General features: G+C 34.8%; 12 protein-coding genes, 1 long non-coding RNA gene and 1 other non-coding gene across 19 annotated transcripts; 8 read left to right on the forward strand and 6 right to left on the reverse strand.

Moving 5' to 3' along the window:
- Positions 1–9,025: 9,025 nt before the first annotated feature.
- LOC121254749 (arginine decarboxylase-like) lies at positions 9,026–11,984 on the reverse strand. Its single transcript, XM_041154895.1, has one exon. It carries the CDS (start codon positions 11,455–11,457, stop codon positions 9,295–9,297), a length of 2,163 nt encoding a protein of 720 aa, XP_041010829.1. The 5' UTR covers positions 11,458–11,984; the 3' UTR covers positions 9,026–9,294.
- Positions 11,985–27,167: 15,183 nt separating this feature from the next.
- On the reverse strand, positions 27,168–32,695 carry LOC121256180 (V-type proton ATPase subunit c1). The gene is made up of 3 exons (XM_041156850.1): positions 32,390–32,695; positions 31,407–31,692; positions 27,168–27,608 (listed from the first exon to the last, which is right to left on the reverse strand). The coding sequence occupies exons 1-3, from the start codon at positions 32,463–32,465 to the stop codon at positions 27,476–27,478; spliced, it is 495 nt and encodes a 164-aa protein (XP_041012784.1). The 5' UTR covers positions 32,466–32,695; the 3' UTR covers positions 27,168–27,475.
- A 648-nt stretch (positions 32,696–33,343) lies between these two features.
- On the forward strand, positions 33,344–37,666 carry LOC121256179 (NADP-dependent D-sorbitol-6-phosphate dehydrogenase-like). The gene is made up of 6 exons (XM_041156849.1): positions 33,344–33,649; positions 34,285–34,379; positions 34,489–34,606; positions 35,271–35,403; positions 36,927–37,146; positions 37,265–37,666. The coding sequence occupies exons 1-6, from the start codon at positions 33,517–33,519 to the stop codon at positions 37,493–37,495; spliced, it is 930 nt and encodes a 309-aa protein (XP_041012783.1). The 5' UTR covers positions 33,344–33,516; the 3' UTR covers positions 37,496–37,666.
- Positions 37,667–38,646: 980 nt separating this feature from the next.
- LOC121256178 (polyprenol reductase 2-like) lies at positions 38,647–42,263 on the reverse strand. Its single transcript, XM_041156848.1, has 6 exons — positions 41,791–42,263; positions 40,819–41,168; positions 39,877–40,111; positions 39,241–39,339; positions 39,021–39,092; positions 38,647–38,910 (listed from the first exon to the last, which is right to left on the reverse strand). The coding sequence occupies exons 1-6, from the start codon at positions 41,944–41,946 to the stop codon at positions 38,806–38,808; spliced, it is 1,017 nt and encodes a 338-aa protein (XP_041012782.1). The 5' UTR covers positions 41,947–42,263; the 3' UTR covers positions 38,647–38,805.
- A 264-nt stretch (positions 42,264–42,527) lies between these two features.
- On the forward strand, positions 42,528–56,636 carry LOC121256181. Its single transcript, XM_041156851.1, has 3 exons — positions 42,528–42,703; positions 56,093–56,205; positions 56,275–56,636. Exons 1-3 carry the CDS (start codon positions 42,529–42,531, stop codon positions 56,290–56,292), a joined length of 306 nt encoding a protein of 101 aa, XP_041012785.1. The 5' UTR covers position 42,528; the 3' UTR covers positions 56,293–56,636.
- Positions 56,637–60,480: 3,844 nt separating this feature from the next.
- Positions 60,481–65,170, forward strand: LOC121254918 (protein BASIC PENTACYSTEINE4-like). Of its 4 annotated transcripts, none has more exons than XM_041155147.1 (3): positions 60,483–60,837; positions 63,720–63,904; positions 64,006–65,170. In XM_041155147.1, exons 2-3 carry the CDS (start codon positions 63,836–63,838, stop codon positions 64,882–64,884), a joined length of 948 nt encoding a protein of 315 aa, XP_041011081.1. In that variant the 5' UTR covers positions 60,483–60,837; positions 63,720–63,835; the 3' UTR covers positions 64,885–65,170. The 4 variants fall into 4 exon arrangements, with proteins under 4 accessions (XP_041011084.1, XP_041011081.1, XP_041011083.1 ...); XM_041155149.1 differs by having other exon boundaries at positions 60,483–60,723; positions 63,751–63,904; XM_041155148.1 differs by having other exon boundaries at positions 60,484–60,723.
- Positions 65,171–73,940: 8,770 nt separating this feature from the next.
- Positions 73,941–78,607, forward strand: LOC121254845 (bZIP transcription factor 29-like). Its single transcript, XM_041155026.1, has 5 exons — positions 73,941–74,218; positions 74,325–75,767; positions 75,864–75,996; positions 76,089–76,173; positions 78,044–78,607. The coding sequence occupies exons 2-5, from the start codon at positions 74,485–74,487 to the stop codon at positions 78,286–78,288; spliced, it is 1,746 nt and encodes a 581-aa protein (XP_041010960.1). The 5' UTR covers positions 73,941–74,218; positions 74,325–74,484; the 3' UTR covers positions 78,289–78,607.
- A 988-nt stretch (positions 78,608–79,595) lies between these two features.
- On the forward strand, positions 79,596–79,679 carry TRNAL-CAA. The gene has a single exon. It is a non-coding gene; the product is annotated as a tRNA-Leu (tRNA).
- Positions 79,680–80,012: 333 nt separating this feature from the next.
- Positions 80,013–85,532, forward strand: LOC121254827 (tRNA-dihydrouridine(47) synthase [NAD(P)(+)]-like). 2 transcript variants are annotated; one of them, XM_041155011.1, is made up of 10 exons: positions 80,013–80,379; positions 80,671–80,787; positions 80,895–81,131; positions 82,057–82,306; positions 82,447–82,688; positions 83,203–83,475; positions 83,787–84,068; positions 84,178–84,298; positions 84,671–84,840; positions 84,933–85,532. In XM_041155011.1, exons 1-10 carry the CDS (start codon positions 80,116–80,118, stop codon positions 85,029–85,031), a joined length of 2,055 nt encoding a protein of 684 aa, XP_041010945.1. In that variant the 5' UTR covers positions 80,013–80,115; the 3' UTR covers positions 85,032–85,532. The 2 variants fall into 2 exon arrangements, with proteins under 2 accessions (XP_041010945.1, XP_041010944.1); XM_041155010.1 differs by having other exon boundaries at positions 80,014–80,379; positions 82,432–82,688.
- Positions 85,533–85,940: 408 nt separating this feature from the next.
- On the reverse strand, positions 85,941–88,209 carry LOC121254828 (amidophosphoribosyltransferase, chloroplastic-like). Its single transcript, XM_041155012.1, has one exon. It carries the CDS (start codon positions 88,008–88,010, stop codon positions 86,268–86,270), a length of 1,743 nt encoding a protein of 580 aa, XP_041010946.1. The 5' UTR covers positions 88,011–88,209; the 3' UTR covers positions 85,941–86,267.
- A 3,244-nt stretch (positions 88,210–91,453) lies between these two features.
- On the forward strand, positions 91,454–92,424 carry LOC121254843. Its single transcript, XR_005938723.1, has 3 exons — positions 91,454–91,636; positions 91,753–91,818; positions 92,112–92,424. It is a non-coding gene; the product is annotated as an uncharacterized LOC121254843 (long non-coding RNA).
- A 1,484-nt stretch (positions 92,425–93,908) lies between these two features.
- Positions 93,909–96,830, reverse strand: LOC121254829 (probable ribosome-binding factor A, chloroplastic). 2 transcript variants are annotated; one of them, XR_005938721.1, is made up of 4 exons: positions 96,424–96,830; positions 95,316–95,489; positions 94,662–94,862; positions 93,909–94,249 (listed from the first exon to the last, which is right to left on the reverse strand). XR_005938721.1 is itself a non-coding variant. In XM_041155013.1 (4 exons), the coding sequence occupies exons 1-3, from the start codon at positions 96,769–96,771 to the stop codon at positions 94,716–94,718; spliced, it is 669 nt and encodes a 222-aa protein (XP_041010947.1). In that variant the 5' UTR covers positions 96,772–96,830; the 3' UTR covers positions 93,909–94,249; positions 94,684–94,715. The 2 variants fall into 2 exon arrangements, 1 of the variants encoding a protein (XP_041010947.1); XM_041155013.1 differs by having other exon boundaries at positions 94,684–94,862.
- A 3,637-nt stretch (positions 96,831–100,467) lies between these two features.
- LOC121254831 (indole-3-acetic acid-induced protein ARG7-like) lies at positions 100,468–101,406 on the forward strand. Its single transcript, XM_041155015.1, has one exon. The coding sequence runs from the start codon at positions 100,598–100,600 to the stop codon at positions 101,039–101,041; it is 444 nt and encodes a 147-aa protein (XP_041010949.1). The 5' UTR covers positions 100,468–100,597; the 3' UTR covers positions 101,042–101,406.
- A 10,295-nt stretch (positions 101,407–111,701) lies between these two features.
- Positions 111,702–112,488, reverse strand: LOC121254830 (auxin-responsive protein SAUR50-like). The gene has a single exon (XM_041155014.1). The coding sequence runs from the start codon at positions 112,329–112,331 to the stop codon at positions 112,017–112,019; it is 315 nt and encodes a 104-aa protein (XP_041010948.1). The 5' UTR covers positions 112,332–112,488; the 3' UTR covers positions 111,702–112,016.
- Between the last annotated feature and the right edge of the window lie 1,684 nt (positions 112,489–114,172).

The following is a 114,172-nucleotide window of genomic DNA, read 5'->3' on the forward strand; positions in this document are numbered from 1 at the left end:
AAAACTCAAGTTGAAATTAGGATAAGCCCAACTATAACAAAAGTCCATACTCTCATCCTATTTTGATCTTATTAAGTAGTATGTGATATATTCATCACCATTATATGATAAAGAAGCATGCAATAAATGATCATTTAATGGTGATAAATATGTTATATCTTACTTAGTGGGATGGTAGTATGGTGTATAGAATTTTCCTTTCACTTTTCTTTCATTTCAATGGCAATTTTTTCAATTATACTAACCTACGTATCTACTTTCAAAAATTTGAAGACCTAAAACTAATTTAAAGTGAGCAATGCTAATCATCATTTCAATTTTCATCATTTCATGATGTGGCATTAGATGATTGGAAACTATTTATTATATTTTACTTATAAACCTTTAGTCTAATACCATATCATGAAATGATGAGAATTGAGATGATGAGTAGATTTTTTCTTTAAAGTAAATCATATTCTAGAACCAGAGGGTGTTGTGCGGCATAGCTTATCCAATGAAAGCAGAGCATTGTACGGAAGAAACAAGGGCGCAATGGAGCTCAATGGTTGTGACGTTATTCAAGGTGGTGCGGCTGGAGGTCGACAATAGTAGAACTGGATGGAGGAGATGCGATCGAGGACAACAATGGCTGGAGCAAAAATCATCGGCGACAGAGACATCGAGATGGAGAATACACGACGAATATGGGCTTACACAGTGGCTGTTGGCTAAGATGTCTGTATGGAATGGAGATAACGGCAGTGCAAAGAGAACTCATCTCCATTCCCATTCTTTTTTGTATGTCTTGAAGAAAATTACTTTGGGGTTTTGTTTTTGTTGTTATTTTATTTTATTGTCTGATGGGTTTCTGAGCTTGTTGGCTTCCCTTCTTCTTGATAGAGCTTTATGTTGATCATGTGGGATACAGTCAACAGACAATGCATCTCATGAAAGTTTTTGCCTTATTTAATTTGCTTGCTATTTGTCTAGTTTGTTACCAAAGATTTCTTCGCTAATGCACTTCCAAGTGTCTTTTTGAGTTTGAAAGCAAGCATATGTCATGATTTTGAGAGAGAGAGAGACAAAGAGAAGTTGCAGACAATTACTGTTCATCCCAAACAATTTCACGAGGGACAAACACAAACGGTTAGGCCCCATGTGGCGGCAAACGTGGAAGTAATGGGTTGTAGACGCGAAATTTTAAAACCATGCATGGTGATGATCAAAAGGTTTATTAGTCCACGGAAGTGAGTCAATTCACTTGAATGCTTGAGATATTGTATCAAGAGAAAGGTTGCTTTATAATGGACAAGTACTCAATATTTTGAATACTGTACTGGTGACTATTTCAGTCGAGGTATTGAACCGATATATTTCAGTACCGATACAGTTTCGGACCATTTCAGAATAGTTTATATATGAATAAATTATATATATATAAATTATATTCTAAAATAATAGTCTATATATGAATAAATTATATAAAAATATATATTATAAATAGTTTAGTCTGAATTGAGAGTAAAAAAATGAGCTTAAAATCTTTGATCAACAAAAAATGAGCTTACAATTTGAAGAAATGAAAAAAAAAAAATAAAGACCGAAATATAAGTCGATACGGGCTGAAACGGCCGATATTTTGACCGATACGAAACTATACCATTTTCTGTACCAGTTACGCTATAGAAATGAAATATTTCAATTGTACCAACTGATATGATACGAAATTCAAAAATTTGCAAGTACTACTTCACCTGACCATCTAAACTAAATTAAGCACAACAACGCTACAGCAATGGAAAATAACAAGGACATGATCATGTTATTGCGTTGTGAAAAGAACATATATCGTTCGTGATTCGCAGATATAATAGCGTACGGAAAAGCAACTTGAGGCATCGCAAATAAAGTTCAATCGAGTATCAATAATATCTGCTACCGCCCGAATCTTCTTCCTAGCTGCTAGAATATGCCCATTTTATGTATGAAAACATGGACATAGAAAGCAATTGGTCTAATCTTAGATATGACGATCTTTTAGAAAAAAAGGTAAATTATTGGAACTATTTTTTTTATTCCTAACTTTTTCATATTCAAAAAAAAGAAAAAGAAAGTGCCGCTAGCATATTCCAAAAATATCAGAGGAAACAGAAAAATTCCAATTCACTTTGATGGCCATATGAGTTATTCATCCGAATATATAAATTATAATAAATCCATTATCCGGTGTTGAGTCAACCCTCCACATATCATTTCAGAATAATGTTACTCATCATCTTAATTTTTATCATCCTTTCATCATCCTATGATGTGGTATTAAGTGATTAGAAATTATTTATTACATTTCACTTATAAACTTATCATCTAATACCACATCATGAGATGATGAGAGTTAAGATGATAAATAAATATTTTCATCATTTCAATATTTAGTCGGATATTAAGTACGAAGATCTCACTAATGGTAAAGAAAATAAAACCATTACTATTATTATTATTATTGTTTTCCAAATATTTGAAGATTTTTTTTTACGGAAAATAATATTTACAATTATAGAATGTATAAATATTGTACACTCGTTAAAAAAAATGAATATTATATTTATATAAAAAATTTATTTTTTTAATAATAAATTTGACTCTTCTTAAAAATAATTCACGACTCCTTTTCATTTTCACAATGTATTGTGATGCTAAGCATTGTTCCCTTCCACAAAAGTTGGGAGCCCAAATATTCTACGATCTAAGCCAAAATCCTAAACATATCGGTGACAGGACATGAATAGCAGCTTGATGCCTTGGTATAGATGAACATGGAGGGCAGCATGAAAGTCAGAACTGCATTTGAAATCTGCATATTTTCAGGGTATTTGCGTGATAATTCAGAAAGTACCCAGGGAATCTTGACTTTATCCCACTTACTGATTAGCACATTCCGAGATGAGTAACGATGCACAAAATACATTTTATAATACATATTTTAAAATGGAGATATTTTTAAAAAGTGATATTATTTTTAAAAATTTTTTTATAAAAATATCATTTATTTTAAAGCATGTGTAATATTTTATAAAAAGTGATATATATTCATCATTTTTCTGTTAAGATTAGTTCAAACAAAGCAACCACCGACATATCCAACTAACTTGCAACTGCGAGACAAGACACGTGATCCATAATATCAATGGCATCAACATCATTGAATTGTTTCATTGGCATGCATTGACCACTTTCCTCCAAAACTACTAAAATAAAACGATTTTCAATTTTTCTTTTTTCTAAGTTTCGTGTCATAAGGTCGAGAGCAGCAGGACTCTCAAATTGATAGTACTTGTCCTCGTGCATGCTTCATTAATTTGATTTCCATGCATCTTCCCTTTGAATTTGAATTTGAATTTGCAGTAGCAAATTTTGAAACTTCTATCACCACATTAATTTGTGTGTTTCACAAGTCACAGCCACAGGTCACTACATCTTTTATCCCATCTGGTTTTAACATTGCATCCAATATTGACCACAAAGATTTCTGGGGCCATCTACCAGCAAACCAACAATTTTTTTTTTTTTTTTTTTTTTTTCTATGATCTGCAAACGCTCGAACAGTTGAAAAACAAAACAAGTCCAGCCATGCGTTGCGACTTGCGACTCCCGCCCTAGTACGATGCATGAAACCATTGAAAAGACAATCACGGTTTTTTTTTTTACTCCTAAATGAGACCATTAATATTTTCATAATTTCGTTCTTAAATATTACTCGAACACAAATATTTTTTAATTTCATATTTTTAATTTTTTTATTTAATTATTATAATTTTAAATTTTTAAACAAAATATAAAAAATTATTCTAACAATATTTTAATTTTATAATTTTTTATTTGATTTTTCTCTATTATTCTCTAAAATTTAATAAAACATCTTAACTTAAATTATTTTACTATTATTTATATATTATTTTATTATTATTCATAAAATTTTCATCCTATCTCATTACACAATCATCTCCTAATTATTTTTAGAAAAAAGGAATAATAGTAAAAGGGAATCTCATTAGTAGAGTAACACATCCCACTGTCATTGAAAGAATATGATATTCTTTCGGCCAAAAGTAAAGACTATGGAATCTCCAACAATTGTTTAATGAAAAATATTGTTTGCACTTATAATTTTCCTTACGTAGGTATATGTGTTTATAGGCGTGCAACCCAGCCTGGCTAAGGCTATTTTGGGCCCGACCTGGTGAACGGACAAGTTGAAATCGATCTGACCCGATCCGAATTTCGGATCGGGTCAAACATTGTCGGTTTAAAGAAAGAAATATCCTCTTCAATTTCTTTTTGTTTGTTTTGCAAACAAAAGATCACAGATTCAACAAACACCAATATTGCAGCCACCAAACTCTCATTACATTCAAAAACTTCATCAACATCACAATCAGCATCAGCATAATATTAATTTGATGAAATTAATCTACAATTTACCCTATAATTTCCAAACCCAAATGAATATGAGCAAGAATCACTAAAATTACCAAAAAGGAACCAAAAAATGGCATTTTACCAATTCTTTTATGGGCAAACAAACGGTACCTAACAGAACCAAAAAAATGACATCAAGCATGGAATCGACAAGTTCTATGCCTTCTATCTAGTGACCCTTGGCCCAATTATTTTTTGTGCCAGATTGATCGAAAATGAAATTTTCCGGCCTGAAGATCTGGCCATAGGGACTGATCCTGATGTTGTCCATGGTACCAAGCTCCAAATTCATGAGAATAGCGCAAAGGACATACCTGCCACATCTAGCCTTGAACCGCCTCCAGATCCACAACTAGTGTGAGATCGAGATGTAGAGGTAACCGGAGCTTCGAGGGTTGGAATTCGAAGAGAGTTGGGGGGTTTCATGGCCATTGTATAAGGAATCAAAGAAGGTGAATATGGCTTCAACATAGGATGGCGGGTCAAGGAAGGCGTTTAAAGAAAAAGAAGAGTTAGGGTTATGATGATCGATGAACGAAGACGATGAGAAAGAGAGCAGTGGGTCATGGTGATCGGGTACTGTGCTACTAGCTCATTGAGAAATAGAGACTCCATTTCTTCTCGGGATTCATGCAGGTCATCAGCTTCTTCGTTGCCCATCATTTCTTAACACAAATTTGTTGAAAATTTTAAATTTTTACTGAGAAATAAACAGGAGAAGAAGAAGAAAACGATGGATATGAGACATATGAGAGAGAGGCTAAGGTTTGATGAGAATAGATGGGCGCTGGTTATTTCCTCGAGATGATCGGTTTTGACTAATATTAAATAAAATGAATCTGGTATTAGGTTTAACCCATTGAACCCAACTTTAGTCGGATGGGCCCATGTCGTGCCTTTCAGGTTGATCAAGCCAAACCTATTTTTGCAGAGGCTTATGTGTTGATGTGTCAACTATTAAAAATGATGAAAATTTTAAAATTTGAAATATAAAATTTAAATTAAAAAATACTGATATAATTGTAATACAAATGTATTGTATATAAAATTATACGTATATTAGCATTACTCTTGTTTAATTAGAACCTCAACAATGTTAAGAGCACTGGTAGTGGCTTCTCCATCTTCATCTTCATCTTTAAATTTAACGAATATGTCTCTAAAATCATCTACATTAGTTTATTTATCTTTATTTTTATCCATAGCTATAAACAATGCTTATTCAAATTGTTTACTCTTCAAACATTATTTTTAATATTTTTTCTCTCTCTATTCGAATGACTTATCTCTCTCGCGCGTATTTCCTCATAAGTTTTCCTCCTCCCTTTCTCTTGCTCTCTTATCTTCGACACACATTTTCCTCAATAATATTTTAGCATTCTCTCTGCTCTGCTACACCATTGCCCAAAGTAAAGCTCAACTGCACCACGAGGTTGTTCCTTCATCAATGACGGCCTCTTCTCTCGCTCGATACTTGATTTCGTGCAGCTGTTTGGAAACCCTAGAGAATGTGATTTCGTGCAAGCCACTTGTTTGATTTCACAAATTGTTTTGTGTGATTTTTCCTCATATATAATGTGTGATTTTCCTTGATTAGAGTTTTTTTAAGATTTTTTGTGTGATTTTTCTTGATATTGAACCGAGAATAGGGATACATAGAGCAATGGAGTTTCATTCTTGGACTTTTTAGATTGTTAATTTTCTTCTTGATCTTGTATATGCATCTTTACTTCTCCATATTAGAAAGTAAAATATAAGGATAAAAGACTTTAAAAAGAGAAGATACACATAAATGGCCTCTGTACATGCCTCTGTAATTTTCTTCTAATTTTTTTTTCTCAATTTTGATCTTCAACGGCATTTGTAATAATCTTATTTCTTGTGAAAAAAACTCATGGGTTGTATATGCTGTCTCTAAATTTGCTTCTTATGGTTTGCAAATGAGAATGTATAGTAATTACCTACACTGATTAGTAAGATTTGCTTATGTTCTCTACCTTTTTATTTCCAAAATAAAGAAAGCTACTATGTATTTAACTGAGCAATACGTTTTGAAAAATGCTTGGTTGCATGTCCTTATAATGTGTCTATCACATGCCCTTTTATTTTTGCTAGTTGTTACTCAGTGTCACCCTTAAGTCAACAGGTATGAAACCATGTTTTTGTATGCCTTTAGACTAGATGTACAACATGTTTAAATATGTCTTTAGATAGATTCACACAAATAAAAAGAAGGCATATTTATGTTTTTCCCATGTGCACTGCATACATACTCTATTTTTTTCCATGTTGTATACATATTTTTTCTATTGAGGTAGTTACAGTAACATTTTATCCTTTAATATTTTGTTGAAGGATGAACTGTTTAATTGACGAGGACCCCTTCATCACACTGTTGGAAAGTAGTGAAAGTGATATTAACAACCCTCCTATGGGCAGTGCAAGTGTTGATGTCCAAGCGACACAACCCCAATGGGAAAAACAAAAATCCCAGCGGGGTGTGTTATTTACTGTAGAGGAAGATACTCTCCTTATTTCAGCTTGGCTTAACATTAATATGGACTCCATACAAGAGACTGACCAATCATCTAAACAAATGTGGAGTAAAATTTATGACTATTACTCTACATTTAAAAAACATAATTGTTAAGAACGATCTATAGCCTCTTTGACCAATCGGTGGTCAATCATTCAAAAATGCGTCAATAAATTCTATAGTAGCTTAGCTCAAGTTGAAGGAATGCATCCAAGTGGTGCGACCGAGCAAGACAAGGTATAATTTTTTTTTTCTATGTTTTGTGGTTCTAATTATTACGTATTAGCAATGACATTAGTTGTATCTTATTCCACTATTTTGTAGATTGATAAGGCAAAAATCTTGTACCAAGAGAACCAAAAACATAACTTTAACATGGATCATTGTTGAAATCTATTAAGGCACTGACCGAAATGGCAAACACACATGACCTCATAAAAAGAAAAAAAAATGGGACAAGTTCATGTATTACTCCAAACTCAATACCTTTAGGGGAAGACATGGAAAATGTGTCTGTCGATTGTGAGAGACTTTCGGATAAGAAGGTTGAAAAAATAAGAGAGAAATAAAGAAAATGTAATGAAAGACAAAATATAGTAATTAATGATGCCTTAAACCAAATGAAAGATGATAAGAGGACTTATACGATAGAGAGAAGAGAATCACAATTGAAGTATGATAATAAAAGATCTGAGTTACTACTTCTTAAGAAGAGAAAACTTGAGTTGGAAATTAAGACTAAAAGAGAGATATTTGACTTGGTAGCTCTTAAAAAAAGAAAAACTGATATGAAAATTATGAACTTGGATATTGATTCCATGAATGGTTTGCAGCAAGAATATTTTCATAATCTTCAAATGGAGATCATTGAGGAACAAAGAAATAAGGTCATATCTCGTACATAGTTGTATATTTGTACGATGATGATTTTGTAATTGTTTTGACTGTGGTGACCTATTTTGGATAATTTTTGTACTTCTGGTTGCACCAAATTCCATCATTTTTTTGTGAAGTTTGGCTGCTATGGAGCTGGGTTGCTAGGGAGCTAGGCTGCTATGGAGCTGGTGCTGTGGAGCTGGTGGTTGCTGCTATGGAGCTGCCAAGTCCAATTTTATGTAGCTCAAGTTGTATTAAAATCAACTTTGTGGATTTTTTATTAAGTTGATTTTGGTACATGAGATTTATTTAAATCTATATGGAATTTCTTTTTGTTGGAAGATGAATGTGTATGGAATTTATTTTGGGGTAGTTGAATTTGTATGAAATATTTTTGCCTTCGGGTAGTGGAATTTGACTTGAATTTATTGGATCATCCAGATTAACAATAAACCATCTAGATGCATAAAATAGACCATCCAGATTTATAGGAAAAAAAATGGGTTATAAAATAATAAATATTTTATTATTATTTGATTCAAAGATACATAATCCAATATGAGACAAGTTCTTCCTATATAAAATCAATCTTTAAAAAATATAATTTTACATATGAAGATGCATAAACTACTAACAATGCTCTAACATGTCATCCAGAAAGAAAAATAAAATCATAATAGAATATAAACAAAATGTTGCGGTGTTTTAAGACTCGGACGTTGGGTCAAAGTCGACGCGCAAGGTCACCGTTCAATGTTTTGGTTGTTCACCAGAGAGACAAACTATAAAAGACCCACAAAACATGATTGCAGAATCCCATACTGTCCGACACTAACCACAAGAGACTGATCCCATTTCCCATTTCGTTCTGGAAAAAACACGTAAGTCCAAACACGACCGTAACACCCAAGAAAGGCCTAGGCCCTACATAGGATCACAAGTGAATGAAGAAGATCACAAGTGAATGAAGAATACAAAGTAAATTAAGAAAGCCAGCCAACTATGACAATCTCAGTGCCCAGTGGGGCCTTGCACTGCTTGAAACTTTCAAAACATGGAGTGAGTGCAGTTGAACAGGTGCAATTTTCTTGTCAAGCATAAGAACCGCCTAATTATCAAATCCCATGTCAATCAAGATTTTCAACTCATGAGAAATGAAGAACCACCGAAAATACCTGTTAAACTACTAAAGCAGTGAATTTTTTTTTACAAAAGAGGGTGGATTCGGCTCTCATCCCCCTCCTCCCTCTCTTCACCACTACAGCCAAAGGAGCTTTCTACTACTTTCTTCTAATCCTTTGCTCTTTCATGGAATTAAAAAGAAACATTAAAGAAATTTAAAATAGACAACGACGACCTAGTGCACATCCAAACAACGACTCGAAGGTGATAGATAGCACTAGCAAAAGACTTGAAACAGAATCTCAAGCAACACAATAAGACCACTGCTCGTCCTCAGCGGCAGCAGAATCAGCAGCAACAGCATTGTATTCATCCTCACTGCAATAGTAAAAGCCGCCGTTATTGATCGCAGTCAAGCTGCAAGAAGAAGAGGCTCCAACCACCAGATAAGGCATGTTGTGGAATGAACGGTCCAGACTGCTAGCCAGAGCAGCATTGGCGGCAATGCTGCTGCCATCAATGCACTCCTCTGCGCGGTGTTTGAGCGCCTCGAACATGAGTTCCGGCTCGTGCTGCATTATCCTGAGGACGTCGCCACACGATGGACCCGGCACTGCGCGTGTTACTACGAAGCTGTGCGGGCCGTCGCTCTGAGATACCCGGACAACGCTCGGCCCACCAAATAGGTTATGGAGCCCACCGATGGCCTCCTCATAAGCCCCTCCCAAGAACATTCCCAAGTAGTACCGCCCATCGCCTTCCAGCTCATGGAGCGGCAAACTCCACTCGCCCCCTATGAACTTGTCAATCTTACCATCGCTGTCACAAGTTAAATCCGACAGAATCCCCCTCACAGACGGCCTTTGATCGAGACGATGAATGGGGACTATTGGAAAAAGCTGGCCAATGCCCCAAAAATCAGGGATTGAGGTGAAAACAGATAGATTCACATGGTAGGTACGGACTGGATCGGCTGCCCCTATTGCCTTTGATACCACATCACAAACCCCATCAACGGCTGCGAGTTGCTCCATCCCCAAAGATCCTTCCTTGAACTGATTGACGCAGCGTTGCTTCAACTGATCAGCATAGAGCAAACATGTCTCATACTCGCCCTTGATTGCTGCATCTGACAAATTCCTATAATCAGCACGAGCTTCATCTGGAAGTCCCTCAATGAAATTCTCCAACCCAAAAGAAGTTATCGATGGAGACTCATATGCACTCGCTGAAACCGCTTCAAAGATCAGCACGGAGTGATGGGATACAATAGCTCGGCCGCTTTCGCTGCATATAATCGGGTGCTTGATACACCTACGGTCGCAAACAAGCCGAACTGCTTGAACTACAGCTGCAGCATAATCTTCGAGACTATAACCAACTGATATATCGGACTCGCTGGATTTGGAACCATCGTAATCGATACCTAGTCCGCCTCCAATGTCGATGACTTGCATGTGGGCGCCAAGGCGGACTAATTCGCAGTAGATCTGTGCGGCTTCGCTCACACCATCGGTCAGTAAAGAGGTCGAAGGTATCTGAGAGCCAATATGGAAATGCAGCAATTGCAGGGAATCGAGCATGTCGACCTCTTTAAGCTTCCTCACCACGCGCAAAATCTGAGTCGTTGTTAGCCCGAATTTGCCTTTCTCGCCCGAGGTCGATCCGAAATGGCCCGAATGCTTCGTCCTCAGCTTTGCCCTCACGCCAATCACAGGTCGAACACAAAACTTCTTGCTAAGATTAATCACCAAATCGAGCTCCTCTTCTTGCTCAAGTACAATCACAGTATTCAAAGAGAGCTTTCTAGCGAACAAAGCTAGCGAAATGTACTCCGCGTCCTTGAAACCATTGCAAATCAGAAAAGCCTCCGGGCTACCTTTGCACAAACAGCTCATCGCCAAAAGGAGCTCAGGTTTCGACCCAGCCTCCAAACCAAACCGAAAAGGGGACCCGAACCTCACTATGTCTTCCACAACAAACCGGTCCTGATTGCATTTCACCGGGTAGACGCCCTGGTAATGAGCCTTGTACCCTTGGGACTGTACCGCGAGATCAAAAGCTGACTGGAGGGACTCAAGCCGGCTCTTGAGCACGTCGGGCAAGCGAACAATCAGGGGCATCTGCAACCCAAGCCCACCGGACGACTTCGGATCAGAGACCTTCCTCACAATTTTCAGTAAATCGATCTCCTGGTGCGCCAGAGTGGTCGCTCCGAATGGACGCACCGAGACGTTCCCGGCTGCGTTCACCGAGAAGTAAGGCGCGCCCCAGCCATCGATCTTATATATTGCGGCAGAGAGGGAAGGTGACCAATGGGATACCTCCACGTTGTTGGTTGCTGGAGGTACGCCGGAAAGTGGTACCGGCGCAGGAAGAGGATTACCTGCCACCGGAATGGCAACAGCGTAGCCGGGAGAAAATCTAGCTGCAGCAGCGTCCACGCAATACGCCATGGCCGGCATCTCTTATCTCGAAGATCTCAGCAGTTAAGAATTGAGAACCAAAAAATGGAGAAAAACAAATATTGTTAGGGTTTCGGTTGAAATAATTGTTGTTCTAGTTGGTTTGTGAAGGTGGGGGCTTTAAAACCCGCCGAGGCCGAGGCCCCGGCTACCCCCTCAAAAGAAGGCAGTGAGAACCTATTGAAAAGTAGAAACGCCCTCTTCTATTACCCTACAATCCCAAATCCCCACGCCTAAACCTCAGAAGAAGAGGGATTCAATGTTTTAAATGGATTGGCTCCTAGTGACTGGGAAACACAAATCAACGGTTTAAGCTCCGAAAAAGGACAAGCATGCAGATCATTGGAAGAGTGAGGGAGAAAGAAAATGGGAAATTTTCTGGGAAAGTGAGGGGAAAACGCACGGGAGAGGGCAGGGAATTATAGGTTATGGAGTTTGTTTCAAAGACGTATAACGAGGAATGAAGGGGCGATAATTTTTTTTTGATAACATGAATGGGCGAGAATTGCATGGAAGATGAAGCGGCAATTTATAGGGGAGGATCGGGTTAGTTGGTCCAATTTCTCCGGTTTTTTTAAGTGAATTAATTAATTTTAATAGTTATAATATTTTAAAAAATAATAATTATAATCGTAATTATAGTATAATTATTTAAAAGATAAAAAATTTATATAAAATTTATATAAAAAAATTAATTTTTTAATAATAAATTAATTTTTTTAAAAATAATTATACAATATTTATACATTCTAAATAGTTTGTTTTATGCTCCGAGATTCGCACCCAAACGACTAATCGGCGTCGAGTTGCCGCGTGGATAGTGTGTTGCGGGGTGGGAGCCTTTCTTCACACAGTTCACGATGTTTTCTCTCCCGAGGCTTCTCTCTCTCTCTCTCTACTCTCTGGTCTCAAGTGCCAACTGGCGTGGCGATCACTCGCGGAGAAGTTCAAACTTGAAACGTAACGTATGATTCGGAACGAACGATTTTTCCTTTCTTTCAAGTAGGAAACCAGCACGAAGTTTCTTTCTCTGTATCCGGGATTCTATAAAATAATTTCAATTTATTTTATTTAATTATTATAATTTTTATTTTAAAATAAAATATAATAAATAATTTGAGTATTTTAAATTTAAAATAAATATAATATTAAAAAATATTTTAATAATATTTTATTTAATTTTTATTTTAACTCATCTTATCCCAACTCATTATTTAAACCTCTCTTCGCAACCCTGATTTGGCCACGCTTCCATTGTCTTGCCGCCGATACCACGGTGGTTTTTTGTTGGATTTTTTTCCTTTTCAGGACAGGTGTGTATTTTTCTCTTAAAATACAATGGAAAAAATTATATAAAAATAAAAAGAATCATGTTATTATATCATCTCATTTTATTCTTTTATTTAGACTACTCATATATTTAATTTATTTTATATTTTCTTATTTATTGATTAAAGAAATAAATATTAATATATTGATATATTTTTATATTTTTTAAATATTTTTAAAAATATAAATAAAGTAAATCAAAAGATAAAATTTTATCTAATCGCACGCCTAGCTGTCACTTCTAGCCGCACCCTAGCACCTAAAAAAAACAAAAAAAACAAAAGTTTGTACAAAGGTCACAGGTCGCCTTGGCTGCGGGGCCCCTGGGGGGGTGGGAACCGGAAACACTCTTATCTAGTGGATCGGCTGGACTTCCCCAAGACAGTATTTATAAAAATAAAAATAATAATAATAGTAAATACAAGGAAGTTAAAATAATAATAATAAATCTCCATTTTTTTTCTTTTTTATTCAATAAAAGTAAATAGTAAAAACCTTTTTCACCTTTATCATTTTTGAGTTGGCACTTGTCATTAAGGGTCGGTTTGGGGGTGAGATGAAAATTTTATATTTTGTTTGAGAGTTTAAAATATTATATTTTAATATTATTATTGTATTGAAATTTGAAAAAAGTGAATTGAGATTTGAAAAAATTGAATTATTTATTATATTTTATATGGGGATTTGAAAAAGGTATAATGATGAGATGAGACGAGATGAGAATTTTATGTCTCATCTCATCCTCCAAACCTGCCCTAAGTCTGCATTTAGATATTCAGAGCTCGTTTATTTTAAAAGATGAAATGAGTTAAAATTAAAATTAAAAAATATATTGTTAAAATATATTTTTTTAATATTATTTTTATTTTGAGATTTGAAAAAGTTAAATATTTATTTTATTTTATATGAAGATTTGAGAAAGTTATAATAATGATGTGAGATGAGATGAGATAAGATGAGATGTTTTCTGAAAACAAATGAGGCCTAAATTGAGTTGAGTTGAGATGATAAAATATTGTTAGAATATTATTTTTTAATATTATTATTATTTTGAGATTTGAAAAAGTTGAATTAATTATTATATTTTATATTGAAATTTGAAAAAATTATAATGATAAATTGAGATGAGTTGAGATGATGTTGTGATTGAAACGTACCAAAGGGTGTTACCGTGTTGTTGAATGAAAAAAATGATAAATTTATAACTATTTTATATGTGATTATATAAAAAAAAAAAAGTTTAGCTATATCATTAACTTATTGAATAATTTATTACTTGGAGGACCCAATTCCCTGCATCAACTTTGTTAATGGGTGCCCTTAAAACATTCAATGATTTTAATTAATGTTGGGTTTTTTTTTTCTTTATGTTATTTATTGTTTTCATTATATGTCAAGCTCGAATGAGAGCTTAAATTGATTTTTTTTTCTCGTCTATTTTGATACCTTTTTTTATTTACCTTTCATTTAATTTCTTATTTCACATTCAAGTAATAAGTGCAAGAAAAAGTTAACATTTGAATTTTCTTTAAACATTTTCTATTTCCAAGAAAAAATCAATTAATCGCATAATAAATTTGTAAAGGTAATGATACACCAACTACTCTTTTACTATTTATTTTATAATTAACTAACGTAATTTATCAAATCATTAAAAGAAATTCAATTTTAAATGACTGCCCTTTAATTTGAGATAAAGTTGTAAAATAATTACAAATCAGTTATAAATTTATCATTTTTCATTGTAAATACTTTACTAGGGATCTTTCATTTACTTACTTTTTTAAAAGAAAAAAATCTGAATCACTAGTTTTTTATTAAATTGTTGAGATGTTGCCATCTCTATATTTATCAAGTTTTCTTTCTTTTTTTAAAATAATATATTAGAATATAAAAAATAATTTATACAGTTTTAAAATGTGTAAATCTCACACACTTTCTTATGAAAAGATTAATAAATTCAAAACTTTTATGAACAAAAATAGAGAAATTCTACTCATCTAATCCCAATCTTTTATGTTTAGATTATGATGTATTCTCAATAAGTAGTCATATTCTATATGTTAGGTGAAAATCGAAAATCAACGAGTAACACGAAGAACTTTTCTAGAACACCGACCTAATACTTTCCTACATCGACTAAATTAGCATGTTTGAATCTGTCTCGCATTATAATGGCGTTTTCTAACGCCATTATAATGTTTTTTTGGTGCTGTTCCAATTGGTGGATTACGTTTGAACGCGGTTACTATAGTGTTATTTATTTCTCGCTTTTGTTGTCGGATAAAGCAAATCTTGGTTTGTGATGAACCGACCGCATAATAATGCCCATCTTTATAACCTGGATGAAAAGGGCACTGACTCTATCTGATTAATTAAGGACAGAGGTTGAGCTGGGAATATGACTTGGGTTTAAATTGATTAATACATTGGAAAACATAACTCGTATGAACTTTAAAGTTAGTGTGAAACAATTTATATTAGGATTGGCTTAAATTTTTAAGATAAATAGTGATTTTATATAGTATCGAAGTAAAAGTCCTGAGTTTGAACCGATTCTATACTCTATCTCATTTAATTAAATATTTCAATTGTTAAACCATCTATTGAATGAGAGTTTAACCTACACAAGTAAGAATGTTAAGATATAAAATAAATAATAAAATCTATTTATTTCTATTTATTTAAATTTTTTGGATAAGTATGATCTCATACCTAGATGTATCAAAGAAACTACTCGATGTGGAGGAATACAAATTGAATTTAGAACCCTATAATCCCTTGTCCGGATTGCAGTCAATCTGGCCAACAACTCTTGGCTGTGAACAGGATAGGCTGATAGCTATTCATCTACCGGACGGTTGTGGACCTCTCTTGCACCTTGCAAATTGGGCAGAGGGTTGCAATGAACCTGGTCTTTACAAATTCACTGGTATTACTATTATTGATTTAATTCCAATAACTAGCATTTCCTATTTGTTTAAAAAAATTATTGTGGAATGTGAAGCTTTGGGCTTAAAATTATGGAATCAATTGGACGTACGTATAACTTTTTAAATTTTAAATCCAATTGAATAAAGAGAAATAATTTAGCTACAAATAGATTATATAAAAATAAATCTATAAAATAAATTTTTTTTTATGTGATACTTTAGATTGTAAATTTAATTTTATAATAAAGTAGATATAACGATCAAATAAAGTCAAATCAATTTATGAATTTATTTTTATGTATTCTTTTTGTGTCTGTAATATTTCTCTTAAATCAATAAACACGATAAAGAAAATAGGTTGAATTGTCATGTATAATTATCGCGAGATTAGGACTACATAATTATTTGATGGAAGACTATGAAGTCAAAACCACGTAATTGACTTTTGTTTTGGTGACCGATGTATAATATGGTGGGTTTTAGAATGAAGTTATACAAAGGGAATATTCAATATTCACAAAATGAATACATTGATCAATTGCCTAAGATTATTGACACTAGTGTGAATGGTTGAAGGGAGCGTTCAAAAGCAGCATTGAATCCGTCTTCTCACTCCTCGGCCAACCTTATCCCCCAGGGAATCTGCAAACCGACGTTTAAATTCTGACGCGACGGGTTCTCCTACTTTTCTTGACGCGCGTCAGGCACGTAAAATTATTCTCATTGAATTGGTCAAATACAAATTTAAATTTTAGTTACTATCACGTGATTTTGTATTTATATATTTTATTTAAATTTAATTTTAATATTAAATTATCTATTTATTATCTATATTATAATTTTTTATTTAATTTATTGAATATTAAATAAATATTCTAATTAATATTAATTTATTTATTTTTATCATATTTAATATTTAATAATAATAAATTAAACCAAATTTCTTAATTATAAAAAATATCTACATATTTAGTGAGAGGAGTGATAAATGAATATTATAGTATTTGACTAAGTTACTGTACACCTACATATTTGGTGAGTTACTGTAATTCATGTCTAAATTTATATAGACATGTATAATTTAATGTGGGGTGTTTTAAGTATCTTGTTAGCTAAATTTAGTTAAAGTTGAATTTTAAACAAGCAAATGAGAATGCTCTAACCAACTTAAGAGCATTAGTAGTGAATTAGGTATAGTTTTAATTTACCCAAAATTTGGCTAACTTCCTTAAAATACTTCTACATCAAATTCAATATATCTACAGTAAATTTAACCATCTCCTTTTTAACAGGCCATATATAGCCAGTCAAAATTGTTAACCAAATCATTTTGCACAATATTCTATTCTCTTCCCGCTTGAGACTTGCGCAATATATTTACAATAAATTTAAGAATAATTCTTCTCATCAGTCACTATCTACTACTTTACATCTTACATTCTATAAAAAAAAAACTATTAGATATAAGATGTAGGAGTGAATAGTAATTGATATATAGTAAAATCCTAAATTTAATACTGTTCGCTCGCTCCAATTTATCTCCACAAAACAGCTCCTCTCACAACATAGAAACTTGATATAGATCTAACAAAAACGAATCACATCAACATCTCATGCAATCGTCTGCCACTGGCATGGTTGGATTGGAAACATGATATCATTTTCTCATAAATCCATGTTTAGTTTCTGGAAGGAATATGGGAAATACCATCTGTTTTCTTATATCGTTTTCAATCACTGGTGGTTGGATTGGAAACAGTATCCACCATTGGTTAATTTTAGAGTTTCTTGTGTAAAGTTCATAAGAAAGACATGTGAAAATGTCGATTATTATCAGTTTATCTTAATAAAACAATGATAGATTTAGAAAGTTTGTTATTTTGTGTTGTTGAAGAATGGCCATCTAAATTAGAAAGAGTGAATTTTTTTAGTTAAATTTTAGCTAAAGAATGGTTAGCCCACTATTAATGCTATGGGATCGTATCAAAATCTTCTATCACCTGTTATTCAATAATTTTGTAGAGAAATGTTATTTGCAGTTTTAATATATATAAATTTTGGATAAATTTGAGATTGATATTTTTTTAATAATAAACTTTACTTTTTTTTCAAAATGAATATGAGTCTTACACATTCTAAAATTGTATCTAACGTACTCTATTTTTTATAATTTCAATAGAAATATATAGGGAAGAATCTGCGATATTAAATAGAGTAAATACTACTGCCCGTGTTTATAATTCATAAAATATTAAAAAGTATTCTAATAAAACATACGTAAATTGAGAATGTGGAAAAATAATAAATTTGGCTACATATAAATCGACGAGTACTATAGTTTTAAGGCATCTATATCACATATTATTTACATGATATAATTTAATTTAAAATATATACTTTAAAATTTATATTTTATAAATCAAATTTTATCATTTAAATAATATAAATGATGTGCTTTATACATCAATTTAAAAATATAATAACTCGTATATGATGTATAAACGAACTTTATTAAAGGTGGTGCTACTCTCACACAGGAAAGCTATCGAAGGAGTCACCGAATAGGCAAACAAAATTTTTGCCTTTTTTTTTTTTCTTTTTCAATTATTTTTAAAAAATTATTAATTTTTTTTTTAAAAAGTAAAATTCATAAATTCATTAAAAAATATTTACTTATCTATTAAATAAAAAAATAAAAAACTGGATCGGTGGCGTGACCACCATCTGTGGGATAAACATTTCTCCTTTATTAATTGAATCGTTACAATTTAAAAAAAATAAAAATATCAATAATTTTAGGATGATTGATATAAAAGACTTTCACATTAACGATGTGAAATGTAGGTTGATTGTGTCGAACTACTTTGTAGACGTGGATTTTGATGGGATCAGTCTGAAACAAAGTCGGTACGGAAGAATCTTTGTAAGAATCCTATGTCTAACTACTTGTAGACGTGGATTCATTGCCTTTTTTCATTACTCAAGAGTCTGAACGTTATAATTGTTTAGAATCTCTATCACACTCTTGAAGGTTGAAATGATTGAGACTCACGGTTGTGGCGTATGTGGGCTAGGTTTATCTGTCATCGCAGCCGCACGGTTCGTAAAAAGCGCACACCACATCCACGCCATGGCTTGCGTATTTGTAAGGTAGACTTTTTTTTTTTTTTTTTTAAGCCAGCTTGATTCATAATAAACCAGAAAAATATACGATAGTAATTATATAAAGTTAGTGGAGGGATCTTTAGCCCTATGGAAATCTAACAAACATTAGGAAATACATGTAAGAGGAATGTTTTCATAGGCTTGTGTTGAAGCTACCTATTGCGTTATGTTATGTGCACATCGATTTTAATATTGATAAATTTTTGTTACCTTCCATTCATCAAAATTATAAAGTTAATGCTTGATATCTCTGACTATGAATTGCATTGTCCAATTTGTTGTTGGTTTGGAATGTGAGATTGCTTATACTACCAGCTTTGAATCACCTTTAATGATGATTGTTTCCATTTTTTTTTTCTACTGCCTCTTGAACAGCCATTAGGATTAATGCTGTGAATGAAACTTGTTTTCACAAAAAGTGGGCTTCTTCTATCGGATCGACAGACTGCTGTTATGGTGCTTCCATGGGTTCTCACTGTCACATCAAATGATAACAAATAGAAGCCTTCTAGTGGTAACTGAGATTTGTAAGGTGATCTGTTTAAATAAAAATAGTGTTTATCATCTTTTTAACCATCCTCATTTTTTAAAGAGAAAGTCTACTTTACCTCTCTAATTTGACACTTCTATTTGACACCTAATCAAAATTTATTTTTTTATTTTATTTTTTTTACTTAATGATTAAGGAAGTGATTTTAAGTGTATTGGTGTATTTTTTTATTTTTTAAATATATTTAAATATGTTAAAAAAATGTGAAAAGAAAAAAAAAAAAAAAAATTTACACTGGGTGGTATGCCTAGCGGTCAAAATGGGGCGGCATAGTAGCCGCCCCCTTTTTTAAAAGGGCGTCAAGTTATTAATAAATGAGAAATGCTAGGTACCGGTACCGAGCATTTGCACCGATAAGTGCATTTGTTTTTTTCTTAAATGTTTAGAAATGTATTGAATTGTTTTTTTTTCTTAAATATTAAGAAAAATATTTCTTAATATTTAAGAGAAAAAAGAAAAAAAAAATACAACAATCAGTCATTCTATTGATAGACCATTGGTCTATGTAGAATGATCCTGGATAATTCAATCGATGAGTACATTTCAATAAAAATGGTCATCTAATTGGTTCAAATGGCATTACTCATAAATTATTTATCATCCCGAATCAAAAAATAAATAAATTATTTATCATCCTTTTTTTTTTGTGAGCATTTATCATCTTTTTTTTTATTTTTTAATCATCTAATATTATATGAAGAGAGAATGTCAGGATAAAGAGTACGATATGATAATTAACATCTTTCTTTTTTTGACACACTCGAAATTCTCAAGGGTCATGGACCTGTTAAATATTTCGGACGGCTACATGTATGAATTATTCGCCAAACCACGTTAGACATTAAACTTGTGAATTATGGCAAGCCAAGTTTTCCTAACACAACAACCCAATTGCTCAAGAGAATTTCTCTCCAAGGAGGAAATTTTATTTGCAGTTCTCATTTGGAGATTGTATGTGCAAGTCCTTTATTAAATAAAAAAAAGTACAATTTTGATAAGAATATTATTGTAATTTTTTAAAAAATTAAATATAAAATTAACTAAACTTGTAATATAGTTACCAAATGGGAACTCATGTACGTAACATTGCTCTTTTTAATGATGTTGTGAATTTTTTAAAATATTTAAAGATATAAAAAAAAATCTATAAAAAAAAGAGGATTTGACATTATCGAGACTCATACTCGACTACACACTCGGTGGGTGCAACACAATACTCATCAAATAATTAAGAATATTTATAATTTTTTATTTATTTTCAATGATTAAGTGAGAATAATAAGTATATAAGTGCTACAGACACAAAGTGATTTTACAAAAGAGTGATGCTAGTGTGCTGCCCAACTTTGATTGCTAGGCGTGCCCACTAGTACAAATTCGACATTTTTTTTCATATTTTTAAACATTTTTAAAACATAAAAAATATATCAATACACTAAAAATTACTTCATTGACCATTAAGCAAACGCAAATTAATTTTTTTTTAATACATGAACTATCAAAATGAGGGAGCAAACTCATAGGACATACTACCATTTTCCTTTACAAAAGTAAGTTCACAAACTGACATGACATCACGTGACACGTTATATCTACTTTATAATCAAATCACTTTAATCTGTAAATTTATTTTTGTGAAGTCTTTTTGTGATTAAAATATTTTTTTAATAAGTATGATACGATAAATAGTATTTTTCTTTATTCAATACACTCGAGATTCACATGGATCATGGACCTGCTAAATATTCTGGGTGGCTATATCATATGTATGAATTATTCACAGGACGACATTGAAGTTGTGAATCATGGCAAGCCAAGTTTTCCAAACACAACAGCTCAAGGGAATTTTCTCCGATTTGATCAAAAAGGTGTTTCCCTCGGAGGGTCTGCCGGTTGTTTTATGGCTATTTGTTTTCAATTTCAAACTCTCAAACTCCCTTCTCCGGCTCCATGCCGTCACCAAGTGACCAAGATAATGAAGCGGGACGAAGTCAAAATTAGCTCCGAATCAAAGTCCGAACTGTCTGTCTGACTTTAGTCAATCTAGTGGCCAAATAGCTCATAGCTGATGTAATTGATCAGGCTTAAACACAAAGCACCTTTTTATTAAGGAAAACGGTGACGCGCAAAGGCAAGCTGGCTGCTGGACGAAGTAGACCCTTTTGCACCATGCATGTTCAAAGACTCATCTTTGACACGCAACTCCTTGTTATTTTGACGTTGAACTTGAAGCCCTACCCATTGCCCACGCCACCATTTGGCATTTCTTTCGCCTTTTCTTTCATTTTCTTTCTTTAATTTTATTTTTTTTCCTTGGTTGACGTTGATTTATTGCGACCCAAATCCAAGGTTTTCAACACGCGTTATGATTGTCCACTAATATACTAAACTCGCAATTTTAACAAAAGCTAGATATAACGATTAGAGAATTATTATTCAAAACAAAAATTGTTTAGTGTAACTCTAAAATATCTATTTATTCGATGTGTATAACACATTATTCACATCACTTAAATTGTATGATTTGATCTGTAATATTTAAATTTTATCTTTCAAATCAAATTATATCATATAAATATTGAAAGATATCAATATCATTTCAACAAACAACTTTCATAATAAATTTTGCAGTAACTACGTATATTTACTTTTTGTGATGAGAAATATTAAATGGCTCTATTATTTTGTTCTTTCATTTTGATCGTTCATTTATTTTATTGTTATTTTTCTTTTAATGGTTAAGGAAGTGATTACTAATAAATTTATATATATATTTTAAATATTTTAAAAATTATTTTTACAAAAAAGAAAAAAAAAGTATAACTATATCGGTTTTTTAACAAGAGCTCTGCGTACACGGCGAAGAAGTTTGATGAGGCGCCGAATGATATGCTACAGAGCAAGAACGGATTGGCTATTTTGGTCCCTTTCGCACGAACCGTGTGAGTCTCTACTAAGTGAACTGATGCCGCGCCGGCGCGTAGGGGAGGGGGTTGAATTTCATAGGACTGGGAGGCAGGAATCTAACGATCCCCGTTAGTTTCTGATATCTAAGCGGTCCACAGCCAGTAGAGCCCACAAGAACCCGACAAAGAATATTTGCAACTGCATCAAATTTGTATAGGTAAATCATAAATGATACTGTCAATATACTCACTCATATATATATTATTCATTAAAAAAATACTATCAATAAATTTATATATATTTTTTTATTTTTTTAATAATTAAAAATGTTTAAAAAATACTCAAAGAAAAAAAAAATTCATTTACAGTAGTGTGCTATTGAGAGTGCACATTTTTAGTGTGCACCCTAGCATTATCTATTGTATATTGAATAATTCTATTTGAAATTTGAAAGCTTTTACATCACTTTTCATCTACGTACGTAGTATAGTTTTATTTAAAAGATAAATTTTAAATTTTAAAATTTAAATCTTATAAATCAAATTATACTAAATGGATGATGTGTAATGTAAAAATCTTCAAATTATGAACGATTTACCAAACATCATATAAACTCGGATCAATTTTCGTTTAATTGATTATGTGGGTTTATGTTGCTTGAAATTTTATCCCACTAATGTTGAATAACGAAATTTATATATTGTATCAAATTTTCAACAAATTTTTATAAAATTGAATTTATTTTTAATTAAATTACATATTAGTTGATAGAATTTATTTTCTTTTAAATTATACAAAAAGATCATTTTGTGAGATTTTTAATTTAGATTAAAAAAAAAATTGAACAGTAAAACAATAGTAAGCTGTAGTAAAAGAAATGTTAAGGATATATTATCTATTTTATAATGCGGTCTCAACCACTCCCATCCACTTTTTATTCCAACTAATTTTCCCTTCACAGTGTGCGTTTATTATTCCTTAATTTGTCAGTAAGTAGTTTAGTTTGTAAGAAAATAAAATAATAAACATCGTGAAATTAATTGAGATTAGTCCATGATGATTTTAACATGGATTAGGACTACGTATGTACCTTTTTGACTCTCTAGAAAAGATGGATGAACCATGATAATGTTATGCATTAACGGTAACCTACCCTTTAAAAGTTGCCGGAAGAAAATAAATACAATGGCATAAATATAATTAAGTTCTACAAACAATTGTAATTACTATATATATATATATATATCATCTATTAGCACTGTTGCAATGGTATTATTAGGTTAAATGCTACATCTTTTTTCTAATATTTAGGTTTGTTGATCTATTCCAAAAGGTAATTTTTTTTTCGAGAAATTTAAATTGGATTGATCTATTTTTTTAGTTTCTTAGATGTGTAAGTACTATTGTAGAAGCTCTTAGCTCGATCTTATTTTTAAACAATAGGATCGAGCTATATTTTTTTAAAATATTATCTCCTTTAAAATCACGAGAAAAATAATTTAATGGTCACGTACTATTTGGACTCTAAGGAGTTTTTCGTAAGTTCATCTAACTTAGGGATCGTCTAGTATCGAGTTGTCAATAGAATTACCTAATGTTCCAAATATTTTGTTTAGCCAAATGAGGCTATAGAAATTGTTTTATTTGGTGAGAAATTTTATTTGTAACATCCTAACTATCATTTTTTTTACATATATAAATGATGTGATAGGCATGTCACGCTAATAATACACTCGGAATGTTACGAGTAACATTAACACTCTTCTCATATAACGCAAACGTCCAATCTCTGAATCACACACAAAAAGAAGTTCACTATAAACGCATTGGCCAACCAAAGGTCGACGTGGTGGACGTCATGTGTGATGTATCTAATAAACTTCATTGAATTAGAGCCTTAAAGGCATTCACTTTTCACACAAAACAAAAGAAATCATGTTTAAGATAGAAAGCAAGAAAGGGAACCATGCATCATCGCCTTCGATCCAAAGTAAGGCATGATAGACAAACGACAAACGTATATATAATATTGCATCGTCACTGAGTAATAATGCACTATTGCATAGGATTATCTCTACAAATCCTTGTTAACGCAATGAAATCTCTCACCATATCCTTTTGCTTTCGATCAACGTAGTTTCCATCTCAAATGTAACTAAATATACTAAAATATTCTTTTGGATTGAGGCAGCTAGCTGCTTGTGTGCATGAATTCGCTTTGACCACTTGTATCCATAAGATTCACGATTGGAGTGACCCACAATAGAAAAAAAGTGATCAACTATAAATTCTTTTCTATTTTTTTTTTAAAGTTGTTGGAAATGATGCACATGAAAAGCGAATAACATATAGATCCAAACAAGCCGTTTAAAGATATATGAAATAATTGGTAGCCAACAGATGTTATCATCGGTGGCCATCAAAGATAGGAAAAGTAAGGCAGAGCATGTGAACGAGAAAGATGCTGAGCCATCAGCCAAGTAATGAAAATGTACGTTCCATGTGCCAAAGGGAGGGAAATGGAAGCAAGATAAGGAAGGAAGGAAGGATTGTGGGTTCCAATATCCAACAATATCGTTTAAGTTATTGAGCCATGACCTAATTTTTCAGGTTTTGAATCACCACCAACTTTCAACACATCATCGCATAGATATAGATAATGTCACCCACTTGTGATGATAAAAGGTACTACTACTACTACTGGTGCATTTCCATGTCTTTTACTTGCATCTTTAATTTTTTATGTATTTATGCATGGAAAAAGAAAAGTGAATCCCCAATTGTTTGTTACTTTTTTTCTAAAATATATTTGTTAAAAAAGTAATAATAAAGTTGCGAAGTTAGCATGTCGTAGTGAGTAATTAACTTAGCCTTAAGTCCTTAATCCTAATTATTTGGGACTTTTCAAAGGCGGGTGAAGATGCGGAATGTAAGCATGGCCCTCGTTTAGTTATGCATTTCAGATGAAATGAGATGTTTTATTAAAAATTAAATAAAATATTGTTATAATATTATTTTTATTTTGAGATTTGAAAATTTTGAATTATTTATTATATTTTGTGTGAAATTTTGCGAAAGTTATAATGATTATATGAGATAAGATAGTTTAATTTTTTGTAATCAAACCGGTCCTTAACTAATAGTCATTGAAAACTTGAAGAACTAGAAGCATGTTATGTTAATTGGACACTAACTCTCTATACCACTTGCACCCATTCATACAAAGAAAGGCAAGAAAGTAAGTAGCTTCTACAGCCCAACCGCGGAAATGCAAAGCAACAACTAGGGCTGTAATCGACCAACTTTAACTTGTTGAGCTCGACTCAACTCAAAATACTCAAGCTTGAGTTTGAATTTTTTTTTTTTTAATTCTTTGTTCGAACTCGACTCGATAAACTAAACTCTCAACTCGAACTCGAGTTTATCCCACAAACGAGTTCGAGTCAAGCCGAGTTCGAATTGTTTATTTATTTATTTATGTTTTGAACAAGATTTAATAATTAATAAAATAAATAAATAAAAGATCTACTATTGAGTTTATACAACTAACAAGTAGAACTTCTATTGAATTATAAAATTTTAAAAAATTTATAAATAATTAATAGCTAACTAATTGATATTTATCCAAAATAACAATATATTATATACCTACATATATTATTAATACATACATTTAATATGATAACATATATCTATTTCATATATGATTCTCACATATTATTATATGAAATTATTAAATTTTATTGACTAATTATTATACAAATTATAAAATATACCTATAAAGTATATTTACTTTATAGATATAAGTAATTAGATTACATAATATTATATATTTAATTAAAAAAGTGGTATGTTTATATTATTAGCTAATACATATATAAATATATATGTATATATACGTAGATGTTTGTATATATTTATCAATATATAAATGAGTTTTAATCGAGTCGAGCTAACGAGTCTACTCGAGCATAAACAAGCGGGCCTTAACGAGCCTTAACCGAATAAGTTTTGTCGCGTACGTGTCGTTTTTACAAATCGAGTGGGTATCTACTTTCATCAACGAGCCTTTTTTTTTTCACAAATCAAGTTCGATTTGAGTTTAACTGGACGAATACCGAGTAAGCTATCGAACAAACTAGTTCATTTACAGCTCTAGCAACAATGCAACACACATAACAGGGTAGAAAGCCAATCGACAGTCTACCCTCTTCTTGATACGAAGGGAAGATCTCCTTGGTCATAAAACGACAGACATCCACTTACTGGTACCTAGAGAAGTGTCAATTCAATTGCGCACAATATAGTTAAATAAACTGCTTCCAACATTATGTGTGGAAGCATTCCCATTCAAGCCATCCCAAGACACCTCATTGTTCCGAATTTTATTTTCAACCCCATAATCAGTTTTCTAATCCCCTGTTGATTGTAAAACTATTCATAGAAGGAAAAAATAAAAATAAAAGACATTCTATCCCTACCATACCAACCAAGGCCATACAAAACTTGGAGCAGCCCTTCAATACAAGTTTCGTGACCAAACAGAACTTCGTATAACTTGAATTTCGGAATTGCACGGCTGGGTTTCACTCAGAAGTATCGCTTGAATTTGGGAAATGCACCCACAAAACCTCTCTTTACGTCTCTCTATTTTGTTTGTTTTAATCAGAAGAAACCAATCTTACTGCCCTTATCATGGGGAAGCTTATTAAGATGTTACCTTTGACAACCAAATTCATTGAACTAGCTGATAAGGCCATTCCATGATAAAAGTGGGATATTGACTCGGATGTACCAACATTTGATAGGGATAACAAAACCATACATGCACACACCAGTCCATGACCATAAATTCTATAACAGTTCTAAGTTCTTATGGAAAAATACAACAATAGATGAAACCAAACGAGAGTACAGCTTCGCAAGCTTTTATTAGCCACAGAAACTCAATCCTACTTCTACAAGCACAGTACCACCAAACTTTAAGCAGAAGCAGAGCACCTACTTCCAATAATTCATTCTTCCAGAGCTGCTCAGGTGCTACCTGGCAATTACTAACCTCTCTGACAATTCACATCCCCCCTCATAATAAAACTAAGTAGTAACAAGAATCTTGGGCAACATGGCAGCATTCTTATTCTGCTCTGGATTGTCCAGCTCGTGAAGACAAGATAATGCCAACGATAAGACCGTATAGGGCAAGTGCTTCAGCGAAGATGAGAATGAGAATCATTCCAACAAAAAGTTTTGGCTGCTGTGCATTAGCTCTGCAAAACACACTCATCTACTCAAGAAGTAGCACAAATTAATAAAAACTATTCCGAAACTGGCAAAGAGTGTTGATGTCGACTTCACTAAGAGCCCAAATCAGAGAAAAAGAAACGGAAAAAGCATCCTCATTGTGAAGTATGGAATTCTAGAAATAAGCTCAGATATTACTTCAGCATAAAAGTTGAAATGCATTACTAATCCAAAAAGTTAAAAAATACTGCTGAGGTTTGCAATACATGAGCTATTTTGTAAAATTTTTTTTTCCATACAAGTAAATTAGAATACCTGCTCGTTTCAAGCATCAAGTTTCCAACCTAACTTGAGTTTTGTTTCTCTTCATGTTTTGACTGACATTAAACCTCAAATTTGCAAAATCATAATCAACATACACTATAATCAACGTATTGTTTTGGGATTGTATATTTTTACTTATAGAAAAAAAAATAATCAACAGACGTATGGGTAAAGATAAAGCTCCAAGCCCAGATGGCTTCTCGATGGGCTTTTTCCAATCTTATTGGGAGGTCGTGAAAGTGGACATTATGAATATGTTTCATGAAGTATCCTTGGTTGGCAAGTTTGAGAAATGCCTAAATGCTATTTTTATTATGTTGATCCCGAAGAAGATTGGAGCGTTGGAGGTTAAGGATTTTCAACCCATTAGCCTTGTGAATTGGGTGTAAAAATTATTTCCAAGGTTCTTGCTAACAGATTGGGAGTGGTTTTGGGCAAGATCATTTCAAAGTCACAAAATGCATTTATTAGGGGCGACAAATTTTGGATTCAGTCCTTATACCGAATAAGGGACTGGATAGCAAATTAAAGGCTGCCTCCATAGGGATTATTTGCAAGTTAGATATGGAGAAGGCATATGACCACGTAAATTTCCTCTTGTATTTGTTGGGGAGATGCGGCTTTGAGGCTAGGTGGCATTCTTGGATTAGTTGATGCATCTCTACAGCCAGATTCTCAATATTGATTAATGGCTGTCCTACCGGCTTTTTCAGCAGCTCTCGAGGCCTAAGGCAAGGAGATCATTTGTTCTCACTTCTCTTTGTTTTCATTATGGAGGCCTTGACTAGGATGATATCGGTGGTGGTTACACATGGGTTTGTGGTTGGATTTTCGATTGGTGATCCCAACAGGGGCATTATTACTTTGTCTCATTTACTTTTTGTAGATGACACGCTCCTATTCTGTGAGGCAGATCAAAACCAGTTGCGGGCATTGAAGGCAACGTTAGGCCTGAAAGTTAATTTTAACAAGTCAGATTTAGTGCCAGTGTGGAATGTGAGTAACACTAGGCAACTAGCTAGTATTCTTGGGTACAAGGTAGCTTCTCTTCCCATTACCTACTTGGGATTGCCGTTGGGGGCTGCCGCAAGGGCCTCATCCATATGGGATTCAGTCATAGAGAAGATAGAAAGGAAATTGTCAAGGTGAAAGAGATTGTAATTGTTTAAAGGTGACCGGTTGGCTCTTATCAAGAGTACCCTTTCTAACTTACCTACGTACTTCTTATCTTTGTTCCAATTGCCTGCCAGGGTAGCGGCTTGGATTGATAAACTGTATCGTGATTTCTTACGGGGTGGGATAGGGGATAAATTCAATTTTCACCTGGTCAGTTGGGATAAGGTGTGTAGACCAATCTCATCAAGTGGTTTGGGTATAAAAAATCTGAGAACATTCAATCGAGCCCTACTTGGGAAGTAGCTATGGAGGTATCAATGAGATAGAAGCCCTATGGAAATTGGTGATTGATTGTAAATATGGAAGCATGTGGAGGGGCTGGTGCACTGAAGAGGTATATGGGGCCAACGGTGTGGGAGTTTGGAAACACATTAGGAGGGGGTGGGGGAATTTTAGTAGTCATTCTAAATTGGTGTTGGGGAGGGGTTTTCGCATTAAGTTTTGGAGTGGACATATGGTGTGGAAATGAGGCTCTAAAGGATGCATTTCCAGCTATTTTCTGAGTGGCACGTAACCAGGAAGCTTCAATAGAGGACCTTATGCTCCTATAAGGAGACCAAGTGCAGTGGAACGTTATGTTTAGTAGAGAGGCGCAAGATTGGGAAGTGGACATCTTTGAGGCTTTTTTCAACCTTCTTTATTCTATGAAGCCGAATAGACAGCAAGTTGATAGGATGTGGTGGACTCCAGCGGGTAAGGGCATTTTCTTAATTTGATCCTTTTATAAGTCCCTTTCCCAAGCCGCTAATATTCCATTCCCATGGAGGAGAATTTGGAGAAATAAGGTGCCTCCGAAAGTGGTCTTCTTTACATGGACAACAGTGTTGGGGAAGATTCTGACTACTGACAATCCGAGGAAGCGCCGGATAGTTATACTAGACTAGTGTTGCACGTGTAGGAGATTTGGCAAGACAGTGGAACACCTATTGCTACATTGCGAGACAACTAGAGCCTTGTGGGTGGAAGGATAGAGTTATCATTTGTTATGACTGCATCTGTGGTAGATCTATTGGCCAGCTGGACACTTTCAAGAGGAGTTCAACAAATCAAGACAGAGTGGAAAATGATCTCGATCAGTATTATGTGGTGTATATGGCAAGAGCGCAATGATCGGACTGTTGAAGACAAGGAGTAGTCTCCAAAGGAACTTAGAACTCTATTTTTCAGTACTTTATTTCTACGGGCTATTGCTTTAGATTTTAATGGCTTGAATTTTCATGACTTTTTAGTTTCCCTTACTTCGACCTAGATAGGTCTTATCTCTTGTATACCATCTTGTGTAGTTGAGTTTTGCCTATCTCTATTAATATATTATTGATTACTTATAAAAAAAAATAATAATAATCACTAAATTTTTGTTGGCTAGTTTGATTCATTAATATTAACAAAAGATGTTGCATGTGACAAATGGTCTCCTTTGTTCATGAAGTAGGGGATATCAAAAGTGAGGTTGGACTTACAAAGATCCAAAGAGAAGTCTGAACAAGCATCACAAACTAAACGAAATGCATTACTTTTTTTTTTTTTTTTGACTCACCCATGGAACCTAAACCTCAGGAGAGACTAGCACAACAACCCACTGCCATGACCACCTAAATCGCAGTTTGATCCCAGGGGGAATTGAACTTGTGACATGGGGCTCATGCACACAAGTTCGCCCTTACCACTTGGGCTACTCACGAGTCGTTAAATGCATTACTTATTAAAAAGAATTATTATAAAAAAAAACAAAATGGAAATGCAAGAGATTGAAAAGGGAAATGTATTTACAAATATACGCTATAAACAAAAGAAATTGTGAATAAGGAACCGATATTAATTATTGGAAAATCCATTCAAATATCCATCCTGTGAAAGGCCAATGAATCTTGTGTAAATCAGGCTATCAAGTATGTGGCATGCAGCGCACTGTTAGTTACAACCAACCGGGCTGTTGCCACCGCTTACTAAGCGCTGGTTCTATCCCGGCCAAGCAATCAAAGCCAAGGACCTAGGTGGGAATAGTGAAACAGAGAAGGGGAAGCAGCGGGGTAGAGGAATTGGTCAAATCACAGGCCCATGGCCTGAAGACGCCTGGTTTCACCCTCGGGTGTTTCAAAACAGTACTTCCATAAGGTCGATGTACTTCAGACCACAATCTAGTGTATCCAATCAATGAAAAAAAAAAAAAAAAAGCCTATTCTATTGGTGCACACAGCTAAGAAGAATCAATTTCATGACCAACCCCCAAGTCCCAGAACTGTCCAAAAGATAAATCCACAATTTAGTACACAGCAATTGATGATAACAATGTATCAGAATCATATAAGAGATCAGAAATATACCTAACACCAGCATCACCAACAATACCAATTGCCATACCAGCAGAGAGCCCAGCAAGACCACAGGCAAGCCCAGAAGAGAGGTGTGCATAACCATCAAACAGGTAATATGACTTGGCCTTTGGGTTAATCCCAGTACTGATGATAACAGCAATAATAAGGCCATAGATACCCAAAACTCCAGCCATAACAACTGGAACAATGGACTTCATCACCAGTTCAGGCCTCATTACACCCATAGAAGCCACACCAACGCCACTCTTTGCTGTCCCATAGGCAGCTCCCATACCTGAATAGCCAAATATTAACCAAAAAGCAGTAAAAATAACATTGTAAATATGAAAAAAAAAGGAAGAAAAAAACTCTTATTGTTTCTCCTAGAATCTTACTTTTTATGTAGTTCTATCAGCCTACATTGAGTAATGGGATCTCCAATTGGAGTTTTGGACGTTGAATAGTTATCGATCGAAAACCGAACCAAGAAACCAAACTTAAATTTCCAATAATCATATTTAATCCGATCTATACTAAACATGCTCAATTGAACACTCTATAATATAATCGGGATTTTATGTATAATTTGAACCCGATCTACATCAACCACACTCAATTAAGCGCTTTACATAATTCGAGCTAAGTGTAACTATTGAATCCAATTAAATCGATATCAGCCAACATTACCGTACAAAAACCAATGAAAAAGGGGAAAAAGAAAAAAATGACTATTATATGTTGGTAGCGGTTAATATGAAGAATGGCCTAAAAAACAATAAATTTATACTAGGAAGTGATTACAAGCCTTATCAGCCAAACCAATACTCGATAATTTACTTACATGATAATTCGGTAATCGGATACCAGATTTATTTCGCTATAAATTGTTTTCTCAGAAACCAAACAGATAACAAAGGCGAAACGATATCGATCTAGATGAGATAGAATGAATTGGTGGAAAAAAATGCAGGTAAGGGTTAGGGTTCAGTTACAGGAGAAAACAAGGGCCGCTGCTGCGCCGAGGAAGCCGAAGAACGGTGCCGTTTCATCGCCGCTGAAATTAGACATTCTCGATCGTGGATCTGCAACGACGTCGTTCGGGGATCTGAAAATCTCGTGGTTAGTTTCAGAGAGTTTGGAGCTTCGGATCTCTCCTTCCTCTCTCTGCGTCTAATTTCCAAGAAAGGCGTGGAAAAGGATGATACACGTGCTTTCTAAGGACTGGTGGGGAAAGTCCGCCGTCGTTGTAACGTGATGAGCTTGGGCTGACTTGAAAGAGTTAGGACACCGTTGGGCTTGGGCTTGGGCTTGGGCTTAAGCTTTGGTCTATTAAGGATATTGAAATCTTATATGAGAATTTTGAAGTGGCCTAAACTTTATTTGCCGATCGCGTATTTTTGCGGTTCTCTTTCTCCCTAGACAATTTCCCTGTTATGAGAAATTCTATTTGTAATGCTAACTTGAAAATTATATATACAGGTTTTTTATTAAATAAAAAAAATATCATTTTAAGAGGAATAGTTTTATAATTTTAAAAAATTTTCAAGATAAAATTATTTAAATTTACATTACAATTATCAAATAGAGACTGTACCTAATATTGGTCCCCTCTTATATTCTCCCTAATTTGGGGTTATATTCCAACGTAATTATAAAGCGTAGAAAATAGGAGTTAATTGCGCCAGATTCTATTAGAAAAATTAAATTTATCTCAATTTAGTTTATATATTTCAACCTAAAATATTAAACTCATTTCAAATTTAAAAATTAAACTTTATAAAATATTACTAATTACAACTCAATTAACTCATCTAAACGTAGCCGCGTCCAAACCAGGCCCAAAAGCCTCTATCCAGCCAGGCCTATAACGGGGTAGTAGTGGGTCAGGGCCACTTTAGTAAAAACGTAAAGCAATGGCCTTTAGCTTTTGACTGGATCCGGTTTTATCAGCACAAACGAGAGTGGCTAGCAAATTCATAGCAATATCAACCAACAACAGCCGAACTAGTTCATCTGATTGTCAGCACTAGCAGTCCGAGGAACTTCTTCTTGAGCTGCGTTTGCAGCCATTAAAAAGAAAAGCTGAGACGGGAGGGAGAGTCTAGCGTTTTAGAGGAAAATGGCTATAACTCTCAACAACGGGTTCAAGATGCCGATAGTGGGTCTTGGCGTTTGGCGTATCGAAGGCAAAGATATGAGGGACCTCGTCATCAATGCAATCAAGATTGGCTATCGCCATTTCGATTGTGCCGGTACCCTCTCTGTCTCTCTCTCAAGGAACTTGCATTTTTTGACATTTTATGTGGTGGGTCGAGGACTCGTGGTTAGATAAGTTTTTTTGCACGTTGGTATTCAAAGATGAGTTTAATGGTTTTGAACGAGTTGAATGAAATATTATTATTGTTTTAAAATTTGAAAATGTTGAATTATTTATTATATTTTGTACGAGAATTTGAAAAGGTTGTAATCAAGATGAGATGATATGAATTTTCAATCCAAACCGGGGCTCAATCTCATGCTGCTTCACTTGTGGGTTTTTGGGATTCTACTTTTTCGATTTTGCAAATCATTGAAGAATCCCGTGGACACCCTGCAACACTTCTACCGTCATACTTTCTTAACTATATTTTCAGTTAAAAGTTTCTATAGCTACGGGCTTAATGTATTCATGCTATATTTTGACCTACAATTAGATCGAAATTCAGAAGATAATTAATGTTGTTGGGAGAGAGTGAGAAAGAGAGACATTTAAAGAGAGAAAGAGAGAGATTTAAATGTAGGAGTTTTGATCTTTGTGAATGTTTCCAATTATGGTAGTCGTGGCATGTATGCCGATTTGGGGTGTGTGTGAAGCATATGAATTTTGACAAGTCAACGTTGCTTGCAGCTGATTACAAGAATGAAGCAGAAGTCGGTGAGGCACTTACAGAAGCATTTCGAACTGGACTTGTGAAGAGGGAGGATCTTTTTATTACCACAAAGGCAAGTTATAACTGTGAACTCTATAACTTTTCTTTGATTTGTAGCATCACTTATTTCTTGTTGTCCCCCTAATGCAAATTTCCTTTTATTAATGACACATTGATTGCAGCTTTGGAATTCAGACCATGGGCATGTCGTTGAAGCCTGTAAGGACAGCCTGAAGAAGCTTCAGCTAGATTATCTGGATCTGTACCTTGTTCACTTTCCAGTAGCCACAAGGCATCTTGGTACAACCTGTCTGCCTCTTTCATCATTCTAGCACTAGGCATACTGGCACTTACTTTCAGAACAACCTGTCTGTCTGTGTCATCTCTTTCTCTCTTCTTGGCAGCCTCTTTGTTATTGTTATCTGCATATTGTATTATTTTATATGTGGGTGAGGTCTACAGTATGTGGGCTCTGCAGCTTAGATTCAACTTCGTATGAGATGAAAATATGATGGCTTTAGATATCATGTTGTTTACTGCACCAAGGTTTTGATGAACATGCTGGTTGTGACATTAATGGGGAATCGGAATGTTAGTACTAGTGAAAGTAGATCAAGTTCATGGAAGGATCGAAACATCATGCAATTTCCAGTCTCTTACAAGTGTTGTATGGCTCTATCCCACCTATAAAACTGGGAGGCCTGAATTTGAGGGAAGGTGGATTAATTGAATAAAATGAGTCAATAGAATTTGCAAATTTGAACTTACAGACCAAGATGAGTCCCACTTTCATTTCTCCACATGCCTCGTATCCTGTGCAGGACTGGTTGACAAAATCTGTGCTGTAGCTTGTGATGTTGTTGTTTAGTTCATGTCATTGCATTGTAGCTATTTAAAGGAATTTATAAACCTATGCACTTTCCAATGATTGAATTTTCTGAAAATTTTCCATACATACATGCAGGGGTGGGTAACACTGGTAGTGCTTTAGGTGAGGATGGCGTGCTGGACATAGATACAACCATATCTCTGGAAACCACCTGGCATGCCATGGAAGATCTGGTTTCTATGGGTTTGGTTCACAGCATTGGGATCAGGTGCTCTAATTTTAGAGATTATAAAAAAATTCCACGGAGTAGTCTGAAACTTTATATGGATCATGTATTTCTGCTGTGCTCTTTTATTTTCTCCTTTTTTTTCTCAATTAAACAAGCTCCCTCTTATCTTCTGTAGTTTGAAGTTATATTCTTACATAGTTTTAAAGCTTAGAAAAGTGGAGGTGAATGTTTTCTTTTTTGATTGGCATCCGGTGTCCGGGAATGTAGCTCTGATTAATCTCGGGTGTGCATAGCTCCTCGGCAAAGAGTTTCCCACAAGTGCACATCAGGTAATTGAAGGAAAAATTTCCCTAGTTCGGTGGCCCCTAAAAATTGTTTGCATCCAAGGATTTGAACCATAGACTTGGAGGGTACCACAAAGAGGCTGACCAAGGCCATTACCACTTGAGCCAACCCCTAAGGGTTGTGGAGTTAAATGCGTATCATATGTAATCAACATATTGGTTAGGGATGCAAATAAAACTGCGGCGATTTCATAATGAAAAATGTAAGTTATGGTGAGCATTCATATTTGCTTTAATTATGAAGATTAAAGATATTGGATGGCAAAAGACAAAATGTTTACTTGGTTGAACCCGAAATCTATGTCTATAGCATAGTTGATGAAAGAAACATTTCACTAATAAGTACCATGATAGTTAGAAGTGCCCAAAGCCTCAAACTCTAGCCCTCAATACATGCTAAAGACCTCTAGGGGTTGGCTCAAGTGGTATGCTCCCTCCAAGGTCCAAGATTCGAATCCTACTGGATGCAAACAATCTCTAGGGGCCATGGGATTGGGAGATTTTCCCATTGAATTACCCGAGGTACACTTGCGAGAAACTTCTTGACGAGAGCCCGTGCACTCCCAGGATTAGTCGGGATGCTGTTCCCGGACAGCCGCTGCCAATAACAAAAAAAATACATGCTAAGGATTCACTCTTCTGTATGAAGCCTTGAGTACAAAGGTGCTACACCAGTAAGCCAATTTACATTTTTAGCAGTTACACACACCCCAGTGGAGAGAAAACCAAGAAGCTTAGTTGACAAAGCCGCTCTTCACAAGAGTCACCAGTTGTATAACTTTCATCCTTTTAGAATTTACACAAATGCATACACATGTGCGTAGTTGCATTAAAAATAGAATTTCTGTACGACATGGTCAGATCTAGCTGCCTTTGGGCCTAATATACATGTGTGAAACACAAGGGATGGGACTTTTCTTGCCTCATTTTATTTTTGAAAGGTTTAGTGCATAAATTGATCCAGAAGTCCTGGTTTTTTGGTGGGCTGTTGGAGTTTGATTTGACAGGATGAACCAGTTAGAAATCATTGGTAACATAGGGATGCGAATGTGTACTAGAAACTAACTGTGCTGAAGCCATCATTTGAAATTTTATGTTTGGAAAGATGTCTTCGATTGACCATCCCTGTGTGTCCCAACTCGAATTTGTGAGAAAAGTTGCATCGCTTTTCTTTCAGACCTTATGAAATTGCATTCTGATAAAAAAATCTGCATGCAGTAACTACGACATCTTTCTAACTAGAGATTGCTTAGCTTACTCCAAAGTGAAGCCTGCTGTGAATCAAATTGAAACGCACCCCTATTTTCAACGTGATTGCCTTGTCAAATTCTGTCAGAAGCATGGTATTTGTGTTACAGCTCACACCCCTCTAGGAGGTGCTGCGGCAAACACTGAATGGTTTGGTTCAGTTTCATGTTTGGATGACCCAATTTTCAAAGTAAGTTTATCCTTGAATGGATAATTTCTTCGTCTGTTGTCATTACCAACTGAATACAAAATTTCCTTATGTGGCTCTGGTTTACCACTAGTTTTATTATCTTTTTCTCTTGTGACAGGGACTGGCTGCCAAATACAAAAGAACGGTGGCCCAGATTGTTCTTCGATGGGGTATCCAACGTGACACGGTTGTCATTCCAAAGTCATCAAAACCTGAGAGATTGGAAGAGAATTTTCAAGTTTTTGACTTTGAGCTGACCAAGGAGGACATGGACCTGATTAAAAGTTTGGACAAGAAATATCGAACAAATCAGCCTGCGAAGTTTTGGGGTATGGATCTGTATGCCTAATTGCATTCATGATCTGAATTCTACAAGAATAAGAGTACTGGAGGTCCATTGATATGTACTCGGATTGTAAACATTTGAACTGATATTATAGTTCCTTCTCATAGTTCTTTAGACCTTTTTACTGTGAGCTATCCTGAGAGGATTAATAGGCTTATCAACACTAAGTTCTGTAAGGTGACGGCTCATTCATGAATCCTTTAGTTTACAAGGGGAATTATGTGGAACCCGAAAATGCGAGGTCTTTGAAGAAAGAAGGGCTCATGAATCTATTATTCAAACAATTTCCAAGCATTCTTTTGAGACCCAGCGCCTTTTAGAGTGGAGAATGCTCAAAACTTCCATTAGTGCCATGTGAATTGCAAAACTTGTTTCCGTTCACAATAAAATAACATTTTGAAAGTGACAGATAGTTCAGGAATCTATCAGCCAAGACTGATTGAATGATGTATCAAATCAGTGAAACTTGTGTCAGATTATGACAACTCAATAAGGTTGTTGTAAGGGGTTTTTTTTCTTATCGGTCCACGAGCAAAACCTACCCATAAAGTAAATGGTAAAGGTGAATGAGACTCATCGCCCTAACACTAACCCAATGACAAACTACCCTCAGAAATATGCCCAGGCAAGTGGGCAGGAAATATGAAGAACTCGTGACCTCCAGAAAGCATGGAGAGGCTTGATATAAAACGTTTGCAAGGTAAACTGAGCCAAGAAGCCACGCCACATTAATGACGTCGTCCCAAAAGTCATGCCGCATTAAAGGATTCTAACAAATGAACAGTGAAAATGGCATAAGTTTTCTCAAAGTCAGTGACAAGCTGTCCTCACCTGAAACCTAGTATAAAAGTTGATTTCCCAAGTACAAAGAACTCTCTCTAATTCCTCTAAACTTACGTAAAAACTACTAAAGAAATATACTGACTTTGACATCGGAGACTCTTTGGCCACCAGGGCCTCCCATTCTCCATGTTCTCTTAAAGTGTGTAGGTGAAAGTCCGAAGACCTGAGTTTTTAGAACTCGGCCCAAAGGCGCGCGAAACACAGCATTAAGAGTTGTGGCAACTTATTTTTATTTAGCCTCATACCCAATATCCCCAAACATTTTCCTTTTACCGCATTTGTCCTTGTATATATATATATATATATATATATATATATAAAACTATCCACTACCACAATCTATTCGCGAAGAAGCTGATTATACATTTTATCGTGATATCCCAAACTCCGCCAAGGTCTTTCACTCAAGTAACTAATGCTATTTACACAAACCCAAATATTGTTATCTTGAGAATCTCAGTGTCACGGTATCAGTAAATAAATGGAAATATAACAAGCCGGTTGCTTGGGTAATTGTCAAATTTACGAAGATACCACCTATGTGTTTCTGCTGCTGCAAACACCAAATTTGCGACCTGTTAACGAAAGGGAACAACTGTATTTAGATGAGGATCAAAGTGAAGCACAAAGGAAAAGAAAAGAAACAAAAATTTATGGAAAAACTCTATAAGAAAGGAAACTATACCACGAATGCAAAAAGTAACCAGATAGTGAGATCTGCTCCTCCACTAACAACCACAAGACTAGCATAGATAACCTTCAAATTAAAGCCAGAACAGCAATGAAAATGCTAATCCTTTGCAAGTTATTGGCTGGTTCAGAATAATAGGAATTTCCTTAGTGTCATAGAAATACTAGTAGCTTGATGAAAAATGAAGGCAGAGAGAGAGAGAGAGAGAGAGTACAATCTCAGCCAGATAGTGTGGAGACGAAACAATTTCAAACCAATCACCGTGGGGGATTACATACTCGTCAACTTGTTCCATGTGGTCACGTAGTGAGCCCTGACAAGAAATTTGCATTGTCAATCATCAGTACGATAATTGTGAAGATACCAGGGGCTGTTAGGCAAACTACCATTTTCATTCCTCCCATATACAACACAAAATAACTGGGCATGGGTGTCAATTACAATTATGGAAGTGATCATTCCATATGGTTGCCTATCTTGTTTGAGAGAACACCAACAGCCAATTCACCACTTCACTTACTACTTACTCAGTACAGGCTTGACCAAGGAAAGTACCACTACAAAGGTAAATAAAGAGTATAAGGCAGAACTAAATAGATGTAGAGATAGGTATTTATATCCAAAGCAACAAAAATTTATCGTGTGCGGGACAATGGGCAGCAAGCAGTATAAGTTCGTACATATATACAATATTATGCTCCAATATTGCTTCAAACTGCCATCATCTACAAGGGACATCTGTTTTACAAAATAATTAGAAGCATGACTAAAGCTTCCAATAACAATGAACTGCATATCTAAGAAATTGACATCTAAATTAACAAGTTCATCACTAAGTAGTGAGACTTACGAGAATTACATGACAACGTTGCTGGTGAACCCATCCCCAAAAAAATATAGCAGCACCAATCCACTGGCGCCATCCAAGCTTCACCAGAGGATTCACAAATTCCCACCAATCAAATTCAATGGCTGGCATCTGACTCTTGCCTCTAACAATGAATTCGGCCACTCCATTCACCGCAAACTCATACACCTCTGGTATGCAATTGCAACAAAGTGACAGTGGTGCTGCCATGTAGAAACTACTCCAAATTCCAGAATATGACAGTTACATCCAATTCTTACACATACAATGCTAACAACAAAGAGAACTAAAAAGATCTGAAAGTAGTCGGTAATTAATCCATTGATAGTATTATTGCTGTGGAGCTCAAAGATTAAATAAAGATCTTATGCATTGTAGTTTTCATTTTTTTTTTTTTAGCTAGGAATATGATTTGAATAGATGCAAGCAGGGTCGTTTTCTAAGGAAGATTATTTACCAGCATGAAGATAGTATTTCTCATTCTAAGACAGATACTTCCACAGGGCTACTTTCACTGGAGAGGAATGTTTAATTGTTTATATCACAAGTTGATTCAGTTCAGTATCTTGTGTTTGTTACAGTCATGGTATGTTTAAGTTATCAATGATCAACAGCTTATTATATGCGCACATTCACCACTTGTCTGGTTGCAATGATAAGCCTTGGGCTGTAAAGCATAAATATGTGGGTGTGAGTTTTGAGAGTGGTCACTCCATGCAAAAAGAAAGGTGAAATACTTATTTTCATACTTTAATCTTAGGAGTTAAGATCGGAGACATATATTATGGTGTTAGACTTGGCTCTACAATCAGAAGAGACTAACTTTATGAAATCTGGGATCTTCCACTGAACAAAACTAGAACAACAAGTGGGAGACAGCCAATGCAAGGGAGATAGAAGTAAAAGGATTTCCAAAAAACTTACAACAGGCCAATAAGATAGCTAAAGATATGCATTCGAGCAGAGGGGCTATAGTTGAACACATATATTGTCTCAAAGAGGCGTCTCAAAACCTGAACTTCCATCAACAAAAGAAGAAAAACAGATCGCCAAACCATATATATTTGCTTTAGTGACGTTGAACGCGATTTGTGCCAAGATAAAATATGCGAACCTCCAGTCAAGTAGCTGGCAATACTAGAGTAAAGAAACGGCTCTGAAACCATTGGAGCTGTGGTATATGCATACATCCAAGTTGTAACAAGCAGAAGTGTTGTCCACACAACAGCCACCCAATAAAAATGGCAAAAGAACCTTTGAGGAATGGTGAATCTCTGCAATCCACCAAGCACAGAGTAAATTAAATTATGTTTTCGTTTCCTCTCTCTCTCTCTCTCTCTTCGAGGAATGGTAAATTAAAGGTCCTTCTTTCTCTGAGGTGAAACCGAACTCAATACATCTAGACGATTGCAACGATAACGCATTACAATACGGCGAAGTATGCAAATGAAAAAAAAAAACGCAATTCCGAGAAACGAACACCCTAAAAGAAGATTAACCCACAGAGAACATAAAGTTTCCCACGATTCTTAAAACGTATGCAGGAGGGCCAAAACCCATCTAAGCTAAATGGGATAACAAATATAATGAGGCTTATCAAAGTTACCAAAAAACGTTGGAGAGCAAAAATCAGCGAACCTACAGCTGTGAAGCAGAGAAACCCGAAATTCAAAATATGAGATATTGAACTGAAAAGGACTCAACCGCATATTCTAACTTAGCCCGATGCAACTATTAATTTTAGCCGACTTATTATAATCCAAAACTCAATACAGAGACGAAATCATGAAACTCTCATTTCTTTCTCTTCTCCTTTTCCCTCCAATTTCTCTGCAACCAAAGAGACCCAACGAAGGAAACACAAAAACTTTCGTATTGAACAAAACTATCGCTCACCTGTGACGAAGACTGCATGGTCTTCCCTCGCTTTGCGAAGCCGGAGAGAGCATCACGAAACCCACTCAGCCTAGAGGATGGCAACGAAGCTATCAATATAGGCAGAGTCCCCGCAATCCACGCCGCTCTCAGCAGCCCAACAAGCCCCACTTCCATTTTCAGAAGAACCCAGATGAAAAGAAAGTTCAATAAGTTGTTCTAAGACTAAACCGTTAGTTTTGCTGGAACGGAAGGTGCGGTAACTGCGGTTCAACTCGGTTTCGAATAAATGCCATTGGCGCAGAGAAATGGTACATGGAAGGCCCATAAAAGTACGGGATTGGGGTATATTTCATCAGGATGGCGAGGAGCGCGAGTCGTCAAGTGCAAGAAATTCGATGCGTGCAGTGTTGGATTGCGGAAAATGGTGCTCCAAGCTTGGGTTTGCTTGTGGTGGCGAGCAGGGTGTTGCGTACGGAGGCTAAAGGGTATATTCGGATGGAGCCCGGTTATACGTCAGCTCCACTCTTTGCACACCTTCTGTATTCTTTTTTTTTTTTTACTCAACCCATTAAATGTGCTGCGGCTACAGTTAACAGTAAACTAACGTAAATAATTTTACATTCGGATGACTTGATTTCGAAAACCAAAGAAAAATGTTTCGTATCCACCGGTCCACCAACGCGCACTTTGCACACCATACGTGGCAGACCGGGTTCACTAAGTGAACTGGTTCCTAGCCTCGAAGCCCCCTCAGGCATGCCTCGCCCGTTCTCTCCAGAAGCCCCCTCGTTCAGGCGCGATGCAGAAATCTCCTTCACCTACCCCCCCTTCATCCTCATCAATTCTTCATCTCCCCCCTCCTTCATCCTCATGAAGTTTGCACCTCAAAGTGACCTGCAAGCCCTCAAACCCGTGATCTGCGGTGAAACAGGTAATGTATCGACAAACCCATTAATGATCTTCAAATTTATCTTTGGATACCTCATTTTTTCTCTGTGATTCTAGGGTTACACCATACATTTTTGCTTCTCTGCGATTTCGACGCTGGTACGCCCTCATTCTTCTCTGTTATGGTTTCACTCACACACTCAGATTCTCACCAGCGACGCGCACACAATTTGATTTCGCACTGAAGCTTTTCCACAGAAAGTAATTCCTCCTGTCGACTTCCTTTGTCATTTCTTCTCTGTGATGATCTGCGATTTCAACTATCTAGGGTTAGTATATAGAATGGTATTTATTATTTGATGTACTAAAAGTGCAATCTAATGATTATAAATTTTCATATATAAGCAAGTGAATCAGATTCAAGCATGCTAGAGTCTAAATTATAACCCAAAAAATAGCTGCTTTTCACAGAAATCCTGCAGTTTGTTTTGAACCTCCTGCTAGCTTTCAGGCTCATAAACCTTACAAATTCTTTTCCACATTTAAAGACTAAATTCACAAACTTTGGTGTGAGTCATTTTTTTTTTAATGAATAACTTTGGTTTGAGTGTAGACCACTTAGTTGATTGTTAGACTGCTCTTCTCGCTGATCCTACATATGCGCTGAAGCTCTTCTGGCATATTGATGCACTTACTATATGTTAGATAATTGGCTCATAGCACGTTTTATCGATGTACTTCCAATGGCTTGGCTTGGATAATGTTTAATTAATGTACTTCCAGTGGCTTGGATTCTTCTTTTCAGGCTTTTTGATGTTTTAAACCAGAACCTTGATTGTTTTTTTGATGTACATGATCACTGTATACATGGTTTGGGTTGTATGTAGAGGGTTCTACTATGAGATCATGATATTATCTTCATTCTTTCACCTAACGAGAAAAAAGTGTCTGCATTCTTGTAGGTTTCTCTAGGTGTTGATTTTTCATTCATATAATGTCAAATTTGGAAGAGGGTAATTCCTAGAAGTCATTGTTTAATTTTTCTAATTACTGGAAGAAATGCAAGAGAAAAATCATAACCTTCATCTTCTTGATTTCCATATTTTCTCCCAATCTTTACTTTCCAAAAAAAAAACATTTTCACATTATTTTTGACAATTTATCATTCACCTTGTGCCAAGGCCACACATTTTGATATGAAATCTTTGCAATTGCTTAGGTGTTTCCCTCGTATACAACCCATGTACATGGGCTATGCCTATTCCTATTGCTATTGATAAAATTTATTGCCTACCTATCAAAAAAAGCTTTGCAATTGATCTTTTGCATCTTCTTGTTTTTTTGTAATTTTGTGTGTAGTTTTTCCTAGTATAGACAAGGGACTATGAGTGCTGGCATTTGAGATGCAATTTAAAACTACATATTATTATTTTTTAGATTCCACTCTAGCATCATCTTCTAAAATGGATATTTGTTTTCTTATGATCTTGAAAATTGCATGCTGAGGGCTTCAGTTTACAAAAGTTGGCTGTATTATCGATTCAAGATATCCTAAGGATATGTTATACTTCAGAATCAGTTGCTGGTGAATTTTAATTATCAATTTAACCAATCTGTGAATATGTATGGATGAAAAATATGCATCCTAAAATAGGTCCTTCACCTTCCTTCGTCCAGATCGAAGTAGATTTTGACATTTCATCTTAAAAGAACTCAATTAATTGTTACCCAAACACTCAAGTCAACAAAATACTTAATACACTTGGGTTCATCTAGGAAGGAATGCAATTACATGGTTTACTAGTTGGGAAGTAGATGCTGATCATGTTTTAGATCTTGCTGATATTGTTGTTGTCACTATGTGTCTATGTCTATATCTATACAACAAATTTCCTTTCTTTTCCCCTTCTTATTTTTAAGCCATGAGAAGAGACTAAGATCAACCAATCCAAAGTAGTGTAAGTACTCTGTAAGCCACCCAACAATACAGGTCATTATATTTCAGAAAGCACACAAATTGAGAATGAAAGTACCAACTTAAAACTAATCACAAGTCCAAATGAACTTGCAACCACCATGAAACGAAGGTCTCCAATTCAATTCCATTGTTTGACACAATTTTAAAGCTATTTACAGTGCCTTTAAATTTGTAAAATGGCACGCAGCATCACTTCAGTTTTCACAAAAGGAGAGAACCAGCACAACAGTCATGCCATAAGTTTTCCCCAACCCACCAAATTAAAAGAGAAGGAGAACACTATTCGGTTTGTCAAAATCAAATGAATTCAAAGATGCATTTATATCTCTCCTATATAAAGACAATATACCATAAACTACGATATGCAATTGGTAGAGAGCAATCAGACGAGATAGTTGCATAGGATTTCTAGTTGCACCGCCAATATCAAGTACTCAACCAATTGTTTCCCAAACACTCAAGTCATCAACAACTTACAAATAATGTGCTAACCAAGACTTCAAACCAACAAAGATCATCACTAGCAACCATTAACTTCAAGAGAGCATTTTTTGTAACTCACTAACATTATCATCAATACTCATAAATGGAGTTCCATATCTCCATGCCCTAAGCCCAATACCCAACTCTGAAAGATAAAATTTGCCTAAAACTTTACCTCTCTCAGTACAAATAATTTAATAATGTGCAGTTACCTCTTTGTTGCTGATTAGATGGGCGGCGAAATAGAGGTAGGAGTCGCGAGTGTTGGGCTACGAGAGGGACAGCAACGACTCGAGGTGCGTCGCACGATGGCGCTAGTGGAGGGAGGGCATCGCGGGATTTGGGTGACAAGTGGCCCCCGTGAACTAGTCCCTCTTGTTCAAAATCGATTGTGGGGAAAAAAGGATGGGCGGCAATGGGCAGAGGCAAGTCGATGACAAGGACGACGACGCTCAAGGGTGCTAGGTGACGGGAGGGAGGGAGGGGAAAGCGGGAGTGGGATGGGTTCAATACGAAAATATGGTTCAAAATTCAAATGCTAGTTTCAGTAGGAAGGAGAAAAAAAATATATACATCCACGTAAGGTGTGCAATGGCTAATGCGCTACAATGGCTGTTCTATAGTATTTTTCATCCTGATTCTCAACTCGGAATCACAGCTTCTTCTTTCTTAACTATTATTTATATTCAAAAAATTCATAAAATATTATTATTTATATATCAATTCAAATTATCCCAAATCAGCTCAACAAATCAGCTCAACATCGATGCAGCCGTAGCGGATAGATTGTTTTATGGCTTTAGCAATTAGCCTATAGTTCAAAGAGATAAACGTTGTCGTTCTTCCGAATACCTGATCACTACTGGGCCTAGCATATAGCCCATCATCATTGGTTCGGGCTAGGACTTGTATTTCTGGCTCGACAAGACTTAAAATATAGGTCTGAATAAACCTCATCCCGATTCCCAACTCGGAATCACAACTTCTTTTTTAACTATTATTTATATTCAAAAAATTTATAAAATACTATTATTTATATATCAATTCAAATTATCCCAAATTAGCTCAACATCGACGCAGCCGTAGCAGATAGATGTTTTTTATGGCTTTAGCAATTAGCCTATAGTTCAAGGAGATAAATGTTGTCGTTCTTCTGAATACCTGATCACTACTGGGCCTAGCATATAGCCCATCATCATTGGATCGGGCTGGGACTTGTATTTCTGGCTCAACAAGACTTAAAATATAGGTCTGAATAAACCACAAGTTGAGCTTGGCCGAGATCAATCCTAATGATAAGGGGGCGAAATGTTATTCACAAAGATTTTAAAAAGATATAATATCCTCTTATCTCCACATGACTTAACCCGGGTCCACCCGAATTTGAAACCCGGAACCCGGGGGTTTTTTTTTTAAAAAAAATAAATATAAAAATAAATCGGACTATCAAAACGACGCCCAGTGATAGCATTTAAGAAAAAAAAAAACCCTTTCTAGGTTTCTCCTATAGACTTTGTCACTTCAAGTATCTCCCTTGCACTGCAGCTCTCAAGTCTCAACCTCTCTCTCTCTCTCTCTCTCTCTCTCTCTTAGGCACAGCGGCATAGCAATACCGAGAGGTCTAGGGTCTGTAACGTTGTCCAAAACCGTATGTAAGACTTTCTTGAATTCTTCCTCCAATTGCTTCTATTTTCGTTTATTATGTTCGGGGGAATTGTCGTTTCTTGGCTGAAATAGCTTGATTTTGTTTTAAGATTTTTGGGTTTGGCTTTGCTTGTTTGGTTCGATGATTTGACGGCATGTTGCGATAAAATGAGTATGCATGTTTGAACAAGATACTTAAGTTTCTCATTTGGCTAGATCTGCTCTTTTTCTTTTTGGGTTCTATTCCGTTTGGGTATGTCTTTTTTCTTCTCTCTGTTTGTTTTGTTCTCTCTTTGTTAATTTTGGGTTTGTTTTGATGATAATGTTTGAATGTTTGAAGATTATTTTTATGGGTTAGATCTGTTTAGTTGAACAAAGTAAAATAAATAAACATTTTTCTAAGCACTTGAAGATTGGGTTTGAGGATTATTTTTATGGGTTAGATCTATTTAGCCGTGGGTATCGAATCCAAGAAGTTTTAAGGCCATTGAGAGGTGGGTTGGCTTCTGAGCTTGTCGAATAGGATTTTTCTTGTGTTATCTCTCATGGAAGTAAGCGATGGGAGGGCAACGAACATAGAAGAATAATGTTATATTATATGTTTAGAGTATACAGATCTTGTTTATATACTTGTACATTCTAAATCTTTACCGATCTCGTTTATGTACTCATCTGCTTTGCATCATTTGCTAGGAAAGTTTGTGTGCATCTCAGCTTGCTTCTTTGAAAATGTTGTTTAATTTTCTAAATTATACGACCTGCATATATAATTCATTGGCGTTTGCTCAATTTGTTTCACACTTATCCTAATTCTTAAGAAAGTTGCAGGTACATCTTCTCATATGAAACTTGGCATTATATAGTTAGGAGTCATTCTTAGTATAGCAACACTCCTCTGTTCTGCTTCATTTACTTCTGAGTGAAACCCATTTTTTGAAATCGCATAAGCTCTCCTGAATTAGAGCATTTGGTTTGTTTTCTGTATTTGACTTAATTTTGCTTCCAAGTCTGCTTGTTTCAATTTTGTCTAGTTATGTTAATTGCACATAGATGATGTGCTCTGTGTATTTTGTACGCGACATTCAGGCTGCATTTATATCATAACATGAGAGAAGATTGTGTTGTAGCACGTTTGTTCAAAACTTTTGTTTTTTGCAAGCTCTCTTTCAATCAGATCCCTTGAAGTTGCTACTTGGTCTGAGATTAAATCATTGACAGAAGACCATGCTAATGATTTTGTAATTCATATATTGTAATTTTGTATTTTGTAATGTGTAAATAACAAAATAATGTAATATGTAGTATATTGCATACATTTTAGTTTTTCATTTTTATATATTTTTATTATTCTGGAAAATGTTAGTATTATGCTTTTTAATGATGACTCGGACAAAGTTTTCATAAAATATAGGCTTTTATAAAAAAATTATGATTTTCAACACTTTTTAAATTTTTTTAATAAATATAGAAGAATTATGTTTTTCAACTTTTTAAATGCAATATAGGCTTTTATATAAAAAAAAATGCTTCTAAACCCGTTATAGGAACTTAAAAAAAAAAAACAAAAAAAGCAAAAAAAAAAAAAGGTACAACCTGGATTTGAAACCAGGGTTCCGGCCTGGGTCTGATCCGGGCAACTCGGTCCAGGTTCCGGCCTGGGTTTGAAACCGAATACGGGTATACCTAAGTTTCCGAGTTGGAACCCTGATGAATAGTCTTGAATCATACTGTCTTAATATATAATATTATCTAAATATCAACAGGTGATAAATGATACCAAATCGTACAATAAGATAATTATTGTAATTATAATTATTTTTTTCTTTGATATGGCATTAAATGATTAAAAAATTATTTGATATATTTATTTAATGTAAATCACTTGGTTTCACATTAATAAATAAAAAATAATTATTTTATTATCAAGTCTGGGTATAAACCATATGTAATAAAGCAAGAGGCGCTTTTAGTGGGCGTGTCCATGCCACTTCCCTTATTGGGATGCTAGGCATAATGCTTGGCATTATTTTGTCCTCCATGCCTAGCAAAGCCATCTTAGTATCTAGGAGTCTATCTGTTCTTGAAAAATATTTAAGTTGTGAGCATATTGAGTGTGTCTCTAGATTTATTTACGTAGCACACTCACACACCGGGTGAAGGCAAAATCAAATGTTTGAATAATAGATTCACTTGTGGAACAACTAGACAGATTATCCTTGAGGTATTTCTTATGTTGTGTATATTTACAAAAAAAAAAAATCTAACATTAGTATCAGAGCATCGTTAGTTGTTCCTGTAGATGTAAAAATTTGGCTAGGACAATGTGACTAAGTTGATAAGTTTGTATAGGATTAAGTGACTAAAATGATAAGAGTTTATCTCATCATTAAATTGGTAATTTTGGATGAATGTAAATTATTTATTGACTTTATCTATAACAATATTAAGTTTATCTTGGAGGTATTAGAGGTTGTTTAGATAAGTCATAAATGGGAAAATCGAGTCACAAGAAATCTGCACTTATCCAGAGAAGAGGTTGATCTGAAATCTGTTATTGCAATGAAGAGTTATCGTTAAACGTCAGCATTCTGTCAGAAAACGACTTCGCGACCGTCAGCAGAGTCCCACTACAGATCAAATTCCTACCAGGCTCATTCCGTCAGCAGAGTCCTACTACAGATCAAACTCCCATCAGATTTGTTCCATCAGCAGAATCCTACTGCAATTGGAATTGATTTTCAGATTGTTTATTTAAGAGATCCTATAGGTTAGGATCAATAAAGATTCAGATTTGCATATTTTCTAGAGCACTTTCCAGTGCATATTTTAGTGAGAAAATTCTTTAAAGAATTTTCATATTGTTTCTCTCAGAGAGTGGTACTTGAGTGTGAGAAAAGTGTTTTATCTCTCTTTTTTGAGTGTGTGCATACTCTATGTTGGAGAATTGATTGGTCGAGTTTCAACCACTGAAGTTCCAGGAGAAAAGCCAATGTTTGAATATCGTCATAAGTTTTGGCTGCTACTGCGGTAGAAGACAAATGGGTCATTTGTCTGGTCAAGTAAGAGTGTCAATTGATAAATGTTTTGTAATTGAGCTTTACTTATAATTGATTTTAAAATAATAAAATTGATTTTTCTGGGTTTGGTTGTCCTGTAGGGTTTTACCTTTAAAGAGTTCTTTAAAGGATTTCCCTTCGATACCAATTTTGGTATTACGCACTTCGTTTACTTTATGAATTTGATTGTTTATCAAATTAATTGCATGCTTGATGACTAACCAATTTGTTGAGTGAATTGGTAGATATTTTCGCTGCGTTACAGGGGTACTTGGGTAATTTCAATTGGCATCAGAGTGTGATTCACTCATCCGAATTTGATCTTTGTCCCTGTAGATCATGTCATCGTCATTATATGTCCTGTCACACTTTGATGAGGAAAACTATGCTTATTGGAAAGTTCGTATGAAGGTTTTCCTAAAGTCTTTAGATGAACGTGTATGTGACATTAAGCGATAAGACTACTTGCATGTTCTTGCATTCCTTGCATATTATTAGCCTAGGACATACATTTTTGTTTAGTGTTTGTTTTATATTTTTATTTTTCAGTGTAAAATGCATTATTTTCTGGTTTGTTTTTATTTTGTTTTTGGGAAGTGCATACTTGATATGTCAAAGGTTTGAGCACATGTGTTCTCACAAAATAAATTTATGAACTTATGCATCTCTCTACTTTGAGCAGTTCACTTTGTGCATACTAATCCTATAAGTCATTTTGACAAAGTTCATTTACAAAGCACTGTGAGAAGCTTATGTGTATGCACCTCATAATTAAATTTCATATTTATTATTGAGATGCTCACCATAGAGGGAGTTCATACTTTGAATTGACTAATACTAGTTGAACCTAGTACAATAATAAAGAGATCTCTCATTGCCAAACACAAAGAGTTGATTCATATAGAAAAAGTTGGTGTTTAATCATTGTGAAAAAAGACAAACACCCTACACGGATCTACCCCCTTAAGTTCTTATAAAAATAATCGTTGCTCTAATCATTATGGAAAAAGATAAGCAACAAACATGAACACAAAAAAGGGGTTGTGCAAACTAGTGTTTGGAGGAGATGCTCATATATCTAGGCCTTAGCATAAAGTTTGACTTTTGAAGTGAGTGACAATCTCTTGGGCACATCTATAAGAAGAAAATACTCATAAATAAATTTATCAAAAATATATTGAAGAGAAAAAAAAATAAAGAGTTAATTTCATATATAAGTTTGCTCACTCACACACTCACATGAACTTTGACATTGATGATTTTATGAGGTGTGAACATCCATGGTGATTGATACAAATAAGAAGATGTACTCTATTGAATTCTTTTTGTGAGTAACACTATATTTTGAACTAAGATGCATCTAGACATGTTACTTGCCCCATTGCTCTTATATATATATAAAATAATAATAATAATAATAATTTTGTTAAAACTTTTTTTTATTATTTATTTATTTTGGTTTATATAAAATATATTGAGGTATGAGTTAGTGTTGGGATTATACACTTCAGTTTTTATGCTATGCCTACCAAGTGTTTGTTTTTACGTCTCAACCAAACTATTTCATTCATTTTGTCATAATTTTAGTTGCATTCATGCTCATACATTAGATGCATTTAATCCATGAAAAGTTGAGACACATGGGAGTTGTTCATCATGTCTTTCTTAGTGTCTTTATCTCGACTCACATAAGTGATATTTATTATCTTATGAGTCTTGTCAGATTAGTGACAAAAATGGAGAGATTTAAATGTGTTGTTGAGGGGGAGTGAATGAATAAGTGAAGAAAGTGTATTGTTGAAAAAAAAAAAGTGGGAGAGATTAAGGAGGAGCAACAGAATATTGAGGGGGAGAACTATATACTTAAGGGGGAGCAGCAGAATATTGAGGGGGAGAAATAAGTACTAAACATGGTTATTGATGATGACTAGAACACTATTTTAGTAGGTTTAGATTATGTCTAACCTTTGATTTTGTTAATACTAATTTCAAAAAGTGTTCTATGTCATTTCTTTTCATTACTGTATTAAGATTTTTTTTTCACGAGATTTTGGTCTGCTGGTTGTATTTATCTCAGGTACACTTTACATTCATCAAGTTGGTTTTGTCACCAATCCGCCAAAGGGGGAGATTGTAGATGTAAAAGTTTAGCTAGGACAATGTGACTAATTTAATAAGTTTGTATAGGATTAGGTAACTAAAATGATAGAATTTATCTTATCATTAAGTTGGTAATTTTGGATGAATGTAAATTATTTATTGACTTTATTTATAACAATATTAAGTTTATCTTGAAAGTATTATAGGTTGTTTAGATAAGTTATAAATGGGAAAATCGAGTCCCAAGAAATCTGCACTTATCCAGAGAAGAGGTTGATCTGAAATCTATTACTGCAATGAAGAATTATCGCAAAACGTCAGCATTCCGTCAGGAGACGACTTCGCGACAGTCATCGAAGTCCTACTGCAGATCAAATTCCTACCAGACTCATTCCGTCAGCAGAGTCCTACTACAGATCAAACTCCCATCAGATTTGTTCCATCAGCAGAATTCTACTGCAATTGGAATTGATTTTCAGATTGTTTGTTTAAGAGATCCTATAGGTTAGGATCAGTAGAGATTCAGATTTGCATATTTTCTAGAGCACTTTCCAGTGCATATTTTAGTGAGAAAATTCCTTAGAGAATTTTCATATTGTTTCTCTCAGAGAGTGGTACTTTAGTGTGAGAAAAGTGTTTTATCTCTTTTTTGAGTGCGTGCATACTTCATGTTGGAGAATTGATTGGTCGAGTTTCAGCTACTAGAGTTCCAGGAGAAAAGTCAATGTTTAAAGATCATCAAAGGTTCTAGCTGCTACTGTGGTAGAAGACAAATGGGTCATTTGTTTGGTCAAGTAAGAGTGTCAATTGACAAAGGTTTTGTAATTGAGTTTTACTTGTAATTGATTTTCAAATAATAAAATTGACTTTTCTGGATTTGGTTGTCCCGTAGGGTTTTACTTTTAAAGAGTTCTTTAAAGGGTTTCCCTTCGATACCAATCTTGGTGTTATGCACTTCGTTTATTTTATGAATTTAATTGTTTATCAAATTAATTGCATGCTTGACGACTAACTAATTTGTTGAGTGAATAAGTAGATATTTCCACTGCGTTACAGGGATACTTGGGTAATTTTAGACTTTTAGTTCCCAATAATGATATATCTCTGTTTTTCTTGTTCATGTAACACTAATATATTTCTTTTCTTACGTTCTATGAATTTGATCATGTGTATATATAATGTGATGAGTCTCTGTTTATAAAACATATTTGAGACTATTAGAAATACCAAGATTTCTTATCGTAAGTTTTTATTTATCTCTGTTTACATGAAAATCATGCTATTGCTAGATGTGTTTGACAGTATAAATTATTTTGTATGCATTCATCTGTTTATTTGTATATACATTGTATTGTATTTTTTAGAATACAATATATGTTGAGATTCACTAAGCGTTGCCCACTGTGACACTGTGCATGGTGTTGTTACATGCACCATGTGGGGTAGCTGCACACATGGCATGGTGTTGCGCACACCACAATTGTTGTACACATCGCAGTGGCGCAACGTGCATCACGGGTGTAGCCTACCGCGGTTGATGCATGTTGTGACGTTCAAAGCACGTCAGTGAGTGCTTTTCCATCCCGAAGTAACTCTGTGAAGTGGTGACTCACTATAGAGGCGACAAGTGGCTACTGTGTTTTTGTGGTAATGTTCACATGAACAGTGCCAAATCCGAGGTTGAAGAATTGTTTTACAAGGGTACGTTTGGAATTAAAATCATCTCAATTCATCTCAACTCATCATTACAACTTTTTCAAATTCCAACACAAAATATAATAAACAATTCAACTTTTTCAAATCCCAAAATAATAATAATATTAAAAAATAATATTTTAACAATATTTTATCATCTCAACTCAACTTAATTCAACTCAGTTCAACATCCAAATACAAGTTAAGAAATGCGTGGGCCATTTTTTTTTTTTAAGCCAATTTTTTTTATAAAACGTGTTTTATGCTTGGGTCTTCAATTCAGTTTAAAAAAAAAATAAAAGGGATGGGTCTTGGGCTTATTTTTCAGCCCAGCCCGAGAACCTTTTTAAGTTTGGCAAAAGCTTGACGTTTTGTTTTTGGCTTATAACCCATTTTCTTGCCCAACCTTAGAGATTTATTGAGTTAAAATGGAAAAACAAATGTTTTCATGTGTTTTGAACCCGTGACCTAGAGGGATTCAAGGGGAAGGTGCATTACTGAGCTGCTGCTTCCTTAGGTGATAAGTGGAGTTCTTATTTTATTTATAAACTAATTGTGCCGAGAAAAAAAAATTATGTTTTTTTTTTTATTTTTTATTTATTCTGGCATAATTAATTCTTCATATATATGATTAGTTTATGAAATTGTCACTGGATAAGTAAGGCTATTTAGTTTTATTTTGGCCTACAAATATTTTTGTTAGAAATGATAATTAGTGGAAGTATGATTGAAATTAAATCAAATTTTTAGTCTCCTATACAATTTAAAATTGCGTGAAAATTAAGTTAAAAGTTAATAATTATACATTGTTGCTCAAAAGATGATGAGGAAGCCTGGCAAATTTTTGATCTTACAACATGCCTAAATTATTGTTTTTTTTAGGTGTGTGAGTAATATCTAATTTGTACATTTTTTGTAGTGAAATGACATCGAAAGGCATTGTTGTCGATTTGAATAAATAAGAAAAATTAGATTGGGGAGAATTATAACATTTGACATCGTAAGATCTAATATATATTAAATGAGCAAGAGGTCTTTAAGATCGTAACTCACTCCCTAACTAAATCTGAAAATGGAAACTTAGAACAATGCCAAGAGGATCACGAGGCTTTTGAGAATTGGCTCAAGAATGATCGATGTGCGCGCTTTACTATGTTAAGCAACATGCACAATGACCTTATCGGTGAGTTCGAGGAGTACTGCTTATAGTATGTGGCAAGCATTGAAAGGAGAGTTCAGGAGAACTTCTGCCACAAGATTGCTCGGATTGACTATGAGGTTTGACTCTTACAATATGCACTTTGAACACACGATAAAGCAGCATCTTAGAACAATGTCATCAATGATCCGTGAACTCAAAGTGGCTAGAAACAATATGACTGATAAGAAACAAGTTCAAGCAGTGATACGCTCACTACTCAATTCTTGGGAAACTAGGGCTGTAATCAAGCCGAGCCTAGCCAGTCTTTGGCTTGCCGAGCTCAGCATGACTCAAAATACTCGAGATTTTTTTTTATTCTTTATTCAAACTCAACTCGATAAGCCAAACTCTCAACTCGAGCTCGAATTGTTTATTTTTTTAATAAGATTTAATAATTAATAAATTAAATAAAAATAAAATAAAATATCTAATATTGAATTTATACAACTAATAAGTAAAACCTCTATTGAATTATAAAATTTTAAAAAATTTATAAATAATTAATATCTAACTAGTTGATATTTATCCAAAATAACAATGTATATATTATATACCTGTATATATTATTAATACATACATTTAATATATGATAACATATATTTATTTCATATATGGTTCCCACATATATACTAGTATATGAAATTATAAAATTTTATCAACTAATTATTATACAAATTATAAAATATACCTATTAAATATATTCACTATATAGACATAAGTAATTAGATTACATATTATATATTTAATTATAAAAGTGGTATGCTTATATTTTTAGCTAATACATATATATGTATATATACATAGGTGTATGTATATATTTATCAATATATGAATGAGTTTTACTCGAGTCGACCTAGCGAGTCAACTCGAGCATAAACGAATAGGCCTTAACGAGCCTTAATTGAGTTGAGTTGAGTTTTGTCGGGTATGTGTCATTTACAAATCGAGCGGGTATTTGCTTTCACGAACGAACTTTTTTTTTCATGAGTCGAGTTCGATTCGAGTTTAACTGAGTGAGTACCGAGCAAGCTATCGAACAGCCTGGTTCATTTACAACCCTATGGGAAACAATGTGCCAGAATTTGACGCACAATGAGAACATCAAAACCTTTGAAGATGTGTTGCGTCGTTTGGAACTTGAGGCCGAATGCTTAGAGGTTATTAAGCCTAAACATTCAGCCTATGTGGCTGAATCTGGCTCGCGTAAGGTAGCTTGGCCTAAGCACAATAATAACAAGCTTGGGGTAACTAATAGACGTGTGCAAAAAGAGTCAAGAACTTTCAAGCGCAACAAGAGAGGCAAGCGCAGGAAGAACAAGTCCAAACAGGATTGCTTTAACTATGGAAAGAAATATCACTTCGCTCGTGATTATACTGAGCCGAACAAGGTACAATCTGACTATTTTCTTTCTGTTTATGTAACTAATCATTCTATCATATGTGGACTGTTGATTCAGGAGCGATCGAGCACATAGCAAGAGATAGAGTCAAATTTGTGGAGTATCGTCGAATTCCTGTTGGGAGTTGTGATATCAAGGTGGGGAATAGAGCTAGTATGGAGGTGCTGGGAGTTGATACTTACAAGCCAGTCTTGCGAGGCAGTCACATTCTATTACTCCATCATGTGTTATACGCTTCCAGAATATGATGAAATTTATTTTTCGTAGTTACTTTATTAAGACTTGGTTTCTGCATTATATTTGAAAACAATGGTGTTTTCATATTCTTGGGCAATGTCTTTTATGGTTATATTTTTCTTTCAGACAGGTTTATGATAATTTGAGTTATTCGAATGTGAATGAATCTATTATTTTTTTCACTAAATTGTATAATTTAGATTCGAATAAATAGCATGCTAGGCTTGCCTTATTGGGCAAGAGAGGATGACATGGTTAGCAAGAGAAAGCCTAATAGGCAATCTCGCAAAAGTCACGTTGTCCACATGTGAACATTATTTGATGGAAAAATAAAAAATAAAACTGTTAAGAAAGGCACCAAGAACATCTTCTCTATTGCAATTAATTCACTCGGATATTTGTAGCCTAATGAGTGTGAGGGCGAGACACGGGGCTGTACATTTCATCATATTCATAGACGATTTTTCACGATGTGGTTATGTTTATTTGATCTCTCGTAAGTCTGAAACATTGGATTGCTTTAGACAATACATGAGTTTGGTAGAGAATCAATTAGACCAGAGTATAAAGGCTTTAAGAAATGACCATGGATATGAATATTTGTCTGAGCAATTTAAAAGGCTCTATAATGAAAAATGAATTAAAAGTTAGTTGACGATGCCACATACGCCACAACAAAATGGGGTGGTGGAAATGAGAAATCAAACACTATTTGAGATGATTAGATCGATGATGGCATAATCAAACTTACCAATATCATATTAGGAGATGCGTTTTTACTGCAGCCTATATCGTTAAATGATTGCCCTCCAAATCAGTGTTGTCTACTCCATATGAATTTTGGACCGGTAAGAAACCAAACTTGAACAACTTGCGGCCATGGGGTTCAGTGGGCTTCATTCACGATTCTTTTCATAAATATGAAAAGCTGGGTCCTAGAGGAAAGAAGTATATTTTTATAAGATACCCTAATCACTCTAAGAGATATGTATTAATAGGTGAACAAATTGATCAAACGGTATCTAAAATTGAGTCAGGATATGTGAATATTATCGATGATGAATTTTCAATTAGAAGCAAGGTTGATAGGAGTTTGGAACTCCAAGAACTTATGGATAAAGAAGAAGCCACTCCAAGTATCCTAGTTGAGAATGATGGAATTTCTCAAGCTCCAATGAATGGTGGGAGTGATTAAGCTCTAAGTAACAATATATCACTTGTTGATTATCCACAACAACTTCAATTACGTAGGAGCTCATGTGGAAATGTTCCCCATTGTCGATTTGGAATTGAAGGGGAAATTTTCATTGTGGAGCTATATGATGATGATGAGTCTAGAACCATCCAAAAGGCTGTCTAGATGGAAGTACTAAACGATGAGATGGATTCTATGATGACTAATTAGGTATGGAATCTGGCAGACCTACTGCCAGAGCGAAAGGTTATTAGGAACAAATGGGTTCTAAAGGTTAAACGTAAAGCGGACTGGTCAATAGAAAGATATAAAACTCGTCTCGTGGCAAAAGGATATCTCAACAAGAGGGTGTAGACTATGAGGAAACCTTCTAGCCATTGTAGCACATTTAGATTTGGGGCTCTATCAGATGGACGTTAAGACGATTTTTCTCAATGGATAACTAGATGAAGAAATCTATATGGATCAACCCACGAGTTTTGTTGTCAAAGGTCAAGAATGCAAAGTGTGCAAGCTCAAACGATCTATATATGGCCTAAAGCAATCATCTAGACAATGGTATCTTCAATTCTATCAAACCATTATCTCAAATGAGTTTACGATGATCGTAGAAAACCATTGTGTTTATATAAAACAGTCCAAAACGAGTTGTGTTGTTACCATTATACGTTGATGACATTTTGATGGCTGAAAATAATAAGGAGATGATTGTCGCCACTAAGGAGTGGTTGTCCCTCAATTTTAAGATGAAGAACATGGGTTAGGTAGAATATATTTTAAGAGTTAAGATCTATTGAGATAGTTTAAAGAGACTTATGTGTTTGTCTCGACAGACTTATATAAAGAAGGTTCTTGAGCGCTTCTAAATGAGTAATTATAAACCCATTGACAACCTCATTACTAAAAGCGAGACCTTATGCCAAGAAATGTGTCCTAAGACTCCAAGAGAGATAGAGAAGATGACTCGTGCTCTTTATGCTAACACTATTGGTAGCTTGATGTACGCAATGATGTATTCTCGACTAAATATATGCTATGCAGTTGGCTTGGTTAGTAGATTTCAATCTAATCCTAAATTGTCTCATTGGAAAGCAGTCAAAAGGATTTTCAGATATCTTAATGGAAGTGCAAACTATACGTTATGCTATCAGAGTTCAGATTTGCAGCTAAATGGTTACAGTGATACTGATTGGGGCACTGAACTAGACAAGTGCAAATCGAAAATTGGATATGTTTTCTTGCTGAACAATGGCGTCATTACTTGAAGTAGTAAGAAACAACTTTGTATAGTTTTATCCACCATAGAGACAGAGTACATAGCATGTTCAGCAGCTGTTCAGAAGGCTATTATGTTGAGGAGGTTCCTTCAACACCTAGTTATTGACGCGAATTATTCTGATCCAGTGACTATTTTTTGCGAGGCATGGCTGCTCACATATCTTAAGGATCCAAAGTATCATGAAATAACCAAACACATTGATATTCGATATCACTACATTAGAGATATGATGGCACAAGAGGAAGTTGTCCTTAAACATCTATCTAGAGTAGCATGGTCGTTGATCCCCTGACAAAGCCCATAGTAAAAGACCTTTTTATGGCTTATGTTAGAAGTTTAGGATTGCAAAAATTGTGATTATAATTTTATTCAGTTGACATAGTAATGTAAACTTTCTTTGGATATATTAATGCAGTGTGATATTTTCTTTCAGTTTTCCTTTATCATATTGTATGAATTGTACACACACACAATGTATGTTAACAAGTTTAGATTGGCTCACTCACAAGAGCGATTGTCTTTGGCGTTGCAAAGAGGTAGCAAGCAAAGACGAGACATTGTATCACATGATACTTGTCTAGAGAGAGATAAGTATGACACAAAAAGATATATTGCCCTAGTGAGAGCTACGATGAGTTTCATTATATTTAAGAGAACCATGCATGGACACCCCACAATCTATGTAGCATGTAGTAAATCAGATGTGAGGACTGATTTTAAATCAATCCTTCATCTCCGACAGAGCCATCTTGGTATCTGAGAGTCTCTCTGTCCTTAAAAAATACTTAGGTTGTGGGCATATTGAGTGTGTCTCTAGATTTATCTAAATAGCACACTCACACACCGGGTGAAGGCGAAATCAGAGGTTTGAATACTGGATTCACTTATGGAACAACTAACGAGATTATCCTTGAGGTATTTCTTCCGCTATATATATTTACAAGAAAAAATCTAACAACATACAATTTACATTACTTAAATTGTAAAATTTGATTTGTAACATCCAAATTTTAAAATTTATTTTCAAATCAAAATATGACATTATGTATGAGCTTTACTAGTCGTGCTTTACACATCAGCTTGATAATAGATTTTTCAATAAGAAATAATAATTGTATTTTCAAACCAGTAAATACGACGGAAGGGACAAATCTCTCTTTGTATAATTTCTTATTACATATTATTAAAAACTGCAAGAAAAATAAATATCAATACAAGTAGAATCTTTTGGTCAGAGTGAACACAATTAGAACTTTCAGAAGGTTTCGACAGTGAGTTGAAATGAAAGTTAAAAGTTAAAAGTTGAATAAAATATTATTAGAATATTATTTTTTAATATTATTATTGTTTTAAGATTTGAAAAAGTTGAATTGTTTATTATATTTTATGTAAAAATTTAAAAAAATTATAATAATTAGATCAGATGAAATAAGATAAAATAATTTTTGTATCCAAATCTAACTAATCAATTTGGGTTTTCTAAAAAAAAAAAATTATAATCAATTTGAGTTCGAATTTATTTTATGTTACCATTGTCTCTCTTTTCTCTAAAAAGAGAGCAGTCCCTTATCCCAAAAAAGAAAGAGATCAGTCGCAACATTAAAACGCTGCGTTTGGATGCATTTAAGAGACGTCGTCGTCCACACTTGGAGAGTGAGAAGGCGAACACACCCACCAATGCCATGGCAATCCCATCAAACCCCCAACATCCTCTTGCACTAGTTGATGTTGAATATCACAAAAATTTCAGGCTAGGCGTTCCCTATCGGAGTCCATGCTGATTTTTCCAATTCCTGTGAGTTTTCTTCATAATCTCGTCGCCCCCCATCTCTCTCTCTCTCTCTCTCTCTGTGTCTCGCTGAATTTGTCGGTGTTTATATTCGAATATGCATCCCTGCCGGCTCTCTAGGTTCGTGCTTATCTGTGCACCTTAATTTGGAATTTTCTCTTTGTTAAAGAAAACCCCTAAATTTGTTTAGTAAACTCATAGTCGTCGGATTGGATCTATTATTTTTTCTCAGGATTGTCATTTTCGTTCGAATTTTCTCCGACGTGGCGTTCTGTAAATAAGTCAAATTTACTGATGTTGAAGTGTTGGTCAAGAAAAGAAACTAAAAGTGGATTTGGTTCTATAGAAATTGCTTCCTTTTACTTCAACTATTTTAGATAAGCGTTTTTGTCTTGTTTTCACTCTTTTCTTTAAGTTTCATACCTTTTCAGAATCATTAGATTTATGTTTTAACTAATTTATTTTTCGTGTTCTTAACTAGGAGTTACAGGACTTAAACTTACATTAAAGACAAAACCCAGTGACATTCTGGTTCCAATGCTAACTAGCCATACACCTGACCCGCTATACGCTGTCAGATCATAAATTCATTTTTATAAGAATGAATTGTTCAAAATTTCTGTTACAAAGAATCTAAAACGCAATAATATTTCTATAAGCATGATGAATGGCAATATATATCTCAACAAACATCAAAGTTAATTAGTGAGAATACAAAGAGTCCAAAGTAGACAAGGTTAGTGGTAAGGAAGCCAAATGGCGTAAGTGGCAAAGAGTTAATAGTTACAATAAGATGAAGAGTCTTTTTTTCTTTATTGCAAAAGTAATAATAAAATGATAGAATAATTAAGTGGTGAGAAAGCCTAAGGGACAAGTAATGGAAAATCAATAACCATAATAAGATGATTTTTTTTTTGTCTCTATTGAATTAGAAATCATAAATAGTAGGAAATGTTGTCTTCAAACCTTTTTTTAAAATCTTAGTGTCAAAATTTATAAGGTAACCTGGATGACATGGCACAATAGGAGAAAATATATTGCTTCAGAAGTTATACATATTTTAGATGACTTCTATGGTATTCGGAAAAGCTAGTATGTCGATCTTTGGACGGGATTTTGATTATAGAGAGGGAATGAGTGTCTGTGGAGATTATGTTGTGAGATATACGACTAAGCCAAGATTATTTGAATTTTGGACTGTCAGATCATAAAAACCAATGGTGCTAATGAAGAGGCCATTTTAGTAAATACATCCCTGGATGAGGGGGAGGGGGGGGGGGGGGGGGACTTGGGTTGAGTAATTTCCTCTTTTGTATTCTTTTGAATAATTTTTATGTGACAGGTTTTTTTTGCTGTCCTAATTTTTAATTTTTCTCCCGTCCTTGCTTATTCAAAAGTGCTACTCGTCTGGGCCAATTAGAGACTTTTGATTGTTTCCACATCCTACTAATGCTTTACTTTTGCTTGTTTTTACTTGAAAATCAAATGGAACCAAGCCAATGGCCACCTTCTTCTGGCTTAGTTGCCCCTAGATAGTATTGGAGAATAACTTCTAAAAAAATAGTACTGGGAATAAATAGTTTTTTAGATAATTGTTATCAGATCATATATACAAGTCTAGATTACGATAGGACTCATAGATGGTGAAATTAAGGGTACTGATTATGAAGCTGGCCTTGTATGAAACTGTTTGGTAATGCTCATTGTTGGCAGTGAGAAATGGTAAATAAATGAAGAGGCCTGGGTGTGAGGGGTTTGTATCTTTGAAGCATACGCTTTGAGATACTTGTGATTTTTTGAGCGGTTGCTTGACATACTTATGCTGCATAAAACATTGTAAGCTTTCATTATAAGGTTTCATTTTTCTATTTAGCAGTTTGAATGATGCTGTATAAAAAGAAATATGTTATATATATTATGGGGTGTATATTATACATATGGTAATCTACAGTAATGATAGGCTTTAGAATCTAATAGAAGTCTGTGATGTAGACCATTAACTCTGTTAACTTCCTGGTAATGGTAAGTCTATAGCTGCTTTTTTTAAGAGCTTTTTTCAGTTCTTTTCGTATAAGTTCAGCAAACACACAAAACTAAAAGTTCAGCAACATTTGTATGATAATCATGGAGAAATAACTCACTGCATAAAATGGAAGTTTCTGAAAAGAGCATCTCAAGCAGAGAGATAAGTCCTGCATAACGTGTTCTTCTGTAGCTTACTGTAATGTACCATTGTGTATTCAACATCATTGTATTCTCCCCATTAACATAGTGTGTCCAACTTATATATCTTATGCATTCTGACACACTCATGATATTAATATAGTCAAAGCAATTGAGAAAATACCCTTGGGATTATTGGTAGGGAACTGCTATGTCTACACAAGTTTTTTACAAAAGTCAAGTTACATGCTAACTTGGCAATGACAATGCCAGTCTTGGCTCGACAAAATGTGAACTAAAAAATTCAATTCAGAATAAAACAGGCGGACGCATCTGCATGTAAAATACTTCTATAGGATCCCTGTGTAGACCAAGCATTTCTCTTGTTATGTTCAAGTATTAAAAAAAAAAAAAAAAAGTGTCCAAGAAGCCAGCGCTCATTATTTTTCTGTTTGAGCTATTATCAAAGCCAACTTTCCAATTTGATTAGACTATGAACTTTTGCTGGTAATGTGGGTTGAATTATTAACAAGTACAGTGCAGTTTTAGGTTCACACTCTACTTCTAGGCGACGATTTCTTTTTTGGGAACATTTGCTTACCTAGTTGGTAAGTCTTAATCCAAGACCTTGGAATGCTGTCCTGCCTTCACATGTCCCCATTAACCGACGAATGTTGTTTTTTGCTGAATTGCGATGCTCTTCTTTTCTTTTGCCACTCTATAGATTCACTTCTTTTCAATATTAAAATTTTCACACCACAGATAAGTGGAGGCAATCTTAGCTCTGTTGCTTGTTATTGTTTGACTTGAAATTCAAATTTTGGTTTCCCATTTGATAGTGGTTCATGTGTGTATGAGATGGGAAACTAGTTGGTGCATTTTTCTTCCCAAATTGAACTTTGAGAAGCTGCTTGAAACCGATATCTTCCTTCACTACTGATAATCTTGACGTGAGATGGATGATGGGCGGCAACACGAAAATGGGAGACACAAACTGGATTATTACAGAGGATCACACTCTCCGGTAATAAGAAAGCAACAACCTCCATTTTTTATTGATATCTTTTTTCTTTTGGCATGCAAAAATTCTACCTAATCTGAATGGAATAAAAATGAAATGTGCAGTGGAATATGGTTCCCCAGCATCAAGTAAAGGAACCAAATGCCTTAGTCATGAATAAGAAGATTATGTCCATTATTGCTGAGAGGGATTCTGCTATTCGTGAAAGGAATGCAGCGCTATCAGAAAAGAACGAAGCCTTGGCTGCACGGGATGAGGCACTTCGTCAACGAGATGAGGCCTTTGCGCAGCGGGATAGTGCTCTAATGGAACGAGACAATGCTCTTGCAGCCCTTCAGGTCCGGGATAATGCCATGAACTTCCCATTGGGTGGTGGAATACAGCGTGGATCAAAGCGCATGCACCACCACTCAAACCATTTAGTTACCATGGCTGAAGCTCCTTACAACACCAAGGAAGCACAAATAACTGATGCCTTCCCAATAACTGTTATTGCTTCTGAAGCTGTCAAATCGCATCAGGTCAAGCGAACAAAGGAGAACAAGGCCATTTCATCAAAGCCCTTAAAGTCTCCAAGAAAAGGGAAGAAAGTAGGTGAGGATTTGAATAGACAGGCTGCTTCTGATGGTACAAAGTATAGATCAGAGTGGGATAGTCAGGATGTGGGATTGAACCTAGTTACTTTCGACGAGTCTAGCATGCCAGTGCCTGTTTGCTCATGCACTGGAGTACACCGACAATGCTACAAATGGGGGAATGGTGGGTGGCAGTCATCTTGTTGCACCACCAGGCTGTCTATGTATCCCCTGCCTCAGATGCCAAATAAGCGCCACGCACGAGTAGGTGGCCGAAAAATGAGTGGAAGTGTCTTTACAAGATTGCTCAGTCGGCTGGCAGCCGAAGGCCATGATCTATCACTACCACTGGATCTCAAGGACTACTGGGCGAGACACGGAACAAATCGCTACATCACCATCAAATAGCTCATGAAATAGCAATCTTTGGGATGGAGTACGTTTTTCTTTTTGAGCCTCTCTATAATGTATTAAATTTGACCGACTTCTTGGTTAGGAGGTGGAGCATCGATAGAAGGTGTTTCAATGATCCTTGTTGACGTCTTGTAATTAGACTAAAATTCCATTCTGATAGAGATGGATTTTTCCTGGGGGCCAGAGTTTGTACTCATCGTACTGTAGGTGGCCAGACTCGAAGGCTCTGCTTGTTTTGCAGCCTCACCACCAATATTCCACCTAGCAATCTTCAGTCCAATAGGCATCTCTCTCTCTCTCTCTCTCTCTCTCTCTCTCTCTCTCATGATGTTCGTGTAAAGATTTGGTTATCGCCTCCTGATAACCAATCATTATTCATGAAAATGATTTCTGCCAATTACAAATCATTGACCACAAAGGGCCATAGAATAATCTGTTGCTGCAGTTACCAAGCTTCTAATCTGGCAAGCAAATGGCCAATTAGCCCCAAGTGGAGCTATCAAATTATGTTGTTCGTTCCAAAGTCGCTCGGACAGATTTGTAAGTGTAAGAGACAACCAAACAAAAACTGAGGTTCAGAAACTAGTCCGAGAGAGATAATCAAAGGTCTGGAACAAAATGAAACTGTTCGTGATCGTACCTCAGGTTCGACAACCGAGCCCCATAGTCTGAATTTGAAACGAACTACTTCTTTGCCGCTTTCTCAAACTTGCACTGCTCACACAACACCAGGCGTACCTTGAGCTAGCTAGCTTTCACTTATGATAAAATTATTTTGGTTGCTTGAAGAAATTTATGTAGTTCTTTCCGGCCTTCGGCTATTGCGGTTTAATGTTCAGGTCTGATATAGCATGACTGAATTGTAAAGGGAAAAAATAAAATAAATAAAAGATAAAAAAAAAAAATTCTGTGTAGTCACTTTTATGTACTCTTTGCGCATTCCGTTGATGTCATCATTTTTTTTTTAAATGTTGAGTTCCTCCACATTAGTAGAGGACGCAAAAATGACTGTATGTAACAGAATTGATAAAAGATACATTACTTTAATCTCCTAGATACTGCATATCTTTTTTTTTAAATGCTGAGTTCCTCCACATTAGTAGAGTATGCAAAAATGACTATATGTAACAGAATTGATAAAAGATACATTACTTTAATCTCCTAGATACTGCAATACCCTATCTCAAAGGTATTTGTTAAGTTTAGATAGACAGTTCAGATGAGATAAAATGAGATATTTTGAATAGTAGTTGAATAAAATATTATTTGATATAATTTTTTAATATAATTTTTATTTTAGAATTTGAAAAAGTTAAATTATTTATTATAATTTTATATAAAAATTTAAAAAAATTGTAACAATAAATGAGATAAAATAAGAAAATTTGTCTATCCAAACCCAGTTCTGTTTGAGTTTGTACCTTATTTTCTGTATGTCCTGGCAATTTAATAAGCAGTGATGTGTCTTTGAACGCCTTGGAGTAGAACACTTGTGCCATATATCCTGCATTTTTTTCTTTTTTTATTTATTTTTATTATAGTTTGTAAAATTATTTTTCATTAAACCTTTTTCTCAATGATTTATTGTACGGAGAATGAAAATTTGAAAGATGTCATTTGAAAAATTATTTACCGGTGTAAAATAAAATAAAATTCTCCTTCTAAGATGTTTACTGTTTGTTTGGTTACTCAACTCACATCAACTCATCTTAACTCATTATTATAATTTTTTTTAAATTTCAATAAAAAATATTATAAACAATTCAATTTTTTCAAATTTTAAAATAATAATAATATTAAAAAATAATATTCTTATAATATTTTATCATCTCAACTCAATTCAATTCAATTCAATTTAATTCAATATCTAAACGTAACCTAACTTTAAAACCTGTCTAGTTTAAACAAAATGTTTGTCATGTATCAAATGTTAAAAAGAAAACAAAATAATTTTTAAAAAATAAAAATAAAAAGGATATCTCTATTCGGGGGCAGTGGGAGTGGGAACAGGGATCCCCTCATAATTATGAATAATTGATTGGTGATAACAGCCAACAACCCTGGACGGAGCTCACCGCACGGGCCTAACAGTACAGGATTTGATTTTGACCTCCCCAAAGAAACGGCGTCGCTTCATTTATCATCCCACCATTAAATTCCAATAAATGACAAAACGGTCTCATCTTTCCAATTTTAATGGGCCTCTGTTCCATGGTACGTGGGCCCACTCTTCTTACTTTTTTCGGTTTTTCCAAAAAATAAAAAAGTGAGCTTCTATATATCTCAGAATCTCAGATCGGATAAGCTTCCCTTTTTTTTTCCCTCCATTTAGCACCAGCACTTACCACGTGTTTACACCGCTCTTGTCACCACGTGTCCGTTCGGTGAACCCCACAGTATTTAAGTCAACCTAAGGATATCATCCATGACACTGTTTCTATCCACGTGTAATCCATCGCGCATTTAACGGGGGCGGGTATCACGAGGCTGCAAATTGAGGGTGACCTTAGCGGTCCCACTCCATAATCATCTTAAATTAACGATACTTTCATATACTTATTCGTACTTTTAGTATAAATTTTTTTTATTTATAAATCAACATTGATTATGTAAAGTATTAGTAACATATATCAAATAAATAGTTTAAAGCTTTAGAGGACAGGCATGGTAAAATAATTTTTTTGAGTGATGACCACTAATTTGATCAAATGTAATTAAATAAAAAATATAATTTTTTTTATTAGTTGAGAGAGAGAGTTTCAAATTCTAAACTTTCATTTTAAAAATTGAGTATTATGTCAATTAAATCACATGTCTTTGACAATAAAAAATATAATTAAGAAAAAATTAATTTATAAATTTTTTATTAACATATTTTAAATACATTTTTAACAAAAACATTTATAAATTGTGCTAATAAAAATATTTAAATTTTTCTATAATTATAATAAATCTTATAACAAATTGTGTGCTTTTTTTATGAGCACTGTGAATAAATAACGGAAATATTAAAGAGCTATTTTAATTCTTAAAAGCAGCTTAATTAGGCACTGTATCTGGATCATGTCCGACAACGTTGTCAAGTCAGACTTGGTTGGTAGCTTTTGTACAGTAATTCCCATAATGATGTGTAGTTCTTCACTGCACTGAGTGGTGGATTTCCTAACCGCTAAAATCTACATAATGTGATAAAACTGTAGGAAAATGATTTCTCTACGATATTTTATACAATACATTTTATAATAATATATTAAATAAAATATAATTTTCTAAAATTATATTTTTTTATAAAATATTTTATAAAAATACTTTTTATTTAATATATTATTATACAATATATTATATAAAATATCGTAGATATATTAGTAGTCAAAACTTTAAAAGGTTGTAGGTGAGCATGTAAGAGTCCAATTTAAGGAAGGAATTATATCTGTCCACTCCTTTACTCAAAAAGATACTGTTTATGTATATATGTATTTGTTTTTATTTTTCCCTAGTTTGTACGTTCTTTTCTCTTCCATATTCATACATTAGTGGCCGGATAAGGTGACGATGTGGTCCCAACAGTTTTCAATCTATTTCGTAAAAGACAGATATTGTAAAAATAAATTTATAAATTAATATAAATTAATATAATATATTAAATTATAAAATTATATTTATTATAAAATAAATATACTATATATAATAAACTCACATTAATTTATAAATTTATAATTTATTTTTAAGAAATCCGTTTATAACTTTACCGTTTCTCATTTACCACTTCATGCAACAAAGTCAATAGTCCTAACATGACCAAATTTGTTGGTTTCTTTGGGCAGATGGCTACAAATTCCTAGGAGGTGCAGGCATGATGTGCGGTTGGTCATGACCGAGAAGATGTCCGGAGCTAGCATTTTCCGCGGGTCTTGCGGTCCCAAACTTCGACCATATTGGTCCTCCAAACTTATTAAACACTATTTTTCTCCCCCACACCTTCTTCACTCGTATTAAAAGGCATGAGCGTGCCATCTTGTTAAGTTATTGTCAATTATTAAACTTGTAGATACATATATATATATATATATATATATACACACTCCATCTAAGAGTATACATGACACATCCATTCATCTTATCTTCATGTATCATACTATGTTTATTAAAAAATTTTATGTGCCATTTTATATTTTCTAATATTTATTAAAAAACTATCACATCTCATATAGTCATTACAACTTTTTCAAACTCCCACATAAAATATGATAAATAATTTAACTTTTTCAAATCTCAAAACAAAAATAATATTATAATAATATTTTATTCAACTTTCAACAAAACATCTCGTATCATCTGAACTGAATAGCCAAACGAGACCTGTTTTTAATGAAGCATAAGGTTATTCATTTGATTTTCTTTTTAATTTTTTTTAAATTTATGATTTTGAGATAGATGATGATCTGATTTGATATTATACTAAATAATTATAATCAAAATCTCGACTTCACTTCTTCTTCTTTTTTTTGCTTAAAAGTATAATTATTGAATGTTAAAAATTTCAAATAGAAAATACAAATAGAATGCCCATGGCTTGAATCTCACTTTTCAGTTTTTGTTACTAAATTAGAAAAAAAAAAATAGTGATTATGTTGTTTCCTTACTACACTTCCTATATGTCATTATTGCTTTCATTGCCATTATTAGTATTCTCATATATATATATATATATATATATATAGAGAGAGAGAGAGAGAGAGAGAGAGGGGGGGGGGGGGGGGGGATTGGCCATAAAGTAAAGAGCCAATGCTATCCCATAACTTTATATGTCCCTTGCCTATTTAATTATTTTTCCAATACCTAACAATTATGAACAATGTCAATGTTCAAGGAACACCCATTTAAAAACTGTCTTCCTTGTGAGACGTGCATGCATTCGGGAATTTTATACAAGGAATCTCCAATGGAGTCTCCTCATGCTAGATACATCCAACAACGTAAAGAGTGAATTTTCTTTTATTTTTAATTATTTTTTAAAAGGATCCACTATAATTATTTAATTAACACGTAGATGAATCTTAAAGGTATGCGCCACCAATACATGAATAATTCCATTCCTCCAAAACACATGATATTATTCTGTCTCTAATGAGGAAGCAAATGTGTAAGAACATGGAGAGAAAAAATTTTTATCCAAGCACGCTGTACTTTAAAACCTTAATTTCCTATTAAGAATATGAGTAACGTTAGACACAGTCATGTATTGTATAATCGTCGCATTTTTTTTAAAAAAATAGTAAAATCTACTATTAAGAAATTAATTTTTTTATGTAAATTTTATATTTATTCATTTTTTTAAAAAATAAGTATATTATACTTACAAACTATATGAATGCAAATTGCATTTCTGTTAGATTATTACAGTAGGAGTGAAGAAATGGCAATCACCAATCCACAACCAAAAATGGTAAAGTTGTAATTTCATTGCCTACATTTATGGTAAAAATCTATTAAGGGATAAAAAAAAATGGTGGGAAAAGATAGATATAGGACAGAAATAAATTTAACTCAATCATCACTACGACTTCTATTTTTTTATTGGTCCACAATGAAATCAATTACCCTTCTAATGATTTGCTTTTTACGTGCAGTGTGTACGGAATGAGTGTTACTAGTGATGATGCATGGTTCAATCACTGCATGGGATTTAATTTATTGACTTTTTTTTTTTTTTTTTAAGACTTCCTGTTTTATTGTACGAGTGATAGAAAAAGAAAAAAAGATAAATTTTAGTACAATTCTGCTACGCTCAATTACCTTTCAGATATAAAAACGATTTGATTTTATCTCATTTTATTATTATATTTTTTAAAATTTTTATATAAAATATAATAAAAAATTTAAAATTTTTAAATAAAAATAATAAAATTAAAAAAATAATATTTTATTCGATTTTCATCTGAAACCATCTCATTGTTCAAATAGAGCCTCAGTCAATTTTGTGCACGGAGTTGTGCATACTGCTAACGTGGTAAAATGTGTTTTATTAAAAAAAATAATTGATGAAAAACACACAGAAAGAAAAGGGAATCGACAGACGGGTAGAAAGAAACCCCCACTTTTGCACTCTCTATCCCTCTCATTCCTCCGCTTGCAATGCTTGACCGCCACAGACATCTCTCTCTTCTGGATTGGCTTTCGGCTACCCTCCTCTGCCACACACGTCAGATCCTGACTGTTGTCTTCTACCATACACTTCTCTCACTCGAATTCGTAGTTGTCTATTTCCTTTGAATATTGAGTTAGTCGACTTCAACTCCCAACTCTCTCTTTACAATCTCTTCTTTTTTTTTTTTTTGAAATTGTTCCTCCTTCATGGCCAATTCAGTTTCTATATTCACAAGTTCATTTTCTCTGTCATCACTACTATTTGCCTATTTGAGATACGTGTAGTATGATAATTCTTGATTATAAGCAAATAAACGATGGGTATGTAAAATTTTAAATTTTTCTACGAAGACATGAAACGTTAGAGTAATGACTAAGTGAAGCTACATTCCCACAAAACATTGGGTTGTTTTGTTTCTTGAAGAACAATGAACAAGAGCTTATTAAGAAACTGATGATGATATTCTAAATCTATCACAAATAATTACAATAACTACATCTAATGACGTTGGGTGATTGGTTTCAGGAAAAAATAATCAATGTCATATTATATTATTGAAAGTTCATTTCTGGCAGTTCCATAATTATAAGATGTTAAAACTTCCATTAAGCATGTAACTTTGTAAATGTGAGCAATTTACACACTACTGTGACAATTTATACAGCAGGCAAAAACGAAACCTTTGTGTTATGCCAAGGGCTCTGTATTTTTGAAGGACTAACTTAAAGTCTCTGTCAAATGGCTCTATATTTTGAAAAAGTATGAGAGGAAAAAGACATAGATGCTCTGTGGACTAACTTACAGATTCATATTTAGTTTTGAATTTGAAATTAACAAAATCCTGATAGTTGCTATAAGCTAAATCAAAATTAACAATCTAATTTGCATGCTGGTGATCATCTCAACAACTACTACTTCGACCCAATTGAGTTTGTAAGTAACAATTGCATACAAAATCCTGATTTGCATATAAAAGTATGAGCATCATCTCATTAGATGAAGAAACAAGCAGTTAACGGCTCAACACCAACTCAAGAGGAAAGTGCACGGGCTTATACTGTAATAACTACTAATTTGCATGCTGTAATAAATATCAAATTAACAATCTATTTTGCATGTTGATACTCATCTCAACAAAATCCCGATAGTTGCATGAGTTTGTAAGTTAGACTAACTTACATATTCATATTTAGTTTGCAATTTAACAAATTGCACACTTAATCACATAAACAAACAACCAAAAATTTGCAATTTTTTTTACACGAGCATCCTCATTGGCTTGACCAAATGAGAAAGTTAGCTAAAATTTAGATAATTTATACCAAAAAGATTCTACATTGGATTGGTGATCTTCAAAATAATTTAGATTTCTGCTACAATGATTGGTCAAATATAGACAACCACAATTGGTTCACCAAATATTAAAATACTAATTTCTCACTCCAACTACACACGCGGGAACAACAACAAAATGCGAGAATATTTCTCACATGTAACTCTTTATCCACTTTGGTTAGTGAATAAGAAATTTAGATAAGTTTAATCTCAATTTTTTGTTATTAGCATTAAATGACATTTGAAAATATGATTTTTTTAATATTAATTTAATTAGAATATAATTATTATTAATATTAAATTGGTAGAATTATAAAATGTGATACAAATAAATTAAATAAAAAATTATTAATTTAATAATATTTTATTATTATATAGAGAGTGAATGGCTAATCCAATATGGAGATTGAATTTAAATAGAATAGATAAATGTAAAAAAAGTGATATTGACTAAATTTTGAAGATGGATACGAAATAATGATTTGGGGGTTTGGCTACAGGATAATGGAGAAGGCATCGTAGCTAGCTACAAAAGAATGATTTGTGACTTTGGCTAGGGTTGACAGACTGGAGAAGAGACGAGAATGTTAGGGTTAGAGACTGGATACAGAGGTTTGCGGCTTTGGCTACGAGGGCCTTGGATACGAGGGATCTGGCTAGGGTTTGAGACTAGAGAAGACAAGAGTTCTCATTGGTATGAGGGAATGGAGAAGACAAGAGCTGTGTTTATAGTTTAGAGATTGAAAAGGTAAGAGAAGGGGGAATGACTGACCAGCTAGTTCAGAGAAGAGGAGAAGGGTTTCGCTACGGGGGACGAGGCTGAAGGCGTGGTTCAGAAGTGGAGACGGTTCAGAAGTGGAGAAGGGTTCTCTCAATCTCACACCAAAACACATCATTTTAATTTGGCAGATCATTTTCGTGTGCAAGGGGTGAGCGAAAACACTCGTATCAAGAGTTTTCCATTTCAGTTAGTGGGTATATTTTTTAAGAATTAATATCTATGGTCTAATTTAGAAAAAAATATACATAATTTGTATATTTAGAATTTTCATACACATAACATTATATTGGAAGATATGTTTTTGTATAACCTCCTTAAATAGAAAGAAATTATTTACACTTTCTAATTATTGATTAATATTTAAATTGGAACAACTCAAACCATAGACCCTAAACTACTTTTACAAAAAAAATCAGTTGGGCTCGATAAATCAATAATGGAATAAAAGCACGAAATTGGGAGAAAAAAAAAAAGAAAAGAAATCTCTACTTACCATAAACTAACGAGAATATGCTTTGCAATTAAAAATGATAAAAATGGGCGTGTAATGTACGCGCTTAAACACGGGTGTGATGAAGCCGGCACACTTTCTTAAAAAATATTGTTTAAGAATTAAAAAAAGCGGGGTTTTGAGAGGAAATAATTGCTAAATAAGCTGCGGAGACTAGGGAAGGAAGAGAGGGAAGCAAATGAGGTCGGAATGAAATTGAAATGCGGAGGAAATGCACATTCCTCTCAAATGATATTCTTATTAAATTCACGCGTAGTAGTCATGAAATCCGTGTAGTCGTCGTCGTCGTCGTTAGAGAGGGAGTGTGAGAGAGAGATAGAGAGAGACAAAAACAAGAGCGAGAGCTTTCTTGAGTTCTCCTTCTTCTTCTAGAGAGAGAAAGTGCTTGCCTTTTTTCTTCAGAGAGAGAGAGAGAGAGAGAGAGAGCGAGGGAGGGGTGGAGGCTGTGGCCTTGGCATTTCCGTAGGAGAAAGTTAAATGTGGCGGAAAATCTAGTGCGCGCCACCTCTACGTCTGATAACTTGGGTCGGCCGGCAATTTATCTGCTCAAAAGGTATTCTTGTTTTGGAGAATTCCAGCGGTCATGCGTTAGAATATTGATATTTTTCCCTCTTTCCCCCTTTTTGTTTTGTTTAAACGTTGCTTTACTCATTTTGTAGATTGTTGAAATTTCCTTTGTGGTAAGTGGGTTTTGGTTCAGGCGTTGAATTTAAGCACTAGGAACTCTGTGAAGTGTTAATTTGATCATTCTTTTCGAAGAAGCATTCTACAATCTAAAAGTCACTTCTAAAAAAGTACATTAGTAGGCTTTGGAGCAAAATGGGTGACACTGAAGAAGCCAATAGTGATATGATGCAAAGGCTTCAGTCTTCATTTGGAACTTCTTCATCTTCCATTCTAAAGCAACCTTTATCCATGGAGCAGCTCAATATATCCCAGTTAAGCCCTTCACTAAACCGTGCCCGCCATTTTCAGCAAAATTTTAGTGGAGATAGTACCAAAAGAGTTGGTATACCGCCTTCTCACCCCCATCAGATCCCCCCCATTTCTCCGTATTCTCAGATCCCGGTGTCCCGTCTGGTGAACCAGCAGATGGGTTCTCAGAATTTTAGCCCGGGACCCACTCATTCGCGATCCTTATCCCAGCCGTCGTTCTTTTCGCTGGATGCATTGCCCCCCTTGAGCCCGTCTATGTTCCGTGACTCCTCATCCACGTCGATATCTGATGCGGTGTCGGGTGATGTGTCGATGGAGGATCGGAATACGGGTTCTCATTCTTGGCTGCCTCCCTCTCCCTATACGAGGGGTGATGCTGCGCGGGTTGGGGATAGTTTACCCCCGCGAAAAGCGCATAGAAGGTCTAATAGTGATATTCCGTTTGGGTTTTCTAATGTGATGCAATCTTCACCGCCCCTTGTTCCATTGAGGGGTTTGGGTGGTTTAGAGAGGTCGATGTCTAGTCGAGAAAATTTGGGTGTGGCAAAGCCGGCTCAGTTGGTTAAAAAGGAATTGACTTGGGAGAGAGGTGGTGATAACAATGCAGAAGGTATGGGTGAGAGGAAATCAGAAGGGGAAGTTGTGGATGATCTGTTTTCTGCATATATGAATTTGGATAACATTGATGCATTGAATTCTTCGGGCACAGATGAGAAGACTGGTAATGAGAATCGTGAGGACTTGGATAGTAGAGCTAGTGGGACAAAGACTAATGGAGGTGACAGCAGTGATAATGAAGCAGAAAGCAGTGTGAATGAAAGTGGAGCCAGCATGCAGAGGGCGGGACTGGGTTCTTCTGCTGAGAAGAAGGAAGGGATCAAAAGGAGTGCTGGGGGAGATATTGCCCCAACCACCAGACACTACAGAAGTGTTTCTATGGATAGCTTCATGGGGAAGTTGCACTTCGGTGATGAGTCACCTAAACCACCACCTTCACCTGGAACTCGTCCCGGACAAATGTCACCCAGCAATTCAATTGATGGAAATTCAAATGCCTTTAGTATGGAGTTTGGAAATGGCGAGTTTAGCGGGGCAGAGCTGAAGAAAATTATGGCAAACGAAAAACTTGCTGAGATTGCTTTGACCGATCCAAAGCGAGCCAAAAGGTATTACATACTTCATCCGTTATAGCTCACCAAAATAAATAACCAAGAAGCATTTTTTTTCTGTATTCTTTTAACCTTTGTGGTTGTTTAATTTAGGATTTTGGCAAATCGTCAATCAGCTGCTCGTTCCAAAGAACGGAAGATGCGGTACATTTCAGAGTTGGAGCATAAGGTTCAGACGCTACAGACTGAAGCTACCACATTGTCTGCACAGCTTACCTTGTTACAGGTGGGAGTTTGAACTGCTGATATTTTGTTTTCTTATGTCTTCATTTTCTATTTGTAAATCGCTTTGCTTTGTCTTCTTTGCATTGTTTGCAGAGAGACTCTGTTGGTCTAACTAACCAGAATGGTGAATTGAAGTTCCGTCTGCAAGCAATGGAACAACAGGCACAACTCCGAGATGGTACATATGGTTCCTCCTATTTTGTTTTTCTCCATTTCATAGATAGGTTCTACAATGAGCCTGCTGACACCTTTAATTATATTTGGGAGGTAATTATGGATAATTGCTTCCTGTGATTACTCTCCTATATTTTTGGGTATAATTTGCTCTAATTTTGCAGAAATATTTGTACAGTTTTACATTCATTTTGAATCAGTGATGATACTTTGTGCGACCACCTACATGAGTCTGCAATGTTTCATTACAAGTAACTTGATAAAATTTGGAACTGGTTACTTTGTGATGATGTGCGGTCCTTGTTTGAGATCCACTATGATTCGAAGAAGAGAACCTCTGAATTAAGCATTGCTTTATTCTGTTGTTCGGTTCATTTCAGCTTGATGTATCAGTTTATCTGTGGCACTGTAGCCATATAACAGTCTGACCATGTCGAATTGTGAGCCATCAGGTCCTCTATTCCTAGAAGCTACTAACTTGATTTAATGTATATGGACTAGAGCCCTGAACCCCCTAAATACTTAAATATAAGGTTCGAGCACCCTCTAAAGTTCACTCAACTGTATTTATAGAGAAACATTTTTTATGTTAACCTAGTCGGTTCTTGTCGTATATTCTCTTAACACTTAACTGACAATTACTGATTTTAAAAAATATGTAGATTGTATTGTATTCTCTTAACACGTTCAAATGTGGACGAAGAATTATTTAGATTAGATCAGTGGCAAATTTCTTCAATTCAATTTCCAGTTTAGGTACTTGCAGTTGCAGTTGGAGGAATACATAAGATATTGGGCTAGAAATAACCAAACATGCTCATCTCTCATATCAAGATAACACTTGTACATTAGTTATATTCCCTAATATTCTTCTGTCACCTCTTGCATAAACACTTGCGAACACCAAATGATTTTGGAAGGAGATACTAGTTGATCCTTTTTAATTCACAAGTGATTAATATGAAAACATGACTTCACTGGAAGTGAGATACCAGAATGTCATGTGTTGTCAAAGAACTGCAGAAGTTAATTTGTTATCTAGTAGATAAGAACTATTCATATGTTTGAAAGACGTATGAGTCCATAAAGTGAATGTAGCAAAAGTAAGCATTTAAGTTTACGGAACTAAACAAGACATATACGGAAAAATATATGAGTCATCTTAACCTGTTTAACTCATGAGTAAGAAATCCTGCTGCTGCTGAGAATTGGGTTTTGGCTCAAGGTCATTGTAGTCAAATGACAGAAAAATAGGTAGAGCATTTGTTGAGGTTGCAGGAAAACACGAGGGCTTATTTCTCTTGAAAATAATTTAGATATGACCCTAGATAATCCTACCTCATTATTAATTGAAATAGAAGTGTAGTTGAGTTGGATATGACTCTAGGTAAACTTTTGTAATAAAGGTTCATGTAGCGTGTCCTAGGTCTTTTGGGCAGAGTATATTGTCGTATTTATATAGATTTTTAGAATAATCAGCTTTCTTCTTTTTTGACAGATCTGTTGCTTGGAAAGCCCTCACTTGTCATGCTATTGCAAACATCTTAGTGCTTGATGTCACTGAGGAAAAAATATATTTGCTTTCTATTCCACTATATGCATTTGGCATCTTAGTTTTAAGCTTCCTTTGCTTGATTTATGTTGAAAATGACCAAGCATGCTGAATCGATTGACTTGTCTAGAAAGCAGACGTTGGCGTCTTTATCTTTATTTGTTAGTTCTTTTTCCAATGCTCCATTGTCTGTTCTCTTTTAGCTTTGATGTCATTGTTTAATTCGTCAGCATGCAATTCACGTTTAACCCAAAAAAATTTATACTTTTGTGCTGCATTCACTACTGATGTAACTTGTTTTGCTTATGGTGTAATGGTTTAGCTTTAAATGAAGCCTTAACTGCGGAGGTCCAACGGTTGAAGCTAGCTACTGCAGAGATGAATGGGGAAAACCCATCTAAGTGCATGGTTCCACAGCTTTCTGTTAACCCTCAAATGTTCCAGTTGCAGCAGCAGCAGCAGCAGCAGTCCCCTACCCAGTTCAACATTCATCAGTTGCAACAGCAGCCACCTCAGTCACAGCAGCAGAATGGTAGCACAACCTCGAAACATGAGTCCCTTCAATAGGATGTGAAATATGGGGTTCTGTCGGTTGGATGGTTCTGTGGTATCAATCATTATAGTTTAAGATTCAGTAATAGTTGCTTAATGCATTCATTCGTTATTATACAATCTTAAATTAAGGTGTGTTAATCATGAATTCAATGTGTGTCCAGCTCGGACTATGGGTATTAAATCATATACAAGTCTCAACATTAATTATGTATCTTTTGCTTAATTCTGGTAGAAACCACCTCGGAATGTAGACATTATTGGACATAAATTTGTTTCTTATGACATCTCTTCCGTCTTTGCTTCTTTAGTAAAGAATGATGTTTATATTTTACTTGCATCTTGTTCTGCTTATTGGGTTAGGCTTACTGGTATGAGAAAAAAATCGAAAATTGAAAATCGAAATCGAAAATTCGAATATTCCCTTCCTTTCTTGTTTAGGATTGGCGTTTCAGCTAAGCTAAGCTATTCTCGAAGCAAAGTGTTGATGTAAGTCCAGTGCTTCTCTCAGTCTTGTTGATTTCTATGTATGGGTTAGCATCAAAGCTCAACGAGAGACCGAATCTGCCAAGAATGCTACCTTGGCCTTCCTTGGGCTCTTGGGCTCTCTGAAAATTTGCGAAAAGTGTACAAAAAAGCCATATTATCACCCCCGCAAAATGCAAAAGCAATTTGCACGCAATCATCCTTTCCGATTGCAACTTCAAAGTTTAAACTTTAACCCAACCGTAGCCCGTAGGACGTAAGAGAGATGCAATGATTTCCTGGTGCATTTAACAGTTTGAGAAGACCAGGCTTCGAGTTTCAGCCTAAACCATCACCTATGATCAGTTCTCCTTTTTATTATTATCATTATTTGGGAACCCTAATTCTAAAAGGATGTAAATTTCACCAACCCATTTTAAAAAAAATGGATAAATTTAAGATCCAAATAAAAAAATTTATTTATTTATTATGGTGGGCTCCACTTTCTCAAAGAGTTTATGCAATGCTTTGCATATCTCAGGATTGTAATTAACATTACACGACCATTTTGATGTCATCACAATTTAACAACTAGAACTGAAATTTGTGGTCTTAACTATAATAAACTCATGTCAGTATGCTGCCAAATATGAGTAAATATTTTTCTTCTATTGTAAGTTGAAACTATAACAATGATCAACCAAGCGTCTTTGCTTTTTCGTTCTTCCGCTCCTCCGCTACTCCGCATTTGGTCTTGGCCTTCAAACCGGGGTCATAAAACCAACTATTGCGACAACTTCAAATGTAAAAAATTATATATAGGCTATTATATATAACTAGGAATAAGCGAATAAACAGTCAGGATGGCCGAGTGGTCTAAGGCGCCAGACTCAAGTTCTGGTCCTCGAAAGAGGGCGAGGGTTCAAATCCCACTTCTGACATCTCTCCTCATTTTTTTTTAATTTTAGAATATAAACAACCTTTTTCTCTTCAATGTTGCTACTCCACAGACCGAAATCCTCTACCGATCACTTTTTTTTTTTTTTTTTTCACTATTTTTTTAAAAATAAAAAAATCATTTATTTATTTAAAAATACTTACTTAATTATTAAAAAAAAAAAATCACATATAAAAATCACATATTCCTCTGTGGCATAGTGTTTTCTTTTTCTCTTTTATGTCTCTCTCTCTCTCTGGGGTAATTTAATTTAACATTGAAAATTGACAAAAAATGTTAAAATAAACAAAAGGTCAGGAAAAAACCCTAATAAAAGCACACTCGTAGTAATCCTCAATTTTCAGCTCCCAGAACAGAGTCACACTCACGAACACCACTCTACTACGCAGCAACTGTACTCCGGATCCCCTCGTCCCGGCATGGACGAGTCTCCGGCGGAAACAGTCGTGGACCCGAAGCTCTCAGGTGACGACTCTCCATCGTTGAAATCGAACGGTTCACAACGTACCCCGGAAGAGCTCGTGGCCAAAGCTATAGCTCCCGTGAAAAAGGAGTTCCTTCGTTCTCCGCCGCCCAGACCTTCCTCCTCTACAAATCATCAAACCCATGTCGTTTCGGAAACCAAGGTTGTTTCCATCAAGGAGAAGAAGTCGAAGCGCCAGCTCAAGCGTGAACGCCGTCAGGTCCTCTATCTCTCTCGCTCTCTGATCCATATTGTACATGATTTTGGAATTGATTGAATAACTGATTGGGCGAATCTCGGTTCGGTAAGGTTCTGTTTGAGATAGTACCTGATATTACTTGTCAAATTTGCGATTAGAATGCTTAGGAAACCGAGATACGTAGCAGCTGATATATGGGTATGCTTAGAGAGCACGCATTTCAGCTGCTGTTGGGAAGGAAGAAATGAAAAAAAAAAAGATAGGAAATTGGATCGGTAACTGACCACAAAAGATGCTTCCGATCATTTGCAGGAACAAAAATCTGCGCGAAGTATCTGTCCTCTGATAGCAAAGACCGGAGATGTTAGTTCGTGTCCATATAATGATAAGTGTCGCTTCAGCCACGACTTACAAGGCTTTAAGGATCAGGTAGCGGAACGTGGACTGAGAATTTTAGAACTTTGGAATTTCATTTGTATGTCGTCTCGAATTTGTTATTTTAACCTTACGGCGGAGTTGCGTGTTATTGAATGCAGAAACCGGTTGATCTAGTGGGAGAATGTCCTTTCATGACTGCAGAAGGGCCGTGCCCCTATGGTTTGGCGTGTAGATTTTTTGGTACACATAAGGATGGTGTTCCTACTGGAATTTCAGATGCTCGGAAGAAATGCGCTGAGATCAATGGATTAAAAAAAGATGTTCAAAAACTCTTGTGGAAAAATAAAATGAGCTTCCCTAAGGCAGATGCTAAACTCAAAGCTCTTGGGCTCCTGGTACTGGTCTCTATCTATTTATATATCAATCTGTTATGTTTTTTTTTTTTTTATAAGTAAAAAGTTATTAATATCAATAGGCGTGACCAAGTACACTATATCATCTGTTATGTTTGTCTGCAATCATGTAATTTACGTCATAGAGTTATTTTGTTTCATACACCTGATGTAATTCACTCGAAGAAGCTTATCTGCATTCTAAAACAGGTATATTATTTCTGATTCTCCTTTGTTCCAACCTTCGGTCGCCTTCCTATGATTTCCTCATTTGCTTATTTTCAGTTTCATTTGGTAGCATTTATCCATGGCGGTCTTTTTGCCTCCTGTATTTGGGCGTTGGAGTGTACAGGCTTGGGAGTCACTAAAGATGTCATGGACAAATAGAATGTTTCCACTGTATTCTTGTAGACATCTGCATAAAGCATTAGAATATGCTAAGAATATTTGTACATCATTCTCATCAATCCTAGGACTTCTGAACTTGATTGTGGTCAAATGGTCACTAACCATCAAGGCTATAAAAAGGACTGGTAATGTGTCGTCAATCCAATTCATTCATGTTAGAAGCTTAAAGAGAGATGAATGGTCTATTTAAATGCTACTTGAAAGACAGCATTTGATTTCTTTGGTTGGGTTTAACTTCGTGAAAGCTTTTGCATTAATTTATTGATTTTTTTTTTTTTTTTTTTGCTTACGATTCTTCCTTATATTCAAATTTTCATTCGTTGACATAAAATTGATGGCAGGGATGAATGCATTAATTTAATGTGTTCCATATTGAAACGATATGCTTATTGGTGAGAGCTTTGTGCTAATACTGTGAAGGTCAATGGTTCTGGACCTGCATGGGCCAACCTAACCCGTTTTCATTATACTTGTTAGAAAATAAAGTGCTATACTTATACCTATTTTTATTGTGTCTCAGGGGAAGGCAAAGTCAAAAATGAAAATTCTGGAAGTTGAGAAGGATGATGAAACTGTTCCAAGTACTTGTCATGAGACCGATGAAAATGGCTGTAGTGCAGTTAACAATGAGTCAGATGCAAAATTAGATTCTGTTGACGTGCCCGGAGAGGATGGTGTGGATGGAACATTAGAAACTGATGAACAGCCCCCGAAGAAACAAAAATCTGTAATTTGTGAAAACTTCAGCTCTGCTGAAGCCAAAAATGGAGGTTTAGGTTTTATTCCAATTGTTCACTTGTTTATTTATTAAATAATTTATTTATTTTCTTTTAAATTTTTTGGTAGATTTCTAATGTTCTTCATTCAAGGCCACTTACTTAAATGTGCGCAACAGATATGATTTTCACAGAGAAAAATGTTGGGATAAGCTGTACACAAACTAAACCAGAAGATCCCACTGATATTATACCACCAGAAGCTGATAGGAGCCTGAAATTACACCCACGTGAAAAGAAGCTTATTGATTTTAGAGACAAGCTATATCTTGCACCTCTGACCACTGTTGGGAATCTGCCTTTCCGAAGGGTTTGTAAAGTGTTAGGGGCGGATGTAACGTGCGGTGAAATGGCAATGTGTACAAATCTCTTGCAGGTCCATATGTTGCTCTGTCTTCTGATTTTACTTGATCGTTTATATCACAAAATGAAGCAAATTTTCTCACCAAGGGTTCATGCCCTTGACATTTATCTGGTTAACTTATTTCTTGCTAAATATTATGTTGAATATGAAAGCAAGTTTTAATTGGTGCTGGAAAGCATAATTGCTTTCTTTACCTGTTAAGGGTTGCTTAGATATATGCAGTTTTCCCATGCTAGCATGATGCCTGGCTAATACATCTGTACTCAACATAGAATTCCAAATACAGGAAATCAGAACTGTTTTCTCCAACTTTTATGCTGATGGAATATGATATCATTTTAGTTCCATCTTAACGTTATCGTGGCATAGAGAATACTCCCTCTCTTGTCTCGCTCTTCCCCCACTTTGTTTGAACTCTTCCTTTCTGTTTGGGATTTCGCTTGTCATGGCTTATGTATTACTCTATCCCTCATATTCAATATAACATTTTTTTTGCTGAATTTATGTTCTGGGTATATTGGTATAGGGTCAAGCTTCAGAATGGGCACTGTTGAGGAGACATTCGTCTGAAGACTTATTTGGCGTACAGATATGTGGGGCATATCCAGACACTGTGGCACGTGCCATTGAACTTATTGATCAGGAATGTACAGTAGACTTTATTGATATAAACATGGGGTGCCCAATTGATATTGTAGTGGACAAGGGTGCTGGATCAGCTCTTCTTACAAAGCCCATGCGGATAAAAAGCATTATTGATGCAGCTTCTGGCACAGTGGACAAACCTATAACCGTCAAGGTGATTGTTTAAGATTTATGTAGATTTTCATGAGTGGGGACTTGAGTGCTCTTTATCAGTTTCAGTTTTAGCATCTTCTAGATGGAAGACATACATTAATGTTATATTGAGTAGTTTCATTATGTATAAATTTGGTTGTTTCTTTCTTCTCTGATTTTGAAAATATGACTGGTTGTCGTAGTCTATGCTGCTTTCTGCTTCCTGGAATTTTCTAAAAGGTTCCTCTGGTCCGATGTCAACCCTTTTTTTATTGCTTTTTTCCTCATCAAGCTCATGCAAGATGCATTATACTTTTGCCTTGGTTGCTCCAGGTAAGAACTGGTTTTTTTGAAGGGAAAAACCGCATTGACTCGCTAATTAAAGACATTGGCTACTGGGGAACTAGTGCAGTAACCATACATGGTCGATCACGACAGCAGCGGTATAGCAAGCTTGCTAACTGGGACTACATATACCAGTGTGCTAGAAAGGCTCCTGATGATTTGCAAGTCCTGGGAAACGGGGATGTTTTCTCGTACTTAGACTGGAACATGCATAAGACTGAGTGTCCTGTGCTTGCTACATGCATGATTGCACGTGGAGCACTAATTAAGGTTTGTGTTGTGGAGCTTTAGTTGGGTATTCGTTGATTGCTTTTATGTTTTGTTTCAAATTTTCCATTAAGTTTAAAGGTGTGAATATGATTCATCTTGTCCTTTACAGCCTTGGATATTTACCGAAATCAAGGAACAAAAGCATTGGGACATAAGTTCTGGGGAACGATTAACTATTTTGAAAGATTTTGTACGTTTTGGCCTTGAGCATTGGGGCTCTGACACGAAAGGTATATTTGATTTATTGAATTGACATTTCATACTTCTATCTTTAATTGTAGTTCAGTAATGTAACTGTGTCCCAGAAAGATTATTAAGTTGTTCTTAGAAGTACATCTTTCTGGGTACCTGAAAGAGAGCATGAATCTGACTCCTCTACGAAGGTGAGTAACACGATTGAGGGAGAAGCCTACCAAATTATTTGTTACTGTCCTCTACATAATGGTCTTTCTCAATATAATTCTTAGTACCTTACCTACCGTTTAGCCTTTTGTTAAAAAGTGGGCAATGCTGTCTTAACGCTTATATAAAAAATAATGTGACAGGTCTGTTTTCTAAATTTTGTTTATTCTGGGCTTTGTTATTTGGTCTTGTGTATTCAGGAGTGGAGACAACTAGGCGTTTTTTGTTGGAATGGCTTAGCTATACGTGCCGTTATATACCTGTTGGTCTTTTAGATGTCGTCCCTCAACAACTGAACTGGCGCCCGCCCACCTATATGGGACGTGATGACCTTGAGACACTGATGGCCTCAGATTCAGCAGCGGACTGGGTATGCAGTTTCCTTCTATGCCGACAGATTTATTGACCCACTAATCATCTAGACGTACCAGTTTGCTTATTTTTTTTATTTGATTTTTGCAGATTCGGATATCTGAGATGTTGCTCGGCAAGGTTCCAGATGGCTTCACGTTTGCACCGAAGCATAAATCTAATGCTTATGACCGAGCAGAAAATGGCTGATTTTCTAGAGATTGTTGATGCAGCAATGGGAAAATTTGTTTGGTAGTAATAGGTGTACGAAGTCTTCTGTTTGCTTCTCCATTCAACCCCCAGAAATCTTTCTTGGGTGCGTGGCAATGTCGGACTATATATATAATTGAAAGAAATATTGGATGCACTGCTCAGTGGTTGACTAAAGGCGTGCATTGTACCTGTTTTGTTGAAGTCGGTGCTATAGTTTAAAAGCGATTTGTCAACTGACCACCAAAATTTTGAAGTGTTCATCGTTCGTGTGACAACATTGTACCTTCGTCAGAAGACACATAAAACATGGCAATTTTCTTGAGGTTGAAATATTGTTATTTAGACTTTTAGTTGTACTCTTATTAGTTTTTTTTTCCTATTTGTTTTGGGTGACTTTTGACCGGTCAAATATAAGACGCCTGTGATCTAGTTTGCTAGCGCCTAGCATGCGGGTCATGCTTCCACGTAAAAATGTGGAACTCATCTATTAAGCTTTAATTGTTTTTTTCTAATCATGCTTTATATGTGTATGTATGTGTCGATAGGTATGAAAAATATTTTCAAATTAATATCAATGATGTCATGTTGCATGTGTTTGAAGCGGTCTCGGAACTGGTGGATGCCAATGGCTTATATGACAAGGTCTTGAGAATGAGCATCGACCTATTGTTAAATCGATGGAATATCGACTGTAATTAGCATGTATGTACACAAGTTTCCAACAAAGTATCCATTATTCATCTGGCACCCAACAAAATAACATGCATTTTGCCTCGATCGGGTAGTGTGCATGCAAAAACACTTGCTGTTCTTGATTCGTTCGTCCTTGCCCTCATTCGAGCAATTGACTTGTGACAAAAAGCTGAATAACCTATGTAGCAAAAGAAAAAATAGTACCAGGAAGAATAAGAAATATTTTATTTTATGAGTAAAACAAGAAACATAGATCTCATAACCTTGTCCAACAAAACCACGCAAGGAGAATCTAGTAAGCTCATTGTCCCTCATCATGAAAGTAAAACCCAAATAAATTTTAGATGCAAAACTGAATACAACTAACAAAATTGTATAAGCATTAACTTTGAAAAATCCAAATTCATTCCAGAATGCACATAGTAAGCAGGGTTCACTTAAGAGATCAGTCACTAGCCACATCCCATATCTGAAAGCCGTAGATCCTGCTGTTGATCAGGAAAAAAAAAAAAAGCGTCTATACGGTGGCTACGACAGACATTAGGCACCACTAACCTCCAATTCCGTTTTTGGTTTTGCTTGAACCCAACCACCATCAATGGATTCTAAACTCCCGTTTATCCCATCATCGACAAAATCACCAACCCTTTTCACCTTTAACTCTCTAGGCTCAACAGGATACTTCCCAGAGAAGCAAGCATAACAATAATTGGGAGAATCATCACCCAACAACTTTTTCAAGCTATCAAATGGAAGAAAAGCGAGTGAATCTGACCCAATAAACTCCCTAATCTCCTCCACGCTCATCCTATTAGAAATCAACTCCTCCGAACTAGGTGTATCCACTCCATAATAGCAGGACCCGATAATTGGTGGGCTCGCAATCCTCATGTGAACTTCCTTAGCCCCTGCCTCCTTTATCAACCGAACGATCTTTGAAGAAGTTGTTCCCCTCACAATTGAGTCATCCACTACCACGACCCTCTTTCCCTCTAACACTGCTCGCACTGGTGACAACTTAAGCTTCACACCAAAGTCCCTAATCTTCTGTGACGGTTCAATGAAAGTCCTCCCAACATAGTGTGACCTTATCAAACCCTGCTGAAATGGTACCCCGGCTTTGGCAGCATAACCAAGTGCAGCCACTACTCCAGAATCCGGCACTGCTATGACAACATCACAATCAACTGGGGATTCGGTTGCAAGTATCTCCCCAAACCTACGGCGAGACTCATACACAGACTGCCCGAAAATCACCGAATTGGGCAAAGCAAAGTATATGTGCTCAAAGATACATTGTTTTGGTTGGGGATGAGGCATTAGGCAGAGTGATTGAATCCCACTTTTGTCAACCACCACAACTTCCCCAGGAAACACCTCCCTCTCATATGTGGCTTCAATCAAATCAAGTGCACAAGTTTCAGAGGCAAACACCACAGCGCCATTACTCCTTCTTCCCATAACCAAAGGCCTAAACCCATAAGGGTCTCGCACCGCAACCAGCTTATCCTGGGTCAAAAACACCATCGAATAGGCCCCCTCAAGCTTCTCACATACATCCACAATCCTCATGACAAAGGGCCTTTCTTTTGAAATAGCAATTAGATGAAGCACAACCTCGGTATCGGAGCTAGTATTGAAAATTGAACCATTATCTTCGAGCTTAGCCCGAAGAGCACGATAATTCACCAAATTACCATTGTGGGCAACCCCAACAGAGCCAAACCTGTACCCTGCAACAAAGGGCTGCACGTTCTTGAGCATAGACGAGCCCGCAGTCGAGTACCTGACGTGTCCGATAGCCGAATCTCCGGGCAACTGATCGAGTTTCGACTCGTTGAACACGTCGGAGACTAATCCCACCCCTGTAACCGATTGGAGCACGTCGTTTTGAACGGCAACGATGCCGGCACCTTCCTGGCCACGATGCTGGAGCGAGTGGAGAGCCAAGTAGCAGAGTCGAGAGGCCTCTGAGTCGCCAAATATGCCAACGACTCCGCACTCTTCGCGGGGCTTATCGTCATCATCAAAATCAATAGAATGATCATCTGGGCATTGTTTATTTGAGGGGAAAAATTCGGAGATAGGGTTTTTGGATGAAGCCCTGAGAGGGGTTCTGTGGGTGTCAGTGGAGGAGGGGTGGGAAAAGTAGGGTTTGCAAGGAAAAGAGGGTTTTGATTGGGCTTTGGAGGATAGAGCAAGATGGGTATAGGGTGTGTTAAGAGGTAGAGGAGTAGGTTTTGCGAGAGAGGGAGAGAAGGTGGATAGATTGGCGGCGGCCATGAGAAAGGCTGACAGAGCTAGAAGAACAAGGAACAGAGGAGGGAGAGGGAGAGGGAGAGGGAGTGTTTGAACCGGTGGGAGGTTTTAACGTAATATATTCTTAGGTTTCCGGGGTTTGAGGAAATCAACGAGTGATTGTGTTACACCATGGTCGAAGTTTCTTCCTCAATTCGTGTACACGATTGGACTCTGGGATAACTTCGTAAAACAAGTCGAAATTTCCCTTTTCTAAAATAAATTTAATATAAAGAGCATACTAACTGGAGGGGAAGAAAACCCCTAAGCCCAGCCGGTTGGGCCCAACAGAAAATAAGAAACCCATCTCACAGCCCAAGGATCTACTCGTCTTAGAATCCTATGAGAAATAAGAAGCTCATCTTACAGCCCAAGGATCAAGCTGGCCGCCTAAGAGACCCTTGAAATAATAAAAACGAGAATCGAGGAAAATGATGAAGCTCCCAACAAAAAATTGACGAAGGCGGGTGCCGTCCACATAGGCCGAGAGGTCACCGGTGAAACTGGCAAAGGCCCCCACTGCAATAGTAATCTTTCTCTAATACACCACATCACAATAGATGTCTTAGGCACGCACTAGGTACTCATGAGTTACAGCTTGAGGACGTACGAGAGAAATAACCATAACTTGTATCTAGAGAGTGAAAAAGGCAGGTGCCGGCCGACACAGGCTGAGAGGTTGTCGACGAGTTTGTTAGAGATCCACGCCGCATTAATTATATTTTTCTAGTACTCTATGTTGCATTAAATGCCTTAAGCGGCCGGAGCATGAGGATGATGGGACTGCACACTAACAATAGGTGAGAGATGTTCTCCCATGACTAGTATAAAAGCATACCACGAGGTATATACTAACTCAGACAATAATCTTCTATAAGAATTTTGATAAAAAAACTGACTTAAGCATTAGAGGGTTCCTTGACCATCTCGAGCCTCCCTTTAAATTTGCATTGGTGCAAGTCTGCAATCTGCTCCCCCAATTGTACAAGGGGACCTTGCGGTACGTACAAAACACGCCCAAAACACTTACATCTTGGTTAGATTAACGAAGCCATTATTCCATGGTATTTTTGGATCAACAATTATAAATATCAATAATCACTATCAAACCAGGTTATCATATCTAAACATGTCATTGTAGAATGTTATGATTCATTTTTAACCGTAGAATATTATGATTTTGATTATTATTGATTCAAAAACTTGATAGTTGTGGAATAATAATTTAATTAAACCTACAACCCATACAATCATAACATATACTTTACAATTGATTTGTTTTTAGTTTTTGAAGTCAAGTAGCTAGTGATAAAGTGCCAAGCAGCCAAAGATATTTTGGGAGTTTTGGATAGTGAGTCTCGATGAGATGAAAGTTATTGAATAAAATATCGTTGAAATATTATTTTTTAATATTATTATTGTTTTGAGATTTAAAAAAGTTAAATTGTTTATTATATTTTATGTGAAAATTTAAAAAAATTATAATAATTAGATGAGATGAATTGAGAAAACTTTTATATCCAAACCTAACTCTAGTTAGCAATGTTGTGCTGTGCTATTTGGATAGCCAAGAAGACATTGATAATTTGAATTTTGGTACTTATTCTAATGAATTTGGGTCGGGCACCCACTTTGAGCCTTTACTAATATAGTATACAGTCGATGTCAGTCCATGTTAGATGAGTAGAAATAATGTAAGAACAGGTCAAACACTATTTATATAACTCTCTACAATTGAATTTTGATGGGCGTTGCCATAATAAGAAGGAAGGAGCCAAGATCATAAAACTTTCTCCATTCATCCAAAGAAGCTTTAAGTGTGGATTGATTTAAATGCAATAAACGACAGAGGGAAACAGTAGCAAATGCCCCATTTTCACATTAAGATTTGACTAATTTCATGCTTTTGGACTTTGAAACAATACCAATCTTAAACATGTACACTCACAAACAATGAGATTGTGAGGAAAAAATGAGAAGAAAATGTAACACAATGTATTAGAATAATTAAAACATTTACCGACAAGAGAAATGATATTTGGATCTTAGGATGTGTAAGTCATGCATACTCATTTTTTTGAAAAAATAGGTAAATCTAAAACCTATATGAAAAAAATCATTTCTTTAGTAGTGATCTCAATTTTTTCAAAAAAAATATACAAGCTTACATACCCTAAAACAATTGAGTCTCATGTAAATGGTTTTTTTTCGAGGCAAATATTATTTCACTACAAACTATGCCGGTCTAAGAGCATCTTCAATGGATTAGCCAAATCTAAATGACACTTTTAATGAATGTAAGATGAATTTGATTTTTGGCTATTTTATTCACATAAATTTTCATATTGAAATAGCTATTTTTTCATTATATAATAATAAAATAATATAAGATAAATTTGGTTTTGATTATTCACATCAAATCTTTACATTGAATTATTTATTTATTCATTATATAGTAATGACTAATTAATAATTAAAAAAATTTTTTTTAAGTATTAATTTATTTTATTTTATCATATTATTAAAACCTTCGATAATGTTGCAGCTCGATATTGAGGAAGAACTTTATGATTTATTGAGAGGGAAGTGATAGTTGTGATAAAGAAAGAAAGAGAAAAAATGATAAAATATGGATTTGATGTATCTACAATCACCTTAAGTTTGGAAATAATTTTAGAAGTCACATTTAAATTTTGAATTATTTGAAATTTAACTAATTCAATGTGGGATGAATTTTATCTTAATAGCTCTCAACATCTATTTTTTTTACATTTGACTAATCCATTAAAACTGCTCTAAAAGGTCCAAATAGTCGACAATCATAAGTTTACAAATAAAGCTAGAGATTATAGGATTTCTATCTTCAACTACATCCATTTGACACAACAATACGAATAATTAGAATATAAATTCATATCCTCAAATTAGTATAAATATATATTTTGCTTCAAAAATATAAAATATATGTCTTTAGATGTAAAGAGAGTGTAAAGTATTCATTTTTTATAATACTAAAATACAATAAGTAAATTTTAGTTGTTCAAGCTTTAAGTAAAAATCATTTAGAGTTGGTTTGGATAGTAAAATGAGATGAAATAATTTTAAATGAGTTGAATAAAATATTATTTTTTTAATATTATTATTATTTTAGAATTTGAAAAAATTGAATTGCTTATTATATTTTATGTGAAAATTTAAAAAATTTATAATAGTGAGATGAGATAAGATGAAACCATCTTATATCCCGACCTTAAGTGTAAAGCTATTTTTTGTTTTTTTTTTGCTAATTCTTTTAGTTTCCAATTATATTAAATCGTTGATTTGATACATTTAAAATAATTAACTACTGAAATTTTGAGAAATATGTAATGAAAAAGGAAAAAATGTAAAATGTCTATGTCATTCGGAGTTGGAAATTGTATTTTTCCGGGCAATTGATAGATATACGTTAATTCATAATTGTAGGGATTAGGTTTTCGCAGTCACAGGCTCCTCCTCCTCCTCGTCTGTTCTCTGTCGCTGCTCGCACGCACAGATCCGAAGGAAATAATTACCAGTTTCCGATGGCGCCTCCTCCAGGACCCTATTCCGGAACCAGCACCCTTGCTTTGGTAATTCCATTTCTCTCTTTCTCACTTTTTGGTTTCCTACAAAAGAGAGGACAAGTCAGAACCTCAAATCTCGAATCTTTTGTAAATCTGTGGGTTTTTGGGATTTGGCTTGTTAGGTGGCTCGTGCTTCGGCCTTCTCTATTGGACTCGTTTACGGCAGCCTTAAACTCAAGTACCTCAAGGTACTTCCAATCTTTGCTTATTCATCTTTATGCAAAAACCCCTTTTCGATTGGATCAGTGCGAACTCATTGTAAAAATCCAATCTCATTTACGTAAGATTTATTTGTGGATTAGATTACTCGGTCAGTAAATGTTAGATTTCCATTGGATAAGTGCGAATGTTGTGTCTGTATCAAATGTTGCCAGTCTCAGTTCATATTTTACCGTTGCAATTTAATTTTGAAGCTTTGCTTATACCCTGCCAAAACTTGTTTAAGGAAGTTTTTTTTTTTTTCCCCCTTTTACACCTTCAGGCAAAGGCCAAATCTCATAAGAAAGCTGAGGCAAAGGCTCATCACTGAAGGGAATAGGCATCCAGTAACGATGGAATTAAGGCATGTTTGCTGTTGGGAATAGAAATAATGCATGATAATGGACTGAACCATTTTTTCATCTTTTCTTAGAAACATTCTGGATTATGACACACAGATTATGGCTGCTTGAGTTTTCTATGAGCCATTGTTAACTTAGTTATCTGATATCTCTTAATATAGTCACCTTGGCAATCTTCACGGCATTTCAGTTTCTATTGCTTTGTGAAGGCCTAGGGAAATACTCTGATGATTACATCTTCTCTATGTTTCAATAATTGTCATTTTTTGCCCCGAATCCCTATTGTATGGTTCTGGTAGCGTTCGATATACCCTATTCTCTCTTCAATGATATTTGGGATGAAAGTGATGTTATTCTTTGTTAGTCTTTGGTTTCAACAGCTTATATTCTACAAAGATTCAGAACAAACTTATAAATGATGTTCTTTTGGTACCTCGTCCTCTTTCTCCCAGACTTTATCCTGAAATTGTAAAATGGATAAAATATAAAATCTTCATTTGGGCGTAGAATGTGTTGATTTCGTTCATTGGGTTTCTTGATTGAGATGTACTTGAGAAAATGCCCATTATGTATTATGATGACTCATGTACATCATATTTTGTAATCAATTTTTTTTTTTTTTTTTGATAACAAGACAATCATTCATTGAAATTAAATGGAGTACTTACAAATATTTTGATCTTATCAAGCCAAATAGCTTGACTTACAAAAGAAGGAAAAAAATCCCACTACATCTCAATATCATTGACACCCCATGCATGTCTTGCCAACTGATGAGCAGATATTACACGGTCGATTCACATGCAAGACTTGAACTTCTCGAAAATCCCTCATCATCCTTCGAATATCTTGAAATAGAAATTCAAAATCGAATATCAAATAATTAAACTGTGCTGAACAGCCTGGAGTAATACATTTAATTGAGCATATTTCATTGCTAAATTTGTTGAGACACTTAAGTACTGTAGAGTAGATAAAAGTACAAAAACTGGGTTGAATGTTGGTGAGGTTCAGTTTTTTTCTTTTTCTTTTTGAAAAGAAAATGAATTCCATTCTTTGGAAAGAAACGGACTACAACCATTTATGCAGCAGTGCGCATTATTGGCTCTTCCCATACTCATAAAATGTGATTATGGCACTTGATTCATGGGTTACTGTTGCATTTGCATGCCTGAAGATGATTGATTAATAAAACTATGGATTGAGAGCTCGTAAAATTCCACCGACTGAATTCTAATGGGTACTGATCCTTACGACTCAACACCTGAGAAAATAAATATGGAGAATTGAGAACAGTAACAAGAAAATATTATTAGAAATCAATTGAGGACCAGAAGGGATTCCTTCACTGGTGATGAATGGAACCGTTTCAGTGAGCAGTCACTCAGCTATATGAATGAAGTTCCATTTCAACTGTGGCTATCGTTTAGTTTATACATGGAACCTCAAGTGCTTCCAAGATTCGGCTGCCTATCAGATTTTATTACAGAAAGAGGCTCGCATTATCTCTCGTCCATCGTACAGAGACGAGTACTGCTACTTGGTTTCCTTTTTCGCATCCAAAAAAGCATGAAACAGCTGGGTGTTCTCAGCTGTTGAACGAATAAAAGCTCTTTTCAAGTAAATGGGTAAAAAACCCAAACTTTCTGTACTCAGTACCTTCGCGAAAGGAATGCGAACAGTAAATGACTTGAAACCACAGGGGTATGCTGGAATCATAGTTCCATTTCTCCTCCCTTGAATGCAGTAGTGAACATATAAAGCGGACTTGGGTTTTGATGATAAATTGATAATTACAATTCACTCTGTGGCCATTCTCAACTTTTAGGTGCTCTAAACTTACCACATGGTAATGTAGTGCTTGCACTCATTGTAAAACAAGTTAATCAAAAAGATAATAGAACACGAACTATTCTAGAAGGGCAGCAAGACAAAATTCTGCGTAACTTCACATGGGATGCCACGGTTGACGTCAAGTACTTCATATTCGATCCAGATGATGGGTAGCATGCAAAAACTTGCTTGTGTCCGGGTTAGCATTATGACTAAGGCCTTCACCCTGCATAAAATAGAGCAATGTATAAATTTTATATTCCCTCTCGCACATAACCAGAGGTTTTGTGTGTGCATATCATGGCCGTATCACAACAATCCCAAAACGCCAAGTCTAACACTGGTCATCAGAATACCAGTGACAATTGAAGCCATTCATACATCAGTCATCACCACGATATAATACCACTTTATGCACTTCGATGGCTTCATTATAGCCCCTCTCGGGGTGACTGAAAACATTCTTGTCCTATTGAGGAGTTTGTCTCACAAACTATCACAAAATTGTTAGCAAAGCTAAAAGTTGTGAACTCAAACTTGGGGATGCATATTTGTACTTGGAAAAATCGATGATGTAAAAACGAAAAACAGATCATAGAGATATTCTGTTCACCCTTAAATCATGAAAATAAACCAACCTGTGAACATTAAGAGCCATACCCCTCCTTTCGGCAAGGTCTAGTGTTGAGGATTCAGTTAACATATATGATGTCTTCATCAGGGTCATCGCCTTCCCACTCTCTGTCATCTTGAGACACATTGGATGAATCGGACTGCTCTACATCTTGGCTCTCTTCATTATTTTTCTCATTCTTTATCTTGTCTAATATTGCAATTACCTGGAAAGAGTTAAACTCAATGGATCAGTATTTTATGAGACATTCATTAAGAGGACAAACCTACATGCTGCTAAAACTTATAGAATTGTAGGTCGGGCTTTAATGAACATAGTCCACTAAAAAGTCATATTCTATGCCCATGCCTATGCCTATGCCTATGCCTATGCCATCAAATGGGACTCGGGGGTCTGGGTAAGGATCCTAGCGGAAGTAAACTATTAACGTCTGTCAATCTTTATGTGGAAGCATAATGAAGTTTAAGTTTTGATTGTGTGAACCTTGATGCTAAAGGATTTCAGTGAGACAAAATATCAGTCTCGGGCGGCTGATGACTTAAAATAAAATTGGAAGAAAACGGAAGAGGAAACTAAAAATGTGTATTCAGGATTATAGGAAGACAAACTTATTAAAAAAAAAAGGATTATAGGGAAGACAAGGTCATTAAAGATATACCCTGCTTCCTCTCTCTAATGACTCATCTTCTATAAATCGAATCTCAGGAGTCATTCGCAACTTCATCCGCCTCCCCAACTCACTTCTGACATACTTGGCTTTTGACTTCAAACCAGCAATGGCTACTTCCTTCCCTCTTTCATCGCCAAACACAGATACATACACTTTAACCACCTATAAAAATAGCAATCAACCGCCTCAATCATAAAGTTGTCACATCATGAGCAGCACGATCACCGTTGCTCAAACATAAGAAAAATCAAATTACAGATGCATATACAGTAGGCAAAAATTAATCTTTTATTATTTTCCTTTTGTCATAAGAAAATAAAAATATATGTGCACCACTCAAGAAGCAGTATGCTTACTTCCAACTGCATATAACATCGAGGCAATACCCCTCAAGAAGCAATAAAGCACATTACCAACACAGAATGCCTATTTATGCTGCTGAAGGATTAATCCTAACCATGTTAGAAGTTTGGCAATTTAGAAAAAATTACAGATGCCACAACCAACGTATCAATGAGCAACACATTCTTTCGTATATATTGACTGATTGTGTGTAGGTGAAAGGAAAAGCTAGGATGTGTGTGCAAATCGGCTACGTACAACCGTTGTGTTATTATATCAATACGAATGAATTGCCCTTTACGAATAAGAACAAACAGGCAGCGCGACAAAAAATATCAATTAGGCAAGGTTAGCATATTCATCACATTTCACATTGTCTTTCAATCCTTTTACACTCAGTAATTCACTTCCAAATCTCTGACTTCACGTGGTTAATTCTATCCAATTAAGCAAAATATAACTCGAGTATCTACTTCTCGCCTCACCTGCGAAAACTGTCATCTCCCAATACACCAAATGACTCTAATACACATTATGGGCTTAAAAGAAAATTCCAATACAAGCATTATTTAGGTTGTAGTAGTAAAGCCTCAGGAAAGAAAAAATGTTTGTAGTACTTCCACAAGTGCGCACTTTCCTAGCAATAAAAATAATAAATTTGCAATTCAATCACAACCCAAAAAATCTTATAGCTCAAATCAAAGAATACCCGAAAAGCACATAAATAAATTAATAGCACGATCTATGTGAATACCTGCAAATCTCCGGAGACTTCAACATCGCTAATGGTGGTGAGGGAGGAAAGGTAGCGGTCGGCTCCTAAAGAAGCTTCTGGGAGAATAGCGTACTGCAAGACTGTGTCAGTGAGTAGCATATCGGAGAGCTCTCTTCGTATCTGCTTGGCCACCATCTTCACTCTCCTTGGATTTGCCATGCACCGGATGGTGGAGCCAGTCGTGGGCCGCAAAGAGATAAATCCCGTTGGCAGTGCCGATAAAAACCAGGCCGTTGGACTCTTCTGGGTGCACAAGGGCGGATGGCGGTGACGGGATAAGGGTGGAGTGAGCGGTTGGGGGTGGGGATGGAATAGTACGGATGGCATCGCTGCAGCGAATCCTAGCTCCTCCGATTCCTTTGTTTTTTGGTCCGACTCTAATAATTAGTATTATTATTACATATTTACACCATTGTAATGAAATCCATATTGGGCCCAGTAGGCCTTTCACCGATCCAAAGGGATTTTGTAAATCTGAAGTCTTGTTTGAACCCATTTGGTGCTGGCAACCCAATCTGGCCCGTTGGTCAGCGAGTAAGATAAATATAAACAATTATTTTTTGAATATATAAAATATATATATATATATATTCATTCTTGATTAAGAATCTAAAATCAATAAAAGTTGCATATTAAATTTTAATGAGTTATTTATTCTCAAGCTAGTATATAGAACACATCCGATTCAAAATTTTAATTTTTATCATTCAAATTAAATTATGTCATAAAATTTTTTAGTTTTAATATTTTTAAAATTATTAATCTAAAGTAATGTTAGATACAGTCTTCTTAATTTATCTATTTTCATTGATCTATTGGGCCTGAAAAAGCTTCTCTCTCTCCATTTCCATGAACCTAAGTTTCTATTGGGCCTGAATGACTACAGCCCGTATAAATGTTCGGTCCTTGATTAAACCCATTACCCATCCATTTGACCACAAAGATTCCCTTTTTTAATTGGGTGTATATGTTTAATAAGATATAACATTGGATTCTATCAACGTCACTTCCTCCATAATAGGACTTGAATTAAAGAATTTAATGTGATTCTGAAAATATATATGCTTAGATCCATACATATTGGGCCCATATATCTAATCACTAGTACTCTATGAGCAGCTAGGTCCCAGCATTGTTATCTATTTTAATCTGGATTACCTTGTTAATCATGAGATTTGGGAGACAAGAGATCAGAAATTAACTGCAACAAAAAAATAAAAATAAAAATAAAAAAATGAAAAATGGTATGCAGTATGCATGATCTGTCCCTTTCTCCTTTTAACTTTGTTGTCTATCTAAAGCCATGATAGAAAACGATGGATTCAACATAACTCACGTTGTTTATTACTGTTAGAGCTAGCCTGGTAGTGGTAGGTGCCCATTTGTTTGAGATCAAGCACTACTGGTATTAATTTTGTTATCAGTAATTATTATATTTAATTATCTTAATTTCTTTTATTTCTCTTGCACTGATTGTTTCGATTGAATTTTATATTTACTTACTTTTTTTTTTAAATGAATGTGCGACACTTCATACTCTATAATTATAAATATCATTTCTCGTATATATATTATACAAAAGAGTTACTATTAGTTTTAAAGATACTTTTATACAGTTGCGGGGTTAGAACCTTATTCTCTCATTTGGAGATCGGGCCTTGTACCATTTGATCTAAAGGACCTTCAAGTCATATTATTTATTCTTTTGATATGATACATCACTCTAGTTTTGGGACATAAAAATCCTAGAAATGATATTTATTTTTATAGGATAGGTAAGACTTGCACACTTTAAAAAAAAAATATATATATAAAATTCACATAAAAAAATAATTTTTTTAACGGTAAATTCTAGTTTTTTAAAGAAATTAATGTATATGACTCGCACATGCTAAGACTATATGATGCATTAATCAACCTTAAACTATCGCAGACATGATGAAATAATAAAAAATGCCTAAGAACATGGAATTTAATTGATTATTTTCCCTGTTATAGATACGCTAATTTTTTATCATATATTTTTATCATTTTTAGTATATATTATACGATATATTTTAAATGATAACTATTAAAAACTAAAACATAACGTCATTTAGAATGTAATACATTAAAAAATATGACTTTAAATAATTAGTCATATTCGAGGAGAAGATATCCGAAGAGATAATATTGCTGTGAAAATTTTAAAGATAGAGAAGATATCTCAAAATAACGCCAATCCACTAAAATAGAGTTGCATATCTTCTTCTATTTTCGGTCTGATATTGAAGATCGGGATATTAAAAATCACAAATTGATTATTATAGATTAACTCCCTTTAATCTGATTGTGTAACAAAAATCTCTCAGTCCGTCCGGCACCAAGGGTTCGTTTTCGGTATCACGAGTATGATTGGACAATACGAGAATTCTTGGAAGAAGTCTGGATAGTTTAGTTATACAAAATCAAATTATCTTATCTCATCTCGTATAATATTATAATTTTTTCAAACTCTCACACACAATATAATAAACAATTCAATTTTTCAAATCTCAAAACAAAAATAATATTAAAAAATAATATTATAACAATATTTTATTCAATCTTTAACAAAACATCTCATCTCATCTGAACTGTGTAACTAAACAAGGCCGCTGTCTACCCTTCTCCCTTTCTCGTTCGTAAAAAATCAAGAACTTTTATCTAATTTTCACTGGAGGAAGAGGAGGCCTCAGCTTCCTCCTTCTTCTCTCTTCCATTAATCTAATTCCTCCATCCACTCACCTTATTTATCAAGGTAGTTCAGAACTAGTTCTTTTTGCTTAGTTTTATTTTGCTTCCTTCAAGGTCGAAAAATATAGATCTATAATTTTCTGACAACTCACGAGAGATACACGCGACGCAATTAGACTCCTAAGCCACAAATCGTTAGGAGGAAAGTGGTAGTTTTGTAAAAATCACCGCGAGTGATCCTCACGCGCCACCCCTTCCAGCAACTCTTCTTCCTACATGTGCTAGATCACCAGACTCGCCACCATCAGATCTTTTCAGATCTGACCTTTATGGTTAAAAAGAGACAAATATATTGCCGTCACAGATTTCAAAATCTACAAAAGTTGGTCCAGACTGTAATTCAACTTTTTTCGCATTTATCTTACTGCTTTCCTTTTTTATTTTCTTATTGTTAATTAAAATAAAAAAGAATTCATCTCTCGAACTTTTGTCTGTAGAGATTGAGTCTTATCCTTATATGAAGGGTGATGTTGGGCTATCTCTTGGACATTTGTCTGTAGAGAGTATCAGCAGTATTGAGGACCAGACCAGTCATAAAAAGAAATAGTGTATTGGTGGAGCTTCAAATGCATTATTTGGTTTTTGATGTCATGTTTGATATGAGACATCCCATAATATATCCGCTCATGGATGTAAGTTTCTTGATAAATGAATTATGATAGTTTTCTTGATAAATGAATTATGATAGTTTTCTTGATAAATGAATTATGATAGTTTCCTTTAAAAAAGAAATACAAGAATTCTTGAAAAATTTATAATTTCATTTCTAAACATAATTTAAATAAAAAATACTTTAATTTTAATGTTTAATTTTTTCCATCTAACCAATATTCAATTATAAAAATTAATATAACTTTTACAAATTTTAAAAAATTATATTAAGAAAATTATATTTAAATAATTTGTTAACCTTATGATATTTTTATTCAATTTTTTATCTCTTATTTTTTAAAACTCAATAAAATATTTTCACTCAAACTATTTTACTATTAGTTCTAAGTTAAGGAAAAATATTTCAAAATGTAATTTATTTTATTTTAGAGAAAATAATTGAGCATAAAGTGATCGTTGGTGGCCCAACACTTCCGGTAATAATAATATTAATAAAACATCAACTTCACTCGAGAAAGTAAAGATTATTTAGTACTGAATAGTACACTAATCCTATGTACTACCAAATGGTTTAGACAGCGAATCTCGTAATTCTCTCCAACTTTAGGCGCACTCTTCCTCTGCTATATCATGTATAAATACCGTTCAGGTTATTAAGCATTTCTCAACTACCTCGAACCAGCAGTAGCCAGTAAGCACTAAGCAGCGTCTTTTTCTCCGTCAACCTCACTTTCCCACTCTTCTTTCCCTCACTTTCCCCCAGAAAATGTCGCCAGGGCTAGGAAAATGCAACAACATCCGTCGCATTGTAAGGGTTCGTCAGATGCTCCGGCGGTGGCGCCTGAAGTCACGCATCACAGCCTCCCGCGCTCCGTCCGATGTTCCCGCCGGTCACGTGGCGGTTTGTGTGGGCACCAGTTGCAAGAGATTCATCGTGCGCGCGACGCACCTGAACCACCCCATCTTCAAGAGGCTCCTCGTGCAAGCCGAGGAGGAGTACGGGTTCTCGAACCAGGGCCCTCTGGCGATCCCTTGCGACGAGTCGCTCTTCGAGGAGGTCCTCCGAGTTGTGTCGAGGTCCGAATCGGCTCGGTTCTCGAGTCTCGAAGATTTTCAAAGGCGTTGCCATGTGGACATCCGGAGCCATCTTGACTTCTTGGGCGAATCTCGGCCGTTGCTTCACGTCTCTTCTGACAAATCAATATGCTGAAGTAACTCCCGAGTGAAATTCTGGTTGGCCCGGAGCTCAGCGAAGTGACCGAGTTGAGCGAACTAAAATGACCATCCAGTTTTAGGGATTTCATAGTATAGTTACTTACTTGCGTAGGGGGCTACCTCTTTGATTCAAGCTTGGCTATAACACCAAGTCGGCTCGAGTTGAAAGTGATGAAGATCATGTTATTATTCTCTGATTATTATCTCCTGTAAAGAATTTGACGAAGTGATTGTAGGAATTGCTGAGATGCTATCAAAATTTGTTTTTTGTTTTTGTTTGGTTTAATGTATTTATTGGCCATTTTGTGTACTTCCCAACTAATACTTATATATACAAATACAAATACATAGATTGGCTGATTTTGTGCATAAATCTGGCCAAAGAATTGTTCAGCTGCCTAATTTTGAAGGAGGGATCGTCTCCGTTGGTAGATAGATGTGCTGGATGTTCTTGGACTTGTGCCTAATTTCATAGATATCTCGTCTTGATTGAAATTCGAATCCCCGGAATGTCTTAAAGAGGATAAATGGTTATTTATAATAGCATTAAAATATACTACAGTTGCACAATTTTATAAAAATAAAATATGATTTATGTTAGATGTATTTTATTTTATAAAATAATTTTATTATATATATAATTTATTTTTATAAAAAAAACAAATTGAAATAATTATTTCTCGTAAAATTATTATGCTCCAAAAACATAAAATTATTTTCTTTTTTATTTATGGGTAGATCGCATTATTTCGTAGCCGTTGGGAAAACCGGATGTTACTTTAAAGAAACTAATAATGTCGAGTGTCAAGTCAAAATTTGGCTCTTGGAGTCAAAAAAAAAAAAAAAAAAAAAGTGTGAAGAGAAGAGGAATAGCGCCAGTCATAATGTCTGTGGTGTCATCATTCGGCGGAGCACTATGAGACACTCTAGAATTCAGATATGTCATTTTTGTCAATTATTCTCTCCTCTTTTTATTTTATTTAATTATTATAATTTTTTTAAATTTTCACATAACATAAAATAAGCAATTTAATTTTTTTTAATTTTAAAATAAAAATAATATTAATTTTTTTCAATTTGAGACAATCTCACCCATAATTCTCTTCATTTTCCTTCTCAATTGTTTAGTGTATTTTTTTTATATTCAATTTCCTAAAGGATTGATTCGACATTCAACCCTGTTATTATTATTTAATAGAAAACTTTGCAACTTTTGAAAACTACTCAACCAAAAGAGTAGATCCATATTATAAAGAATGAGTGGTTGGTCTACTAAAGTCGAGAGCCTAGAGATTTTGAGCCCACCAGATCTCTACATAGTGGAACTTTAATTGTTTCAACATGGCTCGATCTTATTTAAGAAAACAAAATATAATTAAGAATGAAAAAGAAAAAAACATTCCTTTTTTTTTTTTTTATCATATATCTAGTTAAATTATCATTTATCTCAAAAATTAAAATAGATTATAAGAATTTAATTTTAATTATTTGTATTATATTTTTAACATTATTATTCACGTGTGAATCAAACTCTCCCTTAACAAGTGAGCCTAACACGTGAAATATTTAATCGAAAGAGGTAGCGTGAAGTCAGAGTTCGAACTCAATATTTCTGTTATGAAAACATGTAAAATGATCATCACTTATCTAAAAAATTTAAGTTAATAAGAAGATATAAATTTTAATTATTAATATTATATTCTTAACAAATTATACTTAGTTTGCTTTTTGAATCTACGTTGTTTCTTTCAACTTTTTTTTTTTTTTTTCCTTCTTCTTCTAGCTATTGAGCTGCACTCCACCTTCGGTTAAGTGTGTGTATATATATATATATATATATATATAGCCATGTTATTTCAAAGACATTAACTGGTTTTGTCAAATGATCATGATGAGGTGGATCACACTAAGATGTTGTATTATTGAGATTTGAAATTGGACACAAGCTACTAGTAATATAATAATAGTATGATTTAGTTTTGAGTAATTTTACATACAGTCGTGAAGTGTATAAATATCGTGTAATTATTTTGAAAAGAATGAAATCTACTATTAAAAAATTATTTTTCATGTGGATATTATATTTATTTATTTTTTTAAAAATAATTACGTAATATTTACGCACTAATTACTGTAAGTATTATTTTTATTTAATTTCCGTTGAAAATTAAACAGTTGGAAATCTCAGCGTAACCTTAACGTAAGTGCTGCCTGCATTGGGTGATCATAGGTACGTACGTACGAGACATTAATGTACATACTTATTGGGACAACGACGAGGTTGTATTCAGAGAGAGTACAAAAGAGGGTAATCTTCTTCTAGTTAGTTCTTTGTCTCTATCAATGAACGAGATAGAGATAGAGAGAAATGACTGAAAACTGATTTTTGGATAATTCAGAAGACATTTAAGACGTAGAAGAGACGTTAGATAGTGTGGTCTCTTTTTGATGATGGAGGTGACTTTCATACTTTAATTTGTTAGTTTTACATTCAATTGTTTTAGTTGGATTCTACGTTCTTAGTTTTGTTGTCAAACAATCTTCCAATTAACTTTCATGATATTCATTTCTTGTCAACTTTAATGTTGGGATAAGTGATCTTACCACAATCTTCCCTGCTTAGAAAAGAGAAACCAACCTTTATTATCAGGCCCATCTACTATTTTGTTGAAATGAGACTGTACGTGATTAAATTTAAAAATTGAATAAAATATTATTAAAATAAATTTTATATAAAAATTTAAAAAAATTATAATAATTAAATGAGATGAATTGTAAAATTAAATGAGAAGTGATTAAATAGATCTCTTTTTATGAATTTATATTTTTCATATTTAGATTGTTGTCTTAAATTCAAATCTCGATAATTTTTTAATCTTATTTTAGAAAAATGTTAGATAATTTTTAAGATGTGCAAGCCATGCACTTTTTTTAAAAAAGTGAAATTTATCATTAAAAAGTATTTTTTTATGTAAATTTTAAATTTATCTATTTTTTTTAAAAAATTGTGTATAACTTGTATATTCTAAAACTGTAAATATCATCTATCTTTACTCTTAACTTAAACTAAGGAATCTAAAATGTTGTCCAGAGTTATATGTTTTGAAATCGATGGGCTTGACTACAATTGAGTAGGTCTGGAAATTAGACATATCAACGTTTATTGGGCATCCAAATGCTGATTCATAAAGGTAATAAAAACACAAAAGACATTGGATTGGTGATGAGGAGAATCAAAATCAATGGTCGGTTTTCTCCAGCTCGGACAGAAGGAAACCCCATGATGGGAATCAAAGACGGCTTTTTATGTGCTTTTGAATTAAGTGAAGGAAGCACCAAATTATGTTATAAAGAAAACAGCAGTACAAGTTGTTAAAGTTTATTGCATTATTAATTTGAAGATAAGCTTTGGGAAAGAATGATTTAGATGGGAGCGTCTTTCTCAAACACTCTTTTTTGGAGATAAGCTTTTCGAGGAGACCCCACCTCCTCCGTACCTCATGATTACACAGTTTTTCTTTTCTTTTTTTACTGATCATAAAAAAGAAAAAAAATTATTGAGTAATATTTTATATAAGTTTAAAGTGGGTAAGTTTTGGAAAGAATTTAAAAAAAAAAATTAATATATATATAATATTTTTTATAACACATTTTATAACAATATATTAAATGAGAGATAATTTTGTAAAATTTTTTATAAAAATATTTTTATTTTATAATATTTTTATAAAATATATTATAAAAATATATTGTGTGTATCGATACTCTTTTAAAAAAATAGACATATTTTAAGAAATTATTCTTGTAATAGATCTTATTTTTTAAAAATACTTTCACAAAATTTGCCTGTATAAAATTTTGAAAATTTGTACGTGAAAGTCTTGTATCACAAATTTTGCCTAATAAATAATTATTTTTATCTTTCTATCTTTATACCTAAATATGTGTGTTTAATTAAACGAAAACATAATAATAAACAATATATTAATTAAATAAATGTGTCATCATGTGTGGTATAACACTTCTTTATATAGTATTTTTTTAAAAATTTTATCAGCATTCAACACGTTGAAGTGAATTTAACAGTGATTTAAATTTAGAGATGAGTTGAGATAAGTCGAGATAATTTGTGAATAATAGAATAAAAGTTAAATTATTTATTATATTTTAAATAAAAATTAAAAAAAATTATTTTGAAATTTAAAAAAATTAAATTATTTATTATATTTTATGTAAAAATTTAAAAAAATTATAATAATAAAATAAAATGAATTAAAATGAATTTTAAATAGAAACGAGATCAGACGGGAGACACACATGGATTGGGCCGACTGAAGTACAGTTCATTGATCATTGATCATTCACCATCTGCTGCGTGCCAGCTTTCCTAAAAGACCTTTTTCGTACGGCCCTTGTAAGTCTTTTCAGGCATCATTTATGTGTCACCATTGGCCCTTGAAAGTTTTTTTTTTTTAATATTAATTAATTATTTATCTTCAAATCTCACCCTCCTTAAATTTCACGCGTTATTACGATGGATGGCACTACAGCTACATCTTTTGGGTCCCCCGATCAGTCCAATTCATCTTCTTTTTTGTATGTAATTTTTTTAATAATCTTAAATATTTGTTTAAAAAAATACGATATTTTTAAAAAATATTTCTTTAATTACTAAATAAAAATAAAAAAAAAAATAAAATGTATCGGGAGACTTTTTCAAGACACACAACATTTTCTTATTATGATATTAGTTTATCGTCAACTCTTCCTTAAATATAAAAAAACTATATGATACTTTAATAGATTATAAAAGAATAATAATGCATGTATAATTTTGTATACAATCGAATATTTTAATAAAACTTTACTATTTTTTTTAATTTGTTTATAAAAATACCACTAATTTAGAACATTATTATGTAAAAAGTTGTAGAAATGATTATATGGGTATAGTTTTCCTGCTAAAAATCATTAATTCAAGTTTTAGAGAATAATGTGAATATTACAATAAACATGGCTCATCGTTAATTATCGATACATTAATATGGAAACAAATTAATTATGATAATTCCATGGGATAGAAAAATATAATCATTATAATGCGAAATGCTTTATGAAATTAAGTACAAATGTTATCATATTAAAAAAATAGATATAACGAGTAATATTGTACAATATTCTCTTTCGAAAGAATCTTGGTCAATATAGTAGCCTCGTTACTTTAGCAAGCATGTACGGGTCGGATGCATTCTATGGGTCCAGCTTGGTCCAACGGATCCTGGATCAAGCCCATTTTTGGTAATATGCAGGGGGCCATATTGTGTGGGGGTACAAATCACGTGCGACTTATCCCCAACATTGGTGATGCGGTCGGGATTTGCAGTGGATATCTGACGGTCCACTAGATTACAATTTACAACAATACCTTTCGTCCGTCACTTCATTATAATTTGCTGTTGCTGCTGCTGTTACTGTTTCTATGGATGGGAGGCGGGTGAGTTTATAATTTCCCTGACCACCCCAAACATAGAGTAGATTCCGTAAGGACCAGTACAGATTCGTACTTTTCTAGGAAGACAATTTTGTCCCTGATCCTGATTCACTCTAAAGGTATTAATGGACATTTTCGGGAATGAATTTTTTCATTAGTTCACACCTTAAAAACATCTCATATTCTACGAAAAAAAATTCTAAATCTGAGATGTGAACTGAATAGGAACTGATGGATATAATTCCTCATAAAATATTCCTCACTTTGAAAATGAAGTTCCGAGCCAAACGGGGTCGTTTTCTACACCATCCAATGCATCCATTAACACTGGCCTTTAAATTGGGTTTTCCTTCGATGGGGCCTATAAAATTAAGTCGGAGTGATTCGCTGAACCACCATATTAATTTATTAGGAATTCCAACCATTTTATAATTCCAGTTAATGCTTTAATTAGTTTCAAAACGACGAAAACAACGACAAAAAGTAAGATGGTTTTGCTTATCTTGTATGTTTTCCGATGCTGGTTGGTAAATATTGGAAATTGAAACTGGCCCCTGCCGAAAGAGTAGTTTTGCGTTAGAATCGAAGGATTTGAAAAAATATATAATATAGGAATTAATTCAGATCGTTAATTAGCTTGAATTGCATATATATACGTAGGCTCAATCACGCCGTAATTAATTAATTTCCATTGAATAGGGACGTTGGTAAGAAAATGTAGGTTCAATGTCGACACTGTCATGTGGAGGGGAAAAATGCATGCAAAAGTTGAAAACGAGACGTAGATCAAAGAGAAGCTAGCACCCGACAACACACGCTCGTAGTATCCCTTCACCATATTATACATATCTTGAGCTAGCCCTGGCCCCGGCATGTCTTCCATCCCCACAAGCTAGCTAGCATATATATACACATATTATATATATATATATATTTGCCTGTCCAATCTCCACCTCGACCTCACAAGTAGCTTTCAATGCTTTCAACCAACTCAAAGAAACAGTTTAAAATACAACTCAGGGGAAGAAAAAACATAAACAAAACAATGAGATATATCGACAACGATTTAACAACAACGAAAACATGCATGCGCAGTACACATGTACGACGCACGCAGAGCGAAAGATCAACCTAAAAGATCGAAGGCATGCATGCATATATATATATGTATATCCTTTTTATCTTATCCAATACCCATAACATTTTATATAGTCGTCCATGTTCATTATGTGAATTTCTTCTCCAAAATTGCATTGTTGGGTATGAACGTCAGGAATATTTGTGAGGATCGAAACAGTTAATTTAGATGATCAAGTTATTCTTGTTAATCTATAAGCAAATAGATAGTACGTTGCACGTACTCCAAAAAAGGAAACTTTGAGATTCTGATCAAAATCTGCATATACCAGCAATATTCGATCAAGTTGATCTTCAGTCTAGAATATATATATATATATATATATATATATATATCATCATGATCTATATGATCCATACATACGGGTTATTTTTATTTCCCCTGAATTCTTGAGTGACGTTATTTGTATTTTTTTATGGATCACTGGCTTGCAAAGTCCATGGAAAATAAGAGAAAACCAGTCAAGAAAGGAAGCTGTGCTTGTTCTGTCAGAGCATATGTCGTATTTAAAAAGGGATTATTGAATAGGCATTAATGTCAAATTGCACTAATATCTCTGCCGGCTTGGTCAACTTGATCTATTAAAATTAGTGTATATATATATATGTGTGTGTGTGTGTGGGTTCTTGGATATCAATTCAATTCAATTAAGCAGGACAGTCGATTCAAATCATAATTAAATCAACACGGTAGTCCAAACTCTGCCGGACAAAACAACGTGTTTGTGTCGTTCCCTTGAATTGTCATGGATTCCTGTTTGAGATAGATTGATAGGGGCGAGGAAATAACCTGTCTTGACTGAAAAAACTTTCCAATATAGATTCACGTGGTTGGAGCCATCTGACCGGACATCCAAAATTCTTAGCAGAGCATTTGATCAATGTTCTTAGATATTGTAGCTAACTGTGCATGAAGTGCGCGCTTATTTCTGTTTTGGATGAGAATTAAATATGCTCGATTTAGATACTAATTAAGAGTAGATATATATGAATAACAACGAAATAATTTATGAATAATAATAAATTATTGTGAAAATATTTGAAAACAATTATATTATATTCTTAAACATGGGCTTAATATGAGGAGGACGTGGAATTTAGTAGAAAAGGGCGCTCCTTCGAGGAAATTACAAAGAACGTGCATGGGTGGGACATTTGGGACAAAATACAGAAGGAACGTGTAGCCAACTGTAAACTAGTACGTCTAGCTAGCAGCTTGGATGTAACTATCCAGCTCTTTTTTCAGAAATTGATGTGAAAGACAATCACTTCTTCATCAATCAACGCATTAAATTATTGGAATTATTGTGTCCCCCAACTATATTCGTCAAAAGTTCCATGCATTGCTATTGATTTGGTCGTGGATATATATATATAGTCCTATGGAATAACAGTTTGTAATAATTATTAGGTATGCTTATATATTCAGCATGCTTAATCATCATCTAAACGTTAATAATAGTCAATAATTAATAATTAACTGCCATGATTACAAAGTAAACGTCGTACACATGACTGGTCTGTGGATCCGAATAGAGAATCAGATCACTCTAGCATGCAGCTAGCTAGGACCCATTTTGGTACATGAGAAAGATCATGTTAATTCATTGGCTATATCATGAATTTTCAAGTGAGAATCAGTACTTCAAAGTTGTAAGATTTTCTTCCCCTAGGTTATGATAGCAATATCCATATATATGTCCTATCTAGCTCTTTCCCACGCTGAGATTCAATGGGGTAATGATTTTTAAAAAGATATATACTCGAACTTGAAAGATTTTCAAGGCCTTTTCTTTATTTTCTGAGCCAAAGAAACAGATCAAGTGTGTTACATAATTATTCATGGTCCAGACAAGTTTTGCCCATGAAAAGAGATCAGGGGTACTGTTGGGGGTGGTGGGCATGAAGAACACCAGTACCAAGGGCAATTTATAATGTGGGAGAGTTTTTTTTTTTTTCCTTTCTTCTTTGTGAGGTTGGAATTCTCAAATATGGATTTTGGGCTGCATGCAGAAGATATTCTTTTGATTGAGAAGCAGTTATATGCTGGAAGAGACTGTAGGCCAGGTGTGGGTGTCAGAACACTTTGTGGCTGTGAGGTAAAGAACCAAAAGATGCACTAATAATGAAAAGAGGACCAGCTAACCAGAGGCAGGCTTTTTGTTTCCCCCCCTGCTGGTCCTACTACGTGGAAAATAATAATAATAATAAAGCAGTTACTCAGGCATGCAAAAGAATCTATGGCTCGATGATGCTTTGGAGCCTTTGTCACCGAAATGTCAGTTAGTGTTGAGAGAGAGAGATAGAGTAGCACGCAAATTGTAATCCATGCATGGCTTAGTTTTTCCATTTGTCCCAAAAGGAAGAAGAGAGAGAGAGAGAGAGAGAGTTCATGCAGGCCATCCGTGGGGTATTTTATCTTCGTTCTTTTTTTCTAAAGGTAAAAAAGTATATAAACTTTAACCGCTACCTTTAGATTTACAAGCAGAAATCAAAGAACATGGGGGGTAGGCTGGCTAACACGTACCTGAGCTGACTTTGGTGATATCCAGGAGGACGCGATACAAATCAAGATGACTGTTACTACTGCATGAATTATCATGAATCTATACGCTCAAAATGGTGTAACAGAACCTGATCATTTGACGACATTCTTGCACATTCGGAACCGTAAATGTCTTGTGCACATGATCATGTTCATGTTTTTCAAATATTACTTTCTAACAATATTCATATTACAGTTGGAGAGAAATACCACTACATTTTCTAAAATTTCATTTAAACCCTCGTTTTGTTTTTTTCGTTAAAATTTCTGGTAGCTGCAATTGATTACCCTGCATATATGGTACTCATTATCAAGTGCCCGGCTTCTGATCAGCTATTTACTCTTTTGACTCAGTGCGTCAAAAGTTGATGGCGTATGTACCCTGTCAACGTACATAGCCGACCGATGATAGAAATTTGTAAAATTTATTCTTTATTTATTTTTATAATTCTTTTCATCTCATCTTATTTTATTTTTTTAAATTTTTAAATATAAATAATATTAAAAAAATATATTCTAATAATATTTTTTTTAATTTTTAATTTTAATTTCAACACTTCAAAAACAAGACCATATATAGTAGAGTCAATGCTAAAAAGTGAGTCCGATCCTGCCATTTTTCTGTATCGGAATAGATAAGATAATCAGTTAAGAGAAAATTAAATAGCTAGGGAAATGCTTGTTATCCGGGCTCGATATAATTTTTTTTTTTAAAAAATGTTTAATAATATAAAAAATGAATAAAAAGCCTAATAACCTTATCGGGAACCGAGGAATCCTCGAGCTACGGGCAAGATAGCACCACTTAATTAAATAGGTGCCGTCGAATGAACAGAAAAGCCTTTTGAAAACGGAGTTTTATATTCAATTCATATATGCAATATATTGACTTAGCTGACCATGCATTTATCGTAACAAGTAGTACTAATAAAGTACGATCCATGGGATTAAACCTACAAGAATTATTATTCCACTTGCATGCTGCACGATGCATCATGTAATTAGCAAACTAATTTCAAAGATGGCATTTATTGAAATGAAGATGGTCCTTCAACTTTTCTCAATCACATCATGCATGTAAAGATCGATGCTTTAAAAATGTTGGAAGTTTATTATTGGCTATTTTTTTTTTTTTTTGAAGAGTCGATCGAGTGATCGGCCGGGCACTCTCAAATCATAGAAAGGGGGAAAAAATAAAAAATAAAAAAAAATCTTCAAGCCTGATAATAATAACCAGATGATCCGTACATTATTAAGTACCCCACATTCTCTGACAAGCTAAGGCTGTTTGTGTGCTATATCCTTTCGGATACGTCTTTTATTATGGTTTTTAGGTACTCTTGATTTGATTTGACTTTAATATCTTGTTTTTGCCTAAATTGAACGCCAGGTAAATTATCTTAAAGTACTATCATACACAGCATAATCTACAGTGCATGACTCAGAGAGAGAGAGAGAGAGAGAGATGAAACATTGAAAAGCTAGCACAGGCAAATCACCATTGCTTCCATTAAACAACTTCTCTCACAGGGCGTAACAGTACCCACCTCTGTGAGGAAAATCTCAAACCTTTACATATTCTCCAACCCATAAAATGTCCAAGCGTTTACGTTAGAGTCATTGAACATAAAAACCCAAATGGTTCCCTAACAAAAAAAGGGCGACAAACTGAGAGAGAAAAAAATCATGAACGTCGAAAAATGGAGAGGAGAAAGATGTTAAAAAAAGAGAAGCAGAAACTGCTGCTTCATCTTAGTCATCTTCTCAAAGAAAACCCATCAAGTTCTCCATCTCTTTTCATCTTAGCATGGAGGTTAGAGAGCGGAAAACGACTTCTTCGCAGGGAATGGTGAGGCCCATATCGTGATCAAAGCCGAATTCTTCTTCAGCTTGGCGGAGGAGACATTGGAACTCAGGGTGAGTCAAGAATGAAATTGGGACAATGTACCTACTTCTCTTTTCGCCAACATAGACAGCAAAATGGCCTTTTGGGACGTCCAGCGGAAGGCCATCCTCGTCGTAGCCATGTTTCTTTCCCAAGCTCGAACATCTTTTGAGGATTTGCTTGAGAAGTGCAGTTTGAGGGAGTTTATTAGACCTTTTAATGGCCATTTTGGAAGTTGAGAGAAGTGGTGGTTTAGAGCAAGGGAGATACGGGAAGCTAAGGAAGAACCGAAGAAGAGGTGCTAGCTGGTGATGGATTGATGGTAGGGGCGGGGGGTTATGGTGGTATTTATGATCAAGGTGGAGAGAGAGAGAGAGAGAGAGAGAGAGAGAGAGAGAGATCATGTGGCTGGTGGGAGCAAAGGACAGATCTCGGGTGTTTTGTGGGTGTGTGTAAGTTGCAAGGACATGGTGGGAGCCAAGCCCATTGGGTTTACTCTTCTCTGTTGGCCCTCCTGTTGACACCATGGACCCTCACTCTCTCACTCACTCTCTCTCTCTCTCTCACGCACACACAAAAGTAGTTATATATTTCTCAAGGTTCTTCATCATGTTTGCTGTCCGATATGTTTTGTTTGGGTCACTTCGGTCACACTTGGTTTCAAGTTGAGGTCATGTTATTGGTAGTTGCTCGAATTTGGACTATTGTTTTGCTATATAAAAAATTGTTATTTACACGCGAGAAAACTTTTCCGTCTGTACATTTACCTCGGCTTGCAGCATTGATATGGATTACACGGGACTTTAATTTCCTGGGTGAATTTCCAATTTCAAAACACTCTCTCTCTCTCTCTAGTATCTGATTACTTTTTCAATGAATCGTCCTTTTCTCGACCAATTTGTCTTTACAAAAAGCCAATAACCCCAGTTTTGTTCCCAGAATACTACTGATTTGGTGCAATGGGGCTTAACTTGAAATAATTACAGCTCTCTCTCTCTCTCTCTACCTGAAATCACGGACAATAATGCGTACTCTTCAGTACAATCCTGTTGATGCTTTTGGCATTTTGTAATTGTTGGGCTTGTGATTCTGCGGACTCGGTGACATTAAGCAAAAAGTCTCTCAAAGTACACAAAAGTTTTGCAGAAACCCATGTGTAAGTTACTGCTACCTTTACAGGTAGTTTTTTGACCTCCATACCTTTCTTCTTCAAACGATCACAGCTTCTTTCAAGATCTATAAACATTATAATAAAGCCTGAGTCTGTGAATCTTTCTTGCTTGCATGACTCCTATACCTTTATATTCTCAACTCCAAGAAGTAGTACTGCATATTTATATATTCTCTAGTATTCTAATTTCTTTATCTTCCCAGGTGGTAATTTTTTAATTTTTGTTTGATTTTAGGACTTGGGAATCCAGCATTGCAATTTGCAAACAAGTGCAACATTTGAAGTAGAAGTGTCTCCAAAACAAAGGGCTCCCCGCCATGTGGTCCTGCTGAAACCGCCACCACTAAATAGGAGTTGTTCTACTTCAAATGTGCACCACAAAAATCTTCCTAGCCTGGCTCTATTCAGCAAACTTCTCTCCCCATGTTCTAAGGCTCAGAAAGTGATATTCTAAATATATATTTAGTGCACTGATACAGCAATGTCAATTTCTGTCTTCCCTTTTTGTTTTCTATCAAACACGACCCCAAGAATGAAGAATCGCTTACAGTACTACATACCATTCCCTGCAAGCATGAAACCCTACAAACCCATTATCAACAACTTGTCCTCAATTAATTTGTGCAGGAGACCAACGACTTCTGAAACACAGTTTCTTATCTGTAAGCATTTATCCAAATGCATACCTAGCCAGGTCCCAGCTCCAACTCTCTATCTATAGTACTGTTTTGATTTACTGTCCACCTAGTTAAAGAGATGGTAGAAAGTCATGACCATCAGTAAATATCGTGGAGGAAGACTAGAAATGGTGAAACCTGAAAAGTATAGTAACTGATTATGTGTACGTTTCTGTCCTTGGAAGCAGCTCTCCCATGTTCTGTGAATGAGATTGGTCCG

Source organism: Juglans microcarpa x Juglans regia, chromosome 3D (genome assembly GCF_004785595.1).
Source record: "Juglans microcarpa x Juglans regia isolate MS1-56 chromosome 3D, Jm3101_v1.0, whole genome shotgun sequence".
NCBI classification, from domain to species: domain Eukaryota; kingdom Viridiplantae; phylum Streptophyta; class Magnoliopsida; order Fagales; family Juglandaceae; genus Juglans; species Juglans microcarpa x Juglans regia.

Excerpts from the sequence above, each read along its gene's own strand:
- LOC121254749 (XM_041154895.1), bottom strand. The coding sequence starts at position 11,457 with ATGCCGGCCATGGCGTATTGCGTGGACGCTGCTGCAGCTAGATTTTCT.
- LOC121256180 (XM_041156850.1), bottom strand. The coding sequence starts at position 32,465 with ATGTCTAATTTCAGCGGCGATGAAACGGCACCGTTCTTCGGCTTCCTC. Across the intron at positions 31,693-32,389 it reads AGCGGCCCTTGTTTTCTCCT|GTATGGGAGCTGCCTATGGG; the intron begins GTAACTGAACCC and ends TTGGCTATTCAG. Across the intron at positions 27,609-31,406 it reads GTTGGTGATGCTGGTGTTAG|AGCTAATGCACAGCAGCCAA; the intron begins GTATATTTCTGA and ends TGTGTTTTGCAG.
- LOC121256179 (XM_041156849.1), top strand. The coding sequence starts at position 33,517 with ATGGCTATAACTCTCAACAACGGGTTCAAGATGCCGATAGTGGGTCTT. Across the intron at positions 34,380-34,488 it reads ATCTTTTTATTACCACAAAG|CTTTGGAATTCAGACCATGG; the intron begins GCAAGTTATAAC and ends CATTGATTGCAG. Across the intron at positions 37,147-37,264 it reads TGGATGACCCAATTTTCAAA|GGACTGGCTGCCAAATACAA; the intron begins GTAAGTTTATCC and ends CTCTTGTGACAG.
- LOC121256178 (XM_041156848.1), bottom strand. The coding sequence starts at position 41,946 with ATGGAAGTGGGGCTTGTTGGGCTGCTGAGAGCGGCGTGGATTGCGGGG. Across the intron at positions 41,169-41,790 it reads CCATGCAGTCTTCGTCACAG|AGATTCACCATTCCTCAAAG; the intron begins GTGAGCGATAGT and ends GGTGGATTGCAG. Across the intron at positions 39,340-39,876 it reads AACGTTGTCATGTAATTCTC|GGCTCACTACGTGACCACAT; the intron begins GTAAGTCTCACT and ends ATTTCTTGTCAG.
- LOC121256181 (XM_041156851.1), top strand. The coding sequence starts at position 42,529 with ATGCCTCGCCCGTTCTCTCCAGAAGCCCCCTCGTTCAGGCGCGATGCA. Across the intron at positions 42,704-56,092 it reads CGTGATCTGCGGTGAAACAG|GAACTTTCAAGCGCAACAAG; the intron begins GTAATGTATCGA and ends AAAAAGAGTCAA.
- LOC121254918 (XM_041155147.1), top strand. The coding sequence starts at position 63,836 with ATGGATGATGGGCGGCAACACGAAAATGGGAGACACAAACTGGATTAT. Across the intron at positions 63,905-64,005 it reads ACAGAGGATCACACTCTCCG|TGGAATATGGTTCCCCAGCA; the intron begins GTAATAAGAAAG and ends TGAAATGTGCAG.
- LOC121254845 (XM_041155026.1), top strand. The coding sequence starts at position 74,485 with ATGGGTGACACTGAAGAAGCCAATAGTGATATGATGCAAAGGCTTCAG. Across the intron at positions 75,997-76,088 it reads CACAGCTTACCTTGTTACAG|AGAGACTCTGTTGGTCTAAC; the intron begins GTGGGAGTTTGA and ends CATTGTTTGCAG. Across the intron at positions 76,174-78,043 it reads ACAGGCACAACTCCGAGATG|CTTTAAATGAAGCCTTAACT; the intron begins GTACATATGGTT and ends GTAATGGTTTAG.
- LOC121254827 (XM_041155010.1), top strand. The coding sequence starts at position 80,116 with ATGGACGAGTCTCCGGCGGAAACAGTCGTGGACCCGAAGCTCTCAGGT. Across the intron at positions 81,132-82,056 it reads TCAAAGCTCTTGGGCTCCTG|GGGAAGGCAAAGTCAAAAAT; the intron begins GTACTGGTCTCT and ends ATTGTGTCTCAG. Across the intron at positions 84,069-84,177 it reads CACGTGGAGCACTAATTAAG|CCTTGGATATTTACCGAAAT; the intron begins GTTTGTGTTGTG and ends TGTCCTTTACAG.
- LOC121254828 (XM_041155012.1), bottom strand. The coding sequence starts at position 88,010 with ATGGCCGCCGCCAATCTATCCACCTTCTCTCCCTCTCTCGCAAAACCT.
- LOC121254829 (XM_041155013.1), bottom strand. The coding sequence starts at position 96,771 with ATGCCATCCGTACTATTCCATCCCCACCCCCAACCGCTCACTCCACCC. Across the intron at positions 95,490-96,423 it reads AAGTCTCCGGAGATTTGCAG|GTGGTTAAAGTGTATGTATC; the intron begins GTATTCACATAG and ends CTATTTTTATAG. Across the intron at positions 94,863-95,315 it reads CATTAGAGAGAGGAAGCAGG|GTAATTGCAATATTAGACAA; the intron begins GTATATCTTTAA and ends AACTCTTTCCAG.
- LOC121254831 (XM_041155015.1), top strand. The coding sequence starts at position 100,598 with ATGTCGCCAGGGCTAGGAAAATGCAACAACATCCGTCGCATTGTAAGG.
- LOC121254830 (XM_041155014.1), bottom strand. The coding sequence starts at position 112,331 with ATGGCCATTAAAAGGTCTAATAAACTCCCTCAAACTGCACTTCTCAAG.